General features: G+C 37.8%; 2 protein-coding genes across 7 annotated transcripts; one reads left to right on the top strand and one right to left on the bottom strand.

Annotated features, from left to right (window-relative positions):
- Positions 1 to 51088: 51088 nt before the first annotated feature.
- Positions 51089 to 74529, bottom strand: LOC139826517 (uncharacterized). Of its 4 annotated transcripts, none has more exons than XM_071802535.1 (3): positions 73312 to 74529; positions 65317 to 72415; positions 51089 to 51401 (listed from the first exon to the last, which is right to left on the bottom strand). In XM_071802535.1, exon 1 carries the CDS (start codon positions 74201 to 74203, stop codon positions 73394 to 73396), a length of 810 nt encoding a protein of 269 aa, XP_071658636.1. In that variant the 5' UTR covers positions 74204 to 74529; the 3' UTR covers positions 51089 to 51401; positions 65317 to 72415; positions 73312 to 73393. The 4 variants fall into 4 exon arrangements, with proteins under 4 accessions (XP_071658636.1, XP_071658635.1, XP_071658634.1 ...); XM_071802534.1 differs by having other exon boundaries at positions 51089 to 55143; positions 72190 to 72415; XM_071802533.1 differs by having other exon boundaries at positions 72190 to 72415.
- A 78-nt stretch (positions 74530 to 74607) lies between these two features.
- Positions 74608 to 137222, top strand: SLC12A2 (solute carrier family 12 member 2). 3 transcript variants are annotated; one of them, XM_071802530.1, is made up of 27 exons: positions 74608 to 75347; positions 94456 to 94575; positions 96481 to 96556; positions 97167 to 97262; positions 99146 to 99285; positions 100279 to 100389; positions 104167 to 104275; positions 104706 to 104833; positions 104921 to 105005; positions 109119 to 109267; positions 114115 to 114222; positions 115181 to 115304; positions 116700 to 116801; positions 117976 to 118131; positions 118610 to 118709; positions 120296 to 120407; positions 122535 to 122675; positions 122863 to 122969; positions 124918 to 124997; positions 126704 to 126841; positions 127530 to 127577; positions 129101 to 129223; positions 129381 to 129492; positions 130065 to 130151; positions 132164 to 132299; positions 133331 to 133398; positions 134329 to 137222. In XM_071802530.1, exons 1-27 carry the CDS (start codon positions 74793 to 74795, stop codon positions 134462 to 134464), a joined length of 3447 nt encoding a protein of 1148 aa, XP_071658631.1. In that variant the 5' UTR covers positions 74608 to 74792; the 3' UTR covers positions 134465 to 137222. The 3 variants fall into 3 exon arrangements, with proteins under 3 accessions (XP_071658631.1, XP_071658632.1, XP_065716379.1); XM_065860307.2 differs by having other exon boundaries at positions 74646 to 75347; positions 126701 to 126841; XM_071802531.1 differs by lacking the exon at positions 127530 to 127577 and having other exon boundaries at positions 126701 to 126841.
- Positions 137223 to 144179: the final 6957 nt, after the last annotated feature.

Below are 144179 nucleotides of genomic sequence, written 5' to 3'. Positions count from 1 at the left end.
AAGACTTTGCATCTGGTGGGCCTTCACATCTCTGAAGATGTGTTCTGTCCCACCTGATGCTAAACGAACTTGGATATGTGTGCTTTTCTGTCTTGTTATTTCAGTATTCATTTAATGTCTTTATTGCTTTTTAAAGAAACTGCAATGTGGGGAAAAAAAAAAAAAAAGTAAGGATGTAGTCCCACTGGCACAACTCAAACAGGAAACTGAGCTCATCGTTCTATAAGTGAAGAAGCTAAAGGCTCTATGATGGAAGACAAACCCCTAGAGGTCAGTATAATCATAGTAACATTAGCACACAGAAATCTCAGTTTAAGTAATGTTAAGACTAAAATAAACCAACTATAGAAAGGAGCTTATACTTAGATTATGACCTGTCCTTAAGTGACTTCTCTAAAGCCATGCTGAATGTCACTAATAATTCTTGGTAGTACAAGCCATCATTGTACATCAGGACACATGTCAAATTGTTACCAAGGTAGAACTAAAGGCCTGAGAGTCGGTCATCTTTGTAGCCAAGAGACTAGAATGGGATTAATTGATCAACTTGGAGGTGGAGTGCCTTTACAGTTAGGCCAGCTGGTGCAGTGAGCAACGAGGAGCATGCCAGCCCTTGTAAGGGAAGAAGGATAGTGTGGAGGAAGTCAGCAGCTGAGGTGAAAACAAGCTGGCTATGGACAAGGAAACTAACCAGAAAATAAGCTAAAAAGAAGCTGTGCTTGTCATAGTGACTTAGAAAAGATGACAAAGTTTGCTAAACATAATGGACCTGCTACCCATATTAAATGGTTGAAGCCTTTATATTAGTGACAGCTACAGAACAGACACTGTGTTTTGTCTACATATTGCAAACACTGTCTCAAAAGAAGCTTTCTCATACACTAAATAGAAACAGATCACTTGGAAAATCTTTCATTCTGAAAGAGCATGGCAAAACACACTCCTAATATTCATAACAAATGCTATAGCACGTATAAAGTAAGCATTATATGATCCATCTAGAACAAAAAACATGTTTCATAGTATAAACTGAATTGTTCAGAATATTACACTTTAATTTGTAAACATTCTACACTACATATGGTTGGGAAGCAGTTTATCATATGGCTGTGCTCTAATCTTGAACATGTTCATACAACCAAAGCCTGTAATTCCTACATTCGGTAACTGTATTAAAACACGTATTAATTCATTAACAACCAATTCACCATGACACGAAACAGGAGCAACTTTGCAAATGTCACAAGCGCTGTATCTAATTATGCAGCAGATGATTTGTACTTCTGGCTTTTACACGGTTCAGTAAGGTTCCACAACATGGTTGTATTTGCCCCTGTGGGAATGTGCTAGAGTTTGCCAGCCAAGAGCGTAAAGCATGTGGCACAAAGGTGCTGGGACTTAACTATTCTCATGTTCATGCTTTGTAGACTATGTAAAATTGATATTGAGCAGATTTTTCAAAATATGTTTAAAGCATTTAATAGGCGTGTCCTTTATCAACAAAGTATAAAATTAATTTTTTGTGGTGCTCATTAAGTTACAGAATATACAGGCATTCAGGGCTTGATTCAGTTTCCCCAGCAAAACTCTCTCATGTAATTTTAGACACTGGAGAGTTTGCATAGGCCTGGCAGATGTGATACCCCAAGAAAATAAGGAAGACACATGCCTTTCTGGATTTGCATGTGAATGCCATGTGGGAAATCCTAGGGCATCTCAAATGTCGATAGAAGCCTGTGTTTAGGCAACTGAATCAAACTTTTACTGTTCATATATTCCCTTAACACTGATGCACACCAGCAGCATTTGAAATAACCCATTTTTATCTCTTTTGTTGGTATGGACACAGTCTTACCTCATTACAGTAGCTCTTTGTGTTAACTTCATTGACTTTTCAACACTACTTTTGAAAACAAGGAAAATTCCAAAACAAATTGGCTAAGAGCTTAGAAAACAATGGTTCAAAAGAGAGCATTAATCAAGACCTAGTCCCTGGTGCCTGAATAACTTTCAAAAGGAGACAAACAGTGTTTGGTTTGCTATTTTTTTCTCAGTTCAGACTGTCCAAACTGAACTTAAGCCTGGGGCAAAATGAGCTTAAAAGAAAAAAAAAGAAATGAAGCTGAGTTTAAAAAAAAAAGAAAAGGAAAGAAAAGGAAAGGAAAGAAAAGGAAAGGAAAGGAAAGGAAAGGAAAGGAAAGGAAAGAAAAGGAAAGGAAAGAAAAGGAAAGGAAAGGAAAGGAAAGGAAAGGAAAGGAAAGGAAAGGAAAGGAAAGGAAAGGAAAGGAAAGGAAAGGAAAGGAAAGGAAAGGAAAGGAAAGGAAAGGAAAGGAAAGGAAAGGAAAGGAAAGGAAAGGAAAGGAAAGGAAAGGAAAGAAAAGAAAAGAAAAGAAAAGAAAAGAAAAGAAAAGAGAAAAGAAAAGAGAAAAAGGAGGTCTGTAATACTTACAGTCAAAAAGAGAGTAAGAAGGGCCCTCTTATCCTAGCTTTACAATGGTGTAATATTGTTGACTTACAGAGGATTGTGCTGATGCAGTTGAGAGCAGAACTGGTATAGTGCATGGTACTGGAAAAGCCACTGCCTTTACTTCAGAGAGACTTTTAAAAAATAAAAATTCAAAATAACCTAATGTCCATTGTGGAAATACGTAGTAGGAAATATATTGGAAAGGAAACTTTTGGTATTTGGAAACTTATTGTCCTCTTTCCCATTTCCATGACTCAAGTAAGTAGTCTGGTTTTGACATCACAATTGTTTCAACAGCACCTTGATACTGTCACTAAGAGATGATCAAGACCTGAACTAGGGAATAAATGGCTAGAAAGGAAGGAATGAAATATTAGTTAGTATGGGTAGAATTGTATTTTTGGAGAACAGAAGTTATCAATAAGAATGTAAAAAGGTACTAATGATTCAATTTCTTTCTGAATATCTATTTATTTTTTACTATAGAAACATATGAACTATAGAAATATATAGATATATAAAAACATATATATAAACTATATAAACATATTGTATAAACCATTTGATTGACAATATTGTATGTTGTCCTTTCCTACACAAAGAGCTATAGGTGTCAGCAGGAGTTTTGTATATTCCTGTGGGACAAAAATAATGTGTTGTAACAGTATGATATACTGAATAATTCAACAATAATTCACCTTTTTTTACCAAGAGAAGCCACTTTCTATATACAGACATTTATGCAGGGGTACAGTAATTATTATTTTAGATCCTCTAGCTGTGTTACCTGTTAAAACTGAATGAAAGAAAGACTGATTAAAAATATAAATTCTTCATTCAGTATTTGAACTATCAAAGAGTCTAGAAAATCTTGGTCAATGTCTGCCACTAAACAAGTGCTATACATTTTTAGATAATATACAGGGTGTTTCAAAAAGATGGACCCAATTTGAAATCACTGTATCTCTGCAACCATGAACTATCAACTATCATCTTGATGTTGTCCATACAGCTGGTGGAGGGAGCACAGGGCATTTACAAGGAGGTTACTGCAACTTGACAACTCATTAAAATATTTATAAATTTTTGTGTAATTGTAATATGTTGATCTTTTTGAAACACCTTGTACTATAGGGGGCACTCCAAGAATCATATATATAGCATAAAAGTGCATATGATATTTTCGCAATGTAATACAGACTTTCAAAAAGAATCTCAGATTTTTCACTGTTACTTCTAAATCATAGAGAGACCTCTTTCTACCAGAAACGCAAACTCATTTTATTCTGAGATAGCATTATATTGGTTCTGCCTTCTTTATTTTTCCTGATAAGTATCATCATAATATATATTGTATGCATATTTATAGATAGACTTTTCTGTCAAATTTGTTCATGGGTGGCCTGCAAGGTTACAGCTGAGATGCATTTGTAATTGTCTACTTTCCCAAGTAGCTTCAGAATGCAGCTTTCTTTTTTTTTTTTTTAATGCAGTTATGTGAATATGGTTTTTCATACATGTGTTTCTTGTAGTAATACCTTTCTCCTGTGTGCATCACTCACATGTTTTGCCTTTATTATTTCACAAGAGCTTTTGACCTCAAGTGAAGTAAACTGACTGAAAACAGATGTATGAAAACTCCGTTTATTGCTTGCCCCCGTTAAGGTCAGTGACAATCATAGTGCCTGAGAGAGCAGATTCCCAGGCAGGCCATTGGGTGACATTTCTTTTGTGCACTTCTTTCCCACAGTTTAGGGAGCTGATTCAAAGCTCATGGAATCACTGGGAATGTTGCAGTTATCTCCTCTGTGTCTTATGTCAGGTCCCCCAGGTCTCAAAAGAAAACCATTTCTGGCTTGCAAACATTCTTTCATTAGAATACTTGTGTCTCTTATGAATGGGGCGAGTGGTTTTATTGATTCATGCAGCGTGACCTGGCAAACATGTGATAGTGGCAATGCACCCAGAGGATTTTCAGAAGCACCTGCTGCTCCTGCCACTTTTCCTGAGCTTGTGACCTCAGCTGTGACAAGAAGACAGCTGAGTGCCTTTTGCTCTGTTTGTTTCTGCCATTTCTTCTGCCCTCATTCTGGTTTGTTCTTAGTTAGATAATGGAAAAACTACAAAATCTTTATCATTTAGAATCTGTGTTCATTGAGATTCTCCTGTAATTTTTGCAGTATCATCAGTAGAGCATTAGCCATTTTGGCAGACTGTCATTTTTTTAATATTTGTCTGGATCTACTCTGTGGAAGAGTGGCATATCTGACAGGAACAGTATCAGTGATCTACAGCCACTTTTCTCTCCCTCTTCTCAGCACCAGTGATGCTGCTTAGACAGGAACAGAAGAATTCCAGAAGATCTCTATTAGGGATTATTCATGTCACTTTACTGTAGCCACAGATACTGGAGGAACAAAAAGAAAGAATTCATGGCAGAAGAATTTTCTGTTTACCCTCAATTATATATGTGTTTATTGCCAGTGCATGTTTGTGTTCTTAGTTTGCACTAATTGTTTTTTCTTTAGAGATGAAAGATAAAATGGTCCCTTGAGCACTAATTAAATTATTGGTTTGAATAAAGTCTGCTTACAACTATTGCAGCCATGATGCTGTAAAAATATGAGGCAGGGCAAAATTTCTGGGTAAGGTAGCATCTTTTATTTGACGAGTTAGTTAGTACAGTTAGAAAAAGTAGTCCAACTTGTAGGCACACAAGCCTCTCTCTTGATTTGAAACTGCAGTCTTACTGGAGTTCTTTCCCTTGTGCAGTATCAAAGAACCACACTGATACAGTCCTTGAATTTCAGAATATTTGCATTTCCCCTAATTAATATCCGTTCAGTTACTGGTTCTGAAGGACTATATAGACTTCCTATCTGCAAAACTGACTTTATTGTGCTATATAGCAAAAATAAAGCCCAGAAGTTACATTATATCCACTTGAGGATGCTCACTCCAACTTTTGTTGGCTAAATTTCTTCTTGGTACACCTACAGAGTTGAGAGGTGATAGAAATGGCTTCTTCTTGGGTGCAGGGTATTCTTTTAATAGGTTCAGGGAGAAAAATCTCACCTTTTCATTTTTTGATATATTATGTAGATATTTATCTGGACAGAAAATGTAGGGTTTTGGAGGGGACAAACTGTTCAACTCAGAATAGTGAGGTGTTTAGACAGACTAATAATACAGGCAATCAAAGTGGTTCCTTCAGTCCCTGAACTGAACTGCTCGATGGTGCTGTATTTTTTTTTTTCCCCTGACAGTTTGATTTTGCTGAGGGAATATTTTGCCTTTTATCCCTTTTAAGGCAGAAGTTCCCTGCACTAGTTCAAAATCTTAAAAGGAACTTATGCTGTTACAATGACTGCTATCCACTCAGCTGCAGCTGGTCGAGGAGACAGAACAGGTGAGGGTGCATAACATACAAGATTCTTGAGCTTGCTATTCCTTAGATTCTCTCAGAGTAGAAGAAACTTTATAGCTCTGTTTTGTTGTTGTTGTTCGGGGTTTGGGGGGTTTTGTTTGTTTACTTTGTTTTTAAAGAAAACTTAATTGTTCTAATTTTTCTAATTTTTGTAGGAACTCTCCCAGAGGAAAGGAGTGGGTTGTATCAAACTCCATCTGCTCCAGCTGTGATAACTCTCTTGGAGGTGCTCATGGCACAGAACAACAGTTAGGGACTAAGGCCTTAGGGAATGCATTTGAGGTGCTGCCAGTTTAACCACTTGCCTACTACTCCTGAATTAAGCTGCAGTCTTGTCAATCAAGGAGTTGGGTAGTATGGCAGCACAGTAAAATGTGATCTGGAAAAGAATGTCACCATGGTAAGAACCCAGAGAATCTACTTTAGAGTGTTTGTTCTGCACAGGGCAGCAATTCTTTTTGCTTACTTTATAGTGAGATGCATTTACATCGGAACAGGGTGACTAATGACAGCTTTTGAGTCATCTGATCTAGTCCTCCAAAACAGTAATTTTCAAGCCCTGAAGAAAGGTAAAAGCACTAAACTCCAAGGTTTGGGTATTGGTTTCCGCCAGAGAGTGGGACAAGCAGTAGAAAAGAGAACTGATTTCTTGAGCTGCAAAGACAGTTCTGAATGTTGAATAAAGAAGACACAAGCCTCCTCCTTTCAAAAATCTATTTTCTTTGGAAAAACAAAACAAAACAAACACAAACAAAAAGCTCTTCGTATTTATGAGTAAAATAGTGTTTCAAAAATCCAGAGTGCCCAAGTGCCTCTTTCTTTAGTCTCTGGGGAAGCAAACTGGGGCTTTAAAATACTCTTTTTAAAGAACTCATAAATTATTATAAAAGTCTTCGTTTTCTCTGTTTTCTAATGCTGAAAAAAACCTAGAATGTAGCTGCTTCACAGAATTCTGAAGTCCATAATTTAGGTAGGCATTTCAGGGATTTGCAGTCTTAATCGATGCATATTCAAAAATTAGAGAGCTGTGCTAGAAACTTGACAGAGATAGACACTTGTAAGATTTTCAGGATTTCTTGTGTTCCGCTGAAGCAGAAAAGAAATTTTTCACGTCTGTTTCCATTTTTTCAAAGAGCATAGGAAATGACATTACCTTTCTTTGATCATTAAATTAACCGTATCCTTTGAATTACTTATTTTTCAGGTTGGCTTTTGTTTCAAAATATCTGCTATTCCTTTTCAAATTCAGTTAAAATCTATATAATATTCTGATCAATGTAAATATCTAATCAGAAAAAGGTTCATCTTCACTACGTATATTATATCAGCACCGGAAAGTGAGTTCTCTTTTAGAGAAGAAAAAGAGAGGAAAATAATAATACTAATGCCTGCTTTTATTTGTTTTGTAATAAATTGTAATGAAATACATTACTGCAAGGCAATTAAGCATTCCATGGGAAAGAAAGAGGAAAGGAAATAATGTGAATATAAAATTGGCAGAAGAGGAAATGGATAGAAATCTTCAATCTATTTATCCTCTAAGTAGTGAAACATAACTTTTTCTGCTAGGGTGTTTTCTATCTACAAGTGCCATGTGAAAATCTGAACACTGTCACTGACTTTAATGAAAGAAGTGTAGGACTTTGGATGTGATTTAGGTGTCTTGGTATCTTCCTGCTCACTTTGGTGAAGAAAAAATAGGCAGACAGGTGTACTTCTTTTAAGATAAGCTAGGTTGTAACTAAAGTAGGTGAAATTGCACCAGTTTACAATAACATGGTTCTTGCCCTGTAATGACTATACCAAATAATAAGGGGAAAGCTGATAGAGTAATATATATTTAACTTTAGTATCTGGTAAATGCAAAGAATGATTCACAAATAATCCTGTAAGATTGCTAGAGGTAGTCAAGATGAACGATTTTCTTTATTCTATGAAAAAATCAAGTTTCTTTTATAAAAGAAATAAGATGATTATGAGAAAAATTATGATCTAATTAGATATTGAGACCTGTGTAGCCAACATTCAGTGTATCAGCTCTGAAGTACACAATGAAATAAACATGTGAATTGAGTTGTTTTTTCACTAAAATGGGAATCTAACTAAAGAAACCTTAGCATAGTTTTCTATTTTCATAGGACAGTGGCCTAAAAGGAATTACAGTCTGACTGCATAAGCAGTGTGAGTTTAAAACTTATATTTGTGGATGGTAACTAACCAATATGAACTCAGAAATCCTGTGTCCCAAATTTTGAGCTCACTGTAAGATACAGGACCAACATAAGGGAAACCGTGAAGTGCAAACACTAAAGCAGAGGTGGTCAAACTACCCATATTGTAAGTTTTCAGTTCATATCAGAAATTCAGTACTTACATTGAGTTGTTAAAAGCTATTAGTTATTAGCTGAACCAGTCATCAATTTTGAGGCATTGACAATGGTGAGAGAGGGTTAAATGTGTTCTTCTGTCTCACAAGGTCTGATGATGCCTCTCGCAATCCAAATATAGGGACATATGAGTAAAGAGGTTCGAAGAAGAAATTTGGTGCAGTTTGAGCAGGTCTGAGACAAGATCCCTAGAGGCATTTAGATCTGGCAAATGTTAATTGTTTTTTGAACAAACACATGTCCCATGAAAGGGCAAAGTGTTGACTGTAAGACAGTTGCTATGTATGTGACTTGCGAAGATATGTACCCATTTCCCACTGATTTTAGTGGCATTTAAACAGGGGATTAAATGTTGTCTTTAATAGAGGTAATTTTCTGAAGAAAGGTCTTTGGTTCCTGTACTTTGGGAACAAATGGGGAAGAAGATAACAAGTACATTTTTGATGGAAAACATTAACTTATAGGAAAATAAAAAGCAGACTTCCTCTTGACACTGGGTGAAAGGCTTAAATAGATATTTTATTAAAATTTGCTCGAGGAGTCCTGAGTTGCATTTTTTTAAGGTTATCTTGGCCTTGGGAAATAGTAATATTTGCTGGAGTTGTGCCTGGGTTGTTAACTGAGATCAAAAGCTGAGGAAACTTCAGTTCTGAGCAACTTATCTCTACCCAACAGGCACAATGAGAGTCAATGGAAAAGTTTCTAGAGCAAGAGGAAGTCTGGCTGAGTACATGACATGGGGACAGTCTGTTCATATCAAAGAACATAACTAAACCATGGAAACATATCTTTAATCAAGCTTCTGCATTAACAAGCAGAAAGAGTTTTCTCGAGAAAAACATAATTTTGTTGAATACTCCTTTTAGTTAGTTGGTCAAGCCTGTTTACTGCTGAATGTGATAAGGAAATACTGCTTCCGTCTGTGTAAGTAAAGAGTTAATAAACTCTTAGAAAATTTCTCATGGGCCCGCTGAGTGAACTTGAAGGTATCTTGTACCTGAGGTATCCAGGTCAAGACTGGACATAGGGAAAGCAACAGTCTTATAACAAAAAACAAAACAAAACAAACAACAACAACAACAAACTTAGGGTAAAAGTTCTCAAAACAGCAAAGGCTTAACTAATGACTGTTTGTCCACACACTCCAGGGAACAGCTTTTTATATGTGAATGAAAAAATCAGATGGCAGCAGATGACAGTAAACAAACATAAATGCTCTCAAAACATAGCTGGAAATAATGTTTTTCCGTATTATGATTGAAAATATCCAAACAGCACTACTGCTGAAGCTAAAATGATGTGCTTGGTAAAGATGATAAGGTATTATTACTTTTTTAATCAAGGTCCATATTACCAAATTCTGTTTTTAAATTAGAACATTTACACACAATTCTTCAGGAAAAAAACGTAAAAAAATATCTACACTGGTCAAAACAGCTGGGCTAAAAGTGAATATCACAAGCAAACTCTCATGTTGCTTACAGACAGGGAGTTCAGGAAGAGCTGAATTACAAAAGAAGATTGTGATTGATGACTTTTTTTCCTTCTGAGTTGTTGGAGATGGAGCAGAAGGGACCACTGACCTATCATTAAGGTCATTAAACAGCACTTGCTTTCCTTTAGAAGGGAAGAAGAGGCTGAAAACGAGAGAAACAAGTAGTTAAAATGTAATTTAAAAAACATAAGGGAAAAGTGTTTCTTTTTATACAAGAAAAAAACCACCCATATTATATTGTGGTAGCTATCAACACAAATCAGTGATTTCTACAGCTTTGACTTTGAATAAAAACATTTTCCTGTTTTGAAGAGCCAGATACTGAGGCCTTTACTCATTTTTCCTAGAAATAAATATACATTGATGCCTTGGCATGACAAAGGGGTAAAACGCGGGAGGAAGAAGAGGGGGAAAGAGAGGGACAGGGAGTGAGTAAGAGGGGAGGAAAGGAGATGAGGAGAGGAAACTTCTAGTTGGACGTGATCTACAATGATCATCTAGTTCTATTGCCTGACCACCTCAGGGATGACCAAGTGTTGAAGTCTATTATTAAGGGCATTGTTCAAAGGCCCTTTTCAAGGCACTGGCAGGCATGGCGCATTGATCACTCCTCTAGGGAGCCTGATCAAGTGTCTGACCATCCTCTTGGAAAAGAAACATTTCCTAATGCCAAGTCTGAAGCTCACCTGATGCAGCTTTGAGCCATTCCCACACGCCCTACCAACTGCATCCCAGGGAGAAGAGCTCAGCAGTTCCCTCTCCATGTCCCCTCCCCAAGAAGCTGTAGAGATCAGTGAGGTCACCCGTCAGCCTCCTTTTCTCCAAACTAGACAAACCCAGAGCCCTCAGCCGCTCCTCACAGGACATTCCTTCCAGCCCTTCCACCAGCTTTGTTGCCCTCCCCTGGACACATTCAAGGACCTTCACAGCCTTCTTAAATTGTTGTAATATGCAAGATGTTATTGAATCACTAAATGCAGTGAATACAGGACCACCAATACAAACTTGCAGACTGGGTTTTTGGAGGGCATTTATTTCAGAAATTCTTATATAGTAAAAAGGTTTGTAATGGAATGGAAAGACTTTCTGGAATAGATTGTGTTAAGTTGTGAAAACTAAAGTTTCTTTGCCATTACTTTAACTTTACCCTTACTTATACCTACATTTGCTCTTTTGCAGATCTTTGACTCACATCAATGAGACAGTCCTCCTGGCAATACAGTCGTGGTACCACCTGAGAAACTTCCGCAAAATTTGAGGTTGTCTCCCGTCCTTGTATCTCATTGGCAGCCTCTTAGGAACTGAATCCATTAATGACCACAACCTCTCTCCATCCCAAGAAACTGCTGCCCTTTGTTCATTGTGGAGAATTATGCAACCGGTTGAAAATTTTCCCTTTGCAGGTTTATAGAGTCTGGTTATTTTATACACTTATGCACTTCGTTCTTTAAATGCATTATTCATAATAATGCTTTCAAATCTGCTTTAATCTGCCTCTAGGTGATGAAGTATATGCAGCTGTTAACAATCATTTAGCTTCAAAATAATCTGACATTAGGTAATAGTTTACAGTGCTTTATTAACAGAAGTTACAGATTATTTTGATCAAGATAATCTCTGTTAACATCTAGTCTGTATATTACACAGCATTTTTACCTCCTCTAGTATGTTGTTTTCTTCTTTCTTTGCACCAGGTCCATTAAATTGAATACAGAGTACTTGCAGGTGCCAGAAATAAAACAAATAAACAAAAACCCACAACAACCTTGCTTGCCTTTCTTTATTAATGTCTTCTTCCCTAGCCAGTACAGCCATACTTAAACACATGAATGATCTTGTTGCAATCTTTCACTGAGCTTTGCAGCATCGATTGTCTATATTACTTTTTCATGTCGTGTTAGTGCAATGTGAGACTAATTCATGACTGAAGACTCTTGATCAGAGAATCACAGAATGGAAGGGATCTGTAGAGATCATCGAGTCTAACCCATCTGCTCAAGAAGCTTCACTTAGAGGAGATTGCACAAGAATGCTTCCAGCCAGGTTTTGAATATCTCCAGAGAAGGAGACTCAGCCTCTCTGGGCAGCCTCTTCCAGTGCTCTGACACCGTAAGAGTAAAGAAGTTTCTCCTAATGTTTATATGCAATCTCCTGTCCTTCAGTCTGTGCTCATTGCCCTGCATTTGATTGTTGGGCACCATTGGAAAGACTCTGGTCTCATCCTCTTGACACCCACCCTTGAGATACTTATAAACATCGATGAGATCCCCTCTCAATCTATTCTTCTCCAGGCTGAACAGAACCAGCTCTCTCAGTCTCTCCTCATAAGAAAGGTGCTCTCGGCCCCTAATCATCATAGCTCACTGCTGGCTGCCCTCCAGTAATTTCTTGTCCTTAAACTGGGGAACCCAGAACTGGACACAGTACTTCAGGTGCAGAGTAGAGGGAGAGGATAACCTCCCTTGACCTGCTTTTCTTTATGCACCCCAGGATACCACTGTTCTTCTTGGCCACAAGGGCACATTGTTGACTCATGGTCAACCTGTTGTCAACCAGGACTCCCAGGTCCTTCCCTGCAATGCTGCTTTCCAGCAGGTCATCCCCTAACCTGTACCAGTGCCTGGGGTTATTCCTCCCCAGGTGCAGGACCCTACACTGGCCCTTGTTGAACTTCAGCAGGTTCTTCTCTGCCCACTCCTCCAGCCTGTCCAGGTCTCACTGAATGGCAGCACAGCCTTCTGGTGTGTTGGCTCTTCCACCCGTTTCGGTATCGTCAGCAAACTCGCTGAGGGTGCACTCAGTCTCTTCATCCAGGTCATTGATGAACAGGTTGAACAAGACTGTAGCTAGTACTGAGCTCTGGGGAACCCCACTAACTACAAGCCTCCAACCAGATCTGCACCATCGATCACGACCCTCTGAGCTCTGCCATACACCCAGTTCATGATCCATCTCATCAGGCACTCATCCAACACCCGTTCTCTGAGCTTACCTGTGAGGAAGTTGTGAGACATGGTGTCAAAAACCTTGCTGAAGTCAAGGTAGATAACATCCATGTCTCTTTCCTTGTCTACCCAACCAGTCATACCATCAATTAAAAGGGTTTTAATTTGATTTGGTTTTGAACAATAGTGGGAAGACCAAATTAACATCCTGTTAACTTGAAATATTCCTTGGTTCTAAATAAAGGAATAAAAATCTGAGCTCCAGGGAGAATGCTATTAGATTTTCATTTAAAGAATACATTAATATATGCAGTCTACTAGTCATCAGTATATTACGGTATAATCAAAGGTTTTCATCTGAGGAAGGGGAAATCCTTTAAAGGCTAAAATCACTTAATAAGATGATGCTCCATCCCATTGAATATTATATTACTTGATAACTCCTTAATTATAATATTTCCCCAAATCTGAGTGCATATTATTAACAGAAAGTATGGATTTTATGGATTCAACCATGCATGAATGCATGGACATGTGTGAAAAGCATTTTAACCATTCATGATGTTCAGAAGACAGAGCATGCATTTTGAGGAAATACCTTAAGCTTCCCCTCTCCCATACTAATGCCTTTCTGAGACTGAACTTTTTGTGCTATGTTTCCAGTAAAAATAGCATTATGAGATTTTTCTTGCCAAAAGCCTAGAATAATAGCCTTGTCTTCAGCATTTTATCTTTATTGCTACTTTGAAAAGTGGACATTCTCATTTAATTGGATTGCTACTTGCATGTATTCTATGCTTACTTTTTACCAGTAATGTGCTTTTAATTATGACTGGATGAAAAATCTATGAATTTTCCAGTTTCTTAGTGGAAAATTATTCAGGATTTATTTTGGAAGTTTCTGCTGCCTATGAAAACATCCCATTATCAAATTGGAAAAATTTGGAAAAGTTCCCTTCCCTCCCCTTCCCTTCCCTTCCCTCCCCTTTTCCTTTCCCTCCCCTCCCCTCCCCTCCCCTCCCCTCCCCTCCCCTCCCCTCCCCTCCCCTCCCCTTCCCTCCCCTCCCCTCCCCTTCCCTCCCCTTCCCTCCCCTCCCCTTCCCTTCCCTTCCCTTCCCTTCCCTTCCCTTCCCTTCCCTTCCCTTCCCTTCCCTTCCCTTCCCTTCCCTTCCCTTCCCTTCCCTTCCCTTCCCTTCCCTTCCCTTCCCTTCCCTTCCCTTCCCTTCCCTTCCCTTCCCTTCCCTTCCCTTCCCTTCCCTTCCCTTCCCTTCCCTTCCCTTCCCTTCCCTTCCCTTCCCTTCCCTTCCCTTCCTTTCCCTTCCCTTCCCTTCCCTTCCTTTCCCTTCCCTTCCCCTCCTCCAACATATGTTAGTTGATCCAGTTAGCTACAGATGGACTGGACACATGGCACTCAGAAGTGATGAAGCCTGCATTGAGCTGTAAGCATGCATATGAAAGAGCAGTTCTTGCCTGTGAGATCTGCCAGCTCCAGACTGCTCATTCGCAGTTAGTTTTGCTCCACTCTGCTTTCACCATCACCTGGATTTGTAAATCTGAATCAAGCAAACATTACAGTCGTATTGCTCACACACATACCTGAGAAGCTAGACTGGAAAGAGTGGGGATAGCTCAGCTACTAGCACAGATCCACATTACATCAAGGCATTCGTGTTTAGAATGTTATTGCCCTCTTCAGCATTTCAGAGACATTCATCACTATTGCTTTGTGAGGGACCTGATATAGTCAATTTCCAATGTAAAGAGTAGAGATTCCATTGGGAGGTACTGCTACGTTTACATTTTTCAAGTGCCCAGTTTTGTCCAACTGAGTGCATTTGTCATCATTTTTTTTTTTTTCTTTGTATTTTCTACTGGAAAGTTTTCTCCCATGAAAAGGGAGGTAAGAGTTCCTTGTAAAGTACTACCTCTTGTTCTGTGTTCAACAATTTTATCTGTTCTTCTAAACTATGCTTCATGAACTATAGTGACTAAAGTATCACATTTCTTTACAGCTCTGTCTGGACCACAGTGATAATGATCTCTTCTTGTGAAGATATTTCTTTCAAGCCAGCTGCTCTTCCTCACTGTGAAATCTGCCACACACTCCTCTACAACTACATCCACTGTGTGATGAATAATACTTGGTGCCTGGCCACAGATTTTAGACTTATACTCTTCTTACCATCTTTCTTTGCTTTAACATACCTTCAATAATACTGGCTAAAATCTTTGTTTCTTCTTTCACAGTACTGTTTACCTTAGAATCTGCTTATAACATATGATTTGCTTTTCCTTACTTTTTTAGAAAAAAAAAAAAAATTGTCCATGTGTTTCTTTTCTGTTTCCTTCTTTATAACATCTGTCTCCTGGACTTGGGGTCACAAAGAGAATACACTTGATTTGGGTTTGGAACTTGCTTCCATTTCCAGTCAGACCTTTATGTACCTTAAATAATATTTGTACTTTATTTTCAGTATATGTCCCTGTTTCATAGTACTCCTGATGGCTGCTAGCCCAGTCAGTTTTCATTTTCAGTGACTTTTCTATCAACAAATGAATATACAGTGGAAGTCCAGTACAGCCATTATCATATGGCAGCAGACAGTTGCTACTGAGGGGTTAAAACCTGTCCATTATCACTTTACATTCAGTGTTTTCACTTAAGTCCTATTCGCTGTGGCTGAATTCCAAATGAAAATGTAAACTCTCATGTTATGTATGTTCACAGTTATGACAGAGAAGTTTGAAACATGACATTATTGTAGAAGCAGAGAAGTATAAATATTTCAATTTCTTGTAATATCTTTATTTTTTAAGAACTCAGGATTTTGGAAGGTAACTGACAATACTGTGTCCTTGACAGAGGTTTCTGGATGCCAGTTAGCAACAAAGCACAGCGAATGACTGCCTGTGACCGTTCCCGACACCGGTGCCTGTGGACTTCAAAGAATGAAATATCAAGGTATGTAAATAAATCATAGGAGCCGAAAGTCTAGATTAAAAAAAATAATAAAACCAAACACAAAAAAGAAACACTGCCAAAACAAACAAGAAACTAAAGCATTTCTCTTGCCTTTCTCTTACATGTGACAGAGCCCTTTCACATTTTATCCTCCTGAATGCTTGATTAAAGCAGCAGCTGGGCCTCAGAAACATAAAATTTACTTTCCTTCCCTTGTTCTTTATTAATGAAAATATTTGGATAAAAAGGTATTTTTGTTTCCCAACAGTTCTTCCACCTCTCCTGTTTGTTCTCTACCTGGTGTCATAGTCCTCTGAGTTTTGGTGGTGTAATAATTTCCATAGCAGTCTTGCTGTGATGTCGGAAACAGAGGATTAGGATTTCAGATTTTTAATAAGTAGCAAAAGAAAGATGAATACTTAAACAAAGATTCTGTCTTCAAGTAAATATCCTTAGTAACCTACAATAAGGCAAGAGAAGGGAAGTCTCTAATACCTAGGCAGAACTGCATAAGTGCAGTACAGATTTTTCAAATTTTTCCACATGCTCCCAGATGGATTTGGGGCATGCCATTTGCCTTTTGTCTTCATCCTCTGTTAGTAAGCTGGTTCTGTATATTTTGAGCAGAAGAAAGCCCTTGGTGAAGTTTCAGACTTAAATGGATTAGATTTTAATGACCTTTTTGTAATGCTAAATGGCAGAATCCCACTTTAATTATAGGGCTGGATTCCCAAAATAAATAGTGCAGAGAGAATTCCTCTCACATGGACCCAGAGCAAGGTGGATATGAGGTGGGCTGGGGAGAGCCAGACAGTGCTAAACAGCATGTTTAGGGCTTGCAGCTCTGAAAAAATATCAGATGTGGTTCTAAGCAGGCTACCAATTACAGCAGTCTTTAAGGTTATTCTAACTTGCATTGTGGACCACACATTTTTCTAAAACAGACAGGTGGGTTAAACAAATTTGGTGGGTTAGTCAAGCACATAAATAATTGACTTTGTAAGATTTTAAGAAGAAGCACTATGAAGCCTATGAAGCAATTAGAGTTTGAAACCATGAATACAAACCTCCGGGTGTAGCTTACATAGCTCTGATGCAAGTTAAAAACATCGCTAAGGGCCAGATTGTGCCATCAGTATTCCCATGGGATAGTTGTTTATTCTCCAAGTAGTCCCTTTGAAGCTGAGCATGTTTAGAACAACAAAATCTGTTCTAAATACCTGCTGGTAACTGACCAGGTGGCAAATAAGAACCCTCTGAAAAATTATGCTTCCATATTTTTCTCATAACTGTGTTACATCTAAAATAAGGCTTTAAGGGAGGTGTATTTTTACTACTGCCATAATAATATTTCAGTGTTAGCTATTCAAGTCATAGCATTTAACACGACTTCATAGATAGAATGATACAGCCAGAGCCCTTGGGAAATCTGTATTTGTTCTTGATTGAAGTTGTAACTTGCCTGAGACAAAAACATACCAAAATAAGAAGCTAAACATGGGCCAGTTTTAAGACCTGCAGAAAATAATGTCCTGTTTTCCATGAAACAGTAACAATAACCTGTTCCACTGCATTTTTACAGAGACAGTAGGAACAGAATTTTTAAGTCTAGGTTAAGAGAAGCAGTACACAGTTCAAAAAGACTGATCTTTTACATAGTGTATTTGATTTTCCAACAGTAATAATGTCTTATGTGAAATGCTCGTCATCAAAGCACTGAATGGCTTACTCCAGATATACACTTGAGATGTTCTGAAACTGATTATTTTCTTGCTTACATTGGAGTAAAAAAAAATCTACTCAGCATTTGCTGTAAAGAAAAACCAGGTCCTCGGTACTTAGTACCTTGCTGTGTTTATGTAGTCTCTTATACAAGTTCAGCAGTGAGAGCAAGGTATAAGGCAAATATACTCTGCTACTACAACTACCCTTCATAGCTGTAGTCAGTCTTGTGTCAGAAATAAACCAGAAGCATGCTGGGTTGCAGTATGTTACTGGATGTAAGAGCTTCCAGGAACTCCTTCTTGTATCTTTCTGCATCACTGGGCCAAAGCTGTCTGCCTACTTGTATGGCTTCTTTGTTATTTCCATTTTAGAATACAAAATGTTCACACTGGATAACCTATCTACTCTTAAGGAAGAGAGTAATAATTTTCTGAAAATAAAGCACAAAAATAAAAGGTACTCCTTGAGTGGACTGGATAAAGTCTGCGACCATCTAGTTCAAGCAGGTTTTCAGGACTGCATTTGCATTTTATGTATATATTACATGGACAAATTAGGAATACTGTGAGGTGTTTACTTATGCACGCCTGTAGCAAGTTCTCGTGTAATTTGCCCATACACTGGTTTCACCTGCACATGCAATCATTGCAATTATATTTGCAAATTAACTACATATTCATGTACACATGTGTTATAACTGTATACAGATTTTTTTAATATTTGGACTATAATTTTTTTAAGTGAACATTTATCTTATCCATTTATTCACCTAATTTGCATAAGTCTTCCTTCTAGTTGAGAGCTATGACAGCCTGCAAATTAATTTGTTCTTATCTGCACTAGAAAATACGTTTTCTGGCATTTGTACAACTCTATCTATACACCAAGTTGTATAATCTGGTAATGTCAAAACACTCACACTTTCTCTTCATTACACTTTCTATTTCTGATGGTTAGAGCGCAAAGCCCTCCACAGCTGAGATATTCCCTCTAGTAGTTCAGCTATGGCAGCATAGTCTAATCAATGAAGTATTTCCACAGCTTTTGGGGTAGTCTTCTGATTGGCATTTAATTCTGTATTACTGTAGGTGAATTTACGATGGTTAAAAATAGTAGTTCAAAGCTAGCCCTACTTTCCCTACTCCTGTATCCTGTAGATATATGCAAAGACAGCCAGGGAAATAAGAAAAAAAGGGAGAATTTAGTGCCACTGAAGGCATTTGAGTACTTGGAGGGTTTTTTTGGATGACATGTTTGGGTTTTTTTTGCTCTTCTTCTTTTGTGAAAAATTAATTTCTTGGTAGAAGATATTATGTCAAAGGCAAAGAGAGAAGGGGAAAAAATATAGCTGAGGTGAATGTTGAAGTAACATAAAATTGTTTTCTCTGCTGTCTCAGAGCAGAAGAATCTGTTACTTGCAGATCCATTACATAGTGGCAAGCGGTGGCAGGTTGCAACTGCAGGTATGTGGCTTTCAGCCATGAGGTAAATGCCTCTGTACAGGCACCTATTGTTGATGAGTGGTGCCACTATAGATCCTGTTTCGCCTACCAGCTCCTCTTAGTATCTGTTCCATGTATGTAAGCAGTCTCACTACTTAACTACTTCTGCCCAGGGAGCAGGAGCAGACCAAGACAAGGTGAAGTAGGAAGCACAAGCTCAGCAGAAAGGGAAAAGTTATTGGGGTATTTGTGTAGCAGGTAAATTATGCAGACATACGCGAGATTGGGTGAAGCTAGAAAGGGACATGAGTTTGAGTGTGTAAGAGGAGAATTATGATGAATGGGCATGATATTGGAGAGGAAATGGATACAAGAAAAGAAAATTAATGTATATGGCTTTCTGTGCGGTTGTGTTAACTAATGTTCAGGGACTGCAGGTACTCTATCACCATTCATAGCATATAATCAAAGTATGCTATGGAAGCCCTGGTATAATACTTGCGGTTCTTTAGTTGAGCAAAATTTGGTAAAGAACTTGGAAAGTGTTTGGTCACCAAATTGTCAGACAGCAGTAAATGCTTCAGTCCTCAGCATTTCAGAATCAGACTTGGGAAACAGGATATGGGATATAGCATGCTGAGAAGGGAAAAACACTACATTTATTTAGACAATATGAAAAATAACAGGGAAGTAAATTCTCATAGTGCCAAGAATCCCTAAGGATTTAATATGGGGATCATCTTTCCACAACAACATGTCCATAGGTGCAAGTGAAAAGGTCTTTTAGTAGGAGTCACAGACATGATTTTTCTTAACTATGGACAATGCAAGAATATATGTTTAAAAGTCAGAGGGCCTCCCATGTGATTTTAGCGTAGTTGTCATTTTGATTATATTGACTAGCCTGCTACCATCAATTCCTATATTAGCAGGATTTATTTAACTGTTTATTCCTGAAAGGACAGACTTCAAAACTACAGCTCATGTGGGACTGTGGGGCTACGTGGAACAAAAAATCATCTTATCTTACCTTTGTGTATGTGTCCTGATATGTCACAGGTTGGCGTGCCAATGCTGTTTGAGCAGGCGAAAGCAGCTGCTGCTTCAAAGTTGCATGTCAAGCCTGAAGCTGCACAGGGCTGTTATGGGAATCAGTGCTCCCCGGAGAGGACATGTGTACCACTTCACCATCCTGCTTTCTGCTGTGGAAAGAGGCGGTGCTGTAGAAGCTGCTCCATCATTTCTGCTACTTTCTGTTGGTTCTTTTGAGATTCAGAATGAATATTGTTCGAAGAAAAAGGCAGGGCATAGCCCAAAGTAATTCCAAAAATTTATTGTGTAAAGTGCCTCTACAAAATCTTGAATACTAAGGATCTCCCTGCTCAGACTGAACTTCACAGATTTCAGAGGACTTTTCTGTAGAGGGAAATTTCCCTTTGAACCCTTGCCATAATACTGCCTCCTATCCATTAGTGCTGCTGATTCCCAAAGTAGCTATGTTACAATGGTCCTGTTTGCAAAGTTTTAAATCTCTTTTGGGATAAAATAGCTACACCAATATTAAAATATATCCATTTCAAAAAATCTGGAAATCCCACAGCTTTGTAATGGTAATAGATCTGTTGGACTGGACTTTGCTTGCAGCTTCCACTGAGAAAGTGTGCAGGCAAGGTGATTCAGAGAGCAGAAGTCTTTTCTGGAAGGCGGAATGACATTGTTACATTCGGCAAGGTTGAAGGTTCTTTATTTTCTGACTGAGAAATTAATCCTCAGATGACCAGAGGAGCTGGATTTAGGCTATGCATTCCTATAACAGCCTGCCCGACAGCTTGTTTTGGAACATCATCTTATCTTTTTTTAATTAACAAGGATTAATGAGAAAAGACAAAACAAAACGAGCAACAGTATATAAGAACTCAGACATTAAAGGATCTGTAAAAAGAGAGTTTATCTGGTGAGGAGATGGTGATTGTGTGGGTTTGTGACATTTTATTTTTTTCATCAGGCAGCTCCTCCTTCTTTCTCATGAAGTTACATTTTGTGGCTGTTTTGGAAATACAGTCCCTGTCCTGTAATGGCTGGGTTGCTTTCATGTCTTACTTCTTTCATTACTTTCTTTCATGAATCACTATTACCATAACTTTGTTCTGAGCATAATTGTGTGGGTGGCAAAAGTATTTGGGTCTAAAAATCAGAAGAATGTGGAGCTTTATTGTTCCAGGTTTCCTCTCATTTATTTTAAGAGGAGAAACTTTATTTGAAATTAAATGAATGAGAGAAAATCAAGGTTCTTACGTTTTTAGAACTTGCTGAGGTGCTTTCACAGACAGCAAATTAGTTTTTGGGAGTCACAATTTTTGTTTTATTTTAAAGTTGGTATCAAGGGTATTGCAACTAATCCCCTAATTTATTCTGCTTAATATAGGACATAAATAGCCTTTCATTTGCAGCTTCAGGCTTTCCTGAAAAAAAAAAAATTGTTTGGATGAGCTATAGATCAACCCCTGTGAGCTGTTTGATGGAATATTTTCATTGGTTTCAGTGGAAGTTTAAGTGAGGCACTAAGGACAATTCCAGAAAATTTCTTAGCGTGACTTCTGTCTGATTTTCTTCCAATCTCAGAGTGCTTACTGAATGTTCAGAACTTAAACCAGTTTGGACTGTAACTCACGGTCCTGGTCTTACGAAGAGTAAAATATGTTCTTGCCTCTCAGTTTGCAACATTATGTTTTGGAGCATTTTTTTAAATGATTTAGCTATCTATGTCTGTATTTGTAATCTGATCTATCAGCAGAGAGTCTTTAAGCCAGTGTGTAGCTTCTTTTAGATTCTTTTAGCATCAAATTTTGAGCGAGCAAGAGCCAGCAAAGCACCGTGTTTTTCTAAACATACTTTAACTGCAGTGAGACCAAAATGTTTCATGTATCTTAACATGCCTAATATATCCAATATGGCAATATCATAAGATCATTAAATGCTGTCCTAACTGTGGAAACAGTAATGATTATAAATGGTTTTCTTTAGTTTTTCATTCAAGAAGTTTACTTTCACAAATTAGCACTCTCTTTTTTTTTTTTTTTTAAGAGAAAACTGCATGAATTAGGCAGTTGTATTTTAACTTTCTGTGAGTTTGATGCTGTAAGAGTACTGGTATCAGAACTTTGTCTCTGAAAGTTCAGTTTTGTATTTTCATTTGCCTGTAAGCCGTATCTGTTTGTTTTGTTTGATTGGTTTGGTTGTGTTGTTTTGTTGTTTGTTTGTTTGTTTAATAACATCAGGTAAATTTCATATCACAGGAGTATATTTTCTATTAAAATTGAAGTTAGAAGAAAATACGTGAGCTGAACAGTCTTATGAAAATACTTTCTGGTATTTCCTTTAGTGCAGACAATATATTTCATCATCATTGTGCTGAAGAATAAGAATTAGAAAACAAATTGAAATTCTGTGTTTTCATTGGTCAAAATGAAAGCAAAATCAAATCACAGAAAGAAGAACAGTAGTGTTATCCAACAAAAACATCAAACTATATAAATAACTCCTCAATTTGTAATATGTGTTTTCTTTTCAAGTATTAGTTGTGGCAGACATAGGCCCTAAAAAAGGGCCTATGAAGAAAGGTGTTCTTCTGAAGATAGTCTTCTGAGCATACTTGCTAAATTAAGGGATTAAGTCATTGATAAAACTGGTAAATTTTTTAATGAGTAACTTTAGAAACTCCACTTACAAATTCAAATAATTTGATTATTTTGACTATTAATTAATAAACAAATCAAAATAATGTCAAGTGCTGTCCAGTCATAGAACTAAACACAATTCCAATCCTTCAAACTTGCAGTTTTACAAAGATACAAATTCAACAGCTGAGCCAAAGTACGATGGCTCTGCATCCAAATCTCATCTGGTGAGCTCAGGGATAATATATAGTTTAGTAGGAAAAAAGTCTGTGGGCACTGAGAAGAGAGACAATATATCCTTCACAGAGAGCATAAAGCAGTTGGGAGCCTAACAGAGGTTGTCGAAAGTCATTCAGCCATGCTCAGACATTGCAGATGATATGAAATTTCTGTCACTGGATCCCTGGTTAGTGGGGTAATGTATATAAGATATAGTGCTATAACATCAGATGCTGTGAGGAGCATCTTAAATATACTAGAAGACTTGGAGCTCGGAATTTTCTTTTTTTATTTTCCACCCCCCCTCAATTGCATGTTTGCTAGGCCTCCTCTTTAATGTACTGTAATTCTTTAATTGTTCCTCTGCATTACTCTGCATTTGTGAAACCACAATAAAATGCAATTATGAAATGTGCAACATGTAAAAAAAATTCAAATATGTGCACCAGTTCATTACATATAACTGTGTCTCATCCAGAAGACTTAAAAAAAAAAAAAAAAAAAATTTAAAGACCCTCATGCATATTCCATTATTTCTCTTCCCCATAGAAAGTTTTCTATGTATCTATTCAGACTGAGTCATTCTAAAGAATTGGATTGTTTTGCTCTTATAGGTAAGTGATATTAAATATATTAAGAATCACATTTCTGACTAGAATGTTAGTGCACTTTGGTGAGTTATCTACATATCCAAATAGCAGACATTTAAGGGTTTCACAATGTGATTAGCAAAAATACCGTTATGCCTTAAGTAACAAGACATTTTGCACTATGGAGTCATTTTATCAAGAGTAACCAGACCTCTAAGGCTAGTCTTATTTGCAAGAAGTGAAGCATGTGTACCAGTAATTTACCTCAGAGTTGCCTACAGTAATGAAATTTTGAAAGTGTTTATTAAAAATCTGATATGGAGAGAATGCAGAGACATAAATTAATCTAGAAGAAACGTAAATGACTTCTGTGTGCACCTTAAGTTGCCTTATTGAGCAAGCTGTGATGGGGAACTGAACACTTGCTTAACACTGATGGCAACCTAAATGAAACATCACGTACTGATTTATCATCAACAGCAGACATGCAAAGGTCTTTCACATACTGCTACATTTGTCTAGTACAATTTGCTGTAGGAAGTGACCTACTTTCATATTCAGTACATACTGTAATACCTGCAGAAAAACACTGATGTGTTCCACTGCAAGAGGAAAAAAAGGGAAAATCAGCGGAAGCAAGACTGCTTAAGTGTTTGAATAGTGTGGATGCTAGTTTTTCAAGTTTCTTGGTAGCACACAAGGCAAGTTACTGGGAAAGGTGTTCTTGCTCCGGCAGGGATATTGGACTAGGTGATCTTTTGAGGTCCCTTCCAATCCCTAACATTCTGTGATTCTGTGAAATACAGAATGCAGCAGTAGTGATTATGTGGTCTCATGAAGTAGGACTCATTTTAAACACTGGGTTTAAAGATTTCTCATAGTGCCCAATCTGCAGCTTTCAATGCTTGAAATGTCACAAGGAAGGATTCCTATCTTGTATTGCCATCTTCATTTGAAGAATATCTCAACTGATAGTGGGAAGACACGAGCATACTGGTAGGTGAAAGATTGGACGTGAGCTGGCAATGTGCACTTGCCACTCAGGAAGCCAACTCTGTCCTGTGCTGCATGTAAATAAGTGTGGCTAGCAGGTCAAAGGAGGTGATTCTCCCCCTCTACTCTACTCTGGTGAGACCCCACCTGGAGTCCTGTGTTCAGCTCTGGAGCCCTCAGCACAGGAAAGACATGGACCTGTTGGAGAGGGTCCAGAAGAGGCCACAAAGAGAGTTGGGGTTGTTCAGCCTGGAGAAGAGAAGAGAAGGCTCCATGAAGACCTTGTTGCAGCCTTTCTATATATAAACTGGGCTTATAAAAATGATGAAGACTTTTCATGAAGGCTTGAAGTGACAGGACAAGGTGTAATAGCTTTAAACTGAAAGAGGGTAGATTTAGACTCGATATATGGAAGAAAATTTTTATTATGAGAATGGTAATACACTGGAACAGTTGCCCAGAGAACCTGAGGATGCTCCACCATTGGATATGTTGAATGTTAGGTTGGAAGGAACTTTGAGCAACCTGATCTAGTGAAAGATATATCTGCCCTTGGTGACTGTGGGGGGGTTCAAATGGATCATCTCTAAAGGCGGTCTTCTAACCCACATCATTCAATGGCTCTATTCTATGACAGTTGTCTGCTTCTCTGTTCACAAGATTACAACCTGCTTCAGCTGTGATTTCCTCTTTGTTCACCCAGTAACTTGAAAAGTGTCAGAGGAGATACTGCTGCCAAGTAACAAGATGACTTGTCAAACTATGCTGCATAAAGGTGCTTTTCTTATTTAATTCATTGATTGTCTAAATAATGAGGAGGCTGAAACAATCAAGTCTTTCCTGAGTATCATTAAACAATATGACCATTGAGTACATGTTTTCAGTGTAAAATGTCACCTGAAGACTCCTCACCTTTTAACAAAACTGATCACAAAAGAACATGCTTGTTGACCTTATTTCTTGACCTTAGAGAATGTTAAATTACACAGCTGAAAACATGAATTTGGCTTTGTGTTTTCAGATTGTACTGAAACATCGTATTACTCCAACCTTCTGCTTTTGCACTTGCTGCTTAGATGAGAAATGGCAGGCAAAGAAGAAAATTTCTGTAAGCATTTACTACTACATATATAAACAGAAAACATTTACCACATAGAGGCACTGGTACATTTACCATAGAGTTTGGTGAATATTTACAGCATGGAGAAAGCCAGTTAGTTCTCACAGGGCCTGGAGCTTTCTAGGCAGTGAGCTTATATTTGACCTTTATTTATGGAACTTTTGCTGCCATGTATACTGTGTGGTGAAATGTTCAGCGTTTCTTACATAAAGTTCTGCTTCAGATGCTATGTTAGAAAGAATACTTCATGTAAACAGATGAAGTGCACAAGCAATGTGGATTTCATTAAGTTTTAGTTTCCCACTGCAGATGATTTCAAGTGTAGCTGTAGAGTTGTTTGGGTTTTGGTGGGGATTTTTTTTGGTGTGTTTGTTTGTTTGTTTGTTTTTTGGTTTGGTTTGGTTTGGTTTGGTTTGGTTTGGTTTGGTTTGGTTTGGTTTTGGTTTGGTTTGTTTTTTTCATTTGGTATTAATAAAAACTAAGCACCTTGTTAAATTATAAACTGAAGCTTACCATAATTGAACAGTAGAGGTAATTGCATGTAGAAATACAAGAGGAACAAACTACCTGGTACACTGAGGCAAATTGCATTTCTGGGGAATATCCTTGAAGATATCATCTCTTATTTCTTCTTATTTGTTCTATCCACTCTAGTGGCCTGTGAATTCAAACAGGAGCAGTAATCTGGATTTCCTCTTCTTGTAGTTGTTAGTCATTCCTGATTTTAGCCTCCCTATTTGTATTTCTGTGATAAATGAGTGAAAGCTGTGACTAGACCAAATGTATTAACAGTCTTGTGGATTGTCCAGCCCTGTTCTGGGTAACAGAACTGTAATTTTGCATTTGTTTGAGGGGTTCATAGGACATGTGAATGTCACACTAGCTAGTTCCACCAGATTCACAGCATTCTTGTGCCCAGACACCAGCACAAGGGTGCTTTAAAGAGTCACAGAATCAGAACCAGTTTCTTCACTTCTCTTCAGGTAAGGAATATAATTTTTTTTTTTTTTTAATAAGCAGGGAAGTATACATTTTAGAAATCCCAACCAGTAAACAAACAAACAAACAAACAAACAAAAACAAACAACAACAACAACAAAACAAAACAAAACCAAACAAACAAAAAAAACCCCAAATCGCAAAACTTGCTATGATAACATAAGGGGCCATTTTTCAAGGTGATTCAGATGTTTCAGGGTGGGGAGGTAGACAAAAAATTGTGTTGCTCCCATTGGTTTAGGTGTTTAAATCCCTTTAAAAATCTGGCTGTCAGTCATGTGTACTGTACTTATCTATCACAACACTTGCAGCCATTATTTTTCAGTCTACATATTTTTACTGTAGTTCGTTAGGACATATAACTGCTGTGGATCCTGTACTTAACACATTTCATAAGCTTTCCTCCCTGCTGTCTTCCCCCATTTTGTTCTACATCATTTTCAGGAACTGAGGAAAGGGGTAATTTTCAACAGCATGGAAAAAAGTTGTATACTGGATTTGAAGATCTTAGCATTTGTCATTGTTTAAGAAGCTAATAAATCATCAGATGTTCAAACTCATTCTATGGTAAGCCCCAGAGATTCTTCAAGTTCTATTTCAAATTCCTCTCTGTCAGTGTCATCATAGCTGTTAGCTGTTTGCAGCAGTGATAACAATCTGTCTTCACATACTTGGTATCAAAACATGCAGTGGTTAAAAATTCAGACAAAAAAAGAATGAGAACTCTTCAGATACAGCTGGCGTAGGTTTAAATTCAGAACTTTTCCAGCAGGAACATTCACTTGTCAGCATTGGTTGCAAGTCCTTTACCTGCTTTTTTCACTTTCGTAAGAATATGAATAACAAAGTGACCAGAGGAAAAGAAAATTTCTTTTTTGTGCCAGGTGAAATTAAGACTGAACGGACTATTTTTAAAAGTTTATTTTAAAGGAAAGAGTGACAGAAGAGCTATGTAGAGATCTCAGACCAGTGTGGGAGAGAGACTAGGCTTCATTAGCTTCTGGTGTCATCTGCTCAAGTTTCACTGTAGCATGAGAAGATAAAGCAACTGGAACAAACTTCAGAGTAAAGTGAAAAGAAGATGTAGCAGCTGGTAACAGATTTTAAGTCCAAGGCTATTATGGTTGCTAAAATATCTTAACATTATTTATCAAAAGTACCAAATGGCAACAATACCAGGACAAATGTCATGGAAATTTCTGAGAACTGGAACTTTCTTAATTGACATTACTGAGTTTACAATGTGATGTCAAATCAGCTAACTTTCACATAGTTCTCTGAAGTAAAAGGTACAATAACATTTCCCAACAAAAAAAACAGAACTTCTTCCTGCTTTGTTACATCATTTAGAACAAGAAAATCAACTAATTTCAAAGCCATGGAGCCTTCATGACAAACTTAATCATTTCATTAGCAAGGTATGAATAACCTTGGACGAGGTAGACACACTATCGGTTAAACTGGAAACAATGCAGCAGTCACACATTAGAGAAACCACCAAAAAATAAACAGAATACTAGAGTTCAAAGGAACTAAGCAACTGCATTTAAAGGATTAAATGTTAAAAGACGCATTTCTTTTCAGGAGTCCTAGTTATTGAACTGACTGAAAAATTGTTGTTAAGCAATAAATTATCCTGGGAAGTTTCTTCAAATATTATCTCAATTTTTTTTGCTGTTGTTTATCTTTTTTTTTTTTCTGGTCTGGAATACATCTGATTAACACTTAGTAAATGTTTATAACACTAAAACCAACAATCTGGGGAAACTGTGGTGGGATAATTCCAGTCAAGAGGGCAAATTCCCAACAGTTGTTAAGATTACAAAGCTACATGAGAAAGCACAACATGCATACCTTTCTCTCATGTCTGTAGGTGCCTAAAAAAGGAAATGAATGTACTAATTCGTGTTTCACCTTGCTCAGACAGCATGGTGGGAGTAATCCTTGAGGACAGAAGATTTTTTAAAAGGGAAAGAGAAATTTCAGTAAATCTAGAACCATTCCATGTCTGACCCCTGTACAGAATGCCAAAGAGCTGACAACAGCCTTACAAATGTTATGGGTCGGTCAGAGTTGCAGCCTAAGCACTTTTATTCTTCTTCTTCTTCAGCTGATTAAATCACACAGGCTGGGCAGAGATATAGTCCTGACCACAGTTCACCAGCAGCTCAAGGAGGAGGAAAAGGGGGGCATGTTACTCCTTGCAGAGTAAGGTCTTTTGGTGTGTGCCAGTAGGCTCAGGGAAAACTTTGGATTCTTATATGATCTATTGTTCAGTGTCACAGTATAAAACATACTAAAATATGAAATAATATTCATACTCTGCAATCTGTAAGGATGACTTGTATCTTCACAGATAACAACTCTTTTTCACAACAGTTTAGATGTAGTCTTTCTGCTATCAAGATTCCAGATGAGGCTTTCCTATGGACTCTACAGTCTCTCCTAGAGACTGATGTACAATCTCTCCTAACTGTCAGTCATTATTATATTCAAGAATTTTTTACAGGCCTACGACTTCTTTAAGAACTGTAACTTATTTTGTTTAATGAACCGTTTTATTACAGTGTGGAGGAGAATGTTTAGGAAGACTTTGCATCATTTTATGGCATAGAAAGTGAGCTGTATGAAGGACATTATGAGATATCAAACCAGTGAATGGATCTCATTCATGTCACAGTTTAATTTTGTCACATGCCATGAGATTATATATCCATAACACCCTTCAGCCCCTCTGGACTTTGAGGCTGCTGATACCGCACAGAATTAAACTCAGGGTTGGTAGAAAAAAAAATGTAAATTATTTTCCACTAGGGACATCCGCTGTGACAGAAAATTCTTTGTTAAACAAATAATACCAGTCTTGATCTCTCTTTTTTATTTTTTTTCTGTAAAAATAAAAATTGGGAAATGTTTAAAAAATATCCAAAGGCTCATTTTTATACTTGAAATGTAAGTTTTATTTTCTTTGGAAATTTCTTTCAAAGGGATTTGAAGACCGAATAAAATATTTCACATTTATTAAAGTAAAATACTTAGGTTTATCCAGTTTGTTCTTTCCAGACATGTGAAATTATTCATGAGCTTGAAAACCAACTTTCTGACAAGCTGTAACTAAGCTTGTGAGAGAAAATATGAATTCATCAACTATAATAATTAGCCATTTTTATAATCTTGCATAAAACAGTGAGTAAATTCACTTAGTCACAGAACAAACAGCCTGTAGTCATGTATTTGGTAAATTCAGAGAAAAGTAAAAGTTATTAGGGAGTCAGCAAGTCTCCTTCTGGAATGATAAAGCATTATTTTCAAAACCACTATTATCAAATTATGTGCATGTACTTCTACTATTGAAAAGCTATAATCTGCAACTTCATTTGATGGATCTTGTATTGAGTTCACTGGGAGACTTGAATAACTATGACCCAAAGTAAGTGAAATGTACAGAGCAAACAGGTCTTTTCATTTCTATGTACTTTACATGGACAAGCTAGCATTAAGGTTCTTATTTGGCAGATACAGAACTTGAATAAGGTTACACAGGCAGACAAGCAGTTATGAACCTGGTGAAAGAGACCTGTTCTGACAAGCTCTGAAAGCCTCGTTTGCCATGTTATCCATCAGAAATTATCCAACTGTAGGAGAGCTGAGGAACTGTTCAGAACAGCTTCTGTCTGCTTTTTGTACAGCATGCCTATAAAAATCACCAAATGTAATATTTTAAATTTTTTAGACTGACCGGGTTACTGCTAGTTATCACTTAGGTCCTAACAAATCAAAGAGTTTAAGCATCATTGTTCAATGCTTTGACTTCAAGGAGCTTTGAGTTAGTTGCTTTTTTGTATGCATACCCTTTATTGTAAGTGTTTTCTGATGCAAAACAGAGTCTAAGCTTGTTGCATTGCCTACTTGCATACAAATTCTGAAGTTGTTTTTTCTTTATGGTTAGTTACCAAATCCAGAAGCATGGGACTTGGTCAAAGTATCCAAAGCAGCATCATATCACACTGCTTATTAGCTACCATCCCATGTACACAATATAGTATGAGTATACGTGACAACATGATCCTGCAAGTAATTTGGTACCTTTAAACACCACTCCTTCTTTAGAGCTAAAGACATTGAAATCTCTTTGGAGCTATTTTATGAAAGAGACATCCCACTTAAAGAAATGGAAAGATGTTAATTCTGTTAAAGTTCTTCCTGTCAAAATGTATGAGTTTGTGACTGTAATTGTTTCTGCAATAGAGTCTAGTGTAATATTTACTTTATGTAAGAAAATTTCAGCAGGGTAAGCTAAATGTTTAGCTTACATATACAGTTAAAAACCAACCAAAACAAAAAACCAAAATACAACAACAACAAAACCAAACCAAAACAACAAACACCCATCCCCCCACACACCTCCCCAGACACACACAGACAACAATAAAAATACTCAAACCCAGAAACAAACCACAAAATAAACCAGGCATCTGGCCTCCAAGCATCCAGTGGCCCAGGAGATACATTTAAGCTCAAGCCCAGGTGCTCTGCTCCCTACCTGAGCTGATCAGGTCATTTCTGGACTGGCAGACTAGACTTGTTGGGTTGATGTTGCCTAGTAGTTGTCTGATAATCACTGGATTCTTGATGGTTCCTGTTGTTCTCACTGGCTCACCCTGCTCACCTTTCTCAGGTGAACACCTGTGCCCCTGCCTCACTGTTGTAGAGCAGCCCCACGCTTACTGTTTCCTGACAGAAAAGTCAGTCTGTAAACTCAGGGTGTAGGACAGTTGACTGTAAATCTTTACAGCATACCTTACAGAGAAAAAATACTTATGAACATAGTAAAGGTATCACCTATTTGCCAGTTGTTGTTACGTGACTTACAATGCTTTATCCATGTACCTTTAGAAGGCCATGACAGTGAAAAGAAGACTGCAATCAGAAGTCTTCCTCACCAGAAGAAGTGGGATGAAAGGTCAGGAGTCAGTCTTTCTATCCATGTATGCCCATTGTACCATGTGGCATACAGGTACCGCACTCAGAAGAAACAAGGCAGCAAAAGGGATATGATGACCCAGCTTGGAAATGGCATGGAAAAGGAGATCTATTTTTAGGGTGCATTAATATTCTTTGGTTAATGGGGATAGATCTCAAACCTTTAGCCTGCCTTTGAAGTTATGAGTCATGAGAGGACTACATAAGGACAGAGTAGCCATCTTAGATAACAGAAACAAGATAGACTTCATCTCAAAGGAGGGAAAATTCACCTTAGTCTAAGAAAAAGATACAGAAACTGACAGGCTAAACAAAGAAGGAACTGCAAAACAGCGTTTTAAAAGGAGCATATTGTTTTCTTCAGATATTGCCTATCATTAGAGCTCACGGAGAAGACTGACATAAGAGCTAGCATCACATTTCCACAGGCATGCTGAAAATGAAAACCAGCAATACTGGGACCTCTAACACAAACTGCTTCAGTGTATGTGAAATATAGAAAAGCAGACCTTCATATGACTTGCAGGGACCTGTTTGACAGCTGGCAAGAAAAAGAGCCTTGAATATAGGCTCCCTCCCCACTGATTTCCAGCTTGGTTTAGGGGCTAACACACACTTCTGGATGAGAGTGTTTGCAATAATTTTCTGTAAGCGCAGCCTCCTCACTGTCGTGTGTGCAAAAGCAGGCATCTCTTGTGGAACTGCCAGTAGAACAGTCAATGGAGCAGCTTAAACCACTTGCACTTTAGCTGGTGTCAGCCATCTTTATTACTGTTTTTCCTTCAAGGCAACTATCACCTAAGGATGTTACAGTTTTGGTTCCAAGTCATTGAAATAACTCAAAATGTGGATAGAAGCCTCAGTGGGACTCTCAAAAGCTGACATGTGTCTTTAAATTAATCATATGTGTAGAGTTTTTTGCAAGTTCTGCATGGGCATGTAATCTTCAGATACTCTAATACCTTCAAATATCCGCACCTTAATAAATACCAATAAAAGCTTTCAGGGACATCCTTCCAGTAAGTAATCAGCTTTCTTTGTATAACGAAACTAATTTATTTCTGATATTTCTTTTATTGAACATCTAAACAATAAATGGGTCATTTCAAGCTATAGAGTAGAGAAAATGAAGTTGATAGGAGTGCTACAACCTCTGGCAGATTACATAGAAAATAAAAAGTGTATGTTGCAGAGATCATTTAACAGCTAAGTGTTTGAGCATTGCTATCAAATACAAATTATTGAAATGTGTACACAATAATTTCTTCAAATTTAAACAGTGTGGCAATGTATGGAGAATATAGCATGATATTTAAGTTTAATTTTTAACTCTTGCAAGAAGAAAAGCTGAGACCGATATTTTTGTGTGATATTTTTATTTACTGTATGCCAGAATGCTAACTAAATAAATAGCTCAGTCAAGTGAGAACTTCTTTCCCACTTGTCATCTTTTTGGGTCTGCAATAATCTTGCAAGTCACAGAACACATCATCTCTCTGTAAACTTGTACTCACATGAAGTTCAAAAAGGTATGGTTTTGCTATATTTTGTCTTTTAAACCTGCGAGTAATAATGGAATATAAACAGCACTTGGAATGAACATTTCCCAATCTACCCCTAATAGCCTTGAAATTGTTTTCACTTCAGTCATCAGTGTCATACAGTTCAACAACACACAACAGACAGTAAAGACACTCCCCTCTTGGCTACATGTCCTACAGGGCAATAGGTCCCTCTTCCTTTTTTCCTTCTTTGCCCAAAACACGGGAATTTCCATGCAGCTCCCATTCTCAAGAGACCACCCACCGCCAAGTGCTGACAATAGTTACTACATACTCGCTGTGAATTTCCCAATAAGGAATGAAGCCAAATTCTTTGACCTTCCATTTAGCTTTCACAGTAGTTTTGTTCCACTGACAATGCATAGTCCTGCCTAGCAAGGTTCTGCAAGACTGGCTGTAAAACCAGTTTTAAGGGCAAATGTTTACAAGTGTCACTGCTTACTCACTCATTAACCTCTCAGTCAGAATCCAGGAACTGAGTATCATAGCTATGAGTTCAAAAATAAACAACTGAGATTATTAGCCTGCTCTCCCCCCCAGTTCCCCATTGCCCCTCGCTTTCACAGAAAGCATTGCGGTGGCACAGTGTGAAACCAGCAGCTGCCACATGCTCAATTTGGTACATAATTCTGAGCGCTCCATATTGAAATGCAATAGGGCAGGAAAAGGTTCACTTAACCCAAGGAAAGCAGATCAGCCATGAGCAGGAGTGAAATGGAGGCAGGACCACATACACTGGAGTTCCTCACTTTGAAAAGGCTGAAAATGACCCAGAAAGCATTCTGTAAAAATCACTCGGGACAAGGAAAAGGCAAGTAGGCAATGAGTGTTGATTGCCTCTTCAAATACCAGAATTAGGAAACATCTAACAGAACTACAATCTGGTAGGTTAATCTAAAACAAAAGGGAGGTAGGTTAGGTAAGGTCTTGCCACAAAAATTAGGGAAAGATGAAAATTTTCATTTATTCAAAAAGTGACCGTACAAACTTAACAGGAGAATTATCCAGCAAAGGCTGTTAAATATACTGAAGGAGTCCTTGGAGTGGCAGTTACTGGAGGCTGTGACTTTTCTGGGAAAATATTATTACTAAGTGACGTTAGCGTCCCCTGTTCCTATTTTACATATACAATGTTGGTGGCCGTTTTCTGGCACGCTCTTCACTACTCCCGTTGTTTGGTTTCTTCTCTGCAGATTTTGAAATGGCAGCACTGACGCTGCTTTTTGCTGTCATTTTTTTGAAATTTCCACAAGTATCACTGCATCTGTCATGGTGATTGCAGAGCTCTGTCACTGATAGTATACTACAAATCAAACTCTTCCAAACAGGAGGGTTTCCCAACAGTAAGGGTTTGATTCACTGTAACCTTTTTGGCAATAGCTGTGCTTATCCCTCAGGATAACTGGGAAGTCCCCATTTCTCGCCTCTATTTTGCTACACAGCAGTGATCCTCTAACTTTGACTGCTTTATGCTTATCTAGGAAAATCAGTGAGAGAAGCCTCATGGATAAGAACTGTCAGTTACATAATAGCTTCCCTCCACAGTAAAGCCCATTGAATTTCCTTAGCATATTTGTTCCTCGAAGTTTTAGGGATTATTTAAATTATTATATGCAAGTAGCCATTTATTTGTACATATTACATAGTGGGTTTTCTCCCATTTGCAGTTAGGGTGCAGCCAGAACTTGGGTCCTTGCTTGTTGCTGGAAGCTTCCTGTCCTCATGGGCTGGATGACGACAGCTTGAGAGGCTACCGTGGAATTCATTCCAATTAAACTTGGTATTTATTGTGACCCTGCTAATTTATTCTGTTGAGAAGGTAAAGTGAGTAGCTTTACAATGAGCTAGCAAGAGGGCTGTGTGGCAGAGAACTGTTTGTAGAAAATTCTGCCTATTGCTGGTACTGACTTCAGCTGACTGCCTACATGGCGGCCTGGATCCTGTGGAAAGAGGAAGGCCCCAAGAATTGGATTAAACAGGGCGGCAGCTGCCAAAATAATCAATTCATGTAGTTTACATGGTGAAGCCTTGAGCACTTCCCATACATATACATCAAAAAATAGTGAGCATAAATCTCAGATTGCTTCTGAGCTGCCCTGCAAAAGATGACAAGGAGGTTTCTGAAACTGTGTCCAAGGTGACTGGAGAGGGTTGAGGTATTTCAACCACAACATGCACATGCCAGCATCTGTGCTAATACGTGGCATACGCAGTGTTGTAGCCTAACTATATATTGACCTGAACATTTTCTTGCCTGAAGATCAGTGCTTTGATTTTTTGGAACAGAAGTGAATTCTACATTTAACAGTGTGTAAATTTTGTGCCACTTCACAGTTGTTGTTTTCCCACTTTCCAAATTTTCTTTGCCATCTATGAACATGGTAATCAAGCTGATCACACTGTATTTGTGCTTTTTGCATATCCTGAAAATATGAGGAAAAAATGCACCAGCTACCTGACTTAAAAGAGAGAGCCATTCACTTTACCTGCCACAAGGAAAGTCAGCAAAGCCTCCTCAAACTTTTTTGCTTTTGAGAGGGATTAATTATTTTTTCCACATTCCTTTAAGCAGAGAGTAGAAGCACTGCTCTTTTACATTTAATGAAAGGGGTAGAAAGACATTTTCAAAAATCAGACTAAGAACAATCTCCAGAGTTTTGACTTCGACTTGACAATCCTCAAACTAACAGGAAACACTGAAAAACTTTCTCACATACAGATTATTTGTTCCAAATATGAATATAAGTATAAATATAAATAGTAAAACCTCACCACCATTTATAGGTGCGGTTTTATAATTCCAAAAGTAGCTGCAAGTAGAGCCTCTAGAGCAGGCATATTCCCTACAGAACTGAAGCAAAATTCCTATGATGTGATCACAAATTATCGTGTGCCTCAGAGTAACCTCCTTTATCACAAAACTCTATTTTTCAGCCTTGGTCTGTTGTTGAGACACCCAGTCATGGGAAATCGTGATTAAAACCCTCTTCCTAACACACTGTGGGAAGAGGCTACCATGTTGCTACACTGTGGGAAGAGGCTACCAGTTGCTACCATGGCTACAAGATATAAGCCAAGGTCATTGTTTGTTATGATTGTAGCTGTGCTCAGCCTGTTGTGGTTTTCTTGCCATCGTGGTGGTTTTGTTTGTTTGTGGTTTTTTGGTTTGTTTTGGTTTGTTTGTTTGTGGTTTTGTTTTTGTGTTTTGTTTGGTTTTGTTGTTGCTGTTGGGGTTTTTGTTTGGATGTTTTTGTTTGCTTTGCTTTGAGTTTGTTGTTTTTGTTTGTTTGTTTGGTTGGTTGGTTGGTTGGTTGGTTGGTTAAATTGACATCTGTTGCTTATCCCTGAAATTCAATCATGTTTGAAGCAGATGTAAAATGTAGGATTTTTCTAGTTCAGGTGAATCATTCTGATATTTCTATCTCCTCTGAGGCCCAGCCTCTGACCTTCATTATCACCATACTTTAAATACAAAGTAACACCTCTGCTTGTCCTACAACATTAAAAAGGATATCAGAATGCATAACTCCATATGGATGGTTTGAAATAAACTGGTAGTCACAGAAGTGAGTTAAGTCTGCCTGCTTGCAAACTTTTCCATGTTTTAGAGATACATTTTCTAAAACTAATGACATTGCTGGCAATCTGTATTCATGCTTTATTTAAATCGTATTATCCTCTGAATTAATCAGATTTATCAGATTTATTCTGGGCGGATTTGGTATCAGTCATTCACAAGCAATTTCCCAAATAAGATCAACAAATAGATGTGGTGTAAAAAACAAGCACTCTTCTCTTTTTAACTATAAGGTTGATTTGGCTAATTTTGTTGATATTTCTAATTTAAAGAAGACACTTTTAAGTATCTGGACTGTAAGAAAATCTGTCATGCATTTTTAATGAGACCTCTGTACTAAGTACCACTTCCATTTTTCTGGTTAAATCATAGTGTAGGATGCAAGCAGCTGGTCCAATTCTACCTTTTGTTTTTCAGCCCCATTCAGGCAACAACAGAGGTAAACCCCTTTCCTAGGGTAAATTGAAGCAAATCCAGCATTGCTTCATCGTAAAAGAACAGGGGTTATTTCCTCAAGTAGCTCTCAACTGACTTAATGGTTATATTTGTTAATATTACTGCAGAAGTCTAGCAAAGGTTTCGTTACAGGGCAGAAACCAAGACAGTAAATATGATATAGTATGATATTGGATGAGATACTAACTCCTTTGGGATAGTTTTTAATAAACATAACAGACAACTTAAATATCAAAAGCACAGTCAGGTAATATTTCACATTTTATTTACTTTCTATTTCAAAAAGCTGCTGTTCTTGCATAACTTTCCAAAATACATAATAGTAGTTCTGACAGGTATTTATCACAAAAGAGAAAAACTGCTAACATGTATATTCCTCTGCAGACAGTTTTCCATACTTCTGCATTCTCTTTTAAAAATGGTGTAAAACAACATACTTGTTACCTCTAGATCAAATATGATTAGTCTCTAAACATCCACTTCCTTAAAATAAAATTAGATATATACACACATATAATCTAAACTGTGCTTATCTTCCATTTCATGTGAACAGTCATGTAATACATGTTCTTAAACACACCCATGACCTTAGTCAAACCTTAGAGTGCAGGCTCCTATTTTCCATAATTTCCTTTCTGACAGTGTTGACAGTATGGCAAATGAGCAGAGAGAATCCCTATCTCAATATATACTGAAAGGTACATTAAGCACATCACTTTTCCAGGGCTGAATTATTCAGTTTCAGAAAAGCATATGGAATAAAATACTTCAGAAATAATCTCTAGATATTAATTATCTCTTTACTCTGAAGCTTTAGCATATTGCAGTATTTCTGACTGTAAACAGACTGAAGATTTGTTGGTAAGGACAACACTGGATGACAAATTCTTGAGTAAAATTATTTACAGGAAGATAGGAAATGAGTCAGAAATCTCAGGGAAAAAATAGCAATCTTACAGGCATCTGAAAAAATGTCCCAAACTTTTATTTATTTTTTTTTTTCAGATGGAGAAAGGGAGCAGAAATGTATCAATAGAAGTTAGAATCACAAATTCCTAACTTCCTTCTTAGCCGCATACTAGTTTTGTCTTAGATTTTTAATGCTAGGCACCAATGGGTAAAACAGGCAAAGGAGACAAATTGCTTAGCTTCATTCTGTACATTAAAGACTCCTTGATGCAGACACTGAATAGAACTTAAATAAGCAATTTGCTCTGCTTCTGAAATTCTTTGGAAATATCAATAGAACTGCACAGAAAAGGTTTCTGAAAGCTGCTTCAGAAGCTTTTAATATGCTATGCAGAATACATTTTCATATGCTAAGCAGAACAACAGAATAGTTGGTATGTAGTGACTACAGTTTTATATGCTAAGAAAAGTCCAAAATGTTCACAAAAAGAATATTTACTTATTTCTAGATTTTACCTTGGTAAATAGAATGCAGAAAATAAGAGGAGTTAAAAGTATAGGAACAAGTTCACAGGCTAGAAAAAAGAGAACTTTATACTCTTCCATTTGCTCTAAGAAGGTATCAGGGCATACAATCACTAAGTAACATTGTTTAAACTTAGATATTTCAAAGAAAAGTCTTTCTAGTTGAGAGAAGGAAGACTTCAATAGCATCAGACGGCACATTCTTTCGGGATGACGTGCCATTCACAAGTGGCAGTACATGAGATGGATATCTTCCTGTGTTCTCAACTCTCTCCCTCTCCTTGGTATCCAAGAGATACCAAGGAGTCCGTGAGACTCTTGCTGAGATCAAGTGCAAAAAGTTGCTTTCTAGTCAGAAATATCGGGTGGATGAAGGACAGAGAAATACTGAGGATACCTTTGATGATTCATTTTTGTTTTGCTAAACATGTCAGAGGAACTTGTAAGATGTAAGTTTGCAAATGACATTAAGTTGGGTGGGACTGTTGATCTGCTGGAGGGTAGGAAGGCTCTACAGAAGGATCTGGACCAGCTGGATCATTGGGCTGAGGCCAACTGTATGAGGTTCAACAAGGCCAAGTGCCGGGTCCTGCACTTAAGTCACAACAACCCCAGGCAGCGCTACAGGCTCAGGGAAGAGTGGCTGACAGCTGCCTGGTGGAAAAGGACATGGCAGTGTTGACTGACAGCAACTGAACATGAGCCAGCAGTGTGCCCAGGTGGCCAAAAAGGCCAACAGCATCCTGGCTTGTACCAGGAATAGTGTGGCCAGCAGGACTTGGGAACTGATCGCTGCCTTTTACTTGGCACTGGTGAGGCTGCACCTTGAATCCTGTGTTCAGTTTTGGGCCGCTCACTACATGAAAGACATTGAGGTGATGCAGGGAGCTCAGAGAAGGGCAACAAAGCTGGTGAGGGGTCTGGAGCTCAAGTCTGATGAGGAGCAGTTGAGAGAACTGGGGCTGTTCAGCTTGGAGAAAAGGAGGCTGAGGGGAGACTTTGTCGTTCTCTACAGTTACCTGAAAGGAGGTTGTAGCATAGAGAGTGTTGGTCTTTTCTCCTGAGCAGCAAGTGACAGAACAAGAGGAAATGGCCTCAAGTTGCACCAGGAGAGGTTTAGATTGAATATTAGGAAAAATTTCTTCACAGAAAGGGTTGTCAGGCATTGGAACAGGCTGCCCAGGGAAGTGGTAGAGTCACCATCCCTGGAGGTGTTTAAAAGACGTGTAGATGTGGTGCTCAGGGAAACTTGCAGTCCCTCAGGTACACGTATATCAGCAGTAAAAAAGCCAGGCCAAATGACTTTAAATAACAATATATGCCTATATACTAAGAAAAAGCATACACCAATAAGTAATGAAGTTTGGGTTGGTTTTTTTTTTGTTTTTTTTTTTATAGAGGCCTGCTTATGTCAAATTACTAAGTTTATATTTGCTGCTACTCCCCAAAAGCAGCATCAATAATTGAGTTAGATGCTTGTTTAAATCCAGAGCTGTCCTTGCCTAAAAATATCTCCAGCTTTGACTGTGACAGAATAACTACCTTCCATTGAGAGATGATCCCAAATGGTGATTTGGCAAAACAAACAGAAAATTACCTAATTGATTCTCTGTACTCTTCTTAGTTTATTTCAGTCTTTCAAAAAATACAGACAAGTATTACAGGTATTTAACCTATACTTCAGATAGTCTGTGTTCCCTTAAAAATATTATTCACTGAAAATAAGTACTTAGAATATTTTCACATCGGAACAGCTCAGTCCCTTCTTTTATAGTTCTCAGAATGGGTTACGATCACAAAATGAATCACCAGCCAGTATTGTTACGCTATCATTTGGTGAGAGATCTTGTGCATTATTTACTGCCCGTAACTGAAATTATATTGTACATAAAGAAAGATTAATTTCCTCCTGGATTTTTCTCTGGTAGTCTCATGTTTTTAGGACTTCTTCTAAAGTGATTTAATCAGCTTCAAAGTTTCTGTGTCTATTTGCTCTTGCAAGTTTTTAATATGAGTATTTCATCTTTGGATACTTATTACCATTAATCACCTCCGTTTTGGTTGTTCATACATGTTGCTTAATAACATGAAGTTAGTTGGTAGTTTTCCTACGTGAGGAGGGTAGGAAAATGTTAAACTTAAAACTAATTCAGAATTGAGAGCTTAATAATAGTTTGTTTGGTTTGTTTGGGCTTGGGTCTTTTGGGTTTTGTTTTGTTTTTGTTTTGTTTTGTTTCATTTTTTTCAGAAAGTTTAGTATGTAAAGTTCAAGTCAAAGTCAAACCCTTGACTTGAACTGCAGCAGTCATTTCTCAAGTCTACTGCAGATCAGATCCTCTATATTTTATGTTTAGCTCCCAGAATGCAAGAAATGCATAGCATCTGGGAAAATGTGACTTGGTTAGCATTGCATACTATCTCATTATTCAAGGTTATATTCAAGTGCCATGGATATGAAACTGTGGCTTTTTTTCAGGATTTTATTTTGCTTGATCTGTTACCCACCTTCAATTACATGCAGTAAGTTATACAGCAAGACTCTAAATTTTTTTATAGTTTGAAAATTAACACAAGTATATGATATTAACAATGCAATGTATGCATTATGTATGCTGGTACAGATTTACTATTTGTTGAATAAACATTTCAAATGTTTGACTCTTTAGCGTTGGATAAAATGTATAAATTACTTCTGCCATTAGGCTACTTATTCATTATTGACAACTTTGACAATCCAATGACTGTCTATGGATTACTAGTAAGGCACATTATTTTTATAATTGAGTTTGAATACGCTTGCTTAAACTTGTACTTTTATATATGAGATATATATATATATATATACACATATATGATCCCTAAATACTGAAAATTATTTAATGTATATTTGTATGTACACTGGACGTGAATGCAATTGGATGGGGGTGAAGTCTTTGTTTCTGAAATACCTGCTTAAGCCAAGTATTTTACAAACTCTCCTCCTAAAATTAATATCATGTATTACGCTTTTCTTTCAGCCATGTAGCTGAAACAGTAGTTTTTGTTAATTAATTAATGAGAAGTGAAAGAAAGAAAGGAATCAGCTTATCAGCAAATACATTCAAGAGTATTCGTAATAAGGTGCTCTCACCACCCTGTCAATTTTCAGAATACAGGACCAAGAAAGGTCAGGTACTGTTGATATTTCTCTTCCAGAGAATTTATGCAACCATCTGAATTCTCACCAGGCTGAAGCTTGTCAGCCAAATCCAGTTCAGCTCTCGAATTTTCAGGTCCCATTGATCCAATATGTTTGTCTTTTTACATGTTGATGGATATAAACCTACAGAGTTTATTTCTTTGAAATTTGATAATTTCCGTGTAGAATCATATTTTGGTCTTAATTGCTATAGGTGCCAGACTTCTCCTTTCAATCAAGGGCATGTTCTGTTTTAAGAGTTTAAATTAAAAGCCAGAAAGCTATTTAAGATAGCAGTCCAAACAACTGTATATAGCTTAAAGATGGTGAGGAGGACGAGAAGGGGAGAGAATTATATTGTAGTTTTAATTATATAAATAAGCACTAGTACAGTTTCCTGATTCATCTATACTCACACCAGTATTTGAGGATTTCAAGCAGGACTGAATTCTTACTCTGTTACATATTGTGCAAACACAACAAGAAACAGCCTGTTCACAGAAAAACCTCTGGTTTAAGCTGAGACAATAGTAGAATCACGAATACAAGTTAAAAATTAATCACAAAATTGCAACATCTAATTGTTATATAGATAGTTGTTGATTATTTTAATGCATTTATATATTTTCAATTAGCTTAATATTTATTTATTGCACCTTTCTGTTGATAAATAACAACCCTGCCTGTGCAGACTTGGCCCATACAACCCACACAGAAGCTCAGACTGCATAATTTGCATTACAGAGCTGTTACAGACCTCTTGTCAGCAACGACTGCCAACAAACCAAACAGTTTTACAGATAACTAATTAAAAGATGCTTATCTATGCTTGTTTAAAAAAAGCCTGAAAACATTGAGGGCAGGTTTAAAAGCTAATGTTAATAAAAGTAGTACTGTATGAATTCTGCAACATGGATTAGCAGTTAACTCTCCCATTACTGCAGCAGGTTGACTGGGGTGTGGCAGTTTCATTTCTCATACAAGGCAAACCAGGCAAATCCGTGCAGCTGGTAAAAATTATAAAATTAGAAGTGAAAATCCCTTAGGTTGTCTTTTGGCTTTTTGTCTATTTAAGGAGAAAGTAAGTCTGACAACATGAATTTTCAAAAAAATTAGGACAGCAAAATAATTAGAATCCATGATTCACAATAGATGTAGCTTCATGTTTTATTATGCTTCCCTTTTCTCTCAGGACTGCAAGTCATTGTGCTTCTGGAATTAAGATATTCTTGACTCAAAAAAGAAAATTTGATATTCTTCTTGACCCCCTGCACGGGATATTACTAGAACGGTATTTGTTTTCAGTGACAAAGCACTGTGTTAACCATGCCCCAGATTAGCACCACAAATCAACTGTTTTGGTTGAAAGTGTTTGGCTTTAGCCTGTAAATAATCAAGCACATTTTCAACACATAAGAATCTTGAATTGCATTAATTAATTCATGAGACATCACAGTGGAAGAAAATGTGTCCTGTTGATTAAGTTCTTGGATGGGAATCAATGGCTTCTTTGCTTGGACATATTAACTTTCTAAATATCATCACTGTGGGTTTCATTACAGAGAAGACAATAGATTGCACACGGCTGAGTGAGATATACCCAGGAAGCCAGTCACTTAGAATTAATATACAGCTCTCCATGAATCAAGCTGTCCTGCTGGTGTTTTGCAGAAAGGGGGAGAACATACTTGAAGGCCCTGAATCACAGCTGACATTCAGTCTGACCACTCTTTTATGTAGCCTGAAATGAATGTGATGGGCCAGGTGTTTGTTTGGTTTTAGAATATGCGCTATTGTGATAAACTGACAGGCAAGGTGGTCAAACCCAGGGGAAGAAATGAGGTGGTGTGGATTTGGTAGTTTTAGGGAACACAGACAATTTGACGAAAACATTTTCTTTGGCAAATGGGAGATTTTTTTAAAACTAACTGGAAATGAGTTCCCAGATATATTTTTCTTCTCTCTTTTCTTCCGTCTCATCCCATTATTCTTTTTCCCCCACTGAAGACAATGTAATGTAGTATTTAGGGCTTATTTTCTCCTGTTTCCATTTGAATCTTTTTCAAAGTGAGGAATGTCTGGTGAAAGAAAAAGCAATTACTTGTATTTTTTCCTCCAATTTTCACATTTTTATAGCTTTGGAGTTTCCTTTTCTGACACACTCAGTTGCAAAAGAAAAAGAAATAAACAACAACAACAAGTTAATTTGCACTGAAATAATCATAGTGTTCTGGAATGAAAACGAGAAAATGTTTTTTTGCAAAAAAACCCTTCTCTTTCTGTTTTTTGGTTGGTTGGTTGGGTTTTGGTTGTGGTTGATTGTTTTTGTTTTTTGGTTTGTGTGTGGGTTTTTTTTGTTTTTTTTTTTTTGATTGGTTGGTTGGGCCTGTTTGTTTTTTTTTACCACTCTGGTTACAGAAGGTGTGGAGTTTCTAGCATATAACATAAGTATGAACTCTGCAAAATCCTGAGACACTCAACTCAGACTAAATGTTGCCTTCATTTACAACGAGAAAGGCTCTTTGGTGATGTCCCTAAACACAGTGATAACACTGATAGGGGCACCCGCCAAGTGGGCTGTTATTGTGGAAGTGCAGTGTGTACGGGATGTTCCAAAGCTACAGTCTACAATACCACACTGTCTTTTGTTTTAATCAGTTCTTTGGGTTTGCTTTTCTTTTCTTATCTCTTTTGTATCAAAAAACTTAATTGCCTTGTGGTTTAATTTCTGTTTTCAGTGCTTCTCTTCTAAATTTGTTTTCTGTAAGGAGAAAAAAAAATCTGAAATAAAGATGGAAATGGCTGATAATCACCATTCAGGAAATATGCCGGGGTCACTGTACAAATCACCTATGTAGCAGCTACTGCCTTCCTAATTGGCATAAACTTGGCAGTAGAAATGTTATGTAGTTTATTCTGGCAATGGCTTCAAATGATGGTGGAGAGGCCTGCAGGCTCCCCCAGAATGTCCTCTCTTGGTGCAAGGGTGGGTTAAAGTACAGTCTCCCTTGGAGATGAGCAACAGCCTACGTCTGCCAGATCTTTCTTCACCCTGCGGTGGGTACGGTATACAGCGGATCCCAAGTACTACCACTACCTTAAAAATGTAAGCATTGCAGGAAGGTTATTTCCTCACTCACTCTGCAAGTCTAGTGTACCTTCTGTGTTGTTATTTTGTGTCATGAGTAAAACTTAGAAGAGTAAATATAACCATGATATACTTCCTAAAGTATTTAAAATTCCTCTACAAAGGCTGCCATTTCTACAGTATCCTACACAGCTTGCCATTTTCAGAGTTGGAAAAAGTATTTTACTTCACTTTATTTGGTAGCTTGAATGGACACATGGTTAAAAACGTTTTTTCTCTAACAGGGAGCTGGATTCCTGATGTTCAGAATATGCAGAGTGTTGAAAAGATAAATAGCACTACTCTGTTAACATCTTAATGAACTTACTGAAAAGCCCATCTGATGTCTTAAATTCACATTTCACATGTGCTGAACAGTTTCATGTTTCTTTTAGATTCCTTTGAAGTCCTTACATGCTAAAAAACATCACAGAATTATTTTTTTATTTCCAATATTAAGAGCAGTTGCATGTCTGACTCAAGGCATGTTACTGGCTGCTGTTACGTGGCATACCAGAGAGAAAACAAAGTACCAAGCCTTTATCAGAAACGCTACCTGTTTCAGAAACTGTCAGTCACCGGCCTTTCAAACTTCTCATTTTGTTACCAAGAGGACATTGAAAAGGAGGAAAGGGAGCTGGGGAAGGACTGAAAGCTTTAAAGGCAAAACCTCCCCAAACAAACTGCGATTTCCTTCCAACTCGGGAAGTAAAGCAGAAATATCCCTGCCTGAAACAGAGTGGAGGGAGGAAGGGTGAGACTGAATTGTGTGTTTCAAAGTCTATCTAACTCAATTCCACATCAGTGTTTATTACAGATTGGGCCTGAAACATAGCTCTTTCTGCATCAACACAGATCAGACCACCTTGTTTCAACATTTGCCTTATAAAATAGTTTTGCAGTTTCATAGACACACCCTTACATGGACCACTTCCATGGTCTGTTTGCTCTGTGAGACTTACGATAATTATGAAGGAACCCACTTTTCAATCTAAGCCCCTTTGACAGGGATTTTGGTAATATCTTAAAAGGCTGAGTGGGAATTGAGTATTTAACTCAAATGTTTGAAAATTCTTTCCTTACATTGTCATTTCAGGAACCAAATTCCAAACCCCTTAACTCCATCAGATTCACTGGTTAATAAAGTGATCTGAAGACATCTGTTTTTTCATGGTCATTGTTCAGATAGGGTAATTATCTGCAAGATGATGTTAAAGAAATAGCTCCTCCATGATGTCAGTGTTTGTACCATGGTACAGAAGGCTAAGAACATTTTATAGAATTTTATCTCATAACACCAAGTTATGGATCCTGGAATTATTAACACTGTGCATTTACATATTTGTTCACAGAACTTATCATGGGTCAAGGTTGAGAACCATAAGCAATATTACTACTTGTTCTTGAGTTTTTCTGTAACAACTTAATTGTTGCATGTGAGGTGGAATACTTCTCAGATTTTTTTTTTTCCCGTCTCATTCTGGTTATATGGGTGAAGAGGCATTTACTGAAGAGCTTTTTTAAAAAAGGTTGCTACAAGCAAAGTGCAAACTATGCATTTTTAGAAAGCTCAATAAACTGTGGTACTAGGATTCTGGGACAAGAACTAGGATTGATTTAAATTCTTGCATTGCTGTTGTCAATGTGAAAATAAGGTTTCTTACTCAAGACTGTCATATCAGTAAGCTGTTTGACACAATAAGAAATAGTACCTTAATCACACTTACACTGCTTAAGGGAAAGTAAATGTTGTAAGGCACATTGAAGACCTTAAAACGCAGCATTGGCTTGTTATGATTGTAATTCATATCTACGTCACTTCAGTTGTCACAGACTCAGAAAGACAAGATAAACTGAATCATCCTGGATAATATCCAAAACCTCCTACATACAACCAGGAAAAAACTGTCCTTTATAAACATATATCTTTAAAATCCTATCTATTTTCTGTAGTTACTGTTTGATATCCTGTTGTCTCCATGTTGCAAGAGCCTAACTATGCATGGCAAATAATATGCCATTTCCTACTATTTTTCTAGTAAAAGCTTAAAATCCTTAAACCAGCTAGAAGGCATCCTCCTAGTAACAAATACACTACTGAGGAAAGTAAGAAATTAGTAGGAAATTACTGCTATTCCGATACATGGTGCATAACTCGTGTTTCTGTAGACTGGAATTAAATTTCTGTTATAAGTCCTAAGTGAATAGGATTGAAATATTATCAAAGTATTCAATACAACCCAGATGTGCACTGAGCTACAACTGGACCTACTTGGCAATTTCCCATCAGTAATTCCCCATTAAAAGTAGGGACAGTTATACAGAATCAAGCCAAACTCTGAGAACCCTACGGACATTAGGTATAAATGACTTGCAGCTGTAGCAGATGTTGAATCATACTAAAGAAGTATAACTTATCTTTCTGGATCGAAGCTGGAGAACCCTCTTCTCTGCTATATCTTTACTGTAATTGGGAAAGTTGCTTTAGTCAATTATTGTAGAATCAGGAATAAAGGTTTTATTTATACGTTCTCCATGTGCATACCATAGATGACAAACGCTTCACTTGAAATCATCTGATAGTTAGCTGGTTTGTATAGTACCTAAGAGGGTGAGCTTTATCGCTATAGCACTTACTGCTCCCTCATTGGGTACTACCAATTGCCTTTCTAGCTTGTCACTGAAGGAAACTGAGATGTTCAAATGTCATGATGTCTGGATTTGTTTCGTTGATAATCAAAGGACATCCTGTGTTCAAAAGAAATAGTGGGACCTTGGTAAAATTGTCACATCTAACTTTATCACCACTCTACCAGTTTTCACGTGTTGTTTCTGATTCTGAACTCTGAATAAAATGTGCTTTAATGGTACTTAACTGACAATGGAGCCCCATAGCAACTTATGAACTGCTGGATACTTTTAAAAATTATGCTGGCAAACACTGTTTGCCCGCCTACTAGATTCTCATAATCTCTCTTTTAATTGCTGTATATTTATTGGAATATGACAGAAAGTTGCAAAACATGCCTCTGATAATTGCACACATTCAAACACATTTAGATAGCTCTTGTCTTAAGCAATCAGTGCTGTGAAAGCAATCCTTATGCAAAAGAGGCAAAAACCCTCTGCAAACTAAAAAAGAAACAATGGTGTCATCTTCAGAAACACAGAGTCAGTAAAACACTAAAGCCAAGCATGCTAAAACCATGGAAAAACCCCAAGCATTTAACATCAGCATTACAGTATCTTCACAAATGCTTCTTGCAGCTTTGGGGTCTTGCAACAAGAAGACACAAGACACCAACACTCTCCCTAACTGTAATAATAACATCATATGCCACTTGGAACACCTAATTTATTTTCTTTCTTTTATATGCAGGATAAATGTTTCCTCATGCATTAAAATGCTTCAAAATATATATGGAGCAGTGCTGTATCAATGAAAAACATTATTGGAATAGTATCATAATTATACTGGTCTAAAGATAAGTGAGAAGTAAGGTATGTAAGGGTAGGTTTCTCTCTTCATTTTATTTAGCCAGCCGGAAAAAGATTTGAACAGAATGTTCTATCATCTAAACAGTTGGGTTGATTGGCTTAACAGGTCATAATGTCCTCTTTTTTCTACAAGAAGATCATCAGCATTCACGCATCACCTTGACATAATAATTAGTATTGGCAACTGGTTCCTTCTTACTCTAACAGTAGCAGGCATGAAAGAAGTGCTAGTTATACCAAAAGGAAAATTTAGAGGGGAAGGAGTATAACATGAATTATGGTTTTAGGGAAAAGCGGGCAGGAGTCACTAATATGATTGAAACAAGGAATTCCTTAACAAAACAAACTTCAGTGACCTATTTCTATCGTAACTATTAATTACAACTCTAGCGTGTCTCAAACAAAGCACTTCAAGTGCACAGCAGATTCTGCTTGCAAAATCGATTAAATAACAATATGAGAAAGTGTGTGTGACCGGCTATCCAGTAATTTGAACACGTGTGCCTTCTCTCCGCGTGCTGGCACTGCCTCTTCCTTGAATTTAGTAATGCAGAAGATTAAAGCTGTCAGTTACGTATAAGGGTTAAGAACTCCAAAAGGATTTATGATCTCTGTGCAGTCTCCAGGGAGAATAAGCAGACTCTTCCCTGCCAAAGCACTCCTAAGCTGCCCTGCAGTGAGAAGCGTTACAGGAAAAGTACCAGTTAGATGGGGTGAGAGGCAACAGCAAAGGAAAAGGGAAGTGCCGCTGTCAGTGTCTTGCCTTTCTTACTTCAGTGTACGTCCTCTTTTCTTTCAAGAAAGGTATTGTAAATATATTTAAATTTAATGTAAAGTTGGCTTAATTCAAGTCAGAAAGTATCAGTATATCTTCTGCTGCATAGAGATACTTTCTTAGAATAATTAACTCAGAGAATTTAGGAATAATGAGCTACTAAGAATAGTGAACCACTAATGAAGATGGCTTCTCTGTCAATTCGTGTGTTCATTGCCAGGAATCTAGCCTGAGCTAATATTCATAGTTTATAAGTCCACCAATGGCTGAGACGACTTTTTTGTCACTCTAGTGCTGTCCTGGAGAACAGTACTTATCGAGTTGTAATTAAAAGTTACCGTCCAAAAATCCTGGAATACAATGTGGTTTCAGTTCTTATAATTTAGGTATTAACTAAAGGAAAATATCCTGGAATTATCACAGTCCAGTCTCCTGTCAAAACATAATAGTATTGTCTGCCTCCCCCTCTATCCCAGTAACTTTTGCACAAAATTACCTGTCAGCAGAGGTCTTTCAATTGCTAATTTCTCAAAGGCCTTGTGAATGTGTCAATGAGAAGACAGAAACCCCAGCTGAGAAAAAAAAAACCTATGATTTGACTACAGATCTGCAATTGAGACAAACTGCTTATGTGTTGCAGCTGTGTGAAACCTCCAGCTGGAAGAATAAACATCTTTTTAAACATCAAAATCAAGCATCGACCATGTTTCATTCATCCTATTGCTTGCTGAGCAGTTTGCTCTTCTACAGCTGCATTCAGATTGCAGCAAAGGTGAGGGTGATGATAAAGGTTTACAAGAGCTTAAGCTAACCCATATGCTTATTTGTGCAATCCACGTCATTTGAGTTACCGCTTTAAAAGCTGTTCAGTTGGCATCGAATCCGCTGCATAAGAATACATTCAGCAGGGGTCAAGTCAACCTTGAATGTGAAGGGTATGTTGTTTTTCATTGCACAGCTCTTCCCCATTAGTGATGAAGAAGCAGTGTTTTGTCCAACCCAGAAAGGGAGGAAAACAAACCAAAGGGAGGGTTTCACTATCTGGTGCAGTGAAGGGCCTTGACAATTTCAGCTGAATAGACTTTTGAAGCATGATGCTGCATGTCCTCACTTGTGCAGCAATTTATATCTTGTTTGCATAAGGTGTGTGAATGAGAGGCATCTCTCCTGTGAAACGGGAGCATTTCTGAACAGTTATGTAATAGGAGTATTACTGTGCTTGTCTGCATGCATAACACCAAAGGAAAAGGAGAATAGTGTCTGAAACTGGAGGAAACATGAAAAAATTTAAAACTCCTCTGTAACTTCAAATTAAATTTCTGCTCATCTTGGGTCAATATCACCCCAGATTATACAACACTGGCAACAGGGAATATGAGTTATGCACAAACAATGCAACTGTGACTTTGAAATAGCTACACAGTTCTGAATACTGCTAAAACTGTGTAGGTAGGGAAAGAATTTGTTACCTCTGTATATTAGATTGACTCCAAAACACACCTTAGTATATCTGTGAAGTAATTTTCTTATGTTTTCTTCGGGTGTTTTAAGCAAACAAGCATCCATGCGTAACAATTCATAAACAGGAAAACAAACAAAGAAATCCACAAAAAACAGCAACAACAAAACCCAAAATGACCAGATTACCTAGAGGTTCAGTACTACCTGAACTCTGTAATTTGACACAGTTTGAGTTAAAGTGGCTGTCCAAATGAGTCATCAAACCTAGATAATTACATTGGAAAAGAACTGTTCTGGAAGGAAATTAACAAGTTGAAGGTACAACCTAGCAAGACCCAGGATGCCGATATCGGTTCCAAGCAAATTGGTGGTTTCTTTATGGAACACATGTATTTTTGGATAGTACTAAGACAGTGCCATAAGGAACTGTAGGAGGATAGCAGATTACAAGCCAGGATTTCAGAGAAAGTCAGAGGCAGGAAACAAGCAGAAGAAGTCATGGGGTGTCTGTCTAGATCTGAAAGCCTCTTTGGAATGCCTCTAAGTTAGGAACTGAGTAGACACAGAAAAAGAGAGACAAGCTAATATATTTTCAAATTATATGATGCTTTTATTGCTATCCCTGTCCCTTCCGTGCCAAAGGTAACAGCTTCATAAATTTTATGACTGTTTTTGTCAGGAAATTAATGGAAGCAGGAGTGCAGCATCCCTTTTTTCTTTCAGTTCCAGGTCTGAGCCCCAGTTGAAATCTCACTTGGCTCCTCTTCCAGGAAATGTGGGATTTTTTAGCCCTTTCCAGCGTGGCTCCTCTTCCATGTGGCCCAGAAGTCCAAGGCAGACGGCTGACAGCAGTTGACAGCATTGCATCTCTAGTCACTGAATGAATATGCATAAAATTCAACCTAAGAAAAAAATACATGAAATGCAGTAAAGCAATCACAAAATTATGGTGAACAGAGCTCCTTCCAGCATTTCACTGTTAGAGACACTGAAATCAGGGTATTTTTAGAGAAAGCTGGAAAAGAATCTTAATATTTCTTCTTTCCTCAAGGACAGTTGCAGAATTTCAACTTCTAATTTATTGCTTTAGTTGTGTAATCTTGTGATCAGGTGACAGTGATTTCATGTATTCCCTGCCAAATTCTGCTTTGGTTTTCCTGTTCTGGAATATGTAATTTCTTGTGATTTCTTTCAACACATTTTACCTGCTTGAAAATTAAATATCTTCTATACACGCATCATCTAGGTGATCTCTCTAATGGAAAGACAGGCACTTCCCATCTATCTTAGATTTCTATCTCAAAGTGGCATGAATCATTCACTGGATGTGCTTATTTCTCTCCATTAGCGTAGTGAGAGAATAGACAAGTAATTTAAACTTTATGTTTAAATTTAGATGGCTAAAGTTAGGGGTGACAAATCCCACCCTTAGAGACTTTAACAGCAGCTGAAGTTACACTTCTCTCTTATTTCCAAATGAGAACACTTTAGGGGTATTTCTAACTGCTGGTGCCATACACTTCTTGCAGATGATCCCAAAGCAATCAGATGTGAAACAACTTCATAAATATTTGTTGAGAACAGAAAAAGCAAGCCAAATGTTTTTGTTCTCTGGAAGATTTTAAAGACATTCAAGGACAGAAGAGAAAATCCTTACTGATTTGAGCCATTTATTTGTAACAGAGGAAGATACTTGAATCTTCCTCAGCATTGTTTTGTAGACCGAATCTCTTAACAAAATTTAGCACTCCTGATTGCTGTGTTAGAGAAGAGGCCATGTTTTCAAACTGCAGATACTAAATCTATAGTAGTTTGGTGTCGAAGAAGTATGTGGTTTGAACTGAGTTTTGCTGAAGTTGATTATGGGAGAGTGAGCCTAATTTATACACATATTATCACATGGTATTATCAGCAATTCAAATAAATCAGTCTGTAAGTGAACAGTTTTTGTGACCTCTCAAGAAAACACTGTAGTCAAACACTGTTTCTTAAGAGGTATTTATCATTTAACATATTGATGTCCAGAACACACTAACTCACTTGACATTTTTTCTCCTGCCATTCTGCCTATAGTGGCAAGAGTTAGAAAGGGTAATAGAACAATTTTTTAATCTAAGTTCTATTTAATGGTAGTGCTCAGTTTGGGTACATGCCATTTTATTTTCCTTTGTTGAGTTCTGGTACTCCTACTGGAGTGTACTGGAGCCTCACAGGAAAATCAGTTCCTAGACATCTTTAATTGACTTTGCAGGATCAGGGGACGCTTTTGAAAGCTCTGATATTAATGATTATTCCAGGTTACCATCAAAGGCAGCAGTCGCTCTAGGAACAAAACCCATTTCTTCTCAATCTGCTGTTTCAAATATTTTTTTTCTGGTTTCTAGAATTAGCCTTCTACCATGAAATTGGAGCAATTATAATTACAAAATGCCAATATCTTCTGCCTTAAATACAGTCCTGGATGCACAGATGAAATTCCCAGAGACATTAATAAATCAGTGTAACACTTGGTTTTGTTTACCTCCACACATTTTCTTTCTTTTCTTTTCTTTTTTTTTTAAATAATTAACTGAAAGAACTAATTTCTTACCAATAATGAAATAAACCAAACAACACTTACTCATGACTTTGACTCATGACCTTGCTCAGGTAACAAAGCAAAAGCTGACAGCTCTGTAACTAAAACATGTACCTAGACTCAAATAAAAGAAAGCTTCACAGAGCTATCATTTCTCTTTAGAAAATGTCTGGCAGATAAAATGTGTAAGACGGAGCCTCAGCAGTGAGTTCTGCAGTGTGACCTTTCAGTCCATCATAAACAACTTGCTTGACACAGGTTTTCCTTTTTTATAAGTCAAGGGCAAGAGAAAGGCTGTTTCCTTGAGCTCAGCTGATTAGAGAGAGCAGCAATTTTTCTTGCTACCATCACTTGATCCCTAAAAGTGCAATTAGTGAGAAGCACTATAGCATTTAGGAAATGTCTGTCTTTACGAGTTTCAATTGCTTGTTTTACTTCATAGCTATCTGCCATCTAGCTAAAAAGTGATTTCATCTGAGAAACTTGCAACAAGCTACAGCCAAGTGTCGAAGAGTGTAAACAATAAGCGAGTGTAGAACTTTAATATTTACTTAGTTTTAAAATAGACCATCTATTCCAACATACATAGGGTTTATATGCCACAGAAAAGACAGAGCACTCATCAGAGAATCAGTGCATTGTGCAGCTGTTCTTACCCCTTCTGCTTTTCAGCTTTAATGAGATTTCACAAGCAACTGTGGTTTTAGGTTAGTTTACACATTGCCATTTACTTGTTGGAGTATTTTTTGTCTGGAATGCTGTTCAGAGGAGAGATAACTGAAGGATGTGTGCTAATATCAAACACTTGCAGATTTGTATAAAGTTAAATATTTTGTTGTTTATGTTTCCCATGACTGACTTACAGAATTTGGAAATAGGCCCAAATTAATACAGTTAAATACATGTATTGTGTAAATATGGCCACATCCCAAAGGGAAGTATGAAATGGGAGGGCATTGGACACTACATAGGTCTTCGCTGATGTTTTGTACATCAGTACATCATGTAAAAGGGAAAGGTATTGTGTAAGTAGGCACTTCTATGACCTGTTTTTCAGAAACTAGCATAGTAACAGCTAGTAGGTCTCTAGCTAATCTACTTGGGTGCAGGTTTAGACCTTTGCTTTAGTGTTTTGTCACTCAAAATCTTGGCCACAGGTATTCAAGTTCTGTTTTCTAAACCCATGCCTTTATGTTCCAGGCTGCAGTTCAGAACAGGATAGCCCAAGCCTGTACCACAAACTCCAGGCAGTCCCACAGGCACGGGCATTCCAGCATCTCGCTGGGAGCTGAGGTTCCCACGCACCACTTGGGAGAGCTGGTTCTCAGTGGAATTGCCTTTCAGAAGATAAAGTGCATGAGCTTGAAAGAAAGGCTTACAAGGGGAGCTTATGGCTAATCTGAGTCAGCCTGCTGACAGGTATGTCTCTCTCCTGAGATAATCAGCCTTCAATCCTTTCCTGGTGGCAGTAATCATTCAAGAAGCTTAGTTTGGATCTGCTAAACCCCAGATCTATAATTTGCTCGTGCTGACTTCCTCTCATCTACTCCTTAAATCACCAGTGTTTTCTGCATGAGTTCTATGCTGTGTCTCACCTATTGGGGACCTGTCTGCTCTCATGATACTGCTAAGTAATAGTTATCAGGCATGTTGTTAAGAGTGCCAATGATAAGAAAAGGCTGCCTGGGGCTCATGCTGTTGATAGTTAAGTGTGACACCCATAACAGTCTATCTCACATGGCCATATATATGCTAGACCGAAAGGTCCTGGGTCGTCCCAGTCTTCAGCTGTGGCAGGAGCTAGGTTATCGCGAGATCCAGCTGCACAGTCACATCCAGTCCAGCCAACATCCAGACTCCCAGAGCTCTTTCCTTTTGTCCTCTCCATGTGTTTATGGGGTCCAGCCTTTGTGAAGATTTTGATGGATGGCTCATAACATCAAGAAAATTGCCTTAAGGAATTGTACATTTTCAGTCTAACTACACAATCCCCTTCAGGGGCTTTGGAACTCTTTGAAGTTGAGTTCTGCATAACATTTTAGTCCTGGGGAGGCACACAGTGGCTTCTAAATAGGAAAAGGTAAAAAAAAGAAAAAAATGTAGCAGTCAGTCATCTGAGTAATTCTGAGGTTTTGTGCTGGATCAAAATGGAAACAAAACCTGAAATTGCTATAATAACTTGCATGTCACCCACAATTCATCTTATTATTAACTGTGTTTGTTCCAGTAATGACTAAAGAGTAAACACAAACAGGGCCTCACTTCTCATTGTACAAAGTTAAATATGTAGAAATATATATTGTTGCTTTTTTAGTGTTTTATATCTAAAGTACATTTGGAGGCTCCCTGAGGTACATGTTGTCCTGCTTGTAGCCAGCCAGTCAGTAAGACAAGAAAGCATTCTGTGCTATGCAAAACTGCTATTCTGGTAACATTGTACCTTCTAAACACTAGTCTGAAAGCAATTTACCAGTGTATAAGCCTGAATATCCTCATATTTAAAAATTTCTTGGTGCTGTGGAATTAAAATAATATGAAGACGGGGACAAACACTAAATGACTAGAACCATTCTTTTAAATATAGGTCAGCATAATTGCAGTAAACTTTAAAAATGCTCAGCAACACCTTGTGAGATGTGATTCTCTAGATTCACCTTGTTCATTCTAACACTTGACTGATCATCCTGGGAAAGGTCCCTGTAACAGGAATAAAAGAAGAAACTAAACTTATGCTTAGGCAAATTTTCAGAACACTTGCTTCTACTTCTGCTTTGTAGGGCTGTTGTAAGCATTTAGGTGGACCCATCCATGTGAACGTAGTGAGAATGGACTTAGGGTTCTTGAAAAGCAAAGACAGTTGCAGAGGTACAGAAATATTGATGCTGGCAAGTGTTTGCAAGGGAACCATGTAACCAAGGGTGCAAGGCTTCAAGACCCTTTCATTGTCAATATTACTATCGTAACATGAGTGTTGTTTCCAACTCACCCACTATTGGAAGACTTCTGGATCTCTTAGTACCCTCAACATTACTACACATACAACTTCAAAAGGCCTAAGGTACAACCTTTTGTCTCCCTCTGTAAATGTTTAATCACTGGCTCACAGCATAACATCCAGTTGAAAGAAGCATGCACACATCCTGGTATCTATATTTCCATTACCTTATGGGCACACAATATTTTATCAATGCTGTGTTAGAAGACATTTAAACATCTAGTATCACAAGAAAATCACTGTGCAGCCTCCTGGGTACTTTCACACAGATATGCAAAAATCCACACAATTATCACAATCTTTTAGTGTCTGATAATTTAAATGCAATTTAGTCATACTTTAAATATATTGATAAGCATAAGAAAAATATAAAAGAATAAACTCTCAAAATTCACTGATCCACTTTCTAGAAATTGGACATACAGAAAAATATTCCTGCATTATAAAATATAGCAATGCATGGAAATACTTATACTACATTTACCTTAGACAAGGTAACTCTAAGCTCTGCTGAAGTACATAAGATTTTATCAAGATATGTCAAGTAATTGTTTGTCTTTGGATCAGAGCAATACAGCAAATCTAACCCAATATCCAAAACACAGCAGAATGTATCTAAAATCATAACTATTCTGCCTGACAGTAAGTGGTCTGTCTGGGTACATGATAGCTTATTCAATTTCTAACACTTTTAGTAGAAAACAATTGAACCCAGAACACCAGAGGTGAAAAGACTGGAAAAGTGCTTATCAGTTCATGAACACGTGGAAAAGATGGTACTGTCTCTGGCTTTGTCATTATTAAAATCAGTATGTCTCTAGAAAGGCACCTAGCCTTCTGTGCAACAAAGTGCTTTACCATATGCCAACATTTTAGAATCAACTAATTATATTCCTGCTCACCAAAACATTTAGTCATTTTAACACAATTTAAATATGTATAAAAGTTATAAGTTTAAATGTTTTGCTCAAAGCAACTCTTCTTCTGACACAGAATTTTATGTCAACTGAAAGGAAATGCCACAAATTAAACAGAAACAGACTTCTTTCACTCTGGGGATTTTTTTGATATATCACTTTTAAATTAACTCAATTTAAATCCTACAGCACTTAGTTTGATGGCATGCTACTGAAATTAATCAGTTTTGCCATCAATTACACATGAGGGTTAGATTTATATTTTGAATAATAACAAAAATCATATTTCTGTCCACTTCACAGTGAGTGCTACACTAAAAACCAGGTTTTTTCTGATGCAGATTTCTAACTTTTAACAATGTAGATGATATTGTTTTAATTGAGTTTCCACCTAGACTTAAAAAGCAGCACACTTCAAACTTCAAGGAAAACCTTGTATCCCCTGAAGTGCAAGTTATTGAAGTACTTCATAGCCCTAAGAGTAGCCTTCTGGCATTAACAACCTAAAATGCAAATTATATCCACCGGCTATTGGTTAATCATGTTTTTTTAATTGCTTATGGCTACATTATTTCTATTTATAGATGTCTGTTTTGGAAAGCATAAAAAATCCTCTCTCTTATCCAGACCCTTTACATCTAAGACAGGAAGTCCCCTTCTTTGCTATCATCTGCTCAATAAAATACAACAAACTGCTGGTCTTCCATAATATATATGGAATATCCATGTGAATGCATGACATGTAGGCCTCTAAGTTTTGTGAAACCATTTGTGAGAACTCAAGAAATGTGGAAGACTAATTAATTTGGGACAGCAGTTGTATTTAATGCTTTCATAGACTTCAGTGTTCTGTAATCCTTCAGGAATAGGCTTAGTTCAAACGAATGTTTATCATACCTATCTAAATGTCTTGAGATTAGACTAGACTGTAAATAACATAAAGTGAGCTTTCTTACTAGGCGTCTATTAATTTCTCTTTTGATCACTCGGAAACAATTCAAGCGCAATCAGAGTCTGAGCCAAAACTTGGAAATGTGGAGCTATAACATTTACACAATGTTTTGATAACGACCATTGAATTTCAGAAAGTTCTGACAAAAGCTGAGGTTTGATTTGTTTTAGCTCTTCAGCTTTATTGAACTGACCGAATCAAAAGAAGTGCTGTAGGTATGTAAATTTTCTCCCCAGTTTTAGGACCACTAAGAATATAACATCTAGTCCATGTTACAGGAGCTCAAATATTCTGTCCTACCATTACTGTCAATCCCCATCTCTTTCTAACCCAGGAGGAGGAAAAGACACAATGAAGTACCTACTCCCCCATGAGTGTTTCCAATAGAAAATGTAAGATATATTTTGAAAAGTAAGAAGATGTAAATGAGAGCAACAATTACTTAATCCTGAAAATGCTGTGGAATGATCTCTTCAGGAGATGAAATATTGCTACAATAAAACCAAATATTTTAAAAATTACTGTACTTATTAATAAGTTATTATAATTATGGTGTAAGTAATAACGACTAAATTAATTGCTCTTTTTGCGTAACCAGGAGATAGCCTCTTAAGAAGCCTTATCCTGTTTTTCCAGAAATGTCCTTGAAAAGTATATACTCACTGCAGACACAAACATTTACATGTTGCAACTCGTGGTACAGATAGAAAAAAATTCCATAAAAACATATTGCGTATGTATTGACAAGTTGGATAAGAATGTAAAGACCAATCCAGGAACACGTAGCTACTACTTTTGGCACGGAATAAGCCCGACACTACACCTGCCCTGGCTAGGTGAAAGATTGTCTAGATACCAAAAGGCAGTACAAACACTAACAATGAAGCTTTCATGTGAGGAATTGGAGAACTATGTGGCGTGAGAGTTGGGCAGATCGAAACCTCTGCCCAAATGAGCTCTCCAAGGACAGAGCATCAAAGCTAGTTAAACACCAGGAGAGAGAAATGGTGGGAAATCTACCATTATGGGTTTCATTAGCAGGTTAGACAAACATAAATCTTGAGTGTCATTGGTGCAGTCAATTTATCTTATTCCAAAGCAACTTCTACATACCTTCTCGAAATCTATTTTCGTTCCTTCCCACCCTGGCCATTTCTGTTCTAATGCCCACTGCATTTTTTTTCTTGGACAAATTTGCCTCTATATGTCATCTTCAGCCATTGGAACTCAGGGCAATAACTCTATTGCTTCCTTTCAAGAGGGAAATAGAATCAAGAAGAAACCTGTACACATTCAATGCAGAGGCAAAGGTCTTACTCTCCAGTGGCAGAACTCTGTAAAAAACAGCTTTCTTTTCACAAACCAGGTGACAAAAACCTGCCCCCCCCTACCCTTGCCTGACAGTCTCTGCAATGCTGGGTCTTGATGCAAGCATCAACACAACTCTTGGGTTTGTGTGTCAGCTACCTAATTTTATAAACCTTAAGAACTCAGCTGGCCTACCTGCTCTTCATAGCTAGTAAAAGGAGTTAGGACCTTCCAGAGGGTGATTAGACCTTGGCTAGGCCAGCTGCCTCCTAGAAGTGCTCTACCCACCAATTTCAGCCTGACTGTGGGAACCGCAGCTGGATGGGTTCATCCACTTCACGTAAATCTAGATTTATGTGCCTACTAAAATGATTTAATTTCCTCAGAGAATGGGATTGCAAAACTAAAGAGTTCTTGGAATTAACCTTTAACTTGAATTGCTAATCCAGTGTTTTGTACTCTGAGGAGAGGTGAGTTCCTAGTGTTCCCATAAGAAGAAGAGAAGGTACTTTGGCTCGGTCAGGATGTAGGATGTTGGCTCTGGGAGGCACTTCAGATGTGAGCGCTGGAAGAGACTGTTCTGTTGCTGTCTTTGGGCAATTCCCACTTGGTCTAGTCCTGCAGTGCTCTCTATCCTGCAAAACTATCCACGAGGAGAAACAAGGAATAAAAGCAGTACATTTATATACAGAGAATAGCTCTTTACCTGCTAAAAGTAATGTTTACACTGGCAGCTTTGTAAGCCTGATGGTGGGGAGCAAAAGAAAGACCTGGCTCTTACTGACTGTGGGGAGGGAGAGAGAGGAAGCAAAGGAAGAAAAGGACAGCCTTATCCCATCAGGAAGAATGGCGAGAAGGACGAGAAAGAATTTTCCCTGTATCTTTCCCAAGTCAGAACACCACTGAGAAAGCGTCTGTTTGGTTTAGTACTCTGAAGGTCGTTTGCGTCCTGGAATCTTTGGCAATAATTTGATGTACAAGATATTTACACTTGTATTTACTGTGTATGAAAAGACAAAGTACAGCATTTCTTGTGTGAAATTAGGAAAATGACAAATGATTGCGACCCAAACAGCCACACAGCTTACAACATTTTTGGCAAATACATATGTGTACTTGTGTAATTTTGTAATATTGTACTGCCTAAATCAGAGTAACTGTCATAGGTAACTCATATTTAACTAAAGAATCCCTACTTTCCTGCATAATATATAAACAATGTTTTTTTCCACTTTGCATTTTCAATGAAGTTTTAATGAAAAAGTGGTGATGTTTTATCTTCCTTATTCATCCACAGCGTCTATGAATTACTAGGATATGTTTCAGTTAATGTATTGTTATGATGAACTTCCACATGCATTTCTGAAAAATCACTGTTTTGAAGAAATCTTAGCTCATATTTAGAAAATAAATCTTAGGAAAATAAAGCTGGCATAAATATATCAACTTACAGACCCACTAACCAGATTCAGAACAAGGCAAAAAGGTACCTACTAACAAATCAGCCTCCAATCCAGAGAATAATTTGAATAAAAGTTATAATATTTCATGGAGAGGGCAGGAACAAAATAAACAGATTGATAATAAATATTGATCTCGAGGTTTTTTTTTTTTTTTTTTTAATGAAGAAGTCAAAGATTTTGGCATTATTAAATTTTTATCAATTAGACTGAAAAAAGCAGCACAACATCAATCTAAGTTAGAACTGAAACAATCTTACGACACAGTAATGGAAAAATTAACCAGCAGAATCTATGTTTTATCTCGTTACTGTGTGTTTCCCAACGTCAGTTAAAAAATAGTTCTGAAATTTGACCCAAGTCCAAGTCAGAATGCAGGTGAAGAAATCAAGAGTGCCTTCAGTTGTGTCTGTGAAATGTTTAATGTTCAATATGACATTAGCCAGATTAAAAACCACGAATTTTGCTACATCTGGATAGTACAGAAAGAGGCATAGCAACAGCTGCAAAAATTTAAAATGTATTATGTACGGTAACTTTTTGTCTTGGATTTCTAAACTTTCTCCCTTTGGCCTTGACCTTTCCTTCCTGTGCATATTGGATAAACAAAACCCAAAATTTGTACTGCAGAACTCTCAGTGAATCATATTTGTATTTATAAGTCAGTTATCTTAAAGCAATACTCATTCATACACCAAAAGTATACTATTTACCAGAAGAGTAATTTTCTTCCAGAAATGTAAGGCCTACATTGTGCAAAGTATTCATAGCTAACACAGCAGCTTTAATGCAAAGTTATTTTCTAATTTAATTGTCCTCATACAATGTTTTAAAGTCACCCTGGTTTCTTAGAGAAAAGTCATTCATTTCTTTGAGAATAAATGGATTTTTTTTTTAAATGAAAATAAAATTAATTAAATATAATCAGAAATATGGCTTAATAGAAGATGAAATCAAGGTTCAGTTTTCACGGAGCACTGATAAGTGTAAGTTTTCAGGTAATCTTACTAGGGAACGCCTTTCTAGTGTCTTCTAAATATTTAATAATGCCTACACTTTAGTACCAAGATACCACGGTAATCTTTCATAAATTGACAAGACTGTTTATTTGTATATAGCTGCCAAATGTCTACACTTCATCAATCTGTTGACAGGGAATTAAGGAAAGCATGGAGTGACAAGCACTGCCTTCCCAAATGCCATATTCAGCATTTATCTACTTGATTCCGTAAAACAAGAAGACACCTGTCTCCTGTTGGAACACAAAAATTGGTACATCAATATTTTACCTATATATAAATAGTTGTCAAATTAGCAAAGTAATGGTTGCATCCATGTTCTAACGGAAGTAGTAATTTTGAAAAAAAAATTGTTTGTACAATATTATATTTCTGAACTAAACTGTATATTCCTCTTCACATAAAATATGCTATGCGTTATTTCCTGCAACAGCTGTAATTTGAATTTAAAATTTACCAAGAGTTTCCCCCAAATAATATGCAGAATATTTTCCTCTATTTAATACAAAAACAAGCTACAATGTCTATGCATGGACAGTTCTGTTGAACATGACAGTATATATTCATCTGAGGAGTAGGAGATGGAGGGTCTAACAGAAAAAGCCTGTACAAATATTAAAATAATATTTTATGGGGCTCACTGTCTGTGGCTTACAACTAGGCTTAGTTGCTAGAAAAATAAATGCAGTGAAATTAAATGTGTCATTACTCGATTCTGTTTCCAGTTTCTATTAAATATATTTCGATAAAAAACCCCAAACAAGCAAAAACCAAAACAAAATAACAAACACAAAACACCCCCCCCAAAAAAAAAAAAAAAATCCCAGAGCAACTAAACAAATAACCTCAGTGAAAACATTTAAACATGTCAGGTGACAGGTGAAATATTTCAATCTCAAACTCTAAACCTCCTCATTAGCTTGTATTTTTTTTTACCTTTTTATTTTTTCCCCTGTACCAAACTGCGAAATAACATTTAATGAGGGATTTCTTTCAGCAATCTACTTTTGTTCGGCATGGCTCTTAAACAAACTGCTTGACCTTAGTAGACCTGGACAAGTTTAATTCTAAATACAGTCTTCAGTGCCTTGCTGAATAGCAAAGGAGACAAACACATACTTATATAACTAAGTTGGGTGTCTAGCTATGTATATAATACAGCTAATTGAATAGCTGCTCAATTGAATAGCTGTATTATACATCCATTTATGTAAATAAGGTATAGGTCATTAAGCAGTTTTAAAAATTCAGCGGCCTAGAGAAGTACTGAAAACTATAATGAGGGATCAGATACCTTTCAGCTTGCTAAGATCCAAGCTGTATTACTGGACAAAGGCCAAGAGGAAAGACAGAAGCAAAACAAGATAAGAAATCTAAAACAGAATACTAGCAATAGCTTTAGCAGAAACAATAAGACAGGGATTCAAAATCTCACTTGTAAATGAGACAAGGCAGTGATAGAATGGAGGCAAATTCTCTTCTAAGGTGTGTCTTTGCTATGGGAGGTAGCTGGTCACAAAAAGAACAGCCTTGTGAGGTTTGCCATTACAGGGCAAACCAGGAGGACAAAAATTATGAAGAATCAGTTATAATTTCCATTACAAAACAGAACAATTCTTTGATGAGATCATACCATACTGGGATAGGAAGAAAAACTACAGCTTACTGACAGAGTAAAGAGATAATAAGAAATATTGAGCAATGCAAAAAGACAAATTTAGATATTATTGCATTTTGACATTCTAGATGAGGATAACCACAATTAGAGGATGTGCAGAGACAGCTGCAGGAAAGTATTTCTACTGCATTTCCTTCCACTTCATTCTGAAAGATTAAGGAGTGCCTAAGATATTAATTCCCTTTGACATAAATGGGTGATGACAATAGACTGCAATGTGTGGGGGTGATGCTTGCCATATGTTTTTTGGCATCACTGAAGTAGCTATTTTTGAACCTGGATATAACAAATTTTGCAGTAGGACATGTGGGCTAGAAATGAGCTATAGTTCCACGAGAAGTTTTCCCTCTTGGTCTAAATGAACTGTTTACAGGATGTTTTGAAAATATGAACTGGTTACCCGATCAAAGCAGGAGCAAGTCAGTGTCTGTTTTGCTGGAATTTTACGTACCTTTCTTCAAGAGGGAAGAAAATCGAAAGAGTAGATTATGTTTTGAACATTTGTATCAGAATTGGCATCAGATTATAGCCATCAGTTTAGTTTTCCAGCATTTATAAACGTACCTGATGACCACTTCTGCCACCAGATGCCTCAGAATAGGGGTGTTTTCCTAAGCGCAAAAGCCCTATATAGTGAGCTAATGCAAACATTATCTGGTAACCTGGTCTCTAATGGTGACCGGTGACAGGAGTGAGCATAAGGAAATTCAGAGTAGCAATTAATACAATGATTTGGGGAGAAATTATTTCTATCCTTATTACAGTTCATGTATACCTTGACAGAAACAGATTAAGATCTCTAAAATTTTCTTCTGCCTGAAAACTGCTGATGTTTTTGTTGGTCATTTGAATGGCCAGTCCTTTATTCCCACCCACCTAAGTGTATGGCATCTGCGTCAACAAGTTAATTATGCCATGTGTCATCACTTTTTAACTTAATTCATTGTCCCATTCTAGTAGAAAGGTAGACTGTAACTCCCTATATTCTCTATTCAATTGACTTACAGCATTTTGCACACATTTATTGAGTTCCTTTCTATTTGATCTCTCTAAAGAACCTCAGCCTTTTTAGTTTCTCATTACCCCACTTCTAAGTATTTTTATTTCTCTGAATCTGGAAACTTTAGTCTATTGCTGTGTTGTTGTGGTGTGGTTTTTGTTGGTGTTGTTTTGGTATGTGTGTCTTGTTGTTATTGTTCTTTGGTTATGTTGGTTTTTGTTTTCCTAATCAATCAGACCTGTCCAATTTTGAGCGGAGATGAGTAACTGACTGAATATTCTGAATATTATTATAACAATTTACTGTGTTTTTATCCCCTTTTTTTTTTAACCGCTGCTGTACCACAATGTTTTCATTAAGCTATGCTAACATAATTTACATTTTTTTCTTTGAATCATTCATGTTTACTTAGACATATCATGTACATGCTGTCTTTTTCAGTGAATTTTCATCAACACTGAATTTCTTTAGCTCTCCAGGGACCATTAATTCAAGTCACCCTGAACTTATCCTAGGAAAGGAGTTCAAATATATTTTTAAGGACAAAAAGAAAAAAGTTTGGATTCTACTCTGTATAAAGACATGGGGCTACATTTTTTAATAAAAATTTGGTATAATGCTTTTCAGAGGTTAGTGATAAACTCTTTGAAAGAATGCAGGCAAGTCACTATCTAAGCTTTTAAAGACCTAAAGAGCACATACAAAAATACCCCAAGAAAAAAGAAGACTCGACCACAATATTTAGCATTGTTCAGGAATACAATAAATTATGCAGCAACCTACCCTGCCAACAGGATAAGCTTAAAAAGCTACACAAAGGACGTACAAATAATATCTGTAATGCAATCTGTAGTTCTAAGATAAGTTCTAAGACTGAAAGCAATGGAAAAACAAGTGCATTACTACAAACCTCTGTTTTCAGCTCCCACTACTTATAAGATTATAATGGATTTGACTGCCTTTGGTATTAGTAATTTCTCCAATGAATCTGTGGGCAGAACAAAAATGTGGAAATGAAAACTGAAAGGGTATTGTATGTTCAAAATATACACCTCCACTCACTCACACACAGTAGATTTGATTCAAGCTGTCATCATTCCATGCCTCAGTTTCCCCTTTGTAAAATGGTTCAGGGCAGAATATGCTCTTTTTCCACATTAATTTCCTCTTCTGAAGAAGCAAGGAGACAAATCATTATTAAAACTGCTTAGGAGGAAGCTGACTCGATTTCCTCGCAATGGCTGCGCTGGCAGGTGCAACCACTCCCAGGGCTGTGCACGTACTGGGACACAAGTCCCCCAGCAGCCAGCCTCAGCGATGGGGTAAAGGTCCGTCTTGCTTCATTGGTCACCCAGGATCTTACCCCCTGATGCCTACACAACTTCATAGACAATCACAATTAAATACCAAAACTCCCCCAAGTGTTCGAATATGAATTAATGGTAAATGAGTAAGAGAAGATCCTGGTAACATAGACGGAGTGTAAGCGTCCTTTCCCATAACCTTAACCTCCCGAACATTTGAACAGTTTAAATCGTAACTCATAAAACAACATGAAAAAAAATGTATGAGTGGAAAGATCTTATTTTATGCTGCTGGCATATAGAAGACATGTAGTTTGTCATATCAGAGGAGGGTATAAAGTTTTCTGTTCACACAATTAGACTTCTTCCTTCTCCCTTAAGTGGTTATTTTACTCTACTTTTTCAAATACCATTATAGCACCCACCAGTAAGAGCCTGGAGCAAAACTCTGCTAAGATTTCTAACCATCTTAAATACCATCCTGTAATTAATTGATACCCATTTTCCTGGCATAAATTCAGCAGTAGAAAAGAATGAAAGAATCTTGCATTGCAGGAACACGTAGCACAAATGAATGTCATTGGCAGTGCCTACTCAGGTTTCCAGTCTTGTTAAAATGCATGTTAGAACTTCTGCGGATGAGTGGTAAATCTCAAATCTAACTCAATTTGACTTAAATTCTATAAGGTCAGCATACAAGATTTGGCAAGTTTAAGCTGTTGCAGTGCTACATTTAAGGAGACCACTGATTCCACACAATTATAATGCAAAGAAAGAATCATTGAGATATGACTGGGATCAAGTAACATCTTCCAGTAACTATGAAAAATTCCTTAAGAAACATTCACACTAGTAGTTCTACTTTACATGCAAATCATGACAGTTTGGAACATGAGAGCTAGTAAAATCATTTGAACAGCCATGATCAAAAACGAGTAAAATACGTCTACACAAATCTGTCAGCATTATTTGGACTACCGACACTGTGAATGCAAAATGTCATCCTGTTAATTTCTGTACTTTCTGTACTGGATTATTGTTTACAAGTATAACCTTACTTCAGAATACTAAGATTTTCTTGTTTTCCTTTTACAAGAAAACTGTGCTATAATCCTCTAGAGGTATAACAGTTGATTGATATTTAAATCATGCATTTGACTCATTTTTTTTCAGACAAAATAAAAATCAAATAATTTCAGACTGAAGAGGTTGCTGCCCAGAGCTGAGGAAAAGGTGGTGAGTGCAGGGGAAGAGCAGCTTGGGATTCCACGGGATTTATTATGGCATGTTGGAGGAGGAATCAAAGGTGAGAAAAGGGGGTTGAGGTGATCTGAGAAGGACTAGGCAAAATGAGGGGCAAGGGGGCAAAAGGGGCCATGGGCAGGTAAGTAGTTGGCTGGTGGGTTTGCCTGTCAGCTGTGCCCTGTGCCCAGCCAGGGGGTGCAGTGGGACGAATACAGCATAAATGATTGGTATCTTCCACTCCATTTTGATAACATGAGCTTATAGAACATTTCAGAAGCTAATGAATGGGATACAATGATGTGGAAGTTATTTTCTCTTCAACAAACATGATTAAGTAACCAAACAAAAAAATATGACTCTGAAAAGGAAAAATGAGAAACAGAAAACTCTTAGATAGACTCTTGAAGCGTAAAGCAGTTTTTCATCCCTGTATTCTGGGGAATATGCTATATATGAAGAAGATGAAGATATGAGACCTGTACTCCCAGGATGTGACATGGCTATTGAAGTGTTTGATCTCCCTGGAAATGACATGTTCTCCCCCAGTGATGTGGAAAGCAGCAAGCTTGCTCACAAATTCAGAGGTAAGTTACAGATGAGAAAATATTCCTGAAATATCTCACTGAAGTTAGATTTCTAATTCTCTAATTGCTCAGTGCTTATTTTCTCTCTTGAACACCAGAGTTGATTTCTATCTGCTTGCATATTCAATATTGAATGACTCAAAATGCTCTGCCTATAAGAAGCGGAACTGTTCTTCAGAGTTGTTTTAACATCAGCTTTGGGATGATTGTTAGATTGATAAAGAGTGATGTATCTTTTACTTTTTCAGCACAAAAGCTACCAAGCCCAAACAGCAAATACTGGATTTCAGTGAAAAGGGACATGTGGAGCTCTTCCTATACCCTTACACAGCAACTCACCAGTGTACAGCACTGTCATATGTTTGGCCATGTGTATAGAAAGATGCTATATTGAGGAGGCAAGCACATTTCAAACGTTTTTTTTACCAAACCTCTGTGGTCATAGAGTCTGTGTGGCACCCACTGATACTGAAGCTTGAATCGGTGATCTTTCTTATGATCATTGAATTCACGTAACTTTACCTACCAAAGATTCAGGCTGGACATAAGGAAAAAAAAAATTTACAATGAAGGTGGTAAAACACAGGCACAGTTGCCCAGAGAGGTGGTAGATGCCCCATCCCTGGACTCATTCAAGGCCAGGCTGGATGGGACTCTGAGCAACCTGATCTAGTTGAAGATGTTCCTGCTCATTGCAGGGGGGTTGGACTAGATGACCTTTGGAGGTGTTTTCCAACACAAACTGTTCTATGTTTCTATATATGGAGAAAGACCTTCACAAGTTTATGTTTGAGATGTCTTGCATGTAGTTTTAGAGAGCAAAGAGATGAACAGAAGAAGTAATCGAATCACACAAAAAGGACTTAGTTCATGCAGAGGTGCCAGGAAGAAAGTATCAGAACAAGTTCCCAGTACATGGAGAAATGAAATGAGAATCTCTGGTGAGAGAAAGGGTGTGATATCTGTCCTGAGCTACTTGGCTGCAATCTGCATGTAAGGTTTGAAATCAAAATTAGTACTCTGTGACCTGGACCAAACAGTTATTGAGCATTCAAACGGTTACATTTCAGCAGTGCCTCAGTGCTACCCTGCGGCTTTGTCTACTATAAAATTCCTTAGAGGCTGAGACACGTAGAAATAACTAAAAGTAGAAATAGAACAAAAAAAAAAAAAATAGTGAAGAGTATAATTTTGCTTTCAAGATATTTGGACTGAACAAAAAGCCTGTTTGTTTGCTTGTTTGTATGCTTATTTATTTATATCTCTAAAACTGTTGCAATACGTTAAACTATATCCTCAAGTTATTCTTGATGTAACAGCCTATGACTACAGCAGTTTAAGATAATCAACTCCATTTCCCCTTTAAATAATTTCTTCTTCCTAATACATGTACATACATACTACAATGTTCAAATGCTGGGCAAAAAAAAAGGAATGAGTCAGATATTAAGTGCCCCAGATGATATGTGATAATTGAAGCCCATAATTACAAGATCTTCATATTTTATCTCCCTTTGTCACATGTAGACTTTGCCAATGGTTTCTAGAGCCTGTGAGGCTTCGCTGGTCTCAAATGGACTAGTATGGGCAGAGGATGAAGGCAGCCTCTTGGATACTCAGACAACCACAACTTTAAAGATAAACCAGCACCCTAAAACTAGACATGGAAACTCACAAACTCAGGGCAGGGAGAAGTTGCTGAATGTCCTTCCTTCAGCTACCAAAAAAGCACAATATCTTACAAAAACTTCAATTTCTGGATGGACATGGCATATACCCTCCACCTCACTCCTAAGTAAATACATTGCTAACAGAGTATTAACATTGAAGTCCTTTGAAGAAGCTATCTAAAACCTACCCCGTATGCCAGTCTTCAAATCAAGAACGTTACAAATAGTCAAATATTATAAATGACTAGAGTTGTTACAGAGGTACTCTCATTACCACCAGGCCAATAAAAACAAGGCAGTGTTGTGCTAGGGCAGTGGAACATTAAAGATGCACATGAACACATCAAAAGCATGGTCAGAACAAGAAAGGCCCCTGAAAGAGATTGCTCCACCACCAAATCTGGCTGCCAGCAAACGGGTTTCATTTCTGAGTGTCTTAATAATACAATTTATCTGGCAGCCTTTCAGAACTGTTGCTGCAATTACCTTTTTTTCTTGTAAGATAGGATTAGTATAATACACATACAGGTAAGTTGCCACATGAAAATACAGTATTTGTTAAGACTTCATCCAGATTTCTGGGAAAACAAAGACAGTATTACTTAAACAGTGATGTGGATGAACACCTGGAATAATTATAAAGGGCACAATAAACAGCGTGGTAGTAGTGCATAAATATTACCTGTGCCTCCATCTATTATGAAACAGGAAGGAAAAGAGATGGAAGGAAAGAATGTAAAGTAAGAAGGAAAAAAATAAGGCCGTGTGCTAACTAGGAAAATGTGACGTGAGATCATGATGCAGAAACAACATTTTCAGATGTTAACAATGATTGTATCAAGGAGTAGGTGGTATATAAGAGGGGAAATAACCCTCATTATGGTACAAGCAGTGCACACACAAGTGCACACACAAGATCTGTTTCAAAATTTTAGCACTGAAAAACTGCACTGCAACAGTGACTGCAACTTGCCCTGCAGAAACAAGAAGTATGCAAACCCCCAAGATTCAACACACCTATGCTCAACAGAAAAAAAAAAAAATACAAAATGAGAAAGCTGGTGAAAGACAAAGCTGGAGAGGAGACCAAAATGACTTGGGTTCTTACAGGTGCTGACTGAGGAAAAAAAAAAATCACATTGGAGAGACAGAGCAAATTTATACCACCAATCAAGAACGACTTGAGAAAGGTTGAGAGGAAGCTGACAAAACTAAACAGCATGAATAAAGAAAGTTACTAGAAGAAAGAAGTAATGCTTTGAAAAGCTGAAGTTATGTCCAAATACATTAAACCCAAACCAAAACAGATCATAAGCATGAGATGACTGCCCAAACAGAATACAGGGAAAAAAAAAAAAAAGAGCAAGAAGTCATTCCTTAGACGTATCTGGAACATCAAGCCTGTCAAGAGTCTGAGACCAATGGATGATGGAGATACAGAAAGAGCACTCAGAGAAGCTATGGCCCTATTGGGCAGGCAATATGAGTTCTTGTCATCTGCCTGAACTGCCGAAGAGGCAGGAGATGTTCCCGGGCTGGAGCCCTTCTGCAAGGCATGAACAAAAGGGATCTCTCTGAACAGTAACAAGGCAACATGTCCAAATGGCAGTCAGCTTCAATCTGTAGAACTCAAGGATGAAGCTGCTAAATTATTAACTCCAATGCGCAGCATCCTACAACCGTCTTTGTGCCTGAAGACATTCGTTTCGGACATGAGACACCTATTTTCAGGGTAGATCTGTGGATCTACAGGCTTCTACATCTGGCGCCTGTCATCAGACGAATCATGACAAACTATAACAAAGCACAGAATTAGTGGACACATCAGCAAATACGATCTTTGGAATTTCATCACAGCTCTTGTACATTGTAAGTAAACCAGAGTTTTCCAAATGCATTCACAAGCAAGTAGATAAGCTTTAGCTGAAACCATGTACATGATTTTCTGAAATACTTGTGACAGGATCTCTTGCCAAAGGCTTTTAAAGAAACTAAGGATCAATTAAATCAGAGGTAAAGACTGTGTTTTGAGAAATTACTGATTTAAACACAGGAAAGAGAATGGGACTAAGTGGTCTGCTCACTTCCTGAAAGGAGTTCCACAGTGGACTCACAAGCTAAACACTGAGCGCGCATCTTAAACAAGATCTGGCAGAATCAGAGAGGGGCGAGGAAGTGTGAAATCGCGTCCACGAGAGCAAGGACTTAACTAGAGTTCTTCTGCTTGGAAAAGAGGCAAATGGGATGAGATCTAATCAAGGTCTAAACGGCCACAATAGTCATAATGTCATTATGACTACCGCCACAATAGTCATAATGTCATTAAGTGGCTGCATTTTCCAGTGTTTCATACTGGGTATCAAATGAGCACTATGGGGTATCCAATGAAGCTAAAAAATGGCAAGCTGAAAGCAGAAAAAGGAGGCAGTTCCTCACACCATGTTTACACGTGGAAGTTCCTGCCACAGGACATCAGGGGAGCTGCATAACATCGGGGGAAAACCAGGCAATTAATAGATAAGAAAGCCCCTTGACTCACTTATCTATGCCCTAGCTGAAAAGTGTTGGAGGCTGGGCAGGTCCCTGTAAGTCCTGTGCCTGTCATGTTCTTGGACAGTCTTTCCTCAGTGGCTGCTGCTGCAGGCTGGTTACTGGACTAAACAAACTCTTTGTCTGACCTAGAACAGATCTTCTTATTCAGAGGTTTGTACAGGTGCTAAACTCCTTCTACCAATGCTGACAGCCATTTTTGCAGATCCTTCTGATGCCATCAGGTGCCAAAAGAACATGTCTGGTCACAAAATGTACCTCTGATAATGGTAAGCCATTGACTAAAGTGCATCTGATATTTTCTCCAGTAAGTGTATGCATTGCACATGCAATAAATATTATTATAAACGAATGTTACCAAGTTTTTAAACTACCAAAACCAAATCTGGAATTTTCAGTAGTGTTTTTGTATTTCTGACAGGAAACTCACGGCTTTTCTGTGTCCTGTTTTCTTCTCATTCTTCTCTTCACATCCAGTTCCTTCTTCCTTCTCCTAAGAAGGAACCACTTCTCAAAGCCTGAACTGCAAGGGCTCCATCTGCCACCTGTTTTGCTCAGACTGGCATTTTGGCCTCCCTCGGAATGAACAAGGCCAACCTGGTCACTCCCTTGGAGGATGCAGAATTGTGGGACAGGTTAAACGTCTGAGTGTTGCACTGTAACAAAGAAAAAAGGAACTGACATCAAGTAGGCTGTGGGCCTCACAGATGTAGCCAATACATATCTAGGTGTGTATATAGGAAGCTGTTTGATTTAAAATAGCTAAGCGTCATAATACAATCCTGTCACCACCAACTGTACCAGGATTATGGGATTTCACAAGCTGCTTCCCTCCTCTTTCCTGTCCTTATTTATCCAGGAAGCTAACAAAAGTAAACAATTCCAAATTGCTTCCAAACACTCTCCCATATGAAATTCTATGCAGGTGTTGATCATGCGGTGTTTATGTCTGCTTATGCAAAATGTTCAGTGGAGTTCTTTGCAGATCGTCTGCTGTTATAGTGCTGTTTGCTTTCAATTCTAAACCAAAATCCTTTATTCTGTCTTCTTCTCTATCACCCACTGTTTCTTTGCTCCCTGACAAAAGCAAATGTCACCACAGTTTAATCTTTTATTTTCCAGTTCAGTCACAGCTTTTTTGCAACTAAATAAGGTAAAATTGTTTCAGCAACTGTTGTCCAACTCTCCTGCTATTGTGTGACCTACTAGCTATATAAATCTTATATACCTTACATATACCTATAAAGATAATAAAAATACCTGACAAAAAATAGCTGGTGGATCCCTTTCTAATTTCTTACTGTGGAAACAGAAGGATTTTACTGAGTTGTTTTTTTTTTTTTTCACAGCCTCAGAGCCAACCTCCCCCGCTTTAATGGATTATGCAGACTCTATGCTCCACCAAAAGAAGGGGAGTAGAAGAACTGCATTTTTTACATTAGGGAATCATGTATACTTTCAGAGAAAGAATACAGTTCAAGAGAATAGAGCCAAAGAGTTACAACATAGTACACAGAATGACATCAGATCTATTATGTGAGAAGAAAATTACTTTTACAGCACACTCGAGAGAGATCTGGAGGCTGTAAGGTGATAACAGCGCTCGAACGACCACCAACTTCTGCTCTCCTCAATCATTCCTCCTCCAAGGTACCCGTGGGCAAACACTCCTGTGCATCCCCGGTATTTACTGGTCCGCGCGTACCCGTGGGCACACATCGCATCTTTGCATCCAAGCCGGACCCTTTCACCCCCGGACAACGCCAAGGCGCATCTAAGTGGCGTACAGCAAAGATCAAGATGAGGCAGCTCAAAGAAGAACTGGCGGTTTTGCAGCGTTGTGAGCGAGTGAGAGGCCGGCGGGCGGGACGCAGCCGGCACCCGCGCACCCCGGCGTCCTCAGGGGCTGCCCGGTCCTCGGAGCCCTGCGGCCGCCTCGCCTCCATCCCGCAGAACGTCCCACGCCCACGAAGCTCTCCGGGTAACGGTCGGGGGTGATAAGGAGAACTTGCAGCCGCCTCGTCCGCCATGCAGCCCGCGCCGCTCCTCCGCCGGCGCTGGGGAGGACGGGGGGGGCAGTAGCGCAGGGGGCGCTCAACCGCCCCCTCAGCCCGCGGAGCCGGGCGCGGCCCGCGCATCCCCTGCGGCTGGCGCTCTTCTCGCGATATGTGGCGGCGGCGGCCGGTGGGCTGACAACAGGCTTGAACACGCGGGCGAGCGCCGGGGCGCCGCGACCTCCCGCCCCGGCCCAGGCACTGCCGGTCCCCCACACACGCTTGCCGGGCCGCCGCAGGGCGGATGCGGCGGCGGCCATAGTTGGGGCCGGGAAGAGCCGCCAGCGCCCGTCCCGCGAGCGCCGCCGGCGGGCAGGGGAGCCGCTCCCGCCGCCGCAGCCGGGAGCGGGCGGAGCCTGGGGAGCAGGCGGCGCCGGCGGCCCCCTGCATCTTGCCTCCGCCCGGGCGGTGAAACGAGCGGGCGCGGCGAGGCGGCGCTGGCCGGTTCGCCTTCAAGTTCCTACCACAGTCGAGCGGGGATCAGGTGGCGCGGCCGGCGCGGGGGAAGGCGGGGAGGCGAAGGGCACCGAGGGCCGTTTTTTTTGGCGGCCCCGCGCCGCTCCTTTCTGCCGCAGCTCCGGTGCGCTCTGCAGGCGCAGCCGCTCTTCCCCGCGTGGCGCTGTCAGAGCGGCGGGCGGCGCCTCCGCGTAGCGGGCGCGCTCGGGAGGGGGACAGGAAGGCGGCGGCGGGTCCGGCTGCGCTGAGGGGCGCGCGGCGGCGGCGGGGAGGGGGCGCGCGGCGGCGGCGGGGGGCGGGCGCGGGGGGGCGGGGGCCGCACCGGCGGCATCATCACCTGGCGCTGCGGCGCGGGGGGGGGCAGTGGGGCGGGGCGCGCGCGGCGCCTGGCGTTGTTTGCGGCGCGTTGCAGCCCCGGGCGCTGGTTGGCGGTTTAAAGCAGCGGAGCCGCAGCCGCCGCGAGGGGCGTTCAGAGCAGTCGCTGCCGCCGCCGCGGGCAGTGATCGGCCGGCGAGGAACAGGCATGGAGGGCAAGCAGCAGCTGTCGCCACCCGGGCCCGCCGCGGGCGAAGAGCGGCGGGCGGAGGAGGGCAAGGATGCGGCGGGCGGCGGTGCGCTGGGCAAACCGCTGGGTCCCACGCCGAGCCAGAGCCGCTTCCAGGTGGACTTGGTGGCTGAGGGCGCCGGCCGCTCGGCCGAGGAGCCCCGCAAGGGGAGCGGGGAAGGCGGCGTGGCGGGGAAGGGCAGTGAGGAAGCCAAGGGAAGGTTTCGGGTGAACTTCGTGGACCCGTCGGCCGGCGACGACAGCCCTGGCGAGCCGGGGGGCGGCAGCTCGGAGGGCGGCAATGTCAGCTTCCAGAACGGCGGCGACACGGTACTGAGCGAGGGCAGCCTCCACTCCGGCGGGCACCATCACTACTACTACGACACCCACACCAACACCTACTACCTGCGCACCTTTGGCCACAACACCATGGACGCCGTGCCCCGCATCGACCACTACCGCCAGACGGCCGCCGACCTGGGCGAGAAGCTTATCAGGCCCAGCCTGGCCGAGCTGCACGATGAGCTGGACAAGGTGAGCGGCCGCCGCGCACCCATCTTCCGCCTCACGCCCGTTCCTGGGCCGCCTCCGCGCCGGGCGGGGAGCGGCCCCGGACCCCGCGTTGTGCCCCCGCCGGGGCCGCTCTCGGGGCGTGCGGCCGCTCGGTCCCTGTAGGCGGTAGGGGGAGGAAAGAGCTGAAAGCTCGCTGCTGAGCCTGGAGGAGGCGCACACAGTGCGAATGTATCGGGTCGGCTGCGTCTTTTTTTTTTTTTTTTCTTTCGTGGCGTTTTTGCCCCGTATAATTCTGGGACCTGGTCCCTATGAAGTTAGGTATATACAGCTGTACGTCAGCGGGGCAAATGTTTTTTTCATAACCTGGGGAGGCTCTGTTATAGACACAGCCGTTTTCCAGTTCTGCTTCATATTGCCTTCAACTGAGAGGGAACTCGGGGTCTGCGAGAGGTTTTACTCTGGGAAGGCAAATGAAAATATTTGGAAGAGGTGCTAAAAATACCCAATAAAGACGGATGTGCTCGCTTTCAGTAGTGACAGGCGGTTTGTCTCCCAACCAGCTGAACACACATGCTGCTCTGCGCGCACACAGTGCCGAGCCAGACCGCCTTCTGGGGCGATGCTGGAGGCTGCACAGATACCGCCGAAACTGCTTCTCCTTCAACCGCGTTTTCAGTGGTGCTGAGTATCCCTGCGGCTGAAGGCGTCATGGTCAAGGCTTCACAATTTTTGAAGCTGTGCATTTCAAGGTTTTTTTGTATTTTGGACTAGTCAGTGTGTTACTAGAGAGTAGTTACAGTGAAACCTTATTTTGCATTACAGGCTCTCTATATTAAAAGGTGAGCTTTACTGAACCTGGAATTATTTTAATGTGTTTTTCCAGATCATGACTAAACTAAAGCCAGATCAAACTATTGCAGTGCTACTTTCTTGCAGTCTGAAAATTGCCTCTCAGTATTTGGTTATACTCTTAAGAAGTCTCTGTTCTAGTGGGTTTTTCTGCTGGGTTTAGGGAAATAAAGGAAAATGTGGGCCCCATCCTAATGAGGTGAAGAATATTCTGTTTCCAGAACTTTTTCCATCCCACCTTTCACTTCTTACATGTGGAGTTTCACACGATTATTAGGCAGCTCAGCATGTCTGCACTGAGGGCATGTGGTGATTCTTTGAGTGTGTTTTTTGAAACTGACTCTTCATCTCTTCTGATAGAAATTATTGTTTGGTGTGCTTTAGAGATACTTCCTTGCAACATCGAAGATTAGATGCCATAATAATTACTAACAGTATCAGCAAACTACTCTTGTCTTTCAGGTCCCATCCTGATGGAGTTAAATGACGTTCTGTAGTCTAAGTTAGTATGGAATGGAAGTAGGCAGTTACTCTCTTAAGAATGCAGTTAGGTACGCTATAAATAAACCACATAATATATGTGAAAACACACTGATTTCTGCCACCCCTACTCCCTATTTTCTGACTTTTGGTCTGTGATGGGATGATCAGGTTGGTAGATACTCTGTTCTGTAAGCAGAACATAACTTGAATTTCTAAGCTTTGCTGATAGGTTTTCAGTTTGTTAATCTTGCAGCAGTCAAGAAAGCTCTTTATGACACCATTAAGACATTTCAGTGTGGAATCTAACTTACTCTGAAACTGTTGTTTCTAAAAGTGTAATTTCTTCATATTTCTTTACAAAGCATGGAAGTCAATTTTCTTGGTAGGTTGTAGTATAGAGAAGCTTTAGACGACCTAATTACAGGATTGGTGTTTCATTGTGAGTGTTAATTAATTCAAATTATTAATTTCTCAAATGTAATGAATTTTTTTCTGCAGTGCAGATAGGTGTCTATGTGAAGATTTTTTTTTTATTGTGATGGCCTGTCTGCTGACCCCTCTCCACCCAATAGAGGATGGAATGTGCAACTTCAGTTATTTTTGATATTATACCGAAGTATTAATTTTTAAAAACTGTAATGATATAAACTTAAGAAGTTAAGTTGAAGTTCTGTGTTGTAACTCAGCTGTTCTGTCACAGGGTGTTTAGCTTCCAAAGCAATTAATGTATTAGCAAGCATTCAGGCTTGTATAAAGAAGGGAAGCAATTATTTTTGCTTCAGACTTAACAAAACAGTTTGCATGATTAAGTTGAGAACACAAAAGATTTTAATAAGGGTGTGTCATGCATACTAATAGCAACGGATACCTACATATTTTCAAATCTCTGTGGTACAAAATATACCACATCTACTATTATGTACTTGATTTCTGGCCCCAGAGCGCTGATGACTTTTAAATCATGATGGTGCTGTAGTTTTACATTAAAGATCTTCACAAAGCTATTGTGCTTTTTTCTGTTTGTTTCAGTGGACTTATTGTATCCATTCCCAAAGTGACTTCACTTTCTGCTGACTAGCAGTAATGGTCTCTAGTATTGAATAATAATATGCAGTAAGGAACATATTTCACTGACTTTTGAGAACTTGGAAAATGAAGCTTGCTCTTTAGCTGTGTTTTTTTGTGTGTTTTGTGTTTTTTGTTGTTGTTATTTGTTTGGTGTGTGGGGTTTTTTTGTTTTTTGTGGGTTTTTTTCTTCTCTTTTTTTTTTTTTTTTAATTAAACTTGTAGAGCATATATGTCAAAGACTTAGTAGGGCAGCTGGTATGAACATCCTAGTACCATTACATAAGATTTGCACTACATAAAGACCAGTTGTTAGGCCACTGCTTCTTGACTGAGTGCATCAGGGTTTGCAGATATTTTTTAAGACTGATCCAAAAATGTGTTCACGAGCAACGTGGTTCACTGCTTTGAATGTAGCAATTTCATCTTGCAGTTAAAGTTTATGCCATTCTTTTTTCATTTTAAAAGGTAAATAAATAATTGTGAGGCAGTGTTACAGTATTGTTGATGCTAGTGTCAATTATAGAACAGATTGGGTTTTTTTTCTCCTTAGTATTGTTTAGAAGCTTCATATGTCTAACTCTTCTACTGTTCCTATTATCATAGAAAGGCACTGTTGGAGTAGAATGCACATATATATACATTCTGAGATACTTTTGACAAGGATTTATCTTGCTGTGCTGGTAGGGTAGGTGTCTAACCACTTCAGGTTTCATGTGGTTGTTCCAACAGTGATTTTCCTAGTAGAAAAGAAAGGGATTGTTCTTGAAACTGGTTTTGGAAATGCAGCTGTGTGCTGCTGCAGTACTCTGAAGTAGATGAATTGTATAATTCTGATCTGGTTCTATCATATTAAATTTCAAGTGAGGAGTCTTGTCTTCATATGTCATTGGCTGCAGGTAATCAAAGTGATCAATTGTTTGCTTACCCCAATCATGTGCATTAACCTTACTTTACTTTAGAGACATGATACAGACACTTTGATGCTGTTGCAGTTGCTTACCTCATAGATAAGGTGATGCTTTGCAGGAGCATTAGTCTCCAGAGAAGTAAGGTTAGAGGGTGGTTATTAGCAAAGAAGTGAGAGGGAAACAGCACAACATGATGCATAGATTTTTGTTGCAGCGGCAGTGGTGTCCCCTGCCCTCTTGAAGGGATCTACATTCAGACAGTAGGAAGATTTAAAGTGTCCTCACTTCTAGTAATTTATTTTTCTGTCTTACAGGAATATCTGTTTTGCCTAGGCCAGCCACATACGTATGTAAAGCTATAGCCTGTGGAAGACATTCTGTCTGCCTTTGTCTTCCTCAATGTGAAAATTACCATGCCATAATGTCATAGAACTTATGGTTCTGGAAGGTGAATACCTCTAAATAATTCAGATTTTGGACTACTATGTATTAATCTATATTCTTTTCTGTATAGCATTGCCTTAATTGGGGAGCTTATTATTTTGGAAGAATAAGCTTCACAGTATGTGAATGATTCTGATTTGGTATGTCTTGTGCATGGTCATTTACAACTGTAGTAAGTAATGATATGTGAATCAGGCCCCCTACTGGTAGCTTTGTTGTGTTGTTTATTCAATACTGAGAGTACTAGTTTGTTCCTTTGAAAGGCTGATTTCAGACAAACATCTTTACACCACCCCTATTCCCCATGCCCAAATTAAAAACAAAACCAAAAAAATTCCAAAAATATTTAAAAACACAAGTGTGCTTTTCTTCCTTCTACACAGAAAACCATACACTTGTCCTCTGAATTTGGAGACAGAAATCAGAAAGAAGACATTATGGATAGTCTTGATGGAGAAAATTGAGGTTTTTTGTTTCCTTTTATTCAAGTTGGATGACTGTATTTTTTTTAAACTATCTTCCTGGCTTTGGTATGTATTTTTTTAATATTGCAGTTTTTCCTCTTATGTGGTAACTTAAAAAGTTTAACTTAAGCACAGTGAAAGGCTGCTTATGGCGCTGTTTTTTAACAAAGAAGGTATTCTCTCTTGAAAATGTTAAACAATGACTGCACTTCTAACATTTGTCTTTTTTGTTTTTCAGTTCTTATTTTGTATCTGCTTAGGCTCTAAAGAAAATGGAGCTTAGCTAAAGATACATAAAAGGCTAAAAGATGATTTTAGATGATTCTAGACAATCGGGTTAGGTCATCATGTTATGTACAGTCTGTCTTAAAAAACTGGTTCCTGCCTTATCCTGCTACCAGAAGACTGAGAACCTCTTGCCGATAGTTTTTGTCATACCTTGCTGAATCTTGTTTGCAATCAGTAGGTCTCTTAGTTCTTGACTCAGTCTGGTTTAATTCAGATAGCTTATTTTCCTTCTTGCTCTCCTTTATATTTGCAAGCAGAATTTGAATTTTCATTCTGAACTGCACTGCACTAAAAAAAACCCAAGAGGAACTCTTTTAGTCTTGATCCTTGTGCTCTTGGACATCCTAGGAGCCTTTAATTTGTAACTGCTGTTGTTCATCACTTTTGCAAAGCAATGAGTTCAATGCATCTGTACTCAGATGAGGCCTTACTAGCATCATGCAAACTGGCGTTCTTATACTTTTTCAACCTGTGTGGAGGATCCTCACTTTGCTTATCAAAACATCGTAGAATGGTTTAGGTTGGAAGGTACTTTAAAGATAATCTAGTTTTAGCGTCTTACTGTGGGCAGGGACACCTTCCACCAGACCAGGTTGCTCAAAGCCCCATCCAACTTGGCCTTGAACACTTCCAGGGATGGGGCAGCCACAGTTTCTCTGGGCAACCTGTTCTGGTGCCTCACCACCTTCATGGTAAAAAATTTCTTCATTATATCTAATCTCAATCTACCCTCTTTCAGTTTAAAGCCACTACCCCTTGTCCTATCCCTACATGCCCTTGCAGGTCCCCTCTAGGTACTGGAAGGCTGCTATAAGGTCTCCCCAGAGCCTTCTCTTCTGCAGGCTGAACAACCCCAACTCTCAGCCTGTCTTCATAGGAGAGGTGTTCCAGCCCTCTCATGCTGTTCCTGGCCCTTCTCTGGACGGTCTCCAACAAGTTTTATATTGGTGGCCCAGAGCAGGATGCAGTACTCCAGATGAGGTCTCACCAGAGTGGAGTAGAGGGGCAGCATCACCTCCTTGGACCTGCTGGCCACACTCTTTATGGTGCAGCCCAAGATACAGTTGGCTTTCTGGGCTCTGAGGGCACATTGCCAGGTCATGTTAAGCTTTTTAAGAACCAAAACCTCCAAGTCCTTTTCCTCAGGGCTGCTCTTAATCCATTCTCCTCCCAGCCTGTATTTGTGCTTGAGATTGCGCTGAGCCATGTGTAGGACCTTGCTCTTGGCCTTGTTGAACTTCATCAGGTTCACAGGGGCACACCTCTCAAGCCTGTCAGGATCCCTCTGGATGGCATCCCTTCCCTCCAGTATGTCATCCTGATACCCCACTTAATTATTGCTATCTTCATCAAGGGAAAATAAATTAATGTACTGCTCTGTTTGCAGCAGTAAATATTAGTCCTTCAGAGGACCTTTGTGAGGACCACATGTACTTTATAATTTTATGTTGCTTGATGCTTGAATCTCTCTTATCTGGTCTTTGTGATAAGTCTTTAGTACAAACCACCTGTGGAATACGGAAAACCTTGAATTGTCTTCAGCAAATTGCTAATATGGTTCTAACTGTAATCCTCTGGCAAATTATAATGCCTTTTCTTCTGACATGAGCACTCAAGGGGTTCACAGTGCATTGCAGTGGTCTCCAACGGGTGCACAAGACAGTTCATTGTGAGCATGGGATGAAAACAGGGTTTTTTGTAATGTTAATAAAGTACAAAAAAGATATCCAGAAGCTGAATCTTTATCTCATCGTTTAGATTTTATTTTGTACCACACACAATATTAGTATGGTAGTACACATATATAATTTATAAGTACATATATATACTAGGGATGTGTGCTTTTTTTTTTTTTTTTTTTACTGATACAAGTGTGCAGTCAAAAGACTGTGGAGACCGGTGGTCTAATGGATCAGGGAACTGATTCAGCACATCCAGTGCAAGACTTGGTAGTTGAGGGTGTGTTTGCTTTCTGTAAAACAGATCAGTTCCCAGCTTCAAGTCAAAAATACAGATATCACCACAAAAGAGAGCACAGAAGTTTACCCCTTCCAGCAAAAGGCCACACTTGTGCTATCAAATTATATGCTATGAACAGCACTCAGTTATTTCCAACCTCTTTGCAGGAAGGAAAAAACAAAACAAACAAACAAACCCACAACACAATGAAAGGAGGGAGTGAGTACGTTTTCAGAGGGGTTTATTTTTTTTAATAAATCAATACATTTTCAGTATCAATGACTAATTCAAGGTCAGAACCTGAAAGAGTAGCCATAACAACTCTCTAGCTCGGCAGCTTTCCTTTAAGCATAAGCTATTTCAGAGCTGGTTAAAAAGGAAGGTGCTGCAGAATTCATTTTCATCTTCAGATTAACTTTTTCCCTTTTGGTACTGCATTTTGGTAGACCTCAGATAATCTTCAGTCTTGAAGAACATTCTTGGAGAAGAGGTTGACAAGATCAATATCTCGGAATAATTCAAACCAGTGTACTATATCCTATGTTACATCCTTCAGAATTTTTCCTAAAGCCCCATATAATACTCATACATGAGCAACCACAAACCCTATTCCCACCTCTTTTTGGTACAGGTAATAACAATCACAGTGTGGTCATTTTTTCACTACTAAGAATTTCTTTTAAATAGTTAACTTAGAATTGTTCGCCCTTCAGTATTTTGGAAGCTATCCAGTTCTTGCAGCTTGAGCACATGGAATGTCTTTGATTTACTTCTATACATCAGCATGCCAATTAGGCCTGATAAACTTAGTGAAATTTCTTTTTATGCATAAAAACTAAGATGCATTATCTATGCCCAATAAACTTAACTGACTTAAGGATACAGTGATTTAAAAAAAAAGTTAAAATTCCTAAAATCCAGTTGTGACAAGCAAGCTTCTCCCTTTTATGTTCATTTTGCTAGTTAACTTCTTCGAATTAATTGCTTTTGTTTCAGATTACATTTTTTTTTTAATTCAAAGAAAATAGCAACATCTGTTTGAGCTATAAAGAAACTGTGATGCTAGGTTAATGTTTCAGCTTACTCTGAGGATTTACATGGTAGAGAGACTTATGAGACTTTTCAGAGTATATTACTCTCAAGCTGTAGGCAGTATGGCAACTTTGACTTCAATGTAGTGCTGTGCCAGTACAGTATAAGTGCTGGGCTGTATCTGTGTACCAGTTGTGCTAAGTTCTGGCTCAGACTGTGCCAGTAGCTGCATCAAAAGGAGTGTGGCCAGCAAGTTGAGGCAGGTGATTCTGCCCCTCTACTCTGCTCTGGTGAGACCCCACCTGGAGTCCTGTGTCCAGCTCTGGAGTCCTCAGTACAGGAAAGACATGGACGTGTTGGAGAGCGGCCAGAGAAGGTCACCAAGATGATCAGAGGGCTGGAACAGCTCTCCTGTGAGGACAGACTGAGAGAGTTGGGGTTGTTCAGTCTGAAGAAGAGAAGGCTCTGGAGAGACCTTATTGCAGCCTTTCAGTACTTAAAAGGTGGGGACAGACTTTTTAAGCAGGGGCTGTTGTGATAGGACAAGGTGTAATGGTTTTAAACTAAAGGAGGGGAGATTCAGGTTAGACACAAGGAAGAAGTTTTTTATGACGAGGGTGTTGAAACACTGGCACAGGTTGCCCGGAGAGGTGGTAGATGCCCCATTCCAGGCCAGGCTGGACAGGGCTCTGAGCAACCTGATCTAGTTGAAGATGTTCCTGCTCATTGCAGGGGGCTTAGACTAGCTGACATTTGGAGGTCCCTTCCAACCCAAACTAATGTATGAGTGTATGATCTGGTACTTCATGGTGTGATGTTAAAAGACAGTAGGGTAAACGTAATTTTTCATGAACTTACTGCACTTAGAACTAGATTTCTAATTAGACTGGGAAGATTTATTAAGGTTGCTGGTGCATAGTGTGGTACACTTGCTCCCTATCCCCCACCTCTTGAGTCGAAAGTGCATCATACTGTTTTGCAGAAATGGATGAAAACTGGAAGGTATTAAAAGCAAGAATTCTTTAAATTAACCTTTTTTGGTCGTGGAGTATGGAAGCAAACTGGGGAATTTGTTGTGTTGAAAGCAAGTTATTGAGCAAGACTGAAAAGGATTCTTTTTTGCACTTACTTACAGAACATTGCATTTCTCAGACTGTATTTGAATATATAAAACTGCTATGTCAAAGGCTTGTTAACAGGATTTAATTATCCTCTTATGCAATCTAATGCTGCATCTGCTTCATTTTGGAAAACATGAAAATTATATGAAGCACTTAAAAGGTCTTTAACCATTATAGATGTATCAGAGTTCTGTTTTTCGGATAATCAGGTGAACACTACCTGTGTTTAGAGCCTGGATCCATTTTTCTGAGAAGCGTGATTTCTCATTTCATGCCAGTGTATATCAAAAGGAATGATGGTCAATGCACAGTAATGAATAATTACTTTGATAATCATTCAGAGTATGGTGGTTCTTCTGGAAAGGATCAAATACACTGGTGCAATAGGGAAACTAGTAGTTTGGTTATGGAGAGGCCAGGAAATGAGTGGTCCATCAAAACCAGAACTGAGGTGTATCCTTTGGGGTGTGAGATAGTGTACACGTATTTCTTCCTCCTAAGCTGGATGGATTGGTTGTCCACATACTTGTGTGGGACGTCATGCCTCCCTTTCTAGGACTAAATGTTAATGGTGCAACTTCCTGTTAACTAGAACAAGTGTAGGGACTGACAAATCAAGATGTGGGGTGGGTTGTTTGTTGTTTTTGTTTGTTTGTTTTTGTTTTGTTTTTGTGGTGACAGACCATTTTGACTGTTCCTTGACAGGAAGATATGACTTTACCTATAGTATTTCTGGGAGTGTGGAACATAAGCATTGTGGGTCTACCATGAGGTAGCCACACTGCACAGCTGCTGAACAGTGACCTTTCCTCAGTGGTTTCTAATTCTCATGATCAACTACTTGCACAGAGTCTTCATGCCATCCTGTTCTGACGAAGGGATGTATGAATCAAAACGTGAAGACGGAGAGAGTTTTCTTTATCTTAATACTTTTGCAAAATGCTCTTGTTCTTTAAGTAATGTTTTTAGGATGGAGAAAAAATACTACTTATATCCTACTACAGATAGGATAGCACTCCTGCATACCTGCAGGTGGCAACAAAACTTTGCTGCTATGTCATGTGTAAAAACTACTTGGAAGGATTCCATCTGATCAGACCATGCTGGCTGTAGCCTTTAAAATCTCTGCCTTTGCATGGCTACCTAGATTTCAGTGCTTTCCTCTGGACCTTTTCTTCTATGAATATGGCTAATTCTTCTCTGTTAGGAATGGAAATGTTTTAATCTGAATTTCCTATGCTGGTGTTACAACTACATCAAGTGGTGCTGAGAGTTACTGTTTCCAGAGGCACTGATCAGTAATTTACCTTGAGAGAGACTTCATGTGGTGCTTAGGAAAGCATTGAAACATTTTCTTTGCTTATAAAGGTCTGAAAATTCAAAACACCTGATGATGGAGTAGAGAAAGCAGATAGAGGGAAGGATGCGATCACCCTTGGAATGTTTTGCAGTAGTCTAATGCCTGGATTACTTAAGTGATGTGACAAATTAGTGGCTGTGGAGTACTGCTATGACAGTAACTTCATCTGTCAATTTTCACCAATTAAAGCACTTTTAAGTATGGGCAGTTTTGCTGTTACTTCATTCTGAATTGATTCCAGACCTTTTCCTTCAAGCAAAAGTCTACCACATTGTAATTTGTATCCATCCCAAATTAGGAGGGGAGGATTGTAATCATCTCCTTAAAAAGAAAAGTCCATATCCTTTGTGTGGTTGGTATGCTTGGAGCTCAATCAAGAAAATCGTATGCCATGTAAAATGTGGTGAGCTTTATAACCAAGGCTTCTGTCTGTCCTTTGTAGGTATACCACCTTGCAAGAACAATAATTTACTCTTAAGCTGGAATAAATTGTCTGAGTAAATTTCTTGATGAGTAGTATTGCTAGCATGATTAATACATCATACTGCCTGTAAGAGTTGAGAGGAAGAATGGATGATTCTTTATCTCTTTAAAAGAATGAATGTGGAAATGACTTCTAAAATCAGAATAAGTATATATACATACATACACTTACGGAGAAAATGGCTTAATATTTCTTTGTTAAAAGCAGTACTGAATTGCAAGACACTGAAATATAAGCTGATGGCACAGACATGTAGCTGGCTAATTCCTCAGTTGACATGTTAATTGTAACTATAAATTCCTGGTGTTTAAAATTGCTCTGCTGTAATCAAAGTACAACAGGCTTTAATTTGAGTTTAAGATAACATTAACATTCTGAGTTTGATGCAATCTCCTTTAAAATTTCTGGAAGTAAATGCCAGAAGCATTTGCTGCTATGTTTTAAATTTGTTGTTGTAGAGAAGGTAGCCAAAGCATTTAAGTTTTGGTCTCTTGGCTGCAAATTTGAAAATGATTTTTTTTAATTCAGAAGTTGAAGCTGTTAATGTTTGATTCCAAGAAATCCTGAGTTTTAAGAGCAGATCATGTTTTATCTGGGTACTTTATCTCTGTTGCTGTAGGTAACTGCTGTGTGACATGTAATGAATTAGTAGGCTTTTTTTAGGTAATGACTGTAAAGATACTTGAACCACAGTATAGTATCAGTATTTTACATGTGCTTCAAACAAGGACTGGAAATGATAAATTCTATTAGCAAATTAGATATTCCTGATTTAAAAGCGAACAGTACAGTACTTAACATTACTACTGAATTTTCCAAACAGCCATCAACAGCTAGCCATTGCACAATTAATAGCAATATTCCCCCAAAATGTGTGATTTTTGAGTTTGTTTTTTAAAGAAAATGATAAGAAGGCTGTTAGGCGGTCTGAAATGTCTTGAACATGTCTTCTGCCATGTTTTATTTTGCATATGCCTTCTGACTGTTTTTTCCCACTGGTAGCAATACAAATCACCCAGACTTCCCATCTAAGTCCTGAAAAACCTGAACACCTGAATCTCTTTTGCTAATTTGACAAGTTTATTTGTAACTGATGAATTATCAGGAATTAGTAAACTCTTCTAGATGTCTGTGACAGCATTTAAGGGTAACTGTGTTCTCTTGGATTGTCACCCTGTTTGAAATGCAAATGATTCAGACTATTACAGCTGTTAGTAAGATGTAAATGAGTGATGCAGTTAACATGTAGAAGGTAATAACCTTCTTTTAGAAATTTTTACTTTCACTGCTCTTTCATCAGGTTGAGGGCTGTTAGGAAGCATTAATCAAGAGCTGGGCACACTAGTTCTTGGTTTCCACACTAACTCATGATGACCCTATAATTGTCCTTATCCCAACAGAAGAGTGGTGAGGAAGAAATTTAACTGCATGCAATATTTAATGTTCAGGTGTGCTACGATTTCTGTTTTGTTTTTTAATTTACTCTTTACAGAATTATTTTACTGGGTTTATAGTCTTTCCTATTCAACTGCTACTGTGTAACAAGGTGACAATTTTCTGGAAGTATTTAGAGTAGGCCAGAAATAGAGTTTTTCCAAGAGCAGGGAGAGATGTAGACAGCGTGGTTTTTTTTCCCTTATGAATTTACTTGCATAGGCATTAAGTTTCAGTTGTGTTAATTTCCGTTTCCTAGGTCTAACAAGATTCTTTTGCATGGTTTGATAGGTCTGAATAGCAAATTACCTTTCTTAAGAAGTAACTGTTTGGCATGTTTGGATATTGTTATTTACTGTATCATTCCAGGATTTTGATGGGAGGGAGGCTTAGGTAAAGTTTGGAAACAGACCAGTATAGAGAAGAAAATAGCTGTTTGTCAACAACGGTATTGCTAGTGTTGCTAGTTTACAAAATATACTGTACATGCTAGTACTGGCTGTTCCTTAAGAAAGTGTTATATGGAGTAAGATGTTTTAAATGTAATTACTTACAATACTTACCCCCTTTTAGATCTGTTTATTTCTCTTACAGAAAACACTCAAACTGTCAGGCCTGGCAGAGATGGTTTTTAAACTTAGTATTAAAAATTCACTGTGATTTGTTGTTAGTCTGCAGAGCAAAGTTAACAAAAGTACCTCAGCCATTTTGAAAAAAATGATTACAAACAGTGGTCACCAGCTGAAGTCAAAGACTGGTGAGAAGTTATTTTTTTTCTTGCATATGTAGGTACTGAAATACTTTATCAAGCAATTTGAATATCTGACTGAGAATAAGTGTTAATCAGAGGACTTTCTTTTGTCCCTGGACCACAGTATGCTTAAAACCATTCCATAGGTATTCACACATTTTGGAAAGGAAACTTGGTGCTCTTGGTTTCTTTCATCACTGATTAGATAAAGCATTAGAATATAAGAACAGCTTATCAAAGACCCTTGGGCACAAACTGGGAATTTTATGACTGCAAATGTTAGCATGCTGCAAAAGCAGTGTTTGAAGAACAGATGTGTTTGATACAGTTGTGTGTCTTACATTGAACAGTGGGCTTATTCTTTGGTAGTACAGTATCATGCTTAAATATATTTGTACCAGTACAAACTGTTTGCAAAAGATGTCACTGTTGCATCAGAGGTAAACACCTATGTCAGCAGGATTATTCTGTGCATTTATTTTGTCCATACAACACATGTAGCATCTTTAAAATGCTTCATTCAGATCATTAGAAATATCACAGCTGAGGTGGAGGAAGAATCAAAAAGTTTGTCCCAGAAGGGAAAGTGGAAGGCTTACACATCCAAGGAAGGATTTGTAGTCTTTAAAAATCATGGAATGTGTTAGCATCTTCTGGAGCAAAATGTTTAGTAATTCTGCTGCTGTTTGATAAATTTCTTTAATATTTCTTCTTTATTTTATCCACACTGGCTGAAGTGTGTTTGAATTAGAAAAGCAAACCAAAATGTTTGAGGTTTTCTTCCATGTATGTTTTGAGCTGTGTTAACTCTGAAAGATCCTATTTACTGTCAAGTTTTGTGATTTAGCTATAGTCTTTAGTCTATACTGCGATAAAGATGAGCTGCTTAAGGAGTATAACCTCTACAAGTAACAAGTCTTCCACTTTTGAGACAGCTGGCATGCTACATCTGGATCAGTATGCTTTACTGATTGTTTCCTTCCACAAAAAGGGATTTCTTAAAAACGTCAATGCCTGTAAAGTTAACCTTTTGGGAGATGGAAACAAGTAATTGTTATGGTAAGGTGTATTGAACAGCTTGGCAGTAACACAGTTGCAGTGAAAGAGTGTAGAAGATGAGTACAAGTTTCTCACTTTTCTGAAGAAGGGTTCCACTGCCTGTGGTGATTGCTGCAAACACCTCTAACCACAAAGCTCCTAGTGGATAAAATCATCATCCCATTGTTGGGGCGAGGACTGAGGCCAATTGCTGCACGAAAGTGTTCTGTTTGTACCTCTATTGATGAAAGATAGTTCTTGTGTGGCTTCCATTGTTTCTTGTCCTCAAGAATCACAGAATAGTTGGGGTTGAAAGTGACCTCTGGAGGTCATCTAGTCCAACCCATCTGCTAAGGCAAGTTCACCTAGAGGAGACTGCACAGGAGTGTGTCCAGGCAGGTCTTGAATGTCTCCAGAGGAGACTTCACAGCCTCTCTGGGCAGCCTGTTCCAGTGCTCTGGCACTCTCATATTCAGATGGAACCTCCTGTGCTTCAGTTTGTGCCTGTTTCCCCCCATCCTGTCATTGGAGACCACTGAAAAGAGTCTGGTCCCATCCTTTTGACGTTGACCCTTGAGATATTTATAAACACTGAGATCCCCTCTCAGCCTATTCTTCTTCATGCTGAATAGACCCAGCTCTCTGTCTCTCCTCATAAGAAAGATGCTTCAGACCCCCGATAATCTTTGTAGCCCACCACTGAACTCCCTCCAGTAATTCCTTGTCCTTCTTAAACTGGGGAGCCCAGAACTGGATGCAGTACTCCAGGGCAGAGTAGAGAGGAAGGATAACCTCCCTCGACCTGCTGGTTGCATAGGAAGCATGTTAAATGATGGGAGCACCATGTGCTCGGTATCAGAATTTGTAAGTTCAAAGTAGTTTGAAATGTATATTTCCTTGCAGATATTGGAGCTTGGAAAGATGAGTCACTTTTCTTTAACATTTTGATAGTATTAATTATTTAAACATTTTGATAGTATTAATTATTTAAACCAGCTTCAGTACTGTATCCTACTAAGACAAGAAAAAGCTGCTGTTGTGAAGCTTTTCTGAGGAATTTGCAGGAGGAGAGGCCCATAGTATGTGACATGTGCTAAATGTGTAACTGGTCGAACTTTAAAGACGAAAAAAGAGCAGTTAAATGTTCTAGTCTCAGGTGCTTCTTTGGCCTCCTCTCTTTGCACATGAGAAATGGTAATAGGAAGGATTAGCTAAAGAAGTTAGTTACTGCTTGGGACATACCAAATCAGGCAGATTGCAAAGAAAGTGATCCGCCTCAAGAAGAATAAGGTACTCTTAGATACAAGCTTGCTTGTTGTCCTGTCCTTTACTTGGGTCTTCCATGTTGTGATACTTGGGAAAAAAAAAACCACAAAACAAACAATGAGTTAATGTGCGTTTATTCTGGTACCACCTCATATAGTTCAATATAGTCTAAGTATGGTGCCTTTAACATGGGATCTAGGTAAGTTCATCACAAATAAATGTGCTGCAAGACATTAACCACTATGAAGAACTCTCAGTAAAACTAAGCAGCAATTTTTACTGATGAGAACTTTTTCCATGCACCAATGTATTTCAAACTGTGTGCAAAATATCTCGGATGTCTTCTGGCTAACAAGTTTTTCTCATTACTAATCTGCTTCTAATAAATGTGGAGGCTATTCACAATTGGCACAAATAACTTATTGTTATGGTCCAGTACTGGAGATGAAATAGTATATTATCTGTAGTTTTCAGTACACTGTGATACAATAATGTAAATTTCTGTGTAGGAATACAATTTAACTGTTTGTTGGCTAAACTCAATCAGTATATGGTAGAATTGTCAACATGTAAAGTGCAAGTGAGCACCATAACTCTGTTCTTTGTAGCAATTAGATAAAAGATGTTATTTGCATGAAAAAGTTGTGTTAATAAGAGTATTTCTGATCCGAAATGCTAAAACCTTATCTTTTCTTTCCCCTTTTGTTACACCCCCGCCAAATCCACAGTGTGTTAGTGATTTTTACTGTTTATGAATATCTTATCTTACATGTATTGCTGTTCTAAAATAGTACTAGAGCATTTTTTTCCATTTAGTATGTTACTTGAGTAGAAGCATTGTTTCCTCATGAGCACAAACATGAAAAATACTATGCCTGCTTTATTTACAGCTGAGGCCACAGTGGTGCTTTCTTAAACTTGCATTAAAGGACTGAACTTGGAGTCTTGTGTAGTGGAATTCTTTTGTGCCCACACTCTGTAATATCTGTTCTCACTGGTGCTTTATTGGGCACCCACTAGCACTGATAACCAGCTGTAACCTTTCAGTTATTACATTTTGCATGTGCTTCAAAATGTTTTCCTAAGAAATATTGCATAGTGTGGAGAGACAAGACATACAGAACAAAACTTTCTTGTGTTCATAGTGTGCATATCTTTGAGCTGATTTGGTAACTGATAACTCAAAATACCAGTTGTGAGCCATTATCTCTTTCGCAGAATAAAACAGGCTGAATTATGGGGTTATTTGAGCACTGTAGTAAAATGTGTAGCTATGACATGATGGTTGAGGTTGGTGGTGACCTCTGGAGGCCGACTTGTTAATGTGTGCAGATTTTACCAATACCTGGCCAATCATGGTCATATGCTGAAGTATATAATTTTTTTCTTACACTAGATACTGAGATAATCTCCACCTTCTCTTAAAACCTAAATGTGCAGTAAACAAACTTATAGCTTATTTAGAAAAAGTGTTGTGACTTGGTATTACAGCATTAACTACTTCAGTCACATATAATGTTTCAATATTTTAGGACATGCAGATACAGGCTTCTTGTAGCCCTTCTTCGATCCTCCCTGACCAGTCTTTTCAAATAACAATTTTGTTGTTTCTTATTAGAGGCATGACAGGCCTTTTTGCAATACCAGATGTTATCTAATGCTGGCAGCTTTCGAGGCCAAAGCATAAACCTACTTAGATAATAAAAATGCGACTCCCTTTATGCAATGCTTTAAAATTGAGGTTGTTGCATATATATATATAATGTGATGTGGGTTTTTTTTAAGAGTAACAGGAATGGGTTTTATATGAAGGAATAATGATATACAGTTACACTGTTGCATGCTTGATTGGAGGCTTTGTTATCATGGTTGTGAACATGTTTATTAACCTGTCCTTTGTTTTAATGTATCTCTTTTTCTTTTTTCCTCCACACTTCAGAAGGTGGGTAGGGGGAGAACTGGGGAGAAACTTCTAGTAAGTGCTGCTAGAAACAGCAGCATCCGATGAGAGAGACATTGATATAATAACCTGAAAGCGTTTTGAGGTTTCTTCCTGCATATCTACTAAAGTAATTTGAAAGATGAGTAGTCAAGGGTACCAAGCAGGATGTAGGCTCTTTCTTTTCTGTCATGATCTTCAGGTGTGTCCAAGTTGGGCAAGAAGACGGATGTGTGATTCTGTGATTGTGTGACAGGACCTGCCATTGTCTCAGTTCTGATTTAGGGAGGTCAGCTAGGCTCAGCAAATGAGTGGCTTGTAGCTGTATGTATGAAATGAAAGCTAGTTAATTATTCTCTTTTTTGATATAGAGATGCTACAGTTAATTCCACATGGGATCTTAAGTGTAGCAGCATCATAGTTATTTTTTTCTGTTCTTGCTGTTTTTCTTGTCACTCTAAAGAGATCACACATCACTACTTACTTGATTTGGTTTGAGTGCCTGATTACAAATAATCAGCAATTCAATAGATTCATCTGGTCAAAGGTGGTACAAATTGCCCAAGAAGTTACAGCCATTAAGTTCTCATCTATCCAGAAGAGCTGCAGTTCAGCAAACCATGTAATTTCTAGTTAGGTTTATTGTTGTCCTCTGTCTATATCATGTGTAACATACATTACGTATATATGCACACATACACATAAAAATATGTATGTATATATCTGTACCTTTTAGTCCCTTCTGGAGACAATAAAATGTACTATTTAAGATATCTGTTTGTTAAAGGTAGTGATCTGCAAACTGATTGTGCTTCTGCCTTGAGGTGGAAAGCTTATGCCATACGGAATCTCTAGATGTGTTGCAGATATACCGTTTTTATTATCATTTCATAATGCAGAGTCAGTGAGAGAAATACTGACATGAATCTGTGCTAATGACCTTTGGATAAGGTAGACACAATTTTTTTTTTTCCTGTTTGTTCTGTTTGCTTACTCCTGATTGTAAGGGGATGTGGATAATACCCTTAATAAGTGACAGTTCTAAAAATATTTTCTCTGGACTCTGTGTTGATGGTATATTTGGTTTTAATGTATCAGGAGGAGGAGGAATTTAATAAAGTATCTGACATTTAACTTCCATACTGTGTCCCTACAACACAAAACATACTTCTTGAAAGAATAATTTGGGTCCAGTCTGTTTGGTATCTTGTTTAGAAAATAGGCGTTTTGGCCTTTGCCTCATTGGGATTGAACCTCTAATTGCTTAACTGTTTTCTAAGCCCTCTGGGATGCAGGCTGCTTCACAAATACTGCTTGAGCTGGTTTGTTGAATAGTGTTCTCTGAATGGTATTCAGACTCTTTCTAGTATATTCATGCTTGTTGCCTTGGATAACTAACATATTTTGTTAGGAGTGCTTTCTGCAGATTTCTTACAGCAACTGTAGGAAATATTTAAGTTGAGTTTAAACACTTAAGAATTTGGCTGGCTTGGCAAAACAAAACTGCCTCTTGAAAAGCAACCATGCGTATTTTACACATATTTTTAATATATATCAGACAATTAAGGTCTTTGCATTGTAAGGCTGAGAGTTGAGTTGTAAGGAAAAGCCACAAGTTGGTCTTTGTCCATGGGACTGATGTTTTCTGCATCTCTCATTCTTCCCTTTTAAACAGGGAAAAGTGTTTGAGAAGACTTCTCTTGCCTCCTGCTTGAAATGCCTCTCTCCCACCCTCCATTCTAGAAGTATCACTTTACAATCAATAGTGGAATAGTTTGCAGGGAAGTGAATTATTTATTTCCTGAAAAACTGATCAAATGACAGCTAAGTCTGAAGTACATGAAATGGTATAGAAGAGACCAGTACCTTGTGGTAAAACTTTCAGATAAGAAGTAAAAGTTGCTGCATTTGAACTCTTGTAACTCTTTTTCTAAAAGACAAGGTGTTTGTTTCTTAGGGCTGCAGAGCTGATTCTTAAAAATATTTCTCTTGACTGCTAACTGTTTGCTCTAATTGAAGCAGAATACCTAAGTTGTCTGTGTAAGTTTGTTTTATATTCCTTGAAATCTGTGAGATGTGCCTCATGCAAGGAACATAAAAGAAAAGCTAAAACTCTTGCTCTGTCATTCTTTAATTTTTCAGTTTGTGCAAGTAGACAGGTTTTTTTTACAATGCAAGTACCAAATGCTCTCCCTGTTAATCACATAAAAGACAAATTTTTTTTTTTTTTTTTTTTCCTAGGAGCCCTTTGAAGATGGATATGCAAATGGTGAGGAAGGCACACCAGCTGGGGAAGCAGCAGCCACTTATACTCCTGACAGCAAAGGGGTGGTTAAGTTTGGCTGGATAAAAGGTGTATTGGTAAGTTTAGTGTATTGTACTTCAGTTTCTTGCAGATATGATCCTTCTAGTAAACTTTCATGAGAGGGGTTGTGATAGCACTGTATAAATAAAAGATTATATGTATGATAGATGTGAAAAATGCCATAATTTTAGGAAGGGTTGCTGTAACTGGTACTGAATTTTAAGTGAATACTTCAGGACTTCAGCGTTTGAAGGGGTCATGGCTTCTTAGCACAGGTATTGCAGTTTTGAAGTTGCATAATTTCCAAGAAATAAAAAGATAAGTATTAATGTGTAGTAGAGAAACTATGTATGAATCTTCAGTGACAAATACAAATGTGAATGGAGAGAATACACTCAATGTGTGTTTACTTTGGACCTGTAAAGTTTAGAGCTGAAGCATTAGACATCTGATTTGTATTTACTTATTTTTAGAGAAGCAAAAAATACTGTGGTGATGAGAGTACCTACCAGTATATGGTAAAACTTGACCAGGATTAAGTATTTAAGTCTTGGTGAACCTGTGACAAAAAAAATCTTCTCCTAAGCTATGAAATTCTTAACACTAAATACAGTATGGTCATGATGGAAAAAACTTGAGTCTGTTCCTGTTTTGAGTAGTGAAAAATTAAGGGTCACATGAGGGTTTTCATTACAAGAATGTATTAACTTATTTTTAATATTTTCACGAAGAGAAACCAGGATTAATACATACTTAAAAGCTGTAAGAGTTTATAGTGGTGACTGCAAATGCAACAGTCGATTAAAACATGCTGAACTTGAACATTAGGAATACCTAACTTCAGTTCAGTAAGCTTCCACTGTGTATTAGCAACTACCTGACAAGTCCTGAAGTAGCCATATTCTGGGAGAAGGAGAGTACCTGTGGTACCTATCAAACAGGTATTGTGGATTTCTGTTCTGTACCCCAACCGAGAACATTTTTTTCGTTTTAAAGCAGGTATGAAGCAGACTTAAAATTGTTGCTTACAGAAGTTGTCCAATACAGAATTTGAGTTTGGAGAAATTCAAAGTATTAAGGAGAGTAAATGTAGCTGACCATTTTCTTCCAAAGTCTATTGAAAAGTTTCAAGGAGGATGATCTCCTTTTCAGTTTTTTTGAAAGTTGCAATTAGTATTTACTAGTAGGCATAAGCCACCTGCGTGATACACATTTTGCAAAAGACTTCAAATCTCTGAAAACTTTTTACTTTTGTGCTTTGAAGAGGTCCTTGTCTCCCTTCTAATCTTAATAACCAGCTAAGCTTCTTGTAGGACTGATATCACACTTTTTAGGTAAGAGAGTGACCTAGGACTTGCTAGTAGTCTTCTGTCTAAAGTCTGTACATTGCAGACTCTGTTTTAGTGAGGATAAGAGTTTAAAAAACAGGATAAAAAAATGAATACCCCACATCCTATTAGTGTTCAGGTACGTTGTAAGATACAAAATTTCTTGGACTGGGAAGGTGAGGGGTTTATTTAAAAAAAAATAATAAATTATTTAATAGAGTATTGCTTTAGTGCATTTTTTGGGGGAGATTTGTGGGAGATCTGAACTGGGGTTTTAGACCTCGCAATCTTATATGTAGTCATGTATTCTATAGCATGAATTTTGGATCCTGAAAGCTGGGATCTAAATTATTTTTATTGTTTGGTCGAGACATACTACAAGTGTCAGATATTGAAGTACTGTAACTTAATCTATGTTCAAGGTAGTAACTTTTTAATCACCTTTAGGTTCCTTTTATTTTTTTAAATCAAACCTAAACTTGTCAAATTAAAAAAAAAATCTGATCTTGTGAAATAATTTTAAAGTTGGTGGGGAAAGACTGCAAGATAATTTCAGCATTAAAAACTAAAATGAAGAATTAGTGAAAATGACAGCTAGTATAAGACCTAACCTATGTAAAATTTCTGTTTTAGGTACGATGTATGTTAAATATTTGGGGGGTGATGCTCTTCATCAGACTATCATGGATTGTAGGACAAGCTGGGATAGGTATGTATACAAATGCTATATTTTTATTTCAGCAACTTTTAAATCTGATCCAAAAGAGGTGTTGGTGCCGAGCTTACACTTTAAAGAGGAGTAGAAAATGACCTTAATATTGCCAGTTGTTAAGGTGATTTACCCTTATCAAAACTTTAAGCAGTATGAAGTTACTTAAACAGGCTCATTGAGCTATAAGGTATGCAAGTTAAAATTGTCATTTGCAAGTCTTTAGTGAATTGCAGAGAGAAACTTTTGATCTGTGGTTATTAAAATCTTCTTATAGACTATGTAGTATATGAACAATTTTCTTCAAAGACTTCTCCTGGTGTTGGACTGCAGAAAACATCTCATCTGCAAAACATGAGTGTTTCCTTGAAACTCTAGGATACAGCTTTTACCTTGCTGATTAAAGAGAACATTTATCCAGTTCTGTTTGTATCCTGGAAACTTCTCTGCAGTAAAAGGGAGTGAAGAAGCCTTTTGCTTGAATGTATGGGACCACGAACAGTGAATTTGTGTTATATTTGCAAGACTAGATCTTTAAAACAAGTTAAGTTGAAGATTTGTAGGTTTTAATACTGCTGTACTTAAACTTTTTTTCCACTTTTTCCAAAAGGTCTGTCTGTGTTGGTGATTGGAATGGCCACTGTTGTGACAAGCATTACAGGACTGTCTACTTCAGCAATAGCCACAAATGGCTTTGTAAGAGGAGGTAAATCTACTTTCATAAAACTTTTAAATCTTTCATCACTCTGAAATGTACACCTTGAGGATGGAACTTCTAATTTATTTTTCATCCTTTCAGCATCAGGGAAAAAGCAATATGGATTAAATGTATGGAAGAGTTAGTTTTCTGAGGAGCGGAGTCTTCCTTATGTTCCATATTTGATTAGACAGTTGTGTAATTAAGTAAAAGTCAGTAATTAGCCTACTAATTTGATTTTACTAATGGCTTTTCCTTTGTGGAAAAACATTATCTATTCTAATTTTTGGAATACAGATATTTCAAGAAACATGTACCCAGGAATGAATAGGGTATTAATATTCTTCTGCATTTACACTGTTGGTCAAGAGTGTGTATTTGTGCTTGTGTGTATTCATATCCTGAAATAAAACTTACTACTGAAAAAATACATCCTATGAAAGGATAAACTATATGTATACATGAGAGCATACGAAAGGATCTGCTGCTGTTCTGTCATGATTTTTCTATACATCAAAGAAATTCTCCAAACTCTTATCTCTACCTTTCTTAAGAGTGATGGTTTTCAGTCTCTTTCATGGTTTGCATGCTCTGTCAGCAATTCTTACAAAATAGTTTTTAAGTGGTGGATGCCTTTGACATGCTCAAGCTGCTTCACAACAAGACTGCTACTACTAGAAAATGTGGTGGAATTAAAATAAAAGCTTATAAAATTATTTTAAGAATGAAGAGGAAAAACCTTATTATCACAAAGTAAACAGACCCAACAGGAAGGGTCATCTATGAAGCTTAGCATTATGTCAAGTATAATTTCTAAATAAATGCCCTTTCTTTTTTCGGGCTCCATTATACATACTGGATTTTTCTGTTCTTATGAGAGCCATTTTTTTTTTTAGGGTCACTGTTGCAAAATAATACTTTATTAGAAAATTTGAAGTGCTAAATGGGAAGAACTGTAAAAATCACAGGTGTTCCTCTGAAAATCTTACAGTAATATTTTTCTTATGTTAACATTCTGATTTGCAAAGTATGTCAAAGCTGGGTACCTACATAAGTGTAATGAACTGTAATGCAGTGAAGTTAGGGATTTCCTGTTGCAAATTTGTAGTGTACACTCAATTGCTTTAGGCTGGAGCTGTAGGATATTTTTGCTTCTGGAGAGCTTAGCCTTAAATTGGGGGAATGTACCTTTGCTACACTTCTAAAATATTTTGTTCTTTATTGCTGTAGATACTCAGTGTTTCATTTGTCACATGTGGAACTTGAGATGGTATATTCCTCGATCTCAGAAATACAGAGAAAAATACAAGGTGTTTCAAAAAGTTGGACCCAATTTCAAATTGAAATTACTTTGAAATTGAACCTATCTTTTTGAAGCACACTGTGAAGTGGCTGTGTGATTGTTTGAGTCCCATTGGAGGGCAGAAAATTCCCTTTGCAACAGAGCTTTAAGGAACAGGTTGCTGAAGTTTGGAACCTGGGTTGGATTTATTACAGTCTACTTTGGCAGTTTCTTGAGTTATAGCTAATGAAAATGTGTAGTAGTAGAACTAAGCTTAAATGCTTGGAATTTGAAATAAAAACCCCAGTACTACTATTGCTTCTGGCTTATTTGTTTTTTAACCATAGAGCTGGATGCGTAGCTGAATAGTCTAATGTGTTGCATGAGTCAGGCAATTATTTTCAACTAGTATGTTTTCATAAAAACTTAAAATGTGTCACTGAAATATCAGTGTGTCTGTTCCTTAAATATTGAGTTTTGGGTTATTTTCTAATACAGCAGGGAAGATGGAAAAATAAATTGCATCTTGTTCATGTAAACTGTAAATTGCCGATGACTGTTTATTTTTAGGGTCTTTCATGTAGTAATTTTTTGTCTTTTTGTGTTTCAGGAGGAGCATATTACTTAATTTCCAGAAGCCTAGGGCCAGAGTTTGGTGGTGCTATAGGTCTGATTTTTGCATTTGCCAATGCTGTGGCAGTAGCAATGTATGTTGTTGGCTTTGCAGAGACAGTTGTGGAGCTGCTCAAGGTACATGGATGATAGTGGTCATACTCATTACATGTTCCTTTATGCATATTGGAGCTGTCGTCTAATCATAGAATGTTTTGGATTGGAAAAGACCTTTAAATGTCATCTAGTCCACCCTCTGTGCAATGAGTAGGGACATCTTCAACTAGATCAGGTTGTGCAAAGCCCTGTCTAATGTGACTTTGAATGTTTCCAAAGGTGGGGCATCTGCCACTTACTTGAACAACCTGTTGCAGTATTTCACCACCCTCATAATAAAAAAAAATTTCTTCCTTATATCTAGCCTGAATCTACCCCCTTTTAGTTTAAAACCATTACCCCTTATCCTAGCACTACACACTGTAGTGTAAAAAGTCTGTCCCCATCTTTCTTATAAGCTCCCTTTACGTACTGAAAGGCTGCAATAAGGTGTCCCTGGAGCCTTCTCTTCTCCAGGCTGAACAACCCCAACTCCCTCAGGCTGTTCTCACAGCAGAGGTGTTCCAGCCCTTTGATTATCTTGGTGGCCTCCCCTAGACCCTCTCCAGCAGGCCCATGTCTTTCCCGTACTGAGGGCTCCAGAGCTGGACACAGGACTCCAGGTGGGGTCTTACCAGAGGGGCAGAATCACATGCTTTAACCTGCTGGCCGTGCTCCTTTTGATGCAGCACAGCATACATTTGGTCTTCCAGGCTGCAAGTGCACATTGTCAGGTCACATCCAGCTTTTCATCCACCAGTATTGCCAAGTCCTTCTCAACAAGGCTGCTCTCAATCCCTTCATCCCCCAGACTGTAGTGATATCAGGGGTTGTCCTGACCAGTTCAAAGACATGGAGTGCATGATTTGAAACTGGGCAAAAAGCAAAGTACGTGTGTCCTTACAGGGAATTTAAAATTAGTAAATCTGTGGTATAGAGGTTAACTCTACTAATAAATTACAGTCAGTAAAATGCAGTAGGGAAGATAAGTACTTGATAAAGTGTATGATTGTATTTTTTTGTTTGTTTTGTTAGGAAAATGGAACATTGATGATTGATGAAATGAATGATATCAGAATCATAGGGGCTATCACAGTGGTTATATTACTGGGTATTTCCGTTGCTGGAATGGAATGGGAAGCCAAAGTAAGGAACCATTACCTTTGTTTTTATTATCTGCTTCATAATTTTGATTTCTTTTTCTACCTCAGCTGTTTGATTTATTTTTGATATATTTAGTGTACTCTGTATTGCATGCATGCTATGTTAGAAGTCAGTCAGTGGGCAGTTTTTGCAATAGATCTCTGTCTAGCTCTAGGATCTGCAGGTCTGGACAGTATTTCAGACCTTAGGCCGCTTTGCTCTGCTGGAAGCTAAAGCATCGATGAGAACCTAAAAAACAGCACAATTTACTCTTAATGGCACCGTCAAGTTCATTAATGATATTAGCCCCTTCTTGACAATTACAGCATAACAAGAAAAGGTTAGCATGACAGTTTTACCTCACTGGGAACTTCGAATGAGCTCTATGCATGGAAAATGCAGGCATGGAGCCAAAGCAAATCTAAAGCTCTGTAGTTTCTGCTTACTCAAGTATTCTTACCTTCCGTTCTGCTCTCTTCTGGTTTTGTTTACACTTGGAAACAGCCGGACATGTGAGGCAGACGCTTGGCACAGCACGGCAGAGGGTTGTGAACATTGGTGGTGATGAATGTGCAGGAGATGGCACCTGCTTTCCTCATCTTCTTGTGGCTGTGCAGTCTTAGATCATAGAACAGAACAGAATCATAGAATCATTTCAGTTGGAAGAGGCACTGAGGATCATAGAGTCCAACTGTAACCTAACTCTAGCACTAAACCATGTCCCTAAGAACGTTGTCTAAATGCCTTTTAAACACCTCCACTGATGGTGACTCCACCGCTTCCCTGGGCAGCCTGTTCCAGTGCCTGACAACCCTTTCTGTGAAGAAATTTTTCCTAATATCCAATCTAAACCTCTCCTGGTGCAACTTGAGGCCATTTCCTCTTGTCCTGTCACTTGCTACTTGGGAGAACAGACCAACACTCTCCATGCTACAACCTCCTTTCAGGTAGCTGTAGAGAACGACAAGGTCTCCCCTCAGCTTTCTTTTCTCCAAGCTGAACAGCCCCAGTTCTCTCAACTGCTCCTCATCAGACTTGAGCTCCAGACCCCTCACCGGCTTTGTTGCCCTTCTCTGAACTCCCTGCATCACCTCAATGTCTTTCGTGTAGTGAGGGCCCAAAACTGAGCACAGGATTCAAGGTGCAGCCTCACCAGTGCTGAGTACAGTGACGCAATCACTTCTCTAGTCCTACTGACCACACTATTTCTGGTACAAGCCAGGACGCTGTTGGCCTTTTTGGCCACCTGGGCACACTGCTGGCTCATGTTCAGCTGGCTGTGAATCAACACCCCCAGATCCTGCTCTGCCAGGCAGCTTTCCAGCCACTCTTCCCTGAGCCTGTAGCGCTGCCTGGGGTTGTTGTGACCTAAGTGCAGGACCCGGCACTTGGCCTTGTTGAACCTCGTACACTGTGATTGTGGAAACAAGACACATATAGATCCTAATATACCTTAATACAGACATTGCCTTATTAGTTTTCTGCTCTGCATTGCTAGGTAGTGTCACTTGCTCACTGTTTTCAGCATGTAGTGGGCATCCACAGTGTGATGAAAAATAGAGAAGAGGCTTCCTTGGTCGCCTTTCCCATTTGATACTTGGTTGACAATAGTTCCTGTATTTTGCAGTGAGAGGCAACTGAAAGAGCGTCTTCACATAATTGTTATAAGTTTCTTATGCTCCTGCATCAAAATTATGATGGTATTCATAACTGAAATGAGAGAGGATTTTTTTCTCATTGTTGCTTCCAGCCTTAGAGAGATAGGCATCACAGAAAAAGTGAAGTTTAAGTGCAATACTTGGACCTACCAGAAAAAGCATCTGAAGAAATTGACTTAGGCATGTATTTTTAAATCGAACAGCATGCTTCTGTAAAAATTGTTGACCTTTCTCAGTAGTCCTTCACTGTCTGTAACTTCAGTTTTTAATATCTTAAACAGTATCAAACAGTACTGTCCTCCTTAATCTCAACAGTTTATTTTTTCCTTTCAATGAATTAGTTGTTATTAACCCTCTGACTACTGTCACTTGAAATCATAAGAAATATCTTGCTGTTGCTTGGTAGCATGAACAATTCTATAACATTAGCTTGCATAGAAATACCCCTGTTGTTTAATATTTCTATATCAAACCTGACCTATGATATCACTGTAGTGTCATCTTTATTAGGGAATAGTCAGCTTTCAAAAATCCTGTGCTCAATGCAAAAAACAAGGCTTGTTGGCTTTCTTTCTGAATCATGGCAGCTGAACCTCTCAAACAAGCACTTCATGTGGTTTAATATACAGTTTAGCCTAGCAAAACACTAGTACTTCCCTCTTGATTAAAGTATCTATGTTCTTGTATGCTTTCTTCATGACTTGGAGAATGTCTTGAAAAATGGGATGAAGGGAATCTATAATAATGCCTTTTAAGTAGATCTAGAAGCTAAGAAGGACCTGGATCCTAGGAAAGCCTGCTTAAAAATATCTTTTCAGAGTTTGTGATCTCTTACCATTCAGCTCCTCATGTTGAAGTCTTAAAAGCCCATTCTTTCTTTGATACTTTTGAATATAAGGAAGATATTCAGAAACCGCTCTTAGCTTCAGGGAGAAGCCTAGGTTTGTTATAGGATAAATCCACTTGTGGCAGTTGCTCTGTGGCAACTTCATGTTGAATTCTCTAGGTTTATTGAAGACTCAAGAGGACTCAGAGCTGCACTGCCTACACCTCACGCCTATTTACAAGGCTTGGCAAAGGAGACATCTAGCTAGAGTGCACAAACTGGTTTCTTCAGGTGGTCTACTGAATCTGCTCTTGGCTCTTATCCTTCATTTATTGCTTTGCTCTTCTGTTTTCTTGTGAGACTGTCTGAACTGAAAACTTTGTTTTGTGATAATCAGCAATGCCACTGTGCTATTGTGTATTCAGTTCTGATCCTAGGCCTGGAAAAAGAAGTTAAACTACAGATAGCTTCTCCTAAGACACTGGCATATACCTTTAAAAGGAATCAAATAACACAGAAGATAATAGGCCAGTGTGGTTGCTTACTTCAATGTAAAATCTGAACATCTCTTCAATGCTTGGATTTATCTGTACTCACACTTTAGAGGCATTGGTTTGTTAAAAGTGCTTCTTGTTCCAAGTGCAAGGTTTATAATGGTTTTATTGAACAGTGGCAAAGAATTTATGTTTTAATGAAAATGTCTCAAGAAAACTAGAAAGTAACACATAATTGTGGTAGTCTGCAGTTTGATTTCATAAATGAGGGTTTGAGAACGTGAGAACGTAACAAATTAATCTAGTTCATTGCTTTAAATAGCAAATAAAAGCTGTTGGATTTGTGAGTTAATAAAACTCCTAGTAAAATAAATATTGCATGCTAAAGTATAAAGCAAAGTATTATGATTGTGGTTAATAAGGCAATACTTCTAAGATTTGTGTATGTTTAGCTCTTTTCTTGTGAATTTTCTCAAGTCTACTCAAATCCATTCCTTCTGGAAGGCTTATAGTGAAAATAGTTCTAAGTATTTTTTTCTTTAAAAGTATAACTTTGAGGGGTACAGTAATAGCAAATTCCCTTTTGAATGGGCATTAAACTTACAAATTAGTCCTACTTTATTAAAAAATCCTGGTATGTGTTCTCTCCAGCTTGCCTTATTTATTTGTGGAAAACAAACTGAGAAGACTAAGCTGAACTTGGAATCAAGTAAATATTTGCATTTTAGAATACCACCTTGGAGCTTGAAAGTGTGGAAAGGAACAAGTTCTTCTGTCTGACTGCAATCATTGTGTGTTTCAGGCACAGATAGTCTTACTGGTGATCCTCATACTTGCTATTGGAGACTTTGTCATAGGAACATTTATTCCTTTGGATAACAAGAAGCCTAAGGGTTTCTTTGGTTATAAAGGTATGTTGGAACAGGTAGTATTGTAAACAATATCTTTGCAAAGAGGGCACATGCTGTCATAGTTAAGTTAAACTTCTAAAATAGCTTATAGTCCTATTAACTATAGAGATTCATTTTCCTTATTCTTTTTGACTTCTGCAGTTTTGTTCCTTAAAGTTATGGGGCCAGAACTTGGTCTGGCATACTTAATATCAATTATATTAAATTTTTAAAAAGTTGGGTGGTACTGTAAGTACTTTTTCTGGTTTTAAAGGCTATCTAGGTTTACTCTGAATTTTATTTGAGTCAAAATGGTGAATTAGGACTTAGATGTTCTACCCTTAATTTTAAAGTCATACAGCTGTGACTTTCAGCTTTTTCATGGAGCTAATACTGGCTGGAATGACCTAATACTGTATGAATATTGACAGACTTAAATCTTTTTCTACAGCTGAAATATTTACAGAGAATTTTGGACCAGATTTCCGAGATGGAGAAACTTTCTTTTCTGTATTTGCTATTTTCTTCCCTGCTGCAACTGGCATACTTGCTGGTGCAAATATCTCAGGTGATCTTGCGGTGAGTAGTGAACGTACAAATATTGTTCACAAACACTGAGCATACATTTATCTCTGTCATCACTGTCTGCTGACATTTTTCTTTCAGGATCCTCAGTCAGCCATACCTAAAGGAACACTGTTGGCCATCTTAATTACTACATTGGTTTACGTAGGAATTGCAGTATCTGTAGGTAAATAGATAATATTTTTAATTTTATCCTTTTACATTCATTCCGAGGGTGTATTTTGGTACGGTTTATGTAATTCATTGTGTTAAGTCATTATGTAATTGACTTTCATGCATGGGAAAGGAATAGCCAGACATTTCTAATTATTGTTGGAGGTTCAGTTTTCAGCTGATTTTTGTAGTTTCGTGAAAGGAGTGGTATTTTTCTAAGAGTAGTGATTGTTTGAGACTAAGGAGGACAAAAGACTGAATACGGATGCTCATTTATTGCAGTTATTTATGTTAAAAGATTTACAATTTAGTGGTGAAGTAATCCTTGGATTAGTAAAGTGTGTTTTCAGAAAATACTCACTGAACAAACACCCATATTGATTTGAAGATGGATGGTAGTCAGCTACTTATCTGAAGGGAATTTTGAGGTGATCAAACACTCTTTGGTGAGGATGCACAAACAGTCTTTCCCTGCTAGAGAGAGGAGAGTTCATATTACCTTAACCTGGGTAGCCCACCTTCAGAAGTGTTGTCATGTTCAGAAGCATTGTCTGTAATTTATTTTCAGGTGCAAAGAGGAGAAACAATCATAGACTGATCCTAGTCTTGTATAACCTCTGTTCCTGGGCTTCCCCAGCCTGCAGTGATTTGAAATTGTCGGTAGAAATTGCCTTGGGGCTTGATGCTCTATTGCGGTTTCGCTCTAAAGCAGCAATGGTCAACCAGGTTTTTCCCACCCATAAAACAATTCTATTCTAGTAAACTTAAGATTGTAATCATATCTGACATATTTCTTGCTTGTGATGGGAAATGTTTTTATTTGAGTCACATAAATTAGTTTCTGGCAGCAGTAATCAGTTTTCTTATGTGAGAGATCTTACCTTATCTTAGCTGTGATGCCTTTTGAATGGAATTCTCATATTTATAAGGGTGCCATTGAGCTTACCACTAATGGTACTTCCTTTACAAGTATTCCAGTGTTGCTGGTCTGCCTCTATTGGCTAACATTGTACTGTAGTTCTGCCAAATAGTTGCTCTGTAGTGATTGTGCTTTATGCAGCATAATGACCTACACTTATTTTCTAATTAGATGGACCACATAGACCTTTGCTACCAAATTTGAATACTTGAACAAACATGAGAGCAAAATTCTCATTAATACTCATTTGTTAATGGAATACTTTTATCATCTTTCAACATTAAAAACCTCATTTTTCATATTACAAAAGAAACAGTTTGCAAAACCAACAGAACATGAAACTGGTTGATGCATCAGAAATATCTTACAGTAGTTGCCTCCTATAAATTACACTTAGAATTCTGCTAGTTAGAAAAGGGCAGTGCTATTGCAGAAGTCAGAGATTATAATATGAGTGAAATTTAGCTTGTGGTTTTTGTTTTTTGAGGCATTGGATCAGGAATCAGACAAATACAGATATTTTTATTCCTTTCCCCACACACAGTTTCCCACTGGAAGCTTCCAGAGTGGTGATAAGCAAGTCATTAAAACTGTGGAATGGCTAGTAAATGTCACTGAGTCACAGAATCACAGAATGTCCTGAGCTGGAACGGACCCATAAGGATCATCAAGTCCAGCTCCTGTCCCTGCACAGGACAACTCCACAGTTCACACCATGTGTCTGAGGGCTTGTCCAGTCTGTTCTTGAACACTGTCAGGCTTGGGGCTGTGACACCTCCCTGGGAGCCTGTTCCAGTGCTCCACCACCCTCTGGGGGAAGAACCTTTTCCTTTTTTTTTTATGTCTGAAGGGGAAGATGATGTTCTGTATTTACCCCAGTATTTGCATGCTCTGTAGTAAGTAAGAGGGTAAAGAAAGTGAATAGAGAAGGCTTAGAAGAGCAAAATTGCTAGTTCTAGTGCTAGAGCTAAGCAGCCCTGTTTCAAAAAGATAGCAACTGTAAGGAAAAAGTATGAGGTTTCATATTTTAGCAAGGGACTGATGCAGACTAATGCAAGGGAAGCGCTAATAAAAACTTCAAACATCTGTGTAGGGTTAGGACATGCTTTCTCTGCATAGGGAAGTAAAGTTAATTAATGTAGCCTCTTAGCCCTGGAGAAGTAAAGCACTCTCATCTGCGGTCTGAAGGACTTAGGGTAGTATCTCTGGGATTCTTGCTGGTTGCATGGAGTTAGGAGATAGCAAGACTTACTCATAAATGCCTATGCAAAGGTGAAATCCTGTTTTTACAGGAAAAAAGTTCTAGAGGTTCATAGTGAAGATGTTGCTACAATCTCACAAATAAATAAAATGTTTCTGAAGGAAGGTTAAATGAAATGTCTGGACTCATATCTAAGTAAATACTGCTGAGAATGGAGCTTGCCCAGCTGACTTCTGTTCTGCGTTCTCACATGTTAAGGCTCACATTAAACTTGTTCATAGCGCCATTGTCTCTTTCTTTTGTGCTTTGACTCCATGTGTGAAAGACCTGGCAGATAGTTGGGTCTGAACCATGAAAAAGAGAATGAGGAAGAGGAGGGCTCTGATGATGCACTATAGCTGTTTAATGTTTTGCTCAACTTAATGAGTCTGTGACTGCAATCTATTAGCAACAAAATGTTATATACACATAGTTCAACGAGTAAGTATCGTGTCACATCTATTATATACTGCTTGAATGGCTGGGGCAAATACTTGTGTAGTGGAAGAGAAGAAACTTTATCATACAGAGGTTTTAATCGCATTTAAACCAGAACAACAACAACAAAAACTCCAGCCTCTCTGCATACCCCCAAGAAAAACACAAGACAGGTGATCAACATAGGAAACTCCTACTGAAATTTAACCAACTGAGCCTAATAAGTAATTGAAAAATAAATCTGAGAAGTGGAAGGATTAAGTAATATTCACCTACCAGGACCAGGTGTTATTGAAGACTGTTAATCAAGTTGTGATGGCTCAGAGGCAATCTAAATATGGCATAGATATTTAGGAATTCATTTTCCCAATGAAAGAGAGACAAATTACGTAGGGAATAGGGATTGTTATTGAAGAAACTTAAGCTTGTGCACACCTGTGCCCTCCTTCTTATTTTGCAAGTAAGTAATTTACATCCTCAGTAGTTGCAGAATTCTGTTCCCAGGACCTCCTTGTCATTCAAGTTCCTAAGAGACCAAATTAAGGAAATTCTGTTGGCTACTGCTCTGTAGTTTTCCTTCTTCCCCATTCCTTATTTAATACCTGTTACTGGAAATATTTGCTGGTGTCTGAAAAATTAGACTACTTCAACTATTAAACCATAGAATGTTAAATAATACTTAGTCTGCTCTGGTTTGTTTCATCCTTGGGAGACAAGATGTTGAGAGACAAGACTTGTGGCATTTAGAGTACTTCTAAGTTTTTCTTAGTATTTAAGGGGTGAAATGCTGTGTCTTAAGAGTTTTCTTGACCAGTGAAATTGCAAATAATCGTAGATGAAGACAGCAGTTTAAGTGATAAACTTAATTATAAGATGTGGTAGGCATGGGACTGTATGGCTAAGTTTTTCACCAAAAAGTCAACTTAACATACCACAGTCACGTAGGAGGTGGCTTGTTCAAGCCTTTGAAAATAGCTTGCAACAGGCTTTTGTGACAAATTACTTAATTTGTTTTAATGTCTGAGCTATATTGACTGGAAAATAAGTGCGACACTGTGCATACCCGTCTACATACATCAGTATGTAGCACTACAAAAATGCGTCTGTTTAAGATAATGAACAGAAAAAGAAACCATAAAATCAAGTGATGGTGCTTCAATTAAAGAGCTGCGCAGAAACTCATGATTCAGAGAAATAATACGTTGACCTAAAATTGTGCAGTTAAACTTCTGGAGATCTATTGACATTGTTTTCCTCTGTGCTAAAATTTTCCTTTTCTTATTAGATTTAGATTTATTAAAAAACTGAAGATCATCTCAGGCAAGAGAAAAATTAATTTGTTTGTTTCTATTTGTTCTTCATAGGAAAGATGGGCTTCTTACTGATATGTATTACAAATGTAAATGCCATATTTTGACATTACTCTGTGAGAATATGCTTACATAGAAAGGGAATTGATCTTGACACATGTCTTTAAGTTCAGGTTCAATCTGTTAATACTTCTTTTTTTGTGGTTGTGTTCACTTTAGGTTCCTGTGTTGTTCGAGATGCCACAGGAAACGTTAATAACACCATTGTCACCGAGCTAACAAATTGCACTTCTGCAGCTTGCAACTTAAACTATGATTTCTCATCCTGTCAGACAGGGTGCCAGTATGGGTTGATGAACAATTTCCAGGTATAAAACTTCCTTCTCAATCTATTTGTTGGTTTTGTGTTTATTCTTCTTTGAATTGCATATTGAGAAAAATCATAGAATAAAAATACCTTTTTCCACAAATATAAGGTTTATCTGGAATAGTTAAGTGGTACACTCTAGCTAGTGTGAAGAACAACAACATAATTATGCTAAAAACTTTTGAGTGTTTATACACAGGTGGTATATGTTGAGACTGCAACTTTAGATAACTGAATGTCATCATTCAGTGATGTGGATAGAAGTACTCATTGTTCAGTAGTGATGCACAGTAATCACAGGTAGCCTCTGTCAATAACTTGTTCTTTAATTTTTAAATTTTCTTACAATATATGCGGACTTTCTCAGAATGTTTTACGTGTTTGTCACAGTATCCTCTTTAATGGTAGGAATGTTTTGAATTATCATAAAACCTGACTTTAATGTATTTAAAAATCCTGTAGAATTAATGGAGTAATTCATAATATTTGACTTACACTTCACAGGTAACAGAGATGTTCATGAACTATTGGTAAGGGTTTGAAAGAAACACAAGAAAACATACGTATTTCCTAGTGACTTCAACTTACTTTGTGGCAGTCCATCTTTGTCCTAAGTTTTTCTAATAAGTATACAAAAAGTTGGCTAGAGATCTATCTGAAATCCACTAATGAAAAAGCCATGTAGCTTATGAGTTTTAGTCAGAAGTACATGTGGTACTCCTTCCATGTACTGCTTACACGTCAGGCTGACAGCTTTACCTGCAAAGCTGGGTGAAAACCTATTTTCTACATGCTGAAATGATGTTGTGGTGTAGAGCATTCTATTAGAGTAAAATACATTTTTATAATGGAATAATTGAGTATCTGTGTGGTGTTACTAAGTTCTGGTTTAGAAAAAGTCTGTATTTAGAAACACTTCAGAATTGGTCCAGTGGGAATAATTATTCTGCATTTGATGACATTGCTTATTTGTTTAAGCTCGAACCCAGATGTACAGCTGAGAATAAGTGTAGAACTGGTTTCCTCTGGTTGTATCTTTTTCTGTAAGTCGTAACTTTATGAAGGTTGCTTACCATAAATGTTGCTTGTGCTTCTAATAAGTTAGTCGTTAATGTTCTAGTTTCTTACTATTTGGTCTAAAGAGTGCTTCTGTCTTCAAATTATTCTTGTTTCTCTCTGTGGAAAAAATAGTGCGTTCCAAATAGGAAAAGTTGCTTTCAAGGCCACAGGCTGCACAGAGAATGCAGGGCCCCTTGCACCCCCCTTTTTGTTGAGGTTTTGAAAACTTTGTCATGGATACTGCACAGCATCACTGGGCAACCTGCTGCGGTGCTTAGCCATCTTCTCTGTGGAATTTTGTTTTTCTAATCCCCAGTTGGACTTTGCTCTTTTTTTTTTTTTTTCTCTCATCTTCACAGCTGTTGGTGTGCGTCTCTGAGAAGATCTGTTTCTCAAGAGATGTCAGAAGGAAATAATTTCAATAAGATACTGCCTACCTATAGATAAGCTGTTGTCCGTTTTCTAATTGAACTACCCTCAACTTAGTAGCTCTGGGTGGTAGCTGTAAGGAGAGATTTTTTTTTTTTATATGCAAGTCACAGTGTGTGTTAAGGGTGGCTCTAAGCTTGTGTACCTCTAAAGCTTTTCATACAAATATAACTTATTTCTGTAGGTTAAATACTTGAGAACAAACATTTTAAAAACATAAATTAATGCCTAGGTGAGTGAAGATTGTTGTATTTGTCTTATAGCTGTAAGCATGCAGATTCTGGGCTTGAAAGTGCCAGCTTACTCATGTGCACAGCCTGATGACTTTATCACTTCAATATACTTTGTGCTGTATTCAATTCTGGCAAAGAATTGATTTCAAGTTAATACGTGGCAGCTCAAGTTTTAAATGTGTTTGGGCAGCAAAGGGATGACTTGTAGTATGATTTACTTGTGGAAAGCTTAGATGGTACTAAGAAGCGTAATATGAGAACAGTTGGTGAGACAGGCTTACTCAGACTTGCATAGAAGAACTATCTTTAGTTTCTGTTGTAGTTAATGCAAATGAATTAGAGGTCTTCACAGGCTTCAGACATTTCTCTGTTCAGTGCCAGTCACATTTGTGTCCAGGCTGTAATCTGGTTGAAGAGTAACTTCAGAAACTTGTTTGAGGCTTTGTAGCCTCGACCTGGAACTTCCCCAGGATAAGTTATAGCTTTGGATAATTTAAATGCAGAATTTGGTCAACTTTGGATGGAAGTTGGAAGTAGCATGAAACTCCATTCCAGAAACAGTGTAAAAGTTCTGCTAAAACATTCTTCCTACAAAGGAAAGCAGCTGGAAAATATTTGAAAAAAAAGTAGAGGAAGGGCATCTATATTCATAATAAAAATCTAAAGAGGCTGCTGCTTCTTTCCATGTGGCATTTTTTTTCTGCTCCACAATGGCTGGACCAAAGAACTGAAACTGAATTCAAGATACGATATTTCATTATCCCAAATGTTTGAAATTTAATAAACTGTCTAAACAATAAATGCCAAGCAAACATAATGAATCCCTTATCAGCAGTAACTATACATCTATCTCACTACACCAGTTATAACAGGGCCATTCTTACTTTGATGTCTGTGCTTCTGCTTCTGTGTGTTCTTTCAAGGGTGAAAATTTCAGTGCTATAGCAACTGCATATGAGTTCTTGGTTTTGTGGTCATGAGGTTTGGATTATGGTATGTATGAGGGAGGGAGGGGAGAGAGAGGTGTTTAACACTGTGACATAGTGTTTTTACTGGAACTCGTTGCCATTTTGTTTCTCTAGCTTAGAAGAAGTTTCCTAATATCTCTTAAATTAGTAAACTAAGTTGTAACTTACTAGCTTTTAAAATGGACAAACTTCATCTGCATACATCTTACTCAGATTTCTCTTAAATTTATAAACCAGATGTAATATTAAAAAATAGTGTAAATAAATGGAGGCGATGAACAAAACCTAGAAAGAGGATGTAAAATCTGAGTGTAAAAACTAACCAGCAAGAAATTTATGCAAGTACAGTGGAGTGAAGGCCTCAAAATAACAATGTTTCGAATTAGATGGGAAGAAAAGTGATGGAGACACAGATTATGTCCATAAGAAGTCCTTCCGAGGAAGATCAGTTAAGCCATCCTTGCAGGGAAGAAAATTTTCATACTTCTTCTACAAAGATTATTCTGTGCTTATTTATTATGTTGCTATAGCAAAAGTTTCTTTCTAAATTATTTGTCAGTAAAGCATTGACACCCTAAACTTCTATTCTACTATTATAGTGTAGGGTTATTACAAACTGTCATTTACAACTGTAACTTTTTCTGTTGATTATAGAACTAACTTAAACCTGGGCACAGGAGGGATAGCTTAGTGTATGTGTCATTAGTTTTATTCATCTATGAATAAAGGCCTGTCCTACCTTTTTTGTTGTGAACTACAAATATGCTTCAGGGAATTCCTTCATTTGTTATCCTACTTGGCAGCCACTTCACTCTCATCTTACACACCTCTTTTTAGGCCAGGCATGCCTTGAACTGACCAATGAAACCTGACATAGTGTAGAGACTTGGTTGACAGTTTGAGACCCAGCAGTTTTTTGTCAGTGTGATCTGTAGAAAAACGCAATATTTTATCAGTAGTTTTAGGAATATTAATAAAAGTTAATCAGTCACCTGTATATGGTTTCCAAGAGCATGTCCTACTTCGTAAGATTGTTTTAGACAGCTAGATTTTACAACTTCAGGTAACAGTAACTTAAAATCTGGACATTTGTGTGTGATTTCTTTTGCATTTGGTTCCTTTCCTGATACTCTAAACAAGTTTCCAGGATGAAAGAGGCAAGTAATCACTGCAAATGATGCAGAACCTCATTCTGACACATTGTGCTTGAAAGGCACTGTGCTGAGTTTGGTCAATTTACTAAAAACATAAGCTTTTTCAAGATGGTATTAAATTCTTAAATGTTTTCTGTCTTCAGGCAGTTCAGGGGTTTGGTTTGTAAAGAGAAGTATTATATTAAACCATGATTTTTTGTTAAATACATGGTTCTGTATCTAACTTGACACATGCAAAGCTAAATGCAGCTGTGTTATGGAAGTAATCAGTGAAATGGTAGAACAGGGTCTTTAGGTTGTATGTCAACTAGACAGAAACTGCTTTGCTTCTGGTTTGGAATTATTTTTTTTAATGTATTATCAACACAGTTCTCTTACACTTAACTTACTAAGGATTTGTTAGTCATCCAGTCTACGAAGAATAGTATTCTTGCATATAGAATTTTACTCACTGGGGTTACAAAAATGTCATAGAATGTGATCCTGGGGAGATAGGAAGCAAGTTTTTCTTGTTTCCCATTCAAAACCACAAGGACAAGTTTAACTTAGAGTGCTGAAGATACTGAGAAAGACAGTCACCTTTCCGAAGATGTTCCCTAATTTCAGTTGTTTTGTCACTTGGGCTTACTGAGACCATGTTATTCACTGGTAGGCTAGTCAAAATATGTAACAAATTACGATGTATTTTTCTTCCATTACTTATTTTTAATCATCTTATGAGCCCCTGGAGACTTCAGACATTGATTGCTTTGACCTGAGAATTACATGGTTGGGACTGTATGTTGTCTGGAAAGCCACATTCTCTTGTTCTAAGTTTAGGGTCTGTTTATATTCCCTGATTTGTCCCTAGTTCATTCATTGATATGAATGCATGACATTCTAACAGCTTTTTAAGTGGAGGATACATAATATTTTGTTTTTCTGTTTGTGTAGTTAATCTTGCCATCCATTTGTACAGTATACTTTTTCATATTCTTTAAAAAAACATGTATATTTTGCTTCCAGGTGATGAGCATGGTATCAGGATTTGCACCACTGATTACTGCAGGTATTTTTTCAGCCACCCTGTCTTCTGCACTAGCATCTCTTGTGAGTGCACCTAAGATCTTTCAGGTAAGTTTAGAAGCAAAGCCATAATCTTTTAAAGAATAATTTCAATTAACTTTTGAATCAGAATTTTTGGAAGGGTACTCTGGCGTCTTGCTGTCATTATTCCTACCAGCTGACATCAGTAGGTTGATCTAGTATTTATCTGTTGCTTGTAATGGGAAATCAGTGTATTATTGTTGCTAAATATAACTAGACTAGAATTTGTTCCAGATGTCAAGTGTTTCTGGTTAGTTTAGAGTTTAGTTATGGTATAATTAACATTACCTGAATCTACAAACTCCTTTAGATGTTTCTCTTAAGTACCAGTGGAGCACATACAAAACGATCACAGAAGGAGACAGCATGGAGTAGAACCTGTAGCTGTGGAATCTTAATCCTCAGAGAATACACTATTGAAATGATTGTGTACTAGCTCTTATGTAAATCATTTACATTTATTTTGTTGGTGTTCCTGAATGTATTTGCTTTGTGTTCTTTTTAACCATTTGATCTCATTCTTTGCCTTGCAGTTTCTCTTTAATTGGGTAAAACTTTAATGTCCTCTAATGACCTTTTTTCCCAAAAGTTCAGTAAAGAGTCAAATGTAGAAGGGATTTTGTTGCAAAATAGAAACACAAGTATTGTTGCAGAGCACTGATGTGTACATTGGGCAAACTTTGCACTTTCTGAGAAAACATTGTCTTTAAAGAAAGACTCTTTGTAACTGTAAGACACCAGTAAAGATTAGTCAATTACTTGCAGAAAAGCTAAGCTTGTTCTCATGGATAGAAATTAGTGAAGGATAGAATATTGGAAATGCAAAATGTCAAGATAGAAAGACAATTGAAAATATAATTAGTACATGGTGACTATAAACTTCTTTCAGGAAGATAATATGCAGTGGAAGACAGCATTAGTAACCATTAGTAAGGATACTTTTTGAGCAAAATGCATGCTGACTCTTGAATTTTATTTTTCTTAGGCTTTGTGCAAGGACAACATTTATCCAGGATTTCAGATGTTTGCTAAAGGCTATGGGAAGAACAATGAGCCACTGAGAGGATATCTTCTAACATTTTTAATTGCTCTTGGATTCATACTAATTGGTTAGTTTGAAATTATAATAAATCTCAATATCCTTTTGTCCTTTACAAAGCATTCTATTCCATATCGCAAATTGATGACAGTGTTCTAGAGGTCTAATGCACAACACTTAATTCTAAGCCAGCATTCTAAATCTATGTATTCTGAGGTCTGTTCTCCTGTGTTCTTGGTATAACTCTGTCTAGAACTGCAATAAATTTGAATTTAACTGTAGTAATACTGTGCTTTTCTTAATAACCACAGGTATGTCTTTAGATACTATCAATCAATAAAAACATCATTTGCTTGACACAGGTGTTAGAACTTAGAAATATGAAAATTTCAGATTTTTGATAATGAGAAACAGCTTAAGTAAATGAAAAACTTTCATGGGTAATACTTTTTAAAGTGTGTTTTTCTGTTAAGTTACAAACAGTAGAAACGCGTGCTGATGCTGCTGTTGCTAAAGGTGCAGATAGTCTAGGTAGTATTACATGTGTTCTATGTAGATGGCATACTAATTGGGCTGTGTCCATCCATGAGTCCTGTACCAGTGCTTTTGAGCTCTGTTGCGCAGTTTGCTCTTTCATCATTGCCCCAAGTCTGCTTAAGGCATAGGTATACCCATGATGTCCCTACCTCAGCATGCTGACTGGAAGCTTGATTACAAGCAGAACCTTGCAGACCAGCATGGCAAATTCTGGTTGGTTGGTTTGTTTGTTGATGATGGCACACATATACATGTTTTGTATTGTGCTGCCTCAAAGAAAGGGGAACATCAGGTTTTTCCATCTCTTTCAGTAAAACCGTGTACTTGTCACTTTTGTCATAGTATTGGTCTGTAATAAAGCACTGTGGTAGTACTATTGATACAACTTTTCACTTAAAATGCAGATAGTTGAACGTGTTTGTCACATTCCTCACACTAACTTTGTCTGATGTTGCCATTCACCATAGTCAGTTGTCTCTAAACTTATTAGTGTCTTGTTCTTTGCTGTTTGAGAATTGAGCTACGGGTGTACTACAGGTGTATTCATGCTCTGCTGTTTCTGACGTTCTTCAGAACCCAGAGTATTGGTGCACTGTTTGATTAAGGCAAGCTGGAAAAGAAATTTTCTCAGTGACTTATTTTGAGAAAGTATGAAGTGCTTCAAACGTAGCAGTCCTGGAGCACTTGGTAGTGTGGAAAAAATGTTTATATTTTTGAAACTGAAACTTACACTTCCTGACTATTAGAAGATAACTTGGTACATAAGAGACAAGATAATAGCTCTGTTTGTTGGACAGAAAGGACAAACTGATTCTCCTTAGAGTACATCAGAAAAAAAGTTTGTTTGTAGCAGAATTTTTACTCTGGTATTTTCAAAGCTATTGGTCGATATCTTTCATAACAGCCTGCATTGTTTTTGTTTTTACAGCTGAACTGAATGTCATTGCTCCAATTATTTCGAACTTCTTCTTGGCCTCATATGCCTTGATTAACTTCTCTGTATTCCATGCTTCTCTTGCAAAATCTCCAGGTAGGAACTACATTTTGAGGCTGAGAGTTTAGCCTGCAATTTCCATACACATAAATACAGTTTTAAAGACAGTAATATAAAGGAATGTTTAGCTTAATTTAATTACTGAATATCTATTTGACTGTTATGGTGTATCTGAATTACAAGTGTAGTATGGTGTGTACTTCTGAAATTTTTTGCTGAGGGAACACAAGATAATTCAGTGTTTTTTCAGAAACCCCTGAAGACAGCTTTCTTGCTAATTCAGTGTCTGGTGTTCAAGAACTACCCTTTTGTCTTCTTTAGATTTCTCTGTTAATATGTTTCATCTTCCAGTCCAGAAGAAACTGGAATTGCAGTGGTATTGACACATTTATAGACTTTGGTGTGGGGAGCTAGTTAGATTATAGGAATATGCCAAAACCCAGTACTTTAAGAACAGATGTGTGTCATAGCCAGCCCACTATGCATTTGCCCTTAAAAGTTTCTCAAGTTGCTGGACTGGGAAGACATCATTGATTTGCCAGAGCAGTGCATAACACTGTTTAGACAGCAATTCTATATCTAATGCGCTTGTTAATCTTAGGTGTGTTAGTGGGGGTGTGCAAATGTATTTTTGCTTTTTTGGATAAACGTGTGACAAATAAGGATGTGAAACAGTGATAGTCCACTATTTTGACATACTCTAGTTCTACTTGGATGTATCTGTCCTTTTTGTTTTCATGTGGTGAAAATTTCTGGCCATGTGAAAGCAGTAAAAATACACAATGAGAGACACTTAGTAGAATGTGAGAGATGGAGTCACAAGCTGATAATTTGTGTTAGGCTAGCTTGAAAGCAAAAATCAATTGTCAGACAAGCTATTGTCAAAGGTTCCTGTAGTCTGATTCAATAGACATACTGGCACAAACATCTGAAAACTTTCCTTTTGAGATCTGTGTTTAGAGGGCAAAATTAGACACATTTACATATCTATGTAAGAACCATGCATATTCATTTGAAAGGTGTTGAAAAATTGAAAGCATAAATGTGCCACAGTCTGTTTTGCACAATACTGAAACTGTCACACATTTACATTAAATGTGATGTATAACACTAGGGAAGGAAAAGAGGGGGTAGCACCTTTCTTCTCTTGGAGTAATGATTAAATTTATTTCCATCCTCTTTTCTATTCTCCCAATTATATTTTGGCTAGGTTGGCGCCCTGCTTTCAAATACTACAACATGTGGATTTCTCTTGTTGGAGCTATTCTGTGCTGCATTGTGATGTTTGTCATTAATTGGTGGGCAGCACTTCTGACATATGTCATAGTGCTTGGACTGTACATTTATGTCACTTACAAGAAACCAGGTATGTATAGCAGCTTCTGGCTGCAGTGGGGAGAAATGGAATGTGCAAGAAAGGAAAAAAGTTAGGACCTTTAGGAGTAAAAGATAACTTATTTAGGTTTGGCTGAGTAGTTCAACCTTCCGTTGGAGATGACACTTTCCTTTGCTGTGATATAAAGTATGGCATTTTTTCCTGAACTGTTATTTTTTTGACTCTGAGGTTGCCACAGTCTTTGAAGAGTTGAGAAAAAAAAAAAACTGTAATTCCTTCTTCCTGTAATTGTAATGTATCAAACTTCACTTTGCTAAAACTGCTACAGAAATGTTATCTTTAAACAGAATTCCTGTTCAGTTGTATGGGTTTGACTAGTGCTATATAGAATGTATAAGATATAGCTTAAATCTTCTGTGTTTTCAATCGATATTCAACATTCATTTTGAGATCATGTAGTTGAACAGTGAACAGCTTTAAAATACTTGAACTTCAAATCTTCCAACAGATGTGAACTGGGGATCCTCAACACAAGCTTTGACATACTTGAATGCACTACAGCATTCTATACGGCTCTCAGGAGTGGAAGATCATGTGAAAAACTTCAGGTAGCGATTAATATTAAAAACATAGGAAATGACTTCTCTGTGTTCCATAGGGTTCTGTCACTGTTTGTTATGATGGTTTCCACTAAATGCTAGTTCATCTCCTGTGGATTATGACAGCTTTGAATTTTACCACCACAGACATCCTCTGAACATCAGCATTTTATTTCTGATTATGAGTGCAACTTAGAAGCAAGTCTATGGATTATGTCTGCTTACTATTAGACACTTCATGATTTGCATTATGAACTGTGAATTGTGTTCTTCTTTGAAACTGAATTGGAAGATATGCTGCAAACTGCTGATGAACATTCAGTCCACATGCTTGGGTTAAAACTGATGTAACCTAAAATCCCCAAGATGTGTATACTGTGAATGTTGCCCTCAACACTAGGTATTTCACATTAGACATATTCTCTCATTGCACTTCAGTAATGGGAAAGAGGCTACACGATTGTTTTTCACAGACTGAAGAGGAGAACTGATGTGTTGTCTGCCAACATGGCTACCCAGGAAGGTCCTGCTCCAGAAGACAGTTTTCTATCCTGTGGTATTTATGCCACTTTTCTGGGATAAGCTGTCATAGAAGAAAGATACTTCAGAAAATTTTAACAAAAAGTATTGCATTAAACTAATTCTTCCAAATAAATAGAATGTGGTGTTATATAATCCCCAGCGCAACTGACTTGCCATAGATCTGGCTGCAAAGTTAATTAACTTCTATGTTACATCAGATTTCTCAGGGCCTTATCCAGTCAAGCTTTGAGTATTTCCGAGGGTGGAGATTCTGTTCACCTGTCTCTTTTTGAATAGAGCAGTTACCTCGTACATAGTGCCTGTGCCCAGCAGAGGATTTATAGTGTCAACATTTAATCAAGTGTTGCAGCTGCAGCTCTAAGGGTACTATTCTGTTAGGCTCAGCCTATTAGCAAGAGAATCTAGCTACTAAAATCTTCCATTGTGTATGAAGGGAGACTTTGAATACTTAACGCAGCATTTAAGAAGGAATGAATTCAGGGGGAAATTTTTGATACAAGTGCCGTTCTCTGAGGTTAAGTTTTTCAAAGAAGAGATCTATGGTATTTCCTTTTAGTTAGGAAAATACTCCAGTTCTAATCCTTAGCCTCTCTTGGAAGTTACTAAATTTTCTTTAAGAACTACAAGATGCTTCCGTTGTCTGTTGCATACATACAGACAGTTGAAATTAGATATGTCAGCCAATCATGATAGAGGTGTGAGCACCACCTCAAAGAGTATGACAGTACAACTAAATTGCAAATGTATTAAAATTCTTTACCATGGGGCTGGTGAGACACTGGAACAGGCTGCCCCTGCCTGTGTGCATTTCAGATTTAGTGGGATTTCAAAGTCTGAAACCATTTAATCATAGGTCTGCTGACAGTTGTGGAAAAACAGATCTTGATTTAGTATAGTCTTGTAAAAGTAGATGAGGTTACTACCTCTCCAGTGATGATTATGTTCTTGTGGCCAATATTTGGAAGAAACTTCCTTCTGTTAATAAAAAACCCCACAACTCCAGATGAAATTAATTCCAACCTTTTTTTTTCTTCATCTATTCACAATTCTAGACCTCAGTGCTTAATTATGACAGGTGCTCCAAATGCACGTCCAGCTCTACTTCACCTTGTCCATGCTTTCACCAAGAATGTGGGTTTGATGATCTGTGGTCATGTACATATGGTAGGTGTATTCTGTCTTTACTTTAAAGTAAGGTTTCTTGGTGAGGATGTTTTAACCTATTTTAACCTATTTGCCTTTTTTGGGGGGGTTCTTGTTTTTATTTTGTTGGTTTGTGGGTGTGTTTGGTTGATTTGTTTTTTGGTGGTTTTTTTTTTTTTTTTTTGTTTGGTTTTTTTTTTGTTTTTTTTTTTGGTGTGTGTGTGTGTTTTTGTTGTTGTTTTGTTTGTTTTTGGTTTTTTATTATTATTTTTTAATGAAAACATCATTAGACATTGAGAAGTGCAAAAAGGTTTACTGGTAGGATCCGCTCATGTGTGGTCATCACTGTTCAAGTTAGGTATATTGTAAGGGAAACTTTGCAAAATTAGTGCCTCTCATCATTTGATGCTTAAATGCTGAGGAAGCTTTGTAGGAGTAAAGTGAACATTGGATTACAGCCTGGGGGAAGTCTCTCTCTCCTTGTGTAATACAATCTCATGTGCTCTCTCATGCTTTAGGCAGAGTAGTTAAGTCAAAGTGATGTGTGTACAGCTAGTTTTCCTTTCAGTGTAACTGGTTCAGGAAGACTGATTCCTGTGTTGATTTCCTACAAAATCTGGACTAAAATAAACCTTCTCAAGTAGGAAATTCAGTATCAGTTTAGCCAATACTAAAAAATGGCTGCTAACGTTTCTAGTAGTTTTTTCTTCCTTCAGTTATCAGATTCATTTCATTGACTAGTGAAACAGTAAGATAAACAGACATTTCCCTTTTCTGTACTCTTTCTGCTCAGCCCCTGGTATTTTGGAGTTGGGGTGTGTGAGGACTGTTCTGGAAGGACATAATTTCAGCAGTCCTTACTATTTAAAAAAAAATATTCTATGGCAGACCTGTAGAGGTTTTGGGGTGGAATGAAGGAAGCTTCAAGTAACTGTTCTTCAAAATCATGCTTGTCATGAGTTATCTTAACTGTGTTGTAATGTGGCTGTCATACTATGGTCTGTACCAAAGCTTCAGTTAGCTACGCTGTTGCATCTCTGATAAACACTGGAAATTGTGTTTTAGCATACTGAGATTGCCTAGTTTATCTTCATGATTTAAGGCCGAAATTCTTCTGTCGCATCACTGAGAACATTTAAACAAGTAAATGCAAAGATTGATTACTTTTAAACATCATAGATCATAGAATGTTCTGAGTTGAAAAATATGTTTAGATTTACCACACTTACTAAATATGACTTGCTTCTAATCTAATGTAGTGGTAAGAGCAAATTGAGTTAACATTTCAGTAAGCGCAAAGGACAGAAACTGTGTAATACGAGAGAGGTAAGATACCACATATGGAATTACTGCCTTTCAAAAGTATGACTGAACTGAAAAGCATTATGTAGTGTAATTGTTATTGTAGGAAAGCAATTATGATGAGATGTTCTGGGAATGTATCCTATCTCTATTTAAAATTGCCTTCCTCCAAGAAAGATGACACTATCTTATTATTCACTGACCATTTAGTCAGAGACTGTATAGTTTTGCAAAACCTAGGCTAGTGTGTTCTTGATTTTACTTTGTCCTGTATTCTGAATTTTGATGTCTGGGAGGAGTGCAATGATATGTCCTGATGGAAGTAATAAAAAGAAACTGTTAAAGAGGAGATGACTTTGACTGCAACATAAAACTGCAGAAGTGATACTACTGTGACAGAGTTTTTCTGATGAGGATTGTGTATGCACAGAGGCAAGCATGTACAGCTTGAAACAAATATTCCCTTAAAGCCTGATATGAAGTCATACTATATCTGTGTGTTTCATGAAAAAGCTATTTCCTCTTAAAACTACTTTATGCTTTGGAGGACAAGTTTTTGCCGCTTGCTGGGGAAGTGGGTTGCACTCTGCAGGAACAAGATTGCTAAAGCTTGAGCAACACTCTTCCTAAAAATTATAATCTAGTCTACTTTTTGCTGCTGATATTGCCTGGAATTTTGTTGTTTTGAGTTTTTTAGTAGTATGGAAGCATGTTTTGAGGATCTTCAAGTTCAAATTCGATTCCAGCAGTGAAATCAAGAAAGTTGGGGGGGTATGGACTGTGCAGGCTTTGTTACTGCTCAAAATTCATGTTCTCTCTGCTCTTTTTATTTCCTTACTTTGAAAGGGTCCTCGGAGGCAAGCAATGAAGGAGCTGTCAACTGATCTGGCTAAATATCAACGATGGCTAATTAAAAACAAGATGAAGGCTTTCTATGCACCAGTGCATGCAGAGGACTTGAGGGATGGAGGGCAATACTTAATGCAGGTAAACTTTTTTTTTATGAAAGTGGTGATGATGAACATCAAACTTGGAATACTTTGAAGTGTTTTCATTTTGTAAAGTTACATCAAAACTTTGAAAAATACTTTGTTTTGTGCTTAGAGAAAATACTAGAACCTTTAGTTGTTTCAGTAACATGTTTTTTAAGAAAAATATTTTTTGTTCTTCTTAGGCTGCTGGTCTGGGTAGAATGAGACCTAACACCCTTGTTGTTGGATTTAAGAAAAACTGGAGACAAGGTGACATGAGAGATGTTGAAACCTATATCAATTTATTCCAGTAAGTAGACGTGGAGGTGTAGCTCTTACGTTCCATTTCAGTACCTTTGGTAGTAAGGCAAGAAGATCTTAGTTGCATCTCTTTCAGGTAGACTCAAACTTTGCATATTGCTGATCCAGCAATCTTCCATGCCTTGTTTTTTTCTGATATGGAAATTAATAAGAAAATCTCTATAAACATGTTAGATTTTTATATATAGTAACTCTTTCTGCATCTGGAAAGAGTTGTCACAGTGGTCTGAGGTTTAAGAGTTACTGTCTTTAGAGATGGAATTAATGTCTTAGGTGCCAGTTTGCTGAATTCTTTAAAGCATAGTTGCTATAGAAAGCAGGGATTTTCCTGTATGGATTAAGTATAGGAGAGAACAGATCAACTCTTATGCTGAAGTTCTATCTTCACTAAACCTTACTTTCATATACAAGAAATATTTTACTTGCTAGTATGCAGCACTGACACCTAAAGTAATACAGTAGTCAGAAAGGAGATGGGGAAGGAAATAGCAGTGTAGTTTTACAGTACTGAAAGGCAGACCAGTTCTGATGCAAAAATTGAGTAGAATTACTTGAGCTACAAACACTTAAGAAAACCAAAACTTGCTTCTTGCATTTCTGTACAAGGTTTTTGTTTTCCTTATGTGCTATGTAATCCACTTCACCTGTGCTTTACACTTCTCATTTACTGTGCATTTAAAAGGTATGATAGGGGATTACAGGTACAGATTAGAAAAGGAAAAAAAATTATACTCTCCCAGCTCCTTAAGAGAAAAGCAGGAGCACCAAATGTAGTGAAAAATAAGGAAACACATTGGTTAGTTCCTGTTTTTTCTTTTTTTTCTTGTTTTACTTTGAAATGGCTCGTGCTGGAAGATCTGTGAAGGCCAACAAGTTATGTGGTTCTCCACATGCCAAAGAAACCTCAGGAAGTAATAACTGTAGGTCAAGCTTATTTCTGGAAAATCTCTGGAAAACTGAAAATTTCTGAAGCACACAATTGAAACACATCTAATCTGTACAAATTTAACAAATTAAATAATGAATTTAAAATGTTCACTAATGGACAAAATATTTTCTTCTTAAATCAACCTCAATTTTTCTTGGATTTATTATAGAATATTTTGATACTTTGCGCATTTGTAATCAAGTCTTACTGCTTCCAAAGAGAAGAGTTTAATGAGTGAAATCTTGAGAAATTTTTGTTTAGGGAAATGACGTGGGAGGGAGTTCTCTGATTTATGGTTGCTTGTTATAAGGTATTTATATCTATTACAGTGATCAGTGGCTAATGCAAACTGTATGACATGGTTAAGTTCATGTTTTTCTGTCTTATATCTTGGGGAGGGGCTACTCCATTTTTACTCATCCTTTTTATTTAGGCTTTTTGCTCATTTCTACAATAATGAAGTTTCCATCTTTGTTTTTTAAAGGAGTGAATACCTTCCACATTATATACAATAGAAGTAGTCACGTTATGGCTAACTTATAGCTAATTTGATTCTAATTTACAACTTCATAGGTGATTTTAGTAGCCAAAAGTTTTTGAAAGATGTCAGAAATGTTAGTTTTCAAATCAAGGGTATCTACGCAAAATAAATCCCTGTATTGATGCGGAAGATAAAAATTAATATTTCTCAGTGTGTCTTATCTGTGCAGAACTTGACTGACATGTTCGTGGTGCTTTTCTTATTCACTGTTTACATAGGGGAAAGAGGGAGGAGAGGAAATAAATATGCTATCTATGTGTTACTCTTCAATATGTGGTATTCAGTTCACTGATGCAGTTGATAGTTTTGAATTGAAACTGAAATTGTAACACAAATTTATTATTTGGGAGTTTAAATGGCAGCGTTTAGCTACTGGAATTTGTTTGAAGAGGGTGTGAGAAGTAGGTCCTTTGGGAAATAAAATGGTTTGTTTGTTTGGTTTGGTTTTGTTTTGTTCCTTTTGTTTAGTGATGCCTTCGATGTTCAGTATGGTGTAGTTGTCATCCGCCTAAAGGAGGGTCTGGACATTTCTCACCTTCAGGGCCAAGGTAAGATACATTTTATTATAGCTGATGAATAGCTGTTGAAATTCCCTTTTAATACCACTTTCTGAAAATATTAGATAAAGGTAAGTTATTAAAAAAAAAAAAAAACACAACAAAACATCAAAACATGTCTCATAGAATAACATCACTGTAATTAATAAGTCTGAAATGTAAGAATACAGCATGCGCAGCAACAGAACGTGGTTTTCTGTGTGTTTCAACTTCCTTTATTTGTAAGCTGCACATAGCTGCTTCCCAAGGATTTACTGTTTTACTGAAACAAATTGAAGAGGCTGCCAAATTGGTATAAAGTATTTTGGACCATGTATAGAAATCTTGAAAATAACAACAAATATTGCATGATCCAAAAATGCTGTGGGTCTGGTGTGGGTTGCCAACTCCTACAGACGCTAGTTTAGAGACTTCAGCAGTAGTCCATCTCAGGCTTGGAAAGGTTTTCTATTTTCAATGTAGAAGACTTAGTTATGCTTTGTAGGTAGTGGTGTTAAGCCGAATTGCATAATTTTAGTTAGATTTCAAGTAGAATAATGAAGGAAGCCTGTAAGCTTTGACAGCAGCTGTCAGCTGAATTGATATCTCATTTGTTTGTAGCTTACTCTATCAAGGTCGATACAATGAGGAAGAATGCTGCAGGGGGTCATCTTCCTGAAAGAGAGGAGGGTTGTTCCTTCACTGCAAACATAGGAATGTCTTAGAATTTGGGGAGAGGCAGAGAACCTGTCCCTGTGTGCAGGAGGGCACAGGTGTATAAGGAATGGCAAGGAGCGAACCTGCACGGTGAGCAATACTGCTGAGAAGACAGGGAAATATAACACCAAGCTATAACACCAAGTTTCTTAGTATTCACTGTGGTGCAACCTCAAAGGAGTTTGCAGGCTCTGCCACAGCATCAGACATTCACAGCCTGCAGGATACAGCTGTGGCCTCTGGTATTTTAATATGTTAGATGGGACTGCTTGGCCTTTACAAGAAAATACTCTGAAGACTGCTGAGAGGAGGTCAGGCCAGGTTGCTAATGAAGGGCTTTGCATTTCCAGGCATCTTGTGCATCCTGTACATCTCGGGGTGGAGAGAAGCAGCCTCTTGGGAAGGGAGAGGGACCCCATGGGAAACTTCCAGCCAGACAGAAAGTCCAGTACATTAATAGGTTACCCAGAGAGGTGTTAGGTGCCCCAACCCTGGAGATACTCAAGACCAGGCTGGATGGGACTCTGAGCAACCTGATCTAGTTGAAGATGTTCCTGCTCATTGCAGGGCGCTTGGACTAGTAAACCTTTGAAGGTCCCTTCTGACCCAAACTACTCTGTGATTCTGTGTGAGTTTGCTTTAACTTGGATGGTTACGAAGTAGCATCACTGAAACCAAACCTGGGAAAAAACCTCAACTGTGAGACAGACTTGGTCTGGGCCTTGTGTAAGGCTCATCTTCCTCTTGGAGTTAGAGTGGAAATGGAATATGGAAATGGATTCTTTTTTTTTCCCCCCTCCTGGTTGTACTTCCTCGGTATTAGCTCACTCTGTTTTATTTTTAGCCTGTGCTAATGTAATCAACATCCTTCTTTGCTGTAGTATAACAGCTGCAAAAGAGTGTAACCAACTGCAAGTGATCTTTGTGTAGTCACATACCTCTGTTGGTACCATTTGAAACAATTGAGTGTCTTATAATGTTTCTTTACTTTCTCAAAGAAGAGTTACTGTCATCCCAAGAAAAATCTCCATGTGCCAAGGATATCATAGTGAAAGTGGATTATAGCAAGAAGGCTGAGACAGACACTTGCATAGCTTTTGCTCCATCATCCAGTGAAAGAACCCCCACTCTACATAAAGGTAACTTGCTAGTTTGTGGTGAAATTTGAGTTCTTACTCTTTCTCTCATTTTCTCGTCAGTTCCTTTCTCCCCTCACCAAGAAATTACTTAAGGCATTTTGGGGTCTGTGGAACAGAAGCATGTCATGCTTTTCTAGCCCTTGATGTCAGATAACTTGAGTACTTTGGTGTTGAGCTGACCAGTATGTAAAATAATCTTTCCTGTCTAGTTGCCTAAATAAACCAGGTGGTAGACAATGACCTACAGTGGATTTTTCTTTTTTAGTGAGTTTGATGGGCATTAAAAATTGCTTGTCAATCGTGACGCATATCAGTATACTATGTGTGATTTGCAGGCTGCTAAATTTGTGGAGGTATTTTAACTAGACTAGAATATTATGTGCATGTTAACAGACACACATAATTCAGGATACTCTGACATAACAATAATCAACTTACCTCTTCTTTCTGAAGTAAAAGCTTGGAGTGACTTAATAGTTAAGTGAGCAGTGTGATAATTTTTTTTTTTTTGAACTACAAATAAATCTCAGGGTCTTGTAGACTGCATTTGTGTGCTGCTTTTCTTTGTATGAAAATCCATTCCATTCTACATCTTTATTTTCTATTTTTTAATATACATTAGTAATGTTTTCATTAACATCATAAAGGATATTAACCTTTTTATTTTGTATTTTTAATAATCTTCCAGAAGAGGACGAGGATGGAAAGACTCCAACACAACCACTGTTGAAAAAAGGCAGGCATTTTCCACCTTTTTGTGTTAAATCATTATTTTGCATTGTTAATTTCAGTTTTCCTTTTGTACTCCTTTCTACGCATATGAGAGAGAGAAAAATACCAACCATGCAATATTAATTTATTTCTTCATATCTGCCTTGGAATGTGTTTCATGTTTAGGGATTAGCCTATGGAAAAATGGCAACATCGTGGAAATTCTCAGAACAAGTTGCTAGTGAGAAAAAATTGTGCATATGTCTAAGATATAAATGTTGGAATTTTTTTTTTATTCTTAAGTAACATTGGAAATGTGTTCAGGAACTTGCTTAGTTCTTTGTCTCAGGTATTTGTCTGGGTCCTTACTTGATCCTAGGTGTAAGGGAAATGCTATCTAATGGTATAGTGGGAGTGCACCATCAGCTTATTCAGTAGATCTTCTAAAGCCATAGGTGTTGCTCTGTTATTTGAAATTGATCAATAGCGTGCAAATGAAGGCATCATATAGCCACTCATTGAGATTAAAGTGCTGTTTATTTGAATGACCACTTTCAGATGTTGACAGATTAATTGAGCAGTTTTCCTTTCCTGGTTTATTTCAGATTTTTTTGAGTTAAGCAAATGTTTTTACCTTAGCTAAGATTCGTCTAACTTTTTAAATACTTTTTTCATAATTTCAACAGCTAGAAGCTGTTATGTTTTAATAACGGAAATGAGATTGCATCTTGAAGCACAAGATGGCAGTTTGGAAGAAGTCCCAGTATGCAGTGAAGTGGTATATTAACATAAATCAGTCACAGATGTACTTTAAATTTAAAAATGTCTCGTAGAATAAGGACTGAGATGAATATCAAACTCTTGGCTCTTGTTCAAACTGAGGTTTTAATTAAGGGTAAAAGGGTGATTTTTTTTTTTCCTGTAGTTTCAAAAATATATATATTTACCCATATTAATTTGCTTGAAAATGACATTGTTCTCTTGTTCTCAGCAAATCAAATAACTTTGCTACGCAAAATAGTCTGCACTGTGTTTCAGAGCCATGGAAAACGGTACTTGTTGCAAAAAATAAAATTCTAGTACACAGAAGTAGCTTTTCTTTTTACCACATACTTAAAAATGGATTTAAGAAGAAAAGTGCTTAGGACATGGTGTTTACTTGTAAATTAGTATCTACATGTTTTTCGGGAAGTTTTGTCATATGCAAGTGGTAAGCAGTGCAAGACCTAATGCTCTGAATTATGTATGCAAGTTTATTTAAATTGTACAGGCAAATGGCTGTATAAAGATTTTACAGATCCTCTATTTCATAAATGTCTGCTAAATGACTTGAAAATTTAAATCTTTAACTGCTGAAGTTATAAGTTCACAGACTCCCTAAATACAGCTCAGTTTATCCAATCAAAATTTGGAGTTGGGGTGAGGGAGAAAAAACAACTTTTAAATAAAATGGGATATATCACAAAATACTTAGAAGCTGAATTTGATGAATTTCAGGGTGATTAACGAAAACACTTAAAAATTGAGTTTCGTCATACTTTTTTCCAGATTCAAAGAGTCCATCTTCTCCTTTAAACTTGGCCGACCAAAGACTTCTTGATGCTAGTACTCAGTTTCAGAAGAAACAAGGGAAAAGCAATATTGATGTCTGGTGGCTCTTTGATGATGGAGGTAATATGCTTTATACATTAAAACAAATATTGAAAATAAAATTGTTGAAGTGATTTTGAATTAATGAGTGTTTTTCAGTCAGCTTGTATATAGATTACAAATTTGTACTATTTACCACAATTTTCTGAATCATTCCCAAATTCTGGTCTAAATGCAGGTTTGACGCTGTTAATTCCTTATCTTCTAACAACCAAGAAGAAGTGGAAAGACTGTAAGATCAGAGTGTTTATTGGTGGAAAAATAAACAGAATTGATCATGACAGAAGAGCGTAAGTTGACCTACAAAAATTAGTTGGAAATGCTAATAGAGCATGATACACAGTAGATGACTTTCTCTTCCCAGTAGCCTTCTTGTAATTGTTCTTTGGTTGGGGTGTAATTCTATTTCTTTCTCAAAATTTACATTTTCTCCAGATTGTTTTGGATGATATACCTCAAGTTAAATTAACTTTTCTGCATCATTGTCTCAGACAAACATTTTCTTTGTCAGATATTTTCTGAGGTTGTCTTTAAGGCACAGCTCTTTGCTTTGTTTTATTATTTGAGAAAGGGGGGAGGAGGTGGTGTTGTGGCTGGGTTTGTGGGTTTTGTTTTTCTTTGTTTGTGGTTTTTATTCCTTGTTTGCTTGGTATGTTTGTTTTTTGTTTGTTTGTTTCCAAAGCATGCTGTTGATCTATAGCTGTATGCCAGGTCCGTTTTTTTTTTCCCCTGTCACGTTTAAGTGTGTGTTTTGTTTGCTTGTTTGTTTCCTTAAAGTAGTGTTTTTATTACCCAGTACCTGCTTACCCTGTGAGATAATTAAAAATCTGATAATGCATAAAGGCTTGTTTTTCTGATACAGGATGGCTACTTTGCTCAGCAAATTTCGAATAGACTTCTCAGACATTATGGTTCTTGGGGATATTAATACTAAGCCAAAGAAAGAAAAGTAAGTCTCAGGAAAAACCCATCTTGTTTGTTAGTTGAATTATTGATCTCTTTCATGGATTTAGAATACTTCACTCTCCCCTACATAGCAGTTTTGGTACAGTAGTTCCTATGACATCCAGTGTTTCACGAAAATTCAGTAAATAAATTAACCAATAATTCCTACATCCAAGAACATAGAATTTTGTATTTTTGAAATCTCTGGCCCGTAGACTATAATATTGCATTTAGAGAAATACAGTTTTTTTTTTAAAATCCAATTTGTCTGGAGCTATCTTCTCTGAAGAGAGGAATGCTTATAAAAACTTAAATGGCCTTTATATTGGGGTTCTGGTTTAATGTAACAAACTTAGTCTTCAGGTAGCCTGATTTTTTTTTTTTTTTTTTTTAATTGTTTGGACTTCTAATTTGCACAGGGTTCATCATACATGTGATGTTTCTGATTGTCAACTTTAAAAAATACTAATTGTAGATGGCGTTCGGTACAAATTTGTAACAGAATGTGTAAGATCTAAAAATATTATCTTCATTTCCCTTCAAGTCTTATTTAGTATGTTGAAGTTGTAAAAATATCTTATGCATGTATTGGAATAATTTGACATGTCACACAAATTAGGAAATCCTGGTTTACAACTTACGTAAATGGTAAATCCTAATAAGCATTCTTTTATACTCTGCTTTTTAATTGCCTTTTCTTAAATGTATAGAATATATCAAGCAACTAAAATGGTAGAGTACTTCTGGCATTCTGTTGCTTTTGGTTGTCTTTCTCCTCAGAGCTTGCTGCTGTAAAATGTGTAAACTTAAAGGTAGTATGCATTTATGCGCAGAAAATTGAGATTGTAGAATTACATGGAATTATTTTATTTTATAGAAGTGATCCATGAATTAGTTATTCTGACAGCATTTTTTCTGTCTCTCTGGGTACATTCCCCATGATACATCAAAAACCTTTCTAAAGTACCAGCTGGCTTTAACAATAGCTGTAAAGTAAGTGGAGGAAGATGATATTGTATTGCACATTACACATACTGATATTACAAGAAGAGGTATTCTTTAATGTTTGTCAGACTTGCCACATTGTAATTTGTAATGACAGGAGACTGGCAATACCTTATCATATTGATTAAAAAAAAACAGTCATCGAATATCATCAAAATGCAGTTATAGTATTGGATGTAAGGCATATATTTCAGTATGTTCTGCTAAAAGTCTTACTTATTTTTCTCATATCTCACATGCTGAGGCTGTGCACATAAAGTTGTTATATTTCCATAACTTGTGACAGCCATTGTTTGCTGTTCAAGTATCCTAATATGGGTAGAGAATGCAGGGTAATGTCAGTTTTTCTTTTGAATAGAAGTGAATGCCTCCTTGGTCTATAGACTTTCTTTCAAAGGTCTTGCTAGAGTTAAAATAAATTCAAAGTAACACCTCATTGTAACAAGTGCAACAGGAAGACGAAACAAGATGGCTGTGGTTACTTGCATTTGAATGTGGCTATCAGACTGTATTGGAAAGATTTTAAAGAAGAAAAATAAAAATATCAAAGCAAAAATCCTAATGGCACTAGCATGAGACTTGATAGCTTTTTTATTTTAGTGACATACAAATTCCTCTTTCAAATTTAGTTCTGAAGAAGCTACGGTTAGTTACTGTACATTTTCTAAGGTAGTACTCTTCAATTTTCAAACAATGATAGTAAAACTCTAGCAATAAAATTGTGGAGGTGTTTTTGTGTCGTTTTTATTTTATTTTACTGGCTAAAACATTTATTTAGTTGCATGGGGAACAGTGAAAGCTCTTACAGATGTCCCTAATTGTTTGCTGACTTATAATGTCTGTGTATACAAATAACTGATGTGATGTTCTAACTTCAATTGTCAGTGAAAAAAATTCAGTTCACTTCATTTTTACATAGTAATAAAACTTACTTTCTGGTAACTATGGCAGTTATTGCTGACATATAGACTCATACGTGTTTTAATCTAGCTTTTCATTTGATCGTTCCAGTATCACAGCTTTTGAAGAAATGATAGAGCCGTTCCGACTTCATGAAGATGATAAAGAACAAGAAGTTGCAGATAAAATGAAGGAGGATGAGCCGTGGAGGATAACAGATAATGAACTTGAGCTTTACAAGACAAAGGTTCTGTGTTCTTTAGAGTGTTATTTTAAATGTTGACCTTCTTATCCTAATTCTTATTGCTACTGCGTATGTGGATGTGATATCAATGAGTAAATTCTTGTTATTCTCTGTTTTACATGGCTGTTTTCATGAAAAATTGATGGAAAGCAGCATCCAACACCATTTAGATGGTTTACCAAAAAACAAAATTTCTCCATTTCTGTATGTGAGGCCCTAAACTACTTTCCTACAGTATTTCTGCAGTTAATATAGAAAAACATAGACCAGCAGCTGCTGCTGAGGGATCTTAACTGCATGTTAGCAGGGGGCTAGGGGAGAAGATTTTATGAAGTACAGTTGCTTTGTAGTTGTTGAACTGCTTGATGCCTTACTGTTCTTCATGTTTACAAATGTCACCAAAACTCATTTCAGTGTGATAACTGAAGTAATTTATTCTTTTGTCTGCTGATAGCTTAATTATTTCTGCAGGCACTAGCCCACAGACCAACTAGATTTCAGCTCATCTGAGAACAACAGGACTGTACGAAATGGTTAACTCAAAATGTTTACTATAAAGTTAGTTGACATAAAAGAGAACTGAAAATAGCTAAGCAAGCTATATCAGATGTGAGGACAAGATAGGTAGTAAAAAAAAGGAGGCCCATTATGGAGATAGGCTTACCAAGTAAAGATGGGACTTCACTTCTGTATGGCCTGCTCACTGTGAGTTTATAGAATATGGTTAAAAGAACCTTGAAGAGACCATAGGAGGTTCTTGCTTCCAGGAGGGTGGTGTTAGTATTAGAGGAACTATCCTAAATTTAGCTTTCATAGTAGTTGGCTTATTTGCATGTTTTAAGCTTACTGCTTCCTTCATTCCTAGGCTTAAAATCATGGGTATTTCAGAAAAGTGGACAAGTTGCCAAGCTGAGGGGGAAGTACATGTTTTCTATAAATTACTTAACCAATCAATCATAACTGGTTTTCATTTTTCTTGAGTTTTTGTAGTTGGTTATAAAAGATCTTCTTAACATGTTTCAATTTAATTACAGACTTATCGCCAGATTAGGCTGAATGAGTTGCTGAAAGAACATTCGAGTACAGCTAACATAATTGTCATGTAAGTAAATGATTTGTACTCTTATCCTAATTAACCTAGAACTGTAATTTGAAATACAAATATATCCAAATGCAGGCTAGGGAAAAGCATGTGCCTTGGCATTAAAGTATAAAAATACTCAAAGGTTTCAATGCAGAAAGTATTAGAAGTATGGAGCTACTATACTGATTAATAGCCTGTATAGCTTCATGCTTCCACACTTCAGGAGATTACTTCCACATTTGTAGCATGACCCAGGATTATCACATTCCTTCCACTCTCACATGCCAACTATTCCCCTCCCTTTCAGGTCCTTTCTTTCACTTCTTTTTTTTAGGAAATATCTCTAGATCAAGTTAGAACATCATTTTACTGATGGATTTCCTTGGAATTACTTTTGGTGTAAACAAGCAGAATGCAGATCATAGGTTCTTTTGCTGTGTTTTTCTTCAGGAGCCTGCTTCTGAGCTTCATGAAGTAGTACTGTAAGTGTAGTTTGAGTAGGGCAAGTAGAGTTACAATAGTTTTTTTCAAAAGAAAATTGTATGGCATGTTTTGGAAAGATTGTGAAAAGGAATATTGACTGCACCATTGGCATCATAAGAAAAAGCTGTATTTTAAAATCTCAGAGAGTCTTTCAAGAAACTGTGTTCAATTGAGAAGAATTCTCCATTAAGCTACCTGGATACAAAATGGTGATCAGAGGCCAAAAGTGAGAGGTAAACAGATGTAAAGGCCTGTATTGCTTAAGATACAAAGTCATTAACTGAATTCTGATAGGACAGGAGGGGAGAAGGGAACAAAAGAAAAAATGACCAAGCAAAAAGGAAATTTGACTTGATATCTACCTCTTTGCAGAATCATACTTTCATATTTCTATGACATAACTTGTGTTCCATAAGGTTTTTCTAATTGTTGAATGCTTTTTTTTTTTTTGCTTGTGCATTGTAGGAGTTTGCCAGTTGCACGAAAGGGTGCAGTTTCTAGTGCACTGTACATGGCCTGGTTAGAAGCTCTTTCTAAAGATCTGCCACCAATTCTCCTTGTTCGTGGGAATCATCAGAGTGTTCTTACCTTCTATTCCTAAGATTACTGCACATGGGACAGCTATGATGAAATTGTACTTCAGTGCCCAGGGGAGAGTGACTGACATAGTCTGTAGTTTATTAACATCACAAAGGCAAAAAGTGACTATCTTTTCACTATTTCACTTACTTCAAAGCACACAAGGAAAGTCACTGTATTTCTAAAGTTGTGACATGTTCAGTTTTATCCTATATTTTCTGTAATTTAGTCTTGCTTAATGGGGGAGGATTCCTTGTTAGACTGATGAAAAAGACAAGCTTTTTTTTTTTTGCTATTTGAATAGCAGCAATAAGATGTTTTATTTTTGATCAATGAAAGGATTATAGATTTATAAAAGCCTTTTAGCCTTGAGGTGCCTTCTGAAATTAACCAAATCTCATCCACATCCTATTTTGTAAATTTATATAGAATGTCAATCTACCTTCAACTAAGAGTTTAGATCAGATTTCCTTTACTTTCTAGTCTCTTCCACATTACAATAAAAATGAATGCTGCTTTTCAGTCTTCCATTGAGCTATTAGTTCTTAGTACTGTATGTTTTCTATTGTCAAGAAAGTTTTTGGTTTTTTATTATTGTATCTGTTAGATTTAAAGGTGAGAATTGGGGCAGGTCAGTTGAACTAAAGCAAATTCCTGATGTCATTGCCAAGACTCTGTGCTACTAAATTTTGTAACAGTTAAAGCTAATTCTACTAGCAGAGAAAATATTTTTCTCAAATTTGACAATGTGTACTACTTTGGCACTAGTCTGATATACACAACTAACATAAGCTATGTTGGTAAAGAATCCTGGTCAATCTTTGCTCTCTAGCTCTAGTATGAAACCAAAATTCCTCCTACTGAGTGGGGCTTTCAATCTTACCATGAATTAGAAGAAAAGATGACCTGTCCTAGTTCTCGACCTATTACTTTTTGGTGTCACTTTCAACTTACTTTGAAACAAAACTCAACTTAAGGCTTGAATGGGGATAATATAAGCAATGTGATACTATCTAACAGAAAACAGTAAACACTATGTGGAATCTTGCTATCTGATATGAAATGTAAAAGCTACAGTTCTCTCGCATTTTTCAACAATTGGTTAAAAGGACCACTAGTTACTAGGGGAGATGTTTTTAGGTCAATTCATTCAATTGTCAGAAAATATAGTTAGTCTTATTAAATAATACTCAGGTTTGATTGTCTAGTAATTTAGATCTATTCCATACATCCTACTTTATACATTTTCCATGTTCAATAAAGAAACTGCCAATCGTCTGTGCCCATTCAATGTATAGTTTGAAAACTTAATAATTTAGTCTGCTATGAACACCTACACAGAAATTTCACTTGAGCCTTTGTATAAAGGTTAGTAATGTGAACTGGTTTTTAAATTCCTAGTATATTTTGGATAGAAAGGATTGCCTAAAAACATTTCACAAGCTTTTGATATTAGCATTGGACAAATTACCAGTGGTTGAGTGACTTTCATTTAAGGATGCACAGCAAAGGTGTATTTTTGTGCTAAGTACAAGATGAAATTGAAGTGTAACTATTCCTTTTGAAGAACAAAACATAATCATTGTGTGGCAAAGTAGAGCTTCAGATCATTGTGATTAAAATAAAAAATACTCAGTGCAGTATACACTATTGTCAAGTTCTGGTTAAACCGCAAAAATATTTTTTTCATGTTTCTGTCAATTGGATTTGAGACTTTTTTTTAATTGAAATTATTCAAGAAAGAAAAACAAACATGCATGTTTTGCTGCTGAGTGTGAGATAACTGATTCCAGCATGAACCCAGCTTGTTGTGATAAACATTATAAGACAAGACATTTTGCAGTAGAAGTGCTGTTTCCTTCCAGGTGAGGGGTGGGGATCAAACTTACCACCGTATCTATTACAGGTTTTACAGTGCTTTGTAGGTAATAAGGATGCCACATTGTGACTATGGAATCATTGCTATGTTTCTTGTTTTATGGGTCACATTCTTTTGAACAGATGGACAGTAAGGCATGGATTTAGTGCTGCTATCTTTAAATAAATAAATAGAAAATGTGCACAGGTACACTTAATTAAAAGGTTTTTTGCCCATTCAGGAAACCATTGCTTGTGATCGGTAACACAGAAACCAAATGAAGTGTGTGTATACATGCATATATGTGTATAAAATTATATAAAATATATCTAAATATGCATATGGGGATAGTTAAGGTAATGTCTGTGAGATAACATAGGATGCTTTTCACATGCACTCTCAGAAGTCCACTAACACTAGGCATGAGGTCAAGTTTAAAGATTATTTGCTACACTAAAATTTCAACAGTTAATTGTTTGCAACAGATGTCAGTTAGTGGCAGTCACTCCAATTTCTGCTTTGATTTTGACACCAAATTTAATGTTCCAATCATTATTAATTACTTGAAAAATGAAATCACTTACACATACCTTCTATAGATTAGGTTTCTTTGTATAGGTTTAGAAAGACAGTAGTAGCTGGAGAAAATCAATTATTTATTTGTTCACTTTTATTTAGGTATCCTTTTACATACATTCTTTTTATATGCTTTTTCTGACATTACATATTTAAAAACAACTGAAAATAATTTAAAGATTTGAGCATCAGTGGGTAATGGCCCATTTGGTTTGAAGATGTAAGATTTGATACTGTACTGTAACTGTCACACAAATGCTTTTCTAATGTTTTAATGTAATTATTGCAGTTAATACTTTGTACCTGGGGGATGTCACTGCAATAAAAGGAAGTGAATTCAATACAACTGTCTGGTCTGACAAAGCCTTTTTTATTGGTGGGAGATAGGGAATAATGTTCATAGTTAAATAGATTAATGCTGAAAATAACATTTGATATGTGAATATATTTAATGCATGCACCTGATAATTCTGCAATAAAGGTAGGTTGCATGGGACTGCGAGTAGAGCTTAAAGTCATTCATGTGTCTCATATAAGGAGACAAGCATTTTGTTCTCAGGAGGAATGTTTGCTGCTACTGGGTTAGGAATAGTGGTGGTTGCAGAAGAAAAATAAACCTTGTTTCACTCACTAAAATTTTCCATGACTCACCAGACAACGCAGACCAGTCTGCAATACTTGGTGTCTTAAAGGAATGTTAGTATCTGAAAATGTCATCCCACTGCATATGCAATTTGTTTTGCTTCTGAATACAGTGAAGGATTGTCTAACACCTCTTTCTCCCTCAAAATAGTAGTAGTCCACTGAGATACGAGGAAGTAGACTGGGAAAATATTTTAACTCCTAGTTGCAAAGCCACTTCTAAGCAAGAGACATTTGGCATTAACTCTACTAATGTCCATTCAGCTAGAAACTAGTTGAAAACTCCTAAGGCCATAATGAGGAGTGGCACCTTACTTTCTCACATGGCGTGATACTTAAAACCACAGAACTTTAACCTTGTAAGTTTTGGTGTTACCTGGTGTAGCTGGGTGACAGAATTTTTGATACTTAAACTAGTAGTTTGAATTTATTAGAGTTTATATCCTTAACTTACTAAACACCTGGTGATTAAGTTTTTCCGTGCATTTAAATATAGGCCTTGAGTGTGAGGTTTGGAGCCCAGTGGAATGGGAACACTCGTTAAAAGCGCACCACCAACTTTTACGGCATTGCCTTTAACTTGTTTCAGTATGTAATGACATAGAGAAGGAATGTAGCAGGTATTCTAGATCCTCTGATTTACTGGAGATGTGGTTGATCTAAATAATGAAACAGTACCATGAGCTGAATTCACAGATAAATGGCTTCACATATGCTTTCGAAGCTAAAAAATGAAAATTGGATCAAGCTTGATCTCATCACTTGGCTACACAGTCAGTGAAGGTTCACACTGCATAGTAACCTGTTTTGTCTTGAAACAGGAAAGCAGGACTCCTTTCACCTTGACAAATATTCACTGGTCTAGTTACATTTCTCATACAACTTCTGTGTGATCTTGCCTCTCTAACTAAAACCTAGTATATGTTCAGCTGAAGTGGGTGCTGGGCTTCAGGACTGTGAGACCATGGAGGCATTGAATGGTGTTCTGCTTCATTACCACTGTCTTGCTTCCCTTTGGTGCAGAGTGGAAAATTCTGGGCACTTACCAGTGCATCATCAAATCTTTCTTGCTGTTGTGCCACTTGACAGCAGGGTGTGGAACAGCTTTTCAGGGTTAAGACTCTGGATTAGGTTGATGGAGGCTGATGCCTGCATTTAAGGAAGGGGCAAACAAGCAGGTAGAAATCATCAATCCACTAACTTTTCAAATGGAAGAGTAAATGTTGAAGGACTAGCACTCACCTCCCAACAGAAGCAGGGAAGACCTTCTTCTTGAAACATATGGCACCTCATATGCCCAGAGGTCCATCTCACGATGGCAGAGGAAGTGCACACCATACTTTGAGTCATATACATCAAACTTGCTGACAGGGCGCACAATGAGACCAGGCTGAAAGTGAAGCCTGTGCTGACTGCTTGCTCCTGTTCTCACTGCTGTCCCAAGACACAGAACTGAGAGCAGGAAAGGGAACCTGAGCACAATTTGTTCACTGCTCTTTCCATTGATCTCCTCTCTCTCTCTCCCCTCTGGAAGGGGCTGGCTTTGTAGCTCCCTCCAGGAATCTGCTTTCCACCCTGCCTGCTGCCAGCTGGTCTCCCTGCCCACACTACTGGGGCAGCCCCAGAGGCGCTGAGTGGCCATCGCTGCAGCTCACCCCGACAGGGTTACCAGTATGTCACAGTAATCGGGAGCGGGAAAATGGAGTCGTCCAGGGCTGAAATCGTCAGACAGTGCTGGTGGGGTGAAGGCCGCAGTGGGGCCCTGGCTGTGAGGGGCGTCATGCACCCTCCTCCCTCCACAAACAGCAGCCCTTGCTGGCTTGCTGTAAGCCTGTCCTTTTGTAAAGTGCTCTGATGTTTACTCGTGTGTGGTGTGTGCTGGAAACATATTTTTACTGTGCTTCCGTGAAATCTTAGAAAATACATGGTAGTAGCACCTGGGCATGAGAGAGAGAAGGGACTCACAAATCTGTTTCCAGCTCATGGGGATCTTGGGGAAACTGACCCTGATGAGCTGTATCCAAAAACAACTCTAGTGTGAGGTTCTGGGTCTGTGAATCTTGTGTTCACAGTCCCTCAGTTCCCGTCCACAGAAATAATTACAAAATCCTGATAATAAAACATGATTTTTAGTGAAAGAAATGCGAAATATTTCATCTGCACGGTTTTCTAGGAATTCAAACTACAACAGCAACGCCAGGTGTCGCTGTTGTCTTTCAGCATTTCAGGTAATGCCCAAAACTGCGCTGCCAGATACACTCCTCTTGCACCGTTCCTTCGGTTTCAGGGCTAAACGACTAATGCTTTGAATAAAATTAACACATATCAAAATAATAGTGTTCTTTTGCATTATTTTTTTTCATAATTTTAACTGTGGATTTAAGAAAATTGTAATATTCATTTCCCCCTCTCCCTTTGTGCAAAAAATATGCTTGTTTTGTTTTAAAGGATGCAGGAATCTCCATGCAGATCCTGCCTGTTGAGTTCAAACAGCTTTTTTACGGCTAAGGAACCATCATTTCATAAAGCACTGGGTGATAACTCACTTTTCTCAGTGGCTATTTCCACCTGCATTAGCCTTAGGGAACAGAAGGATAAATGCTGCAGGCAGAGAGAGAAGAGACGTTACAAACCAAAACAGGCTGGTGTGTCCCATATAGTTTCAGAGTGATCCATAATATTTTTGCTTCGTAAGTAACAAACAAGGCAAACATCTACCACCATCTCCAAGTACAGAAGTAGAAGCAAGGTGATAAAAGCTTTTGTCCTCTCAAAATGTTGAGGTACTGGCTATTTAAAGTATTGGAGGAAACTAAATAGTGTTGCATCTTATTAAGCCTGAGTATATGACTATGTTGAAATGTTTTACAACTAATAAGTAAATCTTGGAACACCTCTTTGGAATTAAATTTGTCTCTGCAAAACAGATGGTAAAATGGAGTCACAAGCAAAGGATTTCCACAGGCTCTGGCTGAAAATTATAGCACTGGGATTAGCCTTGAAAATCCTCACTCCCAGCCCTGGATGGTCATTCGTTCTTTCAGATCAAGCTGCCTGGCTGACCGGTTTAACCACAGTGTTGCAAATTACAGGAACTCTTTAACAATTCCTGTGTACTACTGTTACTGATTACATAGATTAACTTTTAGAAGAGTATTTTAAAAAATTATACATGAAGCAGGGGATGGGATTCACATATCAAAGAATATGACAGATAATCAAATGTTAGCCAATGTGTTTTGTAAATATTTTGGCTGATTTAATGAAAACCTGATAAGCAGTGGGGATAAAGAAAAAAAAATAAAAACATATGTAAAGTGCAAAAATGTAAGCATAAAGGTTAAACATTGTTTCTTGTAGTAAAACGTAGTAGTTTAAGCACTGGTAACCTATAAATCACAGGAGGTCGAAGTGCAGTGCCTGCCAAGAGGAGTTTGTACCTCAAATCAAATGACATTTTATGGAGACAACCAACAACAACCATTCACAGTATTAGCATATGAAATCAAGGCTAACCACAGAATACTGTGGGCTTCCACATGGGATTTTGGCTAACCTCATATAGAATTTCCTTTTATTTTTGATTGTACAGTCGAGTGTTGTTAATTTTAAGAGGTTTTATTCTCATTAAAATCTTTCTGTATTGTTCAACTAGCAATAGTAGTATTTCAGACACGGTAGGATTTATTGGGAAAACTCAGGCTTTGACAATACATGGTAAACCTTTGTAAGTACTCTTTTCCATAATATTTTTATTTTAATCATATTGCAAGGTTTGTGGTTTGCTGCTTTCTTGTTCTTGACTTGTTTGTAAGCACCTAGAAAAATAAGGCTTGATTCTCAGCAGGGACCTGGGAGTAACCATGTTGCAATAAGTCCTACCAAAACAAACAAACAAAAACCAAACCAAAACAAAAACACCAGAACAAAAACAACCAAACAAAAAAAACGTTACTTGTTAAGTTTGGGAACTAAGCATCCACTCTAGACAGAGAATAGATTTTACTTTTTCCATCCTATAACATGGGAGAACCCTGAAACTCTTAGGTGATTCTAGAAAACTCATTCTGTCCCAGACACAAAACATTCCAGCATTAATTTATTATTTGGATTCCGTCTTTGCAAATGTGTCTGTGTGCCATCACTCCAAATGCATCATAATCAGGACTTTTTCACTTTCCCAGGATTAGGCAAGGTTAGTAATAAAAAGTGTCTTCTCTTACTGTAGCATTGACTATGGGTAGTAAGCCTCTACATAATGTAAAGGGCAGTAGGTTCTGAGTTTGTAGTCTTGTTCTTGTTGTGACAGTAGTTAACCATCTTCTATGGCAACTTTTATGACAGTAAGTGACTTGGTGGTAGATTTGGAATTCAGATCAAATCCCGATTTCTAGTTTTGTTGTGAATACTAAGAATAACCCCCTTCCTTTGAACGGGAAACACTTCTAAATCAGTTGTTGTAATTGCTTCTAATTTTAAAACATTCCTGTTTTGTGCAATAATTTATTGTTACTGGTAAAGAAAAATTAAGTACATAACACAGGTTGTTCCTTCAGTCTATAAACATAAGGTAAGATTGAAGCTATCTACTTCCCAAATGCCATGTAGTTTCACTACGATATATGTACGTATCTTTGAAATTAGTCTGCGGTACACGGTGATTGAAGGAATGACAAGGTTCTTCCTAAGACTTAAGATTTTCACGGTGGCAGTAGTAATAGTGGGGCTGCCCAGGATATGTTGTTTGACAGATTTTTGGAGTTTGTGTTTTTCGTCCTCCAGATGAGGAGATATTTGTGGATAGGTTACAATTTCTTTCTCTTAACTTTAAAAAGTATTAGAGAAATTCTTTTACTTTCCCACCCACCCTCCTGGTCCTGCTTTAGTAAGAGACCTGTGATCTTAAAAAACCAGCAAGAACAGACAATGCATGTACCATTTTTTTAAGAGCTGTTTATAAAAAAAAGCTGCAAGTTCTTTCCCAGGATTAAGTAACACATAGAAGGTTTTTGGATATCTGGCTCTGTTTCTGAGGAGTTTTCATACTTGTACAACAAATAGTTTTGGCAGACACCTGTGAAGGTTGTCTAGCCCAGTCTTCTTATCAGTGCAGCTCCAGGTATATTGGATTGCACAGGGCCTTGTCAGGTTGAGTTTTTAACATCTCCAAGCCTCTCTGGGCATCTAGTGTTCAAATTATAAGTTTTTGTCATAAGGATGGTCAAATCAGACTTTCCCATGTTGCAACTTGTCTGTTGCCTCTCATACTTTTGTGCAAAAGAAATGAAAAAGATCTCTCTACTGCCTTTTCTTCTTCAGCAGAAAAAACCCTGTTTTCTGAATCTCCTCTTACATGTTGTGTGCTCCAGCCCAGTCACCAGTCATCTGTGTGACTATGCTAGACTTGCTTATTTCCTTAATATTTTGCTGCAAGTGAATTGAAGCCCATTTTTTTGTTCTTCACATCTCTCACTAGTTTCAATTCCAACTGCGCTTTGGATTTCCAAACGTCATCTCTGTATACTTGCTCAGGGTACTGGTATCATCCACATCAGCTAATCCCTGCATCCACCTTCTGTGTACGTGGGTTTGATTGCGTGTGGTGGTTGTTTCATCTGTGCTGGCCTTCTGCTGTGCTTGCTCCATTTGCTGCACATCTGATTGGAAGGTTCTTGTGCATTTAAGAGGTTTTTGTTGAAGATCAGGTGACTTTTCTGGGTCTCTCTGCCCTGCAGAGCAGTCTCCTTTGGGAACATGCTACACAGATCTTAAAAGAAGCTGAAGTCTGCTCTCCTGAAGTCTGAGGCTGTATTTCTACCTTTTGTCTTGCTTTCTTGTCTTAGGATTTTAAGCTCTGCTCTTTGTCATCTTCACTGCAGCCATGACTGATCTTGGCCTTCATATCCCCAGCCAATTCTTTCTTGTGAGAAAACAGATTCAGCAGAGTTTTTCCTAGGTGGCTTTTTGAGCAACTGCATCAAGAAGTTATCACCAAGACATTCAAGAAATCTCTCTAATTGCTTTCTGAGCTGTATTGTGTCTCCAACAGACATTGCTGTGTTTAAAATACCCTATAAGTACCAAAGCCTCTGATCAGGTGGCTTCTTCCAGTTGTCTATTTCAAGTATGTTCTGAGACATTTGCATATACACCCTGAAGAGAACAGAAAGGAGTACAAGGTCACCTGCAAAGATTTTAGAGGCATCCCATGTCTGAACTTAGGAGTTGGGAGTCAAGAACATTTAGATCATTCTGACAGTACAGTGGCTGTGAAATATGTCAAAGCCAGGTAGCGGAAGATGAATGCCTGTGGATGAAATCTTATGGTTCTGGGTTCTGTTTTGGAGAGCACATTGTAAGTGTTGTGAGGGAATTTTAAGAGGGTGGAAATTTAAATGGAAACAATTAACTGGCACATTTTATTCACCTAAGGATGAAAGAAAAATAGAACATGGATTAGAGAGGTTAGTGGAGTGCATGATTTGGGTGTGAGAAGCAAACTGGGAACTCAAAGGGTAAGAACACAACGAATAGACTGAGGAGATATATGAACCATGGAGCAGAATTAGGGATAAACAGAGGAATGTCAAGAAGAGGAGGAAGCTCATGTTGTCACCTGTTTTTTTCTCGCTCTTCCAGAGAGAAATTAAGATCTTGTGTG

The sequence above is a fragment of the Patagioenas fasciata genome, chromosome Z (genome assembly GCF_037038585.1).
Source record: "Patagioenas fasciata isolate bPatFas1 chromosome Z, bPatFas1.hap1, whole genome shotgun sequence".
NCBI classification, from domain to species: domain Eukaryota; kingdom Metazoa; phylum Chordata; class Aves; order Columbiformes; family Columbidae; genus Patagioenas; species Patagioenas fasciata.
The sequence above is the reverse complement of the archived record's forward strand: the minus strand, read 5'-3'. Positions and strand labels throughout refer to the sequence as shown.

Coding starts and splice junctions, on each gene's coding strand:
- LOC139826517 (XM_071802532.1), bottom strand. CDS start 74,203: ATGCAGGGGGCCGCCGGCGCCGCCTGCTCCCCAGGCTCCGCCCGCTCC.
- SLC12A2 (XM_065860307.2), top strand. CDS start 74,793: ATGGAGGGCAAGCAGCAGCTGTCGCCACCCGGGCCCGCCGCGGGCGAA. Junction 122,970..124,917: donor ACCTATATCAATTTATTCCA/GTAAGTAGACGT, acceptor CCTTTTGTTTAG/TGATGCCTTCGATGTTCAGT. Junction 132,300..133,330: donor TTGAGCTTTACAAGACAAAG/GTTCTGTGTTCT, acceptor ATTTAATTACAG/ACTTATCGCCAGATTAGGCT.